The sequence below is a fragment of the Leucoraja erinacea genome, chromosome 9 (genome assembly GCF_028641065.1).
Source record: "Leucoraja erinacea ecotype New England chromosome 9, Leri_hhj_1, whole genome shotgun sequence".
Lineage (NCBI taxonomy): Eukaryota > Metazoa > Chordata > Chondrichthyes > Rajiformes > Rajidae > Leucoraja > Leucoraja erinaceus.
The window spans coordinates 54,829,540-54,973,718 of NC_073385.1; the positions used below are offsets into that span (position 1 = coordinate 54,829,540).

Consider the following 144,179-nt stretch of genomic DNA (forward strand, 5'->3'; position numbering starts at 1 on the left):
CATAGGGCTGTGGAGGCCTAGTCAGTGGATATTTTTAAGGCAGAGATAGACAAATTCTAGATTAGAACAGGTGTCAAGGGTTATGGGGAGAAAGCAGGAAAATGGGATTTGGAGGCAGAGATCAGCCATGATTGAGTAGACGCGATGGGCCGAATGGCCTAATTTTGCTCCTAGACCTTGTGAACGTGAATTATCCAGTCATCCCTACTTTCACCTTGGAGAAGCATGGTCTCTGTGCACCAGTCTCAAATTCTAGCACTCCATCTGTGACTCGTGAAACTACACTCTCTCAGTTGCTACTGCAGGATCCCAGTTTGCTGGTGGGCACTAAAGAAAATACACAACATCGGCACATCCTGTTTATGTGACGACATTTGAAAAAATCAGATGCATAATAACCCTTGTGATCCGGCAGCTTGAAGAATTGCTCAAGACTATCCAATTGAAGTGTGAGTCATTTGTATCCTTTGGAATCAGAATCAGGTCTTAACAGGTTCTCAGTAACATAAATATCATCGCCTAGTTGCCAGCCAAAGTCACCTGGCTGATGGCTTGTCACTGCCATTGATGCCTATGAATAAGATGCCTGAAGTCGCCCAGGTTGGTTTGGAAAAGCACACAGTGAATGGGATTCATAATCCCACTTGTTCTCTATACGTTCAAACAAAACCTCTTCACTATCCCTCCTTATATTTATATACTTTTATTTACTGAAATTTAGGATGAGGGAAATCTTATGGACACATATACAATTCTTAAGGGATTGGACAGGCTAAATGCAGGAACAATGTTCCCAATGTTAAGGGAGTCCAGAACCAGGGGTCACAGTTTAAGAATAAGGGGTAGGTCATTTAGGACTGAGATGAGGAAAAGCTTTTTCACCCAATTGTGAATCGATGGAATTCTCTGCCACAGGAGGCAGTGAAGGCCAATTCACTGGATGTTTTAAAGAGAAATGACTAATTAAAACACGTGCTATAACTCCAGGTTAAGCGCTCAATTAAGAAAACCAAGCCCAAAACCAAAGTATTATCTAACTAAATACACTACCTTACAATAAATGATTCCATATGCAAAAATAAAAACACAAGACAGCTACCTACATATTAATTAGCTCTGAAACTCAATACTGGCATCCTGTGGATGCAAGTATATCATTGGGGTTATCGAGTGGGCACCTCCCTTCATTGGTGTTTCATTGAGTTAGGCCCATGACACCTCAGTTGGTTCTGGCGACCTAGAACAATATCTCCCTTGCATAAGACCAGGATACAATTGCCAGTCTCCATGGTATTGAATTTCATGAATGATGATATAATGACCGTCAGTTCAGGCAATTGGAGTTGCTTTGTGAAGCCAGGATATCCAGTCTACGACTTGTTTTTGCGGTTGTCAGGTTTACATAGCTACTCCAGTTAAGCTGAGTTAATGGTGAGGGAACTCAGGAGTAGTAATGCCATTGAATGTTAAAGATGAGTAGGTCATCAGGCTTTTGCTGATGATGGTCATTGCTTGGTCTTGGTTGTTTGGTCTTGCCATATGCATAAACAGATTGTTCTGCTGCCTGAGGAATCGACCCAAAACATCACCTATTTCTTCTCTCCAGAGATGCTGCCTGTCCCACTGAGTTACTCCAGCATTTTGTGTAAACCTTTGATTTAAAGCAGCATCTGCAGTTCTTTCCTACATGACTTGTACTCTATCTCTCCTAAGGGTGGTATATCTGGAGGGAACCCCATTCCCCTTTTCTTTTCGGGATCCGAGTATGTCCTTTTAAATATTCCTCTAACTCTTCCTTTGAAGGTTTGAGCTTTCCACTTTTTCTGACTAAACATTCTTTTAACAAATTTAAATGGATCCCGATAAAATGCTGATCTGATTCGCTCCATCTACTTTCTCTTCCTCCTAAGGGAATAGGCTGGGTGCAGGGGATGATGTCCTGTGGCTGTGTGTTTGAGTATTGGGTTAGGGCTAGTGATGGGTACTGGGGAGTGGGCTGGAGTTGGGATTGGGCTGGTGTTGGGTGCGGAAGATGGACTGGGGACTGGGACTGGGGACGGGACTGGGGACTGGGACTGGGGACTGGGGACTGGGGACTGGGACTGGGGACTGGGGACTGGGGACTGGGGACTGGGGACTGGGGACTGGGGACTGGGGACTGGGGGGACTGGGAGCTGGGACTGGGAGGGAGACTGGGGACTGGGGGACTGGGGACTGGGACTGAGGACTGGGGACTGGGGACTGGGGACTGGGGACTGGGGACTGGGGACTGGGGACTGGGGACTGGGGACTGGGGACTGGGGACTGGGGACTGGGGACTGGGGAGGGGACTGGGGACTGGGGACTGGGACTGGGGACTGGGGACTGGGACTGGGGACTGGGACTGAGGACTGGGACTGGGGACTGGGGACTGGGATGGGGGACTGGGGATGGGGACTGGGGACGGGGACTGGGACTGGGACTGGGACTGGGACTGGGACTGGGGACTGGGGACTGGGGGACTGGGGACTGGGACTGGGGGACTGGGGACTGGGGACTGGGGACTGGGGACTGGGGACTGGGGACTGGGGACTGGGGGACTGGGGACTGGGGACTGGGGACTGGGGGGGACTGGGGGACTGGGGATGGGGACTGGGGGACTGGGGGACTGGGGACTGGGACTGGGGACGGGGACTGGGGACGGGGGGACTGGGGACTGGGGACTGGGGACTGGGGACTGGGGACTGGGGACTGGGGACTGGGGGGACTGGGGACTGGGACTGGGGACTGGGGACTGGGGACTGGGGACTGGGGACTGGGACTGGGGACTGGGGACTGGGGACTGGGGACTGGGGACTGGGGACTGGGGGACTGGGGACGGGGACTGGGGACTGGGGACTGGGGACTGGGGGGACTGGGGACGGGGACTGGGGACTGGGGACTGGGGACTGGGGACGGGGACTGGGGACTGGGGATGGGGGGGGGGGGACTGGGGACGGGACTGGGGACTGGGGACTGGGGACTGGGGACTGGGGACTGGGGACTGGGACTGGGGACTGGGGACGGGGGACTGGGGACTGGGGACTGGGACTGGGGACTGGGGACTGGGGACTGGGGACTGGGGACTGGGGACTGGGGACTGGGGACTGGGGACTGGGGACTGGGGACTGGGGACGGGGGGGGGGACGGGGACTGGGGACTGGGGACTGGGGACGGGGACTGGGGACTGGGGACTGGGACTGGGGACTGGGGACTGGGGACTGGGGACTGGGGACTGGGGACTGGGGACTGATGGGGACTGGGGGACTGGGGACTGGGGACTGGGGACTGGGGACTGGGGACTGGGGACTGGGGATGGGGACTGGGGACTGGGGACTGGGGACTGGGGACTGGGGAGGGGGGACTGGGGACTGGGGGACTGGGGACTGGGGACTGGGGGGACGGGGACTGGGGGACTGGGGGGACGGGGGGGACTGGGGACTGGGGGACTGGGACTGGGGACTGGGGACTGGGGACTGGGGACGGGGAGTGGGGACTGGGGACTGGGGACTGGGGACTGGGGACTGGGGACTGGGGGACGGGGACTGGGGACTGGGGGGACTGGGGACTGGGGACTGGGGACTGGGGACTGGGGATGGGGGGGGGGACTGGGGACTGGGGACTGGGGACTGGGGACTGGGGGGACTGGGGACTGGGGACTGGGGACTGGGGACTGGGGACTGGGGACGGGGGGGACTGGGGACTGGGACTGGGGACTGGGGACTGGGGACTGGGGACTGGGGACTGGGGATTGGGGACTGGGGGGGGACTGGGACTGGGGATGGGGATTGGGGATTGGGGACTGGGGACTGGGGGGACTGGGGACGGGGACTGGGACTGGGGACTGGGGGATTGGGGATTGGGGATTGGGGACTGGGGACTGGGGACTGGGGACTGGGGATTGGGGACTGGGGACTGGGACTGGGGATGGGGATGGGGATGGGGACTGGGGACTGGCGACTGGGGGGATTGGGAGAGGGACTGGGAGGGGACTGGAGGGACTGGGGACGACTGGGGACTGGGGAGGGAGACTGGGGACTGGGGACTGGGGACTGGGGACTGGGACTGGGGACTGGGGACTGGGGACTGGGACTGGGGACTGAGGACTGGGACTGGGGACTGGGGACTGGGAACTGGGGAGTGGGGATGGGGACTGAGGACTGGGACTGGGGACTGGGGAGGGGGGAGTGGGAGTGGGAATGGGAGTGGGAGTGGGGGTGGGGGCGGGGAACTGGGGACTGGGGAGGGGGACGGGGGACTGGGACTGAGGACTGGGACTGGGGACTGGGGACTGGGGACTGGGGACTGGGGAGTGGGGACTGGGGACTGGGGACTGGGGACTGGGGGACTGGGACTGGGGACTGGGACTGGGGACTGGGACTGGGGGGAGACTGGGGACTGAGGACTGGGGACTGGGACTGAGGACTGGGACTGGGGACGGGGACTGGGACTGGGGACTGGGGATGGGGGACTGGGGACGGGGACTGGGACTGGGACTGGGGACTGGGGATGGGGACTGGGGACTGGGGACTGGGGACTGGGGACTGGGGACTGGGGACTGGGGGACTGGGGACTGGGGACTGGGGACTGGGGACTGGGGACTGGGGACTGGGGACGGGGACTGGGGACGGGGACTGGGGGACTGGGGACTGGGGACTGGGGACTGGGGACTGGGGACTGGGGACTGGGGACTGGGGACTGGGGACTGGGGACTGGGACTGGGGACTGGGGACTGGGACTGGGGGACTGGGACTGGGGACTGGGGACTGGGGGACTGGGGACTGGGGGGACTGGGGACTGGGGGGACTGGGGACTGGGGACTGGGGACTGGGGACTGGGGGACTGGGGACGGGGACGGGGACTGGGGACTGGGGACTGGGGACGGGGGACGGGGACTGGGGACTGGGGACTGGGGGACGGGGACTGGGGACTGGGGACTGGGGACTGGGGACTGGGGACTGGGGACTGGGGGACTGGGGACTGGGGACGGGGACTGGGGACTGGGGGGGACGGGGACGGGGGACTGGGGACGGGGGACTGGGGACTGGGGACTGGGGACTGGGGACTGGGGACTGGGGACTGGGGACTGGGGACTGGGGACTGGGGACTGGGGACGGGGACTGGGGGGACTGGGGACGGGGGGGACTGGGGACTGGGGACTGGGGACGGGGACTGGGGACTGGGGACTGGGGGACTGGGGACTGGGGACTGGGGACTGGGGACTGGGGACTGGGGACTGGGACTGGGGACTGGGGACTGGGGACTGGGGACTGGGGACTGGGGACTGGGGACTGGGGACTGGGGACTGGGGACTGGGGACTGGGGACTGGGGACTGGGGACTGGGGACTGGGGGGGACTGGGGACTGGGGACTGGGGACGGGGACGGGGACTGGGGACTGGGACTGGGGACTGGGACTGGGGACTGGGGACTGGGGACGGGGACTGGGGACTGGGGACTGGGGACGGGGACGGGGACTGGGGACGGGGACGGGGACTGGGGACGGGGACTGGGGACTGGGGACTGGGGACTGGGGACTGGGGGACTGGGGACTGGGGACGGGGACTGGGGACTGGGGACGGGGGACTGGGGACTGGGGACTGGGGACTGGGGACGGGGGACGGGGACTGGGGACTGGGGACTGGGGACTGGGGACTGGGGACTGGGGACTGGGGACTGGGGACTGGGATTGGGGACTGGGGGGGACTGGGACTGGGGACTTGGGGATTGGGGATTGGGGACTGGGGACTGGGGACTGGGGACGGGGGACTGGGGACTGGGGACTGGGGATTGGGGATTGGGGATTGGGGGACTGGGGGACTGGGGACTGGGGACTGGGGATTGGGGATTGGGGACTGGGACTGGGGATGGGGATGGGGATGGGGATGGGGACTGGCGACTGGCGACTGGGGGGATTGGGAGAGGGACTGGGAGGGGGACTGGGGGGACTGGGGACTGGGGACTGGGAGGGGGACTGGGGACTGGGGACTGGGGACTGGGAGGGGACTGGGAGGGAGACTGGGGACTGGGGACTGAGGACTGGGACTGGGACTGGGGACTGGGACTGGGGACTGGGGACTGGACTGGAGTGGGGACTGGGAGTGGGACTGAGGACAGAGACTGGGGACTGGGGACAGGGACTGGGAGCTGGGACTGGGAGGGGGACTGGGGACTGGGACTGGGACTGGGACTGGGGACTGGGGACTGGGACTGGGGACTGGGGACTGGGGGACTGGGGACTGGGGACTGGCACTGTGGGAGTGGGGACTGGGAGTGGGACTGGGAGTGGGACTGGGGACTGGGGACTGGGGACTGGGGACTGGGACTGGGACTGGGGAGGGGGACTGGGGACTGGGGACTGGGGACTGGGGATGGGGATGGGGGATGGGGACTGGGGGACTGGGGGAGTGGGGACTGGGGAGTGGGACTGGGGACTGGGGACTGGGGACTGGGGACTGGGGAGTGGGGACTGGGGAGTGGGGAGTGGGGAGTGGGGAGTGGGGAGTGGGGACTGGGGAGTGGGGACTGGGAGTGGGGACTGAGGAGTGGGAGTGGGACTGGGGAGTGGGGAGTGGGGACTGGGACTGGGGAACTGGGGAGTGGGGAGTGGGGAGTGGGGAGTGGGAGTGGGAATGGGGACTGGGACTGGGAGTGGGACTGGGACTGGGAGTGGGAATGGGGAGTGGGAGTGGGAGTGGGAGTGGGAATGGGAATGGGAATGGGGACTGGGACTGACGCCGGGTGCAGGGGATGTCCTGCTTTGGGATGAGCCGGGCTGGGCTGGGCTGGGTGTTGTGTTACACTTCCTGTCGAGTGTGCAAGCCGCTGTATTTCCGCATTCACCTGTGGCTCCGGGCAGCGAGCGCCTCACACCTCAGCCAACTCCGCCCGGGACATGGAGCTCCCTCGCCCGCCGCCCCTCGCCCTGCTGCTGTTCCCGCTGCTGCTGCTGCTGGTCCCCGGCTGCCGGCCCCTCGCCTCCAACCCCCAACAGTGCCTGGCCAAGTACGAGCTGGGCCGGGGGGACTTCGTGCTGGACACGGACGACTCGGTGGCGGCAGGGGCGTCTTTCCTCAGCTCCCCCAACGTGAGCCGCGCCCGGGACTGTGTGCTGATGTGTTGCCGCAGCCACGGCTGCAATGTGGTTCTGCTGGAGGATGTGAGCGGGCCACCCCGGGCAGACCCCACACTCCGGCACATCAAGGGCTGCTTCCTCTTCAACTGCCTCTACAACCAGGAGTATGTCTGCAGGTTCTTCAGGAGAGTGGGCTTCAGCAACTTCATCCTCAAGGAGGTCTACAAGGAGTACCTCAGGCCCAGGTCACCTGGCGCAGGTAACACAACCGCAGGCACCCACCCCTCTGCCCTGCCTCCCTCCCTCCCTCAAACCACTTCACCCCCTGCCTTGACCCCATGCTCTGCTGCCCACCTGCCCTCCCCCTTTTCACCCCCTCCCCCCTTCACCCCCTCCCCTGTTCCATCCTGCCTTGTCTCCCCCCCTCCTTCACCCACTGCCTTCATCCACTGTTCTGCCCTATTCCAGACCACCCCCTCTCTGCCCCCTGCCCTGCCACTCCCTCGACTTCACCCCTTGCCCAGATTTGCCAGATCTCACCCCCTGTCCCCCTGACTTTATCCCCTGTCTTGCTCCCCACACTCTGCCCCCCCCCCCCACCAGTCAATCCAGTGCTTTTGTTGTGTGATCTTAGTTGTTGGACTGGAAATGTGGAAACAAATTTGCATGCAGGAAGGGTTCCATATGTGGCATTGGGTGTTGATCTGATGTTGGATTTTAATGTTATCTGAGGGGTAGAATGCAGATATAAGAAATTGTAGATGTTGTAATCTGGAACAAAAGAGTAACTGTTCTGATATGGGTTCTGCACACAAAACATGGGCTGTAGTTCTACCTCCACAGATGAACTACTGAGTTTGTCCAGCTCTTTTACCCTTTGAAATAATGCCCTTGCATTTTACAAATGAAAATTTCAGGTGGCTGGAAATCTGAAATAAAATAGTAAGATTAAACGAGAACTTACCAGTTTGAAGTTGGATCTGTATTTTATGAGGAATTACGATGAGGGATTACGTGAAGAACCCGCTGAGTGCGCATGCGCGGCATACTTCCAAGCAGCGGTGTGGAATCACAGATAGACACAGTTATTTGAAGTAAACATAGTAAAGAAAAGGAGATCAGTTATTAATTTGATCCATACAATGAGGGCGGGAGCGGAGGGCACGTAATCCCTCATCGTAACTCCTCATAAAATACAGATCAAACTTCAAACTGGTAAGTTCTCGTTTAATCTTACAATTTTACTTCGGAGTCACGTGAGTGACTAGGTGAAGACTTCAAAGCTCGTTGATTTCAAACCGTGTAACTGTTTTATTTCACTCACTGCCGAAGTTCTTGAGGGAGGAAGTGTTATCGTAATCAACCAATGAATCTGTTTTTCGAGAAACAAAAAAGGTATTTATTAACAATAACAAAATAAATTGCTCCCCCGGGCTTGAATCAAATATTTGCAGCTTGTAATATTTTCTCTGCAAATAAATCAGGTTTCGTCAACGGCTTGTTATACAAAATTCTGAATGTGGATTCCCTCGACCATTCTGCTGTATTGAGAATATGGTCAACCGGTACGTCCATTCTCTCGGCCGTTGATGTAGATGCTGCCCTAGTGGAATGAGATTTAAATGTATTAGTATCTATTCCGGCAACCTTCAGTACCTGTTTGAGCCATCTTGAAATGGTTTGGCTCGATACCCGGCCATGAGGTTTCTTATGGCTGACCCATAAGGCTTTTTCACTCCCTCTGATATTGTGGGGTGTGTCTATGTAATGTTGTAGATGGGTCACGACACACAACCGTGGCTCTGGTGGGTAGGCCCGGAATACCACTACTGAATTAGCTGTTCCTGGCCTGCTTTGTTTCACCAGACACTGTATGATGAATGTGATCTGATCTGGGGTGGTCACCATGTTGTCCAGCCTCAACTTGTGTAGTGACTGGACCCTCTGAGGGAATACAAGTGCCATCAGCATGAGCGTCTTTAGTGTAGCTTGCTCGAGGCCGAGGGATCTGGCTGGTGGCCATTCCCTGAGGTATGTCAGGACCACACTGATATCCCAAATATGGGTATACCTGGGCTTAGGGGGCTTGATATTGTAAATGCCCTTCATCAGTTTTAACACCAGTGGATGGGATCCCATCGCCTGTTGTCCTGGTGCTGGTTTGAGATAAGCAGACAGAGCACTCCGCGCTGTGTTGATGGCACTGTAGCTGATCCCTTCATTGTGGTGTAGATAGGCCAGGAACTCCAGTACATTGGTGGCTGTGGCTGTTTCGTACGTTGTCCCTGTTTCCTGGCAGTACTTCTCCCATTTTTTGATGCTGGTTAAGTACTGCCTCTTGGTGGATGTTCGAAGGGATGCCGACATGGTGGTGATGGTTTGTTCGGACAATCCCAGTTCCAGGTAAGGTCTGTTCAAAACCTGCAACCCAGGAGTTTAATTTTCTCATGGCATGGGTGGCTTATGCCTGATACTGGGTGAGTTAATAATCCTGGATCACTGGGAAAAACCATTGGTGATTCAACCACCATGTCATGCAGAACTGGGAACCATGGCTGTGTAGGCCAGTCGGGCACCATCAAAATACCAGAAGCAGAGTCCATCTGTATTTTGCGAAGTACCCGACTGATGAGGCAGAAGGGAGGGAAAGCATAGAAGAAGAAATTTCCCCAATCCAGCGTGAAGGCATCTACCGCTGCTGCCTCTGGGTCTGGTTCCCAAGCGACATACATAGGTACCTGGTGATTTAGCCTTGATGCAAATAAATCGATATCTGGCGTTCCATATTGCTTAATAACTTTAGCAAATACTTTAGGGTTCAACATCCATTCGATGTTGTCATTGAATTTGCGTGACCTGGTGTCTGCCACTTTGTTTAGCTTACCTGGTAGGTAAGTAGCTGATAGCCAAATATGTCTTTCGACACACCATTGCCAAATCATGTTGACTAATTTGTCGCATGATAATGATTTTATGCCGCCCATATGGTTAATATAAGCCACCACCGTAGTATTATCAATTTATAACCGAACATGCAAGTGCTGCATATTAGATACATATGCTTTTAAACCATAAAAGGCGCCCACCATCTCTAGATAGTTAATGCCCAGTGTAAGTAGTAATGATGACTCTAGGTTAGTCCATCTACCACCTGTGCTGGATATGGAGTTAGTCGCTCCCCAGCCTTGAGCACTGGCATCTGTTTGGATAACTAACGTAGGGTTAGTGATGATGATAGGGCTGAAACGATGCCAAACGTTTTCTGCTCACCACTGTAGCTCTGATATTGCTTCAGTAGGTAATTTCATGACACGATCATAGTGACCTGTGTGTCGTTTTAGTGCCTGTACCTTTGCTCTTTGTAAATTTTGATAGTGCAAAGGTCCGAATTGTGTAGCCGGAAATGCTGCTACCATTTTCCCTATTACTCTTGCTACTTGTCGAATAGTTGGCCGCTCATTGACCATTAAATTGTTGCATGATTGTGTCAATTCAACCATTTTTGCCTTTGGCAAGGTAACAGTCATATGGACTGAGTTAATTGTAAAGCCCAGGTAGTCCATGATAGTGGATGGCTTCAACTTAGATTTATCTGGATGTAGGACGAACCCCAGAGTTTCAAGGAGCTGTTTTGTAGCTGATTCTGCTGCCACAGCCAATTTCATCGTTTTTCCTACTATCAGAATATCATCCAGATATGCCATGACAATATGTCTTTGTTTTCTTAGTATTGCCATGGCTGGTTTCAATATTTTGGTGAATAATCTTGGGGCTGAAGTTAGCCCATTGGGCAATGCTTTGTACTGCCATTACTGCCCCATCCAGATAACATTTAGGTATCTGCGATGATCCTTGTGTATGGGTACTAGACAGTAAGCATTTTTAAGATCAATGCTTGCCATGAATTATCATTTGGAAATCAGTTGTTTGGCAGTAACAAATGTCTCCATTTTGAAATATATATACTTAACAAACTTATTTAGTGATGTTAAGTCAATGATGATGCGACATCCACCATCTTTTTTGGTTTTAGTGAATATATTCGATACAAATTCCAAAGGTTCATGTTTGGTCTTTTCGATGACCCCCTTTGTGATAAGTCTCACCAGTTCAGCTTGTCCCTCACGTTTCTCTTTGACGGAGGGAGAAAATACCCTTTGGGACCAATGTTGAACTAGCGGCGATTTTTCTGACATGAACTGTATTTTATATCCACTAATGTTGTTGAGTATATACTTGTCACTCGTGACAGTATCCCATGCTTCTTTAAACAAGTGTAATCTCCCCCCTGTTAGTAAAGAACCCTTATTCTGTATATGCTGGCAGGAACCAGACCCACCTACCTCCATGGTTATTGGCGTTTCTTCTGTTTTCTCATGTTCTTGAAGGATTTGCTTGTCTGACGTGCTGGCGATGTTGGGGGGTGGCGCATTTTCCATGGGGTCCGCTCTGGGCCCTGATCTAAAAAAGATCTTTGGGGATAAAATGCGGTCCCCGAGCTTTCACCAGTCCCATATTGAGGACGTCGACTGGTGGATGCCGTGGGGTGCTGCCGCTTGGGTATTGTAGGTCTTGGTTTGCTCGTCCCGGGGCCTGCCCTCATGAGGCCGAAAGTTTTCGATGCTTCCTCCATGTCCCTCAGTTTCTTGGTGAGGTCCTTCCCAAATAACAGAGCGTCCGTCTCTGCAGCTGGGGCTCTGCACAACCCAGCAAATTTGGGATTGAGGGCAGGTCTTATGATTTCCCGCCGGAGGTTATTGATTTCAAACTGAGTGTTGCACATCAATGCCAGTACATCCTGCTGGCAGGTATCCATCTCCGTGCTTTCCACAGAACGAGCAAAGGCTGTGATGGCCGACGTCAGGAGCCTTAGGATCCGCTGTAGCTTGAGTTCATGGTTACGAATGTGTGACCCCACGTGCCCCCAGATTTGGCTGTTCACAGTCAGCACTCTGAGGGCCTCACAGTTCTCTGGTGTTGTGTAAAGATCTAGCGTCTCAGAAAGCACCTTCTCCTGCAAGGGCTTATTCGAAAGTTGATTTATGCTGGCCGCCATTTTCGGTTCCAGCGGTCTTCCAGCACGTGGGGTTGCTACATAGCTCCACCACACCCAGCAGCTCTTCCTGCTCCTGCACCCCTTGCATACTCCCGATCTCGTCCGCCAGCCCCTGTTCCAGCCCAGCCCTGGTCACCAATGCTAGCCTCCAGTGATGAGGGAGCAGAGGGCAGTGCACAAGACACTGTGGAGGAGGTGCCTGACCTTCCTCTGCGAGAACGCTCTTTCTGCGTATCCCGCTGGAGCATCTGCTCCAAGAGCTGTTGCATGCAGCTCAGGCGGCTGTCTCTTCTCCGTTTAGGTGGAGACATGTCCCCGTCCGACGAATCGGAAATCACCGGCCGGTATTTTTTCCCCGTCCGCTGTTCAGGCATTAGCGGGACTGGGCTTGGTTCGGTGTCGGGGATGGCAGAGCGCTCTATGAGCGGTCCTGCCGCCTGTTACTGCCCCCCTGAGATTGAACGCTCCTCTGGTGGAGTTCAGCGGGGGGCAGTTCTCTTCGAGAGCTTTTTCTTGAGTGCACTCATTTCTGTAAGCAGAAAACACACACACAACTCTCCTTCTCCGTTAGACTCCTTTCCACACCTCAGTGTACTTACCTAACGGTCCGTTTTTTAAACTGCAGCGGGAGAGCCTAACTCCAGCTGCCGCCGCTGTTGCACTGCTGGCGTAATGCCGCGCATGCGCACTCAGAGGGTTCTTCACGTAGTCACTCACGTGACCCCGAAGTAAAATCAAATAATGCTGGAAACACTCAGCGAGTTAAGAGAAACAATTGATGTTTGTAGTCTGAAACCCTTCATCAGAACTCGGTTATCTGAGTTAGAGGAGATGGTGGTAGGAACAAAGGGAAATGTCTCTGAAACAATGAATGTGGGAGAGTCTTCTAAGACTCGAGGTCATAGCCTTAGAATTAAAGGACATTCTTTTAGGAAGGAGATGAGGAGAAATTGTTTGTCAGAGGGTGGTGAATCTGTGGAATTCTTTGCCACAGAAGGCTGTAAGAGGCCGTCAGTGGATATTTTTTAAGGCAGAGATAGATAGATTCTTGATTAGTACGGGTGTCAGAGGTTATGGGGAGAAGGTGGGAGAATGGGGTTTGGAGGGTGAGATAGATTAGGCATGATTGAATGGTGGAGTAGACATGATGGGCCGAATGGCCTAATTCTACTCCTAACACTTATGACTTACAACATGGGATGGGTAAAACTATTTGTCTTTTATTGGGATTTTCTAGTTCACTAGAGGGGGCATTTGCACCCATGTTGACTTGAGGTACCACATCTGACAGTGCAGACTGGCAGCACTACACTGAAACCTCGACTATGTGTTGTGGCAGGGATATGAGCCTGAGACTATCTTCTCCGGGTCCCTGCCACTCAGCCAAGGTGCTACTTCTTTTGTGGACATGTTGATGAGGGATGGGTATTAACCTAAATGGTGGCTGACAGTTTAGTTTAGGGAGACAGCACGAAAACAGGCCCTTCGGCCCACCAAGTCCGCGCTGACCGGTGATCGCCCCGTACATTAGCACCATCCTACACAATAAGGACAATTTGCAATCATACCCAAAGCCAATTAACCTACAAACCTGTACGTCTTTGGAATGTGGGGGGGGGGGGGGGGAACTGGGGCATCCGGGGAAAACCCATGCGGTCACAGAGAGAACGTACAAACTCTGTACCAACAGCACCCATAATCAGGGTTGAACCTGGATCTGTGGCGCTGTAAGGCAGCAACTCTACCGCCACGCCCCTGTGCCGCCCCTCAGTTCAGTTCAGATCAGTTTAGTTCATGATTGTCACGTATACCGAGGTACAGTGGAAAGCTCTGTTGACAGTGTGGAACTCTGCATGTCAAAGAAAATAAACTGCAATAAATGTTTGGAGAGGGGGCTGTTCTGCTGGAAACCAGCCAAGACTTTGTGACTGAATAGCCTCCAAGGTCTTTATCAGAGGCCTTGACCATCAAGACCAGGTTTATTATTTAAAGAAGTAAATTTAAAGAATGAAGGAAAAACATGGAAAATGTTGGAACTACTCAATAACTTGTCAAAGATTATCTGTGTAAAGAGAAATAGTTAACAAATCAGGTTTTACTTATCCATCAGTTGTGGTTGATTTTGATTTGAATCTGTAATTTCAGTTTTTTGGTTAATTCTTAACTCCCTTCTCTGCATTTTGATGAAAGGTTTGCAAGAAAGAACATTTATGAATAACATATTTTGAATTATGCATTTCACTTGCATTACTAATTGAAGTTAACCTTGTGTGGACGGACACACAAGAAACTCCAGTTGCTGGAATCTTGAGCAGAACACAACCTGTTGGAGGAACACAGTGTGTCTGGCACCATTTGTGGAGGAGATGGACAAAAGACAATTTAGGTTGGGACACTTCAGTCTGAAGAAGATCCTGCCTGACCTGCTGGGTTTATTTACACCTCTTGTATGTTTGGTTCACAGTTTCTGTCAGCGGAGCACTGGGGTGACAATAAACGCAGCTGAGGAGGGTGATTATTAATGTACAAGGGCACATGATTAATGTAGCACCACTACATTTCTTTCTGGTGTGAAACCATAATAATAATAATAATAAATGTTATTTATGGGCGCCTTTCAAGAGTCTCAAGGACACCTTACAAAAATTTAGCAGGTAGAGGAGAAACATGTAAGGGGGATGAAATAAATAGTAGAGACATGACTAGTACACAAAGTAAATACAGAATTCAATACAAAACACAGTATGAGGCAATTAATGCACAGATGAAAAGGGACGGCACGTGGGGCTAAGGATAGGCAGAGGTGAAGAGATGGGTCTTGAGGCGGGACAGGAAGATGGTGAGGGGCACGGAATTGCGGATCAGTTGGGGGAGGGAGTTCCAGAGCCTGGGAGCTGCCCTGGAGAAGGCTCTGTCCCCAAAACTGCGGAGGTTGGACTTGTGGATGGAGAGGAGACCAGCTGATGCGGATCTGAGGGACCGTGATGGTTGGTAGGGGGAGAGGAGGTCAGTGAGATATGGGGGGGCCAGATGGTGGAGGGCTCTGTAGGTGAGGATCAGGATTTTGTAGGTGATCCGGTGGGAGATGGGAAGCCAGTGAAGTTGTTTGAGGACTGGAGTGATGTGATGCCAGGATTTGGTGTGGGTGATGAGTCGGGCGGCTGCGTTCTGGACCAGTTGGAGTCGGTTGATGTAGGTGGAGCTGATGCCAAGGAGAAGTTGCAATAGTCCAGTCGGGAGGAGATGAAGGTATGGGTAAGTCTTTCAGCAGCGGGCGGTGTGAGAGAGGGTCTGAGTTTGGCGATGTTGCTGAGATGAAAGAAGGAGGTTTTAATGACATGGCGGATGTGAGGCTCAAGGGAGAGGGTGGAATCAAAGATCACGCCAAGGTTGCGGGCCTGGGGAGATGGGGAGACAGTGGTGCCGTCGATGGTGAGAGTGGGGTTATTGATTTTGCTGAGTGTGGCTTTGGAGCCTATGAGGAGGAATTCTGTCTTATCGCTGTTGAGTTTGAGGAAATTCTGTTGCATACAAACCATGACTGTACCATCTCAATGCCTTGCACAAGATGTGTGAGTGGATTGTCCTTGGGCAATGAAGTTTCAAATTGCTAAAGAACACAGCATGTTGAACGGGTAGCAAGTTCTGTCGCTCAGTGTAATGTGAAAAGCTTAAAGGACAAACCAAGTGGTGGTTCAATATTGATAATACTTCCAGTTTTTTAATTGGATAATCAGCGAATGTTACTTAAATGGTGTCAGTGTAGTCTATGAAATATCTTTCAATGTGTCAAAAGAGCTGTCAGTCTCCTAGAAGGACCCAGCAAATCTTCAGAGCCATTGAATAAACTTCATTGAATATGGCAGCCAATTTGGACATTGCGATATCTTAAACACAGAAACAAGTTAATTATCCAAGTCTCTTTTTTGTGAGATACTGTGTTGTGGGGAAGCTAGAGTGTTAGTATAGATTAAATAATCTGTTCAATGAACAGAGGCTATCTTCTCAGTGTAGGAGGGAACTGCTATTTACACCAAAGATAGACACAAAATGCTGGGGTAACTCAGCAGTTCAGGCAGCATCTTTGGAGAAAAGGAATAGGTAATGTTTTGGGTCGAGACCCTTCCTCTCCACTAATAGTCAGGGGAGAGGGAAACTAGAGGTATGGAAAGGTACAGAACTTTGTAGGTGAGGAAACATGTATCGAATGTGTAGATACACCTGTTGGTGATAGGAGAATCAGAATTGCGTTAATGGGCACATAAGAGAAAATAGATTCTGAGGCAGGTTGAGTTGGGCAAGGGGATTGCTCTGAGACACTAGGATAGACTCAATAGGCTGAATGGGCTTCTGCCATGTTGCAAAAAGATATGAGAATACATAAGAAAAATGTAGGAAGACTGAAGTCTTTTTTTTTTCAGCAAAGAATTGGTTTAATATGGAACTTCAAAATTGTGAATGGGTTTGTTCAGAAGACTGCAAACAAATGCTCAACTTGTAGCAAACTCAAAATTAGAGGTTATTAATTAAAGGATCCAAAATTAGAGGTTATAGATTAAAATCGAAGAGGGAACTCAGAAGAAACCCTGTGATGAGAGTGAAACCTGCTGTCACAGTTGAAGTGAGTATCGTGGAATCACTTAAGGGGGAAGTTATATTGGTTTACGAAGCAGAAATGAATGAAAATATTTTCATTTTCATGATCCTCTTTTGTGACTTATTTTAGAACATTTTAAACCAAAGGATGTGCTTTTGAAATGCAGACACGAGAATCAGCAAATGCTGGAATGTTGGGCACAGCACAAAATGCTGGAGAAACTCAGTGGCCAGGCAGCATCTGTGGAGGGAATGGACCGACAATGTTGTAGGTCGGAACCTTTTTCAGGCTCGAGAGATCGGAGAACCTCTGGGTTTCTTCTTTGATTTATTAATTACTTCCTTATATTTATATTTATGGCCTCTTTAAAAAAAAAAAAAAGTGGGCATACTTTGAAGAGATTTTGCAGTGGAGCTGTAAAATGGAGACACATGAAACTCGGATGCTGGAATCTTGAGCAAAAAACTCAGCAGGTCAGACGGCATCTGTGGAGGAAATAGATAGATGACGTTTCGGGTCAGGACCCTTCTTCAGACTTTGAAATGTAGTCAGTGAAGGGAATGGCAGGCTGATTTTGGTAAGCATGCTCACATAAAGAGTGATGAAATCATTGAACAGATGTAGTGAGCTTGGTTGTGTGGTGTATATTGGTCAGCTTGGCTGACTGATTCCCTGCTTTTGTTCCACATAGCTTGGTGGGGCCCAGTATGACCACCAGTGGGATGAATGGTGCTTTGGCCTTAATCATCCGATCTAAGAATGCTATTGAGCTCCTTCAATATTTCAATGGGCACGAGCCTGGATTAGGTGCCCAAGTCTTTGGAGTGTTGGCACTGTGGAACAAGTCACTAAAAGTCACTAATGCAGCACTTAGTCTGTGGAACAGCATCCCCCTTCTCATCAGAACTGCCCCCTTCATCGACTCCTCTAAGTCTAGACTTAAAACCTATTTCTACTCACAAGCGTTTCTTGAGGTCCTCTGAGGGAGCGCTGTAAACAGTTTATGTATGTATTGTTAGATCTGTGTACCATTGTATGTAGCATGTTAGTACCTGCACTGATGTAAAGCACTTTGGTCAACGAGAGTTGTTTTTAAATGTGCTATAGAAATAAAATTGACTTGACTTGACTTGAATCCTGTATTCAGATTCAAGATTCAGATTCAATTTGAAAGAAGCTGTTCCTCAACCTGCTGGTTCGGCAACGGAGAGACCTGTAGCGCCTCCCGGATGGTAGGAGGGTAAACAGTCCATGGTTGGGGTGAGAGCAGTCCTTGGCGATGCTGAGCGCCCTCCGCAGACAGCGCTTGCTTTGGACAGACTCAATGGAGGGGAGCGAGGAACCGGTGATGCATTGGGCAATTTTCACCACCCTCTGCAATGCCTTCCGGTCGGAGACAGAGTATTATATTTAGGTTCCACAACTGCATGTGAATTAAGAGATTTTGAGTTTGATATGATGGTTTCTCTCTGACTGGAATCATTTAGTTGTTTCCTACCGATTTGTGTCCAGCTTCCTTCCATTCTCCCCGATATTCCTTTGTCCCATAGATTGTTGGCAGTCGTGCAGCTTTGATTATTGGTAATGCATTAAGACCACAAGTCTTTTGACTACAGCCTTGCATTTCTGCTCCCACTGGGTTAACAAGGGAAAAGATTTGTTTCCTCTGGCAAGATCCAGCTGAGGGAAGTTGGTGCGCTGGGTAAGAATTTAATTGTCTTTTGAGTTATATTGCTTGGGTTAAAAAGATAGCCAATGAATCCATGTTGCCATCTTTATATTTTGAATTTCCTAATGGCGTAGAAGGAGTCTATTCAGCCCATCGAGAGGATGGAGAGAATGAGGAAATGAGGACAAAGATGATTGAGCTATAGAAATCGTACAAGGATGTAAAGGCACATATATATCCATGCAATCACACTTTTACCTGGCTACAAGCCACTGCTGGATCTGCCTGAACTAATTGGTGTAATAGTTATTCCTTCATGTGCTGTGAGTTTGTAGTTGGCTCCTGTATAGCATCAAATGGTTGATGTCATTTGTCTCTGTAATCGATGGCTGTTTGGGAATGGGAAAAATAATATAAATCGTGAAAACCATGCAGCCTTTTCCCATACTCAGTGTAAACTTCAGAAAAGATTATCTTTTGTTTGTTTGGAGATCAAAATGTTTTACCTGACTACCCGGATTTTGGAAGTGGACCTTGTGTGTCTCCTCTCAACAAGGCTTAATTACTTTATTTTGTCTTCGAGCCCAGACCTAGGCTCAGTACCTGGTGGCTTAACATGTCTAGAGCACTGGACTCTCAGATTTCCATGCACCCATGCATCATACAAGAATGATCCCAGGAATGAGTAGGTTAACCTATGATGAGCGTTTGTCGGCACTATGCCTGTACTCGCTGGAGTTTAGAAGAATGTGGGGGGACCTCATTGAAACATACAGAGTAGTGAAAAGCTTGGATAGAGTGGATGTGGAGAGGATGTTTCCACCCATGGGAGAGTAGGTCATAGCCTCAGAATTAAAGGACGTTCTTGTAGGAAGGAGATGAGGTGACATTTATTTACAGAGGGAGGCGAATCTGTGGAATTCTTTGCCACAGAAGGCTGTGGTGGCCAAGTCAGTGGATATTTTTAAAATAGAGATAGATAAATTATTGATTAGTACAGGTGCCAGAGGTTATGGGGAGAAGGCAGGAGAATGGGGTTAGGAGGGAGTGGTAGATCAGCTATGATTGAATGGCAGAGTAGATTTGATGCAGCGAATGTCATAATAGTGCTCCTATCACTTATGACCTTGTGACCCTAACATTCTGTATTAAGCTCAGCCTTAGATTTGGAATGATAATTGATCTTGCATATCACGTGAACATTGGACATTTGTGTTTAGTTTATATTTACATATACCGAGGTGCAGTGATAAGCCTTTGTTGCATGCTAACCAGTCAGCGGAATGTCTACATGATAACGATCGAGCCATCCACAGATACATGATAAAATGAATAACGAATGGCTTTAGTGCAAGATAAAACCAGTTAGGTCCAACCAAAGATAGCCCAAAGGTCTCCAATGAGGTGGATAGTAGTACAGCACTGCTCTGCAGTTGTGGTGGGATGGTTCCGTTGCCTGATAACAGCTGGGAAGAAATTCTCCCTGAAGCATTTTGATTCAACAGGTCCAGAACAAGGGGCAACAGTTTAAGAATAAGGGGGAAATCTTTTAAGACCAAGATGAGAAAAACATTTTTCACACAAGTGAACATTTATTGTGAGGATTTGACCTGTTCCCTCGGAAAGGGACAGTTGGTTGTGGTGCTGCAGTTGGATTATGTGAATATCCCTGTAGTTATTGCCCTTTGCAGAAGCCTCCTCACCCAAGACTTTGAAAGCAGTTGCACTTCTCTCAAAATGTAAATAGAACATAAAACATTGCAGCACAGCATTGCATGTGCTAATGAACATACCCGAATGTCTGAATGTCTGAAGAAGGGTCTCGACCCAAAACGTCACCCATTCCTTCTCTCCAGACATGTTGTATGTTGCTCTGACTTACTCAGCATTTTGTGTCTATCTGCAGCACAGAAACAGTCCCTTCAGACCACAATATCTGTGCCGAACATGATGCAAGGTTAAACTAATGTCCCCTGCCTGCATGTGATATACCCCTGCATTCCCTGCATATTTGTGAGCCTATCCAAAAGCCTTTTAAATGCCACTATTGTATCTGCCTCCACCACCATCCTTGGCAGCACATTCCAGACACCCACCAGTCCCTGTGTAAAAACGAAACTTGCCCCACACATCTGCTTCGAACTGAGCCCCTCCAATAAAGCTATGCTCTCTATGACATTTGCACCCTGGAATAAATATTCCTTCTGGTCACCTTATTTATGCTAGGGTCAGCCTTCTTTGGAGTTTGACCAGATGATCAAAAAGGAAAAGTGATTGATTTCCAAGTCAGGATAAATTTGAAGAGGAATTGCCATGTGCTAATGAATCATGTTCCCTTCAAATATTGCGGGGTGGTAGAGGATGCAGATTTAGAGTTATAGCGTCAGACAGCATGAAAACAGGCCCTTCGGCCTAAATTGTCTACAACGAGCAACATGCCCATCTGCACTAGTCCAACGTGCCTGCGTTTGATCCATATCCCTCTAAATCTATCGTATTCCTGTACCTGTCCATATGTCTTTCAAACGTTGTGATAGTACCTGCCTCAATGACCTCCTCAGGCAGCTCGTTTTATATACTTACCACCCTTAGTGCAAAAAAAAAAAAAGCTCCTCGGGTTCCTGGCAACATCCTCGTAAATCTTTCCTTCACCCTTTCCAGCTTAACAACATCTTTCCTATAACAAGGCGACCGAAACTGAACACAATACTCCAAATGTGGCCTCACCAATGTCATGTACAACTGTAATATGACCACCTAAATACTATAATATTTTGACAGAAGCAGGCCAATGTGTCTAAAGCCTTCTTGAACACCCTATCTACCTATTATGCCACTTTCCAGAAACTATGTGCCTGCCATTCCTGTGTAGGTCCTGCCCTGGTTAGATTTCCCAAAATACTACTCCTCACACTTCTCTGTAGTAAAATCCATCAACATTTCCTCACCCACCTGCCCAACCGATCACGATCCTGCTGCAAATTTTGACAACCATTTTCACTATCTACAATACCACCCACTTTAGTTACATCGGTAAACTTGCTTATCATACATGAAACGTTCTCATTCCAAATCATTGATATAGATGACAAATAGCAATGGGTCCAGCTCGGAACCCTGACGCACGCCACTAGTTGCAGGCCTCCAGTCCGAAATGCGCCCTTCCACCATCACACTCTACTTTTTTCCATGAAGCCAGTTTTCTATCCAGTCGGCTAGCTGTCCTTGGATCCCATGCGATCTAGCCTTCCAAAGTAGCCTACCATGTGGAACCTTGTCAAATGCCTGGCTGAAATACAACAGGATATGGCAGATGCTGTTAAAGAAATCTTGGCAAGCTATGGAGCACTCCTTGGTGGTGATGCTGGGCAATAGTGTGTGTGAGTAGTGGCGGGAGCTGACATGTCAAGTGGAGATAGGTTGACAGTCTACATGGTATTGAGTTTCATGAATGATGATATGTATACATGTATAGTGACAATAAATGGCATATCATCATATCATATATATCATATAATGGCCGCCAGTTCAGGCAATTGGAGTTGCTTTGTGAAGCCAGGATATCCAGTCTACGACTTGCTCTTGAGGTTGTTGGGTTTACATGGCTACTCAAGATAAGCTTACGGTTAATGGTGAAGGAACTAAGGAGTAGTAATGCCATTGAATGTTAAAGATGAGTAGGTCATCAGACTTTTGCTGATGATGGTCATTGCTTGGTCTTTGTTGTTTGGTCTTGCCGTCTGCATAAACAGATTGTTCTGCTGCCTGAGGAATCAGTCTGAAGAAGGGTCTTGACCCAAAACGTCACAATTTCTGCTCTCCATAGACACTGCCTGTTCTGCTGAGTCGCTTCAGTTTTTGGTGTCTATCTTGAGGGATTATAATGTTGTCCTGAGGCAGAAATGATCGACAGCCATTAAGCACACACTTCACAGGTTCGTGCACTACGCTTTAGGAGCAACATTAGGCCACTTGGCCTATTAAATCAATGACGCCATTCAATCATAGTTGATCTATCCCAACCCCATTCTCCCTGCCTTCGCCCCATAACCCCTGACCCCCGTACTAATCAAGAATCTGTCTATCTCTGCCTTAAAAATATCCATTGACGGCCTCCACAGTCATCAGTGGCAATAAATTCCACAGATTCGCCACCCTCTGACTAAAGATGTCCTCTTTTTCAAGGAATGCCACAGGCAGCAGAGTGCATTTTACACTTATTTACCATTAAATGGTTAGCCAAGGTTCGTTTAGTTTAGGGAAACAGGCCCTTCGGGCCAGCGGGTCCGTGCTGACCAGTGATCCTCGCACATTAACACTATTCTACATCCACTAGGGACAATTGTGACAGTTACCTAACCAATTAACCTACAAACCTGTACATCTTTGGAATGTGGAAGGAAACCGAAGATCTAGGAGTAAAAACCCACACAGGTCACGGGCAGAACGTACAAACTCCGTACAGAGAGCACCCGTAGTCAGGATCAAACCCGGGTCTCCAACGCATGTTCGCTGTAAGACAGCAACTCTACCGCTGCACCACCGTGACTGTGGCAACCGATGCCACATTTGATCAAACGCGACCTTGGTGTCAAGGGCAGGTTCTCCCATCGCATCTTTAGGGTTCACCTCTTTGGCCTACAATTAGATAAACACAGTGGTGAATTCTTGCAAACTCAAACTGTACATTGGTGATCAGTTTCTTGGTGTAGGCACTGTTTGATGGCACTGCAAGCCATAGACTGGATATTTTGGCTGTCCAAAGCCACTCCTGTTGCCTGAACTGACAGCAGATTCATCACTGTGTCTACCATTATATGTTGGGGCGTCTTGGGCCTGACTAGATTTAACCAGCTTTTTATGGACACAACTTATTGGGATAATTTTCCACATTGCCACGTAAACGACAATTGTGCAGCTGCATTGGACTTTCATGACGAGTCTAGACTAGTTCTGCAACACAAGTATTGAATACTCAACCTAGATTCTGCCTGGTCCCTTTGCCTGCAGTGTATCCATAGCTATTTCTTGGTAATATGTAGTGAATTGAATGGACTGAAGTGCAAATGTGATGGTTGGGATATCATGGGGATAGACTGATATGCGTTTCTTCCAAGTAGAAACATAGAAACATAGAAATTAGGTGCAGGAGTAAGCCATTCGGCCCTTCGAGCCTGCACCGCCATTCAATATGCTCATGGCTGATCATCCAACTCAGTATCCCGTACCTGCCTTCTCTCCATACCCCCTGATCCCCTTAGCCACAAGGGCCACATCTAACTCCCTCTTAAATATAGCCAATGAACTGGCCTCAACTACCCTCTGTGGCAGAGAGTTCCAGAGATTCACCACTCTCTGCGTGAAAAAAGTTCTTCTCATCTCGGTTTTCAAGGATTTCTCCTTTATCCTTAAGCTGTGACCCCTTGTCCTGGACTTCCCCAACATCGGGAACAATCTTCCTGCATCTAGCCTGTCCAACCCCTTAAGAATTTTGTAAGTTTCTATAAGACCCCCCCTCAATCTTCTAAATTCTAGAGAATTTATTCCAGAGAAGTATTGTTCCATATGAGTGGAGCTACTGCCCCATAGCTCCAACGGCCTGGGATTGAACCTGACCGCTGGTGCAAAGTTTGTGGAGTTTGCAAGTTCTCCCTGAAAATGTGTAGCGTCCTTCTGTCCCAAAGACGGGGAGACCAGTCGGTTAATTGGCCACTAAAAGATCCCATGAGTCGGTACGCGAGTGGAAGAGGGATTTGTGGGTGAGTTGGGGGAATGCAGAGAGAATGATGTGGGTTTAGTGTAGAATTAATGTAAATGGGTGCTTGATGGTTTGTGCGGTCAATGAGCATAAGACTTGTTTCCATGCACTTATGATTTATGAAGCGGCACAGATTTCTCATCTGAGAGAGTGCGGGGGGGGGGGGGGGGGGGGGGGTGTATTGGTGGTAAGATTCTTTGCCCGTGATTGATTTCCTAAGATTATAGTGTTTGTTGGGGACACTGCTTCAGACAGTGCTTCTCCTTCCTGAGTACACTGTTGAGCGACCATTTACACTGGGATAGTCCCGTTGATGGAACATAGAAACATAGAAAATAGGTGCAGGAGTAGGCCATTCGGCCCTTCGAGCTTGCACTGCCATTCAATATGATCATGGCTGATCATCCAACTCAGTATCCCATACCTGCCTTCTCTCCATACCCCCTGATCCCTTTAGCCACAAGGGCCACATCTAACTCCCTCTTAAATATATCCAATGAACTGGCCTCAACTACCTTCTGTGGCAGAGAATTCCACAGATTCACCACTCTCTGTGTAAAAAATGATTTTCCCATCTCGGTCCTAAAAGACTTCCCTCTTATTCTTAAACTGTGACCCCTTGTTCTGGACTTCCCCAACATCGGGAATAATCTTCCTGCATCTAGCCTGTCCAACCCCTCAAGAATTTTGTAAGTTTCTATAAGATCCCCCCTCAATCTTCTAAATTCTAGCGAGTACAAGCCGAGTCTATCCAGTCTTTCTTCATATTAAAGTCCTTGCCATCCCAGGAATCAGTCTGGTGAACCTTCTCTGTACTCCCTCTATGGCTTTCCTCAGATTAGGGGACCAAAACTGTACGCAATATTCCAGGTGTGGTCTCACAAAGACCCTGTACAACTGCAGTAGAACCTCCCTGCTCTTATACTCAAATCCTTTTGCTATGAATGCTAACATACCATTCGCTTTCTACACTGCCTGCTGCACCTGGAACATGGAACATGGCGTACCCAGGGATCGTTTAGTTTTTTTAGTTTAGAGATACAGTGTGTAGCAATGTTACAAAATTCTGAGATTTTAGAAAATCAATTAGCAATTTATCCCATCAGATAAAGCATAAAAAGAAGTTTAATTTGACACCTAATTCACTTTCAAATCTTCAGTATTAAAAATTTTATGGCCATTTTCATACTCATAATTTAGCATCTTGTTCCCTATTGCTTTTCCATTGACCTAACACAAAAGCTGTGATCAAGGACAGTCAAAAGCCCATAACTTAAAAAAAAATTAAGAGAACTGAAAGAAAATTTCAGTAATTATAGATTGAAGCATTCTGAAACAAATATGAAACAACCTTACTTGGATGACCTGAATTTAAAGCATATAATTAGTTAGTTACCCAATTGTAGCTAATTACAAAATTCAATTACTAGATCTAAACATCTATCCATTTCTTAAGATAAGATTTACATTTTAATATAGCCTGTGTCCAAATAACATTCACACAAGAATTCACAATATAACATGATTTTTAAATCTCATTGTCATGGATTTATAGGCCAAATGGAAGGAATTTAGTGTTTAATTCCTGTAAATTAATGGCCATTTTAATTACCTTGCAAGTGGGTTTTTGAGGAACGCGATCATTTGGAACGTTGCAGTTGCGGTGAATTTAAACCCCTTATCGGCAGGAAAAATGCTGCCGGTTCGTATGGGTCCTAAATCACCGTTTCGCCACGTAAAATCTGGATTAAAGGCATCCAAAGAAGCAAGTTTATACATAAAATAAACGGCTTTCCTTTACCTGTCCCGTACGTGAAATCCGCACCCGTTGTCGGCGTTGACGGCTTTAGAAACTGATTTTTAAATTACTCCAGTGATGAAATTGTCGGGCAATTTAAAAAAAAAAAATTCACAGAACGGCCGTCGAACAATTCTTCAGCAAAAGCTTACACTCCGAGAAAATATATCCAGGACAGGTAGGAGAAAAAACGCATTTTAACCCCGCCCCCCCCGCCCCTCAAAGGCGCCAATGTCGTGCACACGGCTAGTGGCAGAACTGCAGCGCCGCTGAAGGTAAGTTTTGTAACATACCTACAGTGTGGAAACAGGCCCGACACACTGAGTCCGTGCCAACCAGCGACCCTCGCACACAAACACTATCCGAGGGACAATTTACACTTACACCAAGCCAATTAGTCTACAAACCTGTACGTCTTTGGATTGTGGGAGGAAACCGGAGCTCCCAGAGGAAACCCACGCGGGTCACGGGGAGAGCGTTCAAGCTCCATACAGACAGCACCTTTAGTCAGGATCGAGGGCCGGGTCTCTGGCGCCGTAAGGCAGCAACTCTGTGCGACCATGCAAGATAGGACATTAGTCAGAGATAAATAAACTGTTTGTGAAACGCTTTTCCCAATTTATGCCCTCGTCCTCGAGGCTCCAATGAAACTTTTCTTGACATGTTCAAGTCCACTGATTGGGTTCTCATTGTGACTTTGATGGATTTGAGTCATAATATCATACAGAATGGTGAATGGACCCTTCAAACCAACTTGTGGATGCAACCAAGATGCTCCATCTGAGCTAGTCACATTTACATGTGTTTGGTCCATATCCCTCTCATTCTTTCCTCTCCACATATCTGTTAAAACATCTTTTAAATGTTGTTACTGTACTTGTCTCAACGACTTCCTCAGGCAGCTTGGTCCACACACCCTCTGTGTGGAAAAGTTGCCCCTCAGATTCCTCCTAAACCTTTCCCCTCCAGTTTAAACCTGTAACCAATTTGATTTAATCTCTGGATTATGTTATTGCTAGTCTATTTTAATGTAACCATGGCACGGCGAGTAGAGCCACTTCCTCGCAACGTTGGAGACCAGGTTCAATCCAGATCACAGTTCCTGTCTGTGTGTAGTTTGTATGTTCTCTCTGTGACCGAATAGGTTTCCTCTGAGTCCTTCACTTTCCTTCAACATCACTGAGATGTGTGGTTGGTGGGTTAATTTGAGATGTAATTTGCATCAAGGACAGTGATAGAATCTTGAGAAAGATGATAGAATGGATAATGAATGAGATTAGTGCAAAGATGTCACGAAACAAGATAGATAGATAGATAGATAGATAGATAGATAGATAGATAGATAGATAGATAGATAGATAAATACTTTATTAATCCCCTTTTCAGGGAAATTCAGATGTCCTTGCAGCACACTAATAAAAATACAATGTAACATTAAAGAAGAAATTTAACATTAAAACATAACAAACATCCCCCCACAATGGCACAAAGTCCAGTCAACGTCCCCTGTCCACCCATGGTCGGGCCTATTGAGGCCTCCGCAGTTGCCGCTACGGCGGACCGATGTTTCAGGCCCTCTCCCGGGTGATAGTGCTCTGGCGTCGGGAGAATCCTCTCAGCGGCTTGGGATACCTGGAACAGCCGCTTCCTTACTGGAGACCACGGCTTCCAAAGCCAACAGGCCGCGCTGGACGGAGCTCCAACACTGGCGATCTCGGCAAGAGATCCCAGGCTCCGCGATGGCAAAGTCAGCGCCGCTGGCCGCTCCACAGACCCGCAGCTCCGCGATGTTCCAATTGGCGGACCCAGACACCGGAGCTACAGCGCCGCGACCCCGGCAAGGCATCGCCCGCTCCATGATAGCGCCCCAACGCTGTGCCGCCACCGAAGCCGTGGTTCTGGCCGCTCCCCTCAGGAAAAGCCGCTCCAGACCCGATGGTTGGCCACGAGAACGGATCGAAGATGCTGCTCAGAGGAAATCTGCCTCTCCGACCAGGTAGGGACTAAGAAAAGCAGTTTCCCCCTTTACCCCCCCCCCCCCACACACATAAAAAGACTAGACCCCCAGCAACATACTAAAATTTTTTGAAAAGAAGTGGAAAAAAATGGACAGCTGCAGGACAGGCAGCCATACAGGACAGCGCCCCCTAGGTTGTCATATGTCCTGAAACGGAACAATGAAATTCTCACTTGCAGCAGCATAAACACTCTTTAAACACAATAATGAACGGAAAAACGTGTGTGTGTCTGTGTCTCAAACAATAATAGTGCCCTCAATTCTATGTGGTTATTATTTGGAGGTTGTCGTGTTTAATAGCCTGATGGTTGTAGGGAAGAAGCTGCTCCTGAACTTTGTTTCCGGCTCCTATACTTTCTTCCCGATGGCAACAGTGGATGAGAGTGTGGTCAGAGTGGTTGGCACAGACTGAGTGGGCTGAAGGGCCTGTTTACCATCCCTCAATTACTCTAACTTTGTGACACTACGACCCCACCCTGCGTCTGATCTCGCCACTTTTTAAGAGTTTCGTTTATTGCTGCAATGTGAACATAGGTAGACAAACAGGCGATTGGAGGTGTGGAAATCCTAGCAATATATGTCCTCCACAAACAGGTTACAGCATGGGAGAGCAATAGATTTCCAAACAGTGTGGGGTTTGGGATTATTTTTGGCACCATTCCTGCTTATTCCCCATGTAGTCTGGCTCAGAGAACACTGACAGAGAAGGTTCACCAGACTGATTCCTGGGATGTCAGGACTTTCATATGAAGAAAGACTGGATAGACTCGGCTTGTACACGCTAGAATTTAGAAGATTGAGGGGGGATCTTATAGAAACTTACAAAATTCTTAAGGGGTTGGACAGGAAGATTATTCCCGATGTTGGGAAGTCCAGACAAGGGGTCACAGTTTAAGGATAAGAGGGAAGTCTTTTAGGACCGAGATGAGAAAATCATTTTTTACACAGAGAGTGGTGAATCTGTGGAATTCTCTGCCACCGAAGGTAGTTGAGGCCAGTTCATTGGCTATATTTAAGAGGGAGTTAGATGTGGCCCTTGTGGCTAAAGGGATCAGGGGGTATGGAGAGAAGGCAGGTATGGAATATTGATTTGGATGATCTGCCATGATCATATTGAATGGCGGTGCAGGCTCGAAGGGCTGAATGGCCTACTCCTGCACCTATTTTCTATGTTTCTATGTTTGAGGCTTCATGGAGGTCTCATTCACAGCCTTTGTGTCTCCTGTATCTTCTCGTCTTCTCCTGCATCAAACTCTCTGCTCGTCGTTCCCATGCTTCTGACTTTAAATCCCCAAATAGAACAGGCTGCCTTTTCCTTTGGAAATATGCGGTATTTTAGCATTAGCTGTTTTCAAATCCCCCACCTCGGGAATCTCCACCCTTGCCAATCCTAGATGCAGGAAAAATGTTTCCCATGTTGGGGGAGGCCAGAACCAGGGGTCACAGTTTAAGAATAAGGGGTAGGCCATGTAGGACTGAGATGAGGACAAACATTTTCACCCAGCAAGTCAAGTCAAGAGAGTTTATTGTCATGTGTCCCAGATAGGACAATGAAATTCTTGGTTTGCTTCAGCACAACAGAATATAGTAGGCATGAATACAGAACATATCAGTGAGTCCATATACCATTATATAAATATATACACACATCAATAAATAGACAGATAATGGTCTATTAATGTTCAGAGATTTGTTTCAGATGAATTTAATAGCCTGATGGCTGTGGGGAAGAAGCTGTTTCTGAACCTGGATGTTGTAGTCTTCAGGCTCCTGTGCCTTCTACCTGAAGGTAGCAGGGAGATGAGTGTGTGGCCAGGATGGTGTGGGTCCTTGATGATGCTGCCAGCCTTTTTGAGGCACCGACTGTGATAGATCCCCTTGATGGTAGGGAGGTCAGAGCCGATGATGGACTGGGCAGGGTTTATTACTTTTTATAGTCTTTTCAGAGAGTTGTGAATCTGTGGAATTTGCTGCCACAGAAGGCAGTGGAGGCCAATTCACTGGATGTATTCAAGAAAGTTAGATTTAGCTTTTAGGACGAATGGAATCAAGGGATGTGGGGGTAAAGCAGGAACGGGGTGCAGATCTTGGATGATCAGTCACGATCATATTGAATGGTGGTGATGGCTCAAACGGCCGAATGGCCTACTCCTGCACCTATTTTCTATGTTTCTCTGTTCTTACAGCTTTAGGATACAGAATGGGCATGCCTGATTTTAATCCCAGCAACATTGTTGGCAATGCTTTTAATTGCCAAAACCCTTGACACTGAGATCCCCTCCTTAATCCAATGCTCCACTATTTTTCCCTTCGAATGTGCTGCTGGCATTTTGCTGGATACTGCTCCAGAAAGCCCCGTGCTCGATTGATCATTTTTACCAGCGTATTTCCGGTGCAATAGGACACTGGGTCCTGAAGTGACCCATGTGTAGTTTGGATGAGATGCCACAATATGACTTGGAATAGGTGATAACCATGTGGTGGTGTAATGCCCCTGTCCCGCTTAGGAAACCTGAACGGAAACCTCTGGAGACTTTGTGCCCCACCCAAGGTTTCCGTGCGGTTCCCGGAGCTTTTTGTCAGTCTCCCTACCTGCTTCCACTATCTGCAACCTCCGGCAACCACCTAAAACCTCCGGGAACCGCACGGAAACCTTGGGTGGGGCGCAAAGTCTACAGAGGTTTCCTAAGTGGGACAGGGCCATTAGTCTTGCTTCCGATGCAGGGGCATGGATGGATGATTGGGTAGGTTGACATTGAACGGAGTTGAGGACAGCCCTTAAAGCTCCCCATGAGTATTTGTGCACTCTAAATATTTCCTCAAACGTTCTTAATAATATAGGAATCTCTTGGGGAGTTCCCCGGGCTGTTATTAAACCCCAGATAAAAATTGTCCATTACTGATAACAATACTATTTCTGGGGTCCTGCTCTGCATAAATTGGCTGCAGGTTTCCTGTGCAGGAAGTCCCCAAGTTATGACAGGGGTTCCCTTTCCTGAGATGGACACAAAATGCTGGAGTAACTCAGCGGGACAGGCAGCATCTCTGGAGAGAAGGAATGGGTGATGTTTCGAGTCGAGACCCTTCATGAGACGTGTTTGTAATCCCAACCCTTTCTGAAGTTGGTATTGAACAAAAGCAGTGCGTGTCAGAGGACGGCAGAAACGCCTGTAAATGTGGTGAGGAAGTGAGTGGGGAGAGCAGCAGCCAGCCGGCCGACTGACTCAGGGAGTGAGATCTGCTCAGCACTCCCAGCTCTGCTTGGCTCTACCCAGCCTGGCACATGGGGGCTGTGGGGAGAGAAGGCACATGCAAATGCCCAGTTCTCACCCAGCAGAAGATGCCTGCAGCTCCACAGCAACCAGTAAATCTTACTACAACAGCACCTTGCCTTCGGGACGGCTGCTACAGAGAGGATACGGGTGCCCACCTCTTCGTAGAGTGTGGATTTGAAAGAGAGCCTGTTGAAGGATGCAAGGATCCTTGTCACAGTTTATCCCAAACAGCACAACAGAGGACTCTCTGATTTGAAAACTTCCCAGGGACACATTCAGAGACGTACGTCAAGTGCTGCTGGATGGTCACCAACTCGGTGAAAGACACTCTTTGATATGCTTGAAACTTGTTGATCTCCCAGCAAAGCAAGATGTCTGTCGGGGAATATTGCCGACTGACCCGCTCCAGACTGCAGGATTACATGCTGAAGGATGCACTGAAGCTCGGTGCAGCCAATGTCAAGTCTGTGGAAGCAGAATTAGGCCATTCAGCCCATCGAGTCTGCTCTGCCAGTCGATTATGGCTGATCTATATTTCCCGCTCAACACCGTTTTCCAGCATCTCCCCGTAAACTTTGACTCCCTTGCTGATCAAGAACCTCAGAATAAAAGGCGGTTCCTATAGGAAGGAGATGTAGGGATTTCTTTAGTCAGAGGGTAGTGAATTTGTGGAATTCATTGCCACAGAAGGCTGTGGAAGGTAAATCATTGGATATTTTTATGGCAGAGATAGATAGATTCTTGATTAGTATTGGTGACTGGTGTTATGGGGAGAAGGTAGGAGAATGGGGTTACGAGGGGAAGATAAATCAGCCATGACTGAATGGCGGAGTAGACTTGATGGGTCGAATACTGCTCTTAGAAAATGAGCCTATTGCTCTCAGCTTTAAAAATACCAATTGACTTGTCCTTCACCACAGTATGTGGTAATGGAATCCAACGATTCATCACCCTCTAGCTAAAGACATTCCTTCTTATCTCCACTTTAATCCTTGACTAGCCCTTGGCTAAAGTGGTCCTTTGCCTTACCGATGCTTCGGATGTTAAATCATCCATAAATTGGTCTGAAGAAGGGTTTCGGCCCGAAACGTCACCTATTTCCTTTGCTCCATAGATGCTGCTGCACCCGCTGAGTTTCTCCAGCATTTTTGTGTACCTTAAATCATCCTCGTTGGCTTTACCCTCTACTGTCTCTGTAGTCTGCTGCTGTCTAAAAATCCCCCGAGAACATGATCTTCTTCCATTCTGCCCATCTAGCATTCTCCCAATGACCTATTCTCCATTTTGACAATCATACATTTGTCTTAGCACAGGAGCATATTCAGCCAATCATTTGTGGAAACCTTCATCCATCCTAAATCATCATCATCATCCTTTATTGTCATCTTGCAAAGCAACAGTTGTACAGTGCAAAATGAGAAGACGTTTCCCAGGGAATAGCGGAGCATCGCACGTAAAAATTGAACATTTCACGCATAAAATAAAAACAATAAAAAAACAATCCAGTTCCTGATAAAACAGTACGAATAGTTTTTTAAAAAGTGCAGGTAAAAACAGCAACATTAAAATCCATTAAATTTATAAAATACATTAAAACATTAAAATAAATGTTGCCACCTCAGCCTCTGTGCCCTTCTCTATTCCAATAAGATGTTGCTTAAAATACAATCTTGTTGGTCTTAATATTTAAGAGCATGCTTTGCTGCCATTATGGTTGATCATGACCCTATATAGCACTTGTTACATTGCATGTGCTAAAAATATATATAATTATATTTCCAGTGGAATAGTACACCAGATCTTGTCAATGCACAAATATAGTTCTTGGGTGTGTTATATAGCGAGGGTTAGGAAATGTTGGTGAAGATTTGTAGAGGTGCACTTGCCTCTAATGTGGGGGGATAGTATGGCATAGATGGGTGGGGTAGTCGGGGGTAGTGGGCTGCATTAAAATGTAGCCCATGTTAGATCTAGTGAGTCGTGTGCCTTCCAAATAGTGTTTTCTTTCCACAAAGTTATTTTGGACTCCGAAATACCCGTGGCAAATTCTCAAAAGTTATCCTATGTCCTGGTAATTCGACCAAGATTGCCTAATCCTTATCTCATCGCCCTTTGTCAGCTCTTTGTTTGTGCAAGTTGTGCACTGGAGTCCTAAAGTACCTCATATTTGTTTGTAAAGCTAAAACAACATACAGTAAAGAAAAGACAAGATGTTCTCTCAACAAAGATGGACACAAAATGCTGGAGTAACTCAGCGGGACAGGCAGTATCTCTGGATAGAAGGAATGGGTGACGTTTCGCGTCGAGACCCTTCTCCACACCCTTGTGCTCTCAAGACCATCATGCCTAGTCATTGCCTATCTGCAAAATATGACAGCAGATTTGCAAAGTGGTTCACGTTGCCTTGGAAATATAGTTTTTCATGTTGGTAATTTTTCTTGCAGGGAACAAATATCTAGTGAAAATGTTTCAATTTTCACTATCTATAAACATGCTTCTTGCAGTGTTTGAAATCGGGTTTGTGTTACGATGTAAGAAATGTGTCTACCGATTTTGCAAAACAAGTTCCGCTAACGGCAAGATGTCAATGCACAGAATCTGTATCTATGATGCAGATGGCGATGTCACAGACAGGACCCAAGTAAATCTCCAGGCTGTCCCTTTGTGTATTGCAAGTGCCTTGGTCTAAGGGTCCCTGCCTTACTGGAGCCTCAAATATAAAAACATCCTTCTTTCCAGATTAGTCAATGGCTTCTCCCTCTCACATTGCTGTGGCTCTCTGCAGCCCCAGAACTTGGATTTTACTTCAATTCTGGATTCTTACACATTCCCATTCCCAATTATCTCCATCACCCGTGGCCATGTTATGTGGAATTATAGCTATGTGATGGCCAGAGAGGTCATATGGCCAATCGGGTCTTTGGAGACTTTTATCTGCCACGTCTGAGCTTGGCTTTTCAAATCTCACTGCAATTCTTCATAATGCTCCGTAAAGGCTTAGTTCTTTGCCTAAGCATTTGGTGCCCTGCCTATTATCAGCTCACTTTAAGATTATGTCCATTGTTCCAGTGGTGCCCTGGGAAAGAAAATAATTTCTATGAATCAGTTTAAATTAAATCACTTCTTAAAGTTAAATACTTAAGAGATAACAAGCAGTTTAACCTATGGGTGCACAAAGCCCAGGTATCATTTATGATAAACCTCCATTGTAAGTTTTCTGAAAGAGAAAAACTACTCACATTCCTATCAAGGGATGGGGCAGCCAAGGAGACCCACTCTCCTATTTTATCTAATTGCATAATGGAGAATGTACTTCAGTGAAGAAAGAGAGCAGTTATGATTATAGCATCTCATGCTCCTCCAACTCCACAATACATCGTCGGTTGGTGGGACCAGGAACCCGCCCAAAGGGTCATCGGTTGGTGCAACTGGGAGGGAACAGGAGATGTTGAACGTGAGAGACAAGGGCTGATAGGAGGGTCAACCCAGAGTAATGCCTCCAGCGTCTTCAGGTCAGCTGCAGGAGGCGCCCCAGGGACACAAAGATGGCTGAACGAGGAGAGGCGAGGGACGTTGGTTCATGGGAACTGCTCCAGTACATCGAGTGCGCGGGCCCGACCGAACTTTGGACTTTGAATAATGGCGGCACCGACAAGTGTAATATCTGCAAAAATAATTTCACTGTGCAGTTGCATATGTGACAAATAACGCACCATTGAACCATACAAATGGAAGATACAGATTTGTTTGTGCATTTACATTTGAATGTTGCATGTTCCCTTGACTGACCTCCATTTGGAATGGCAGTACTTATTCTGGTTTGGGTATTTGCATTAACCAAGTGTTGTGACCTCCACTTGGACCTTTTCCATTGGCCCATTGTTGACCAAATAAACACAGCCTTGAGGTTATACCTTTTAAAGAGAAAACTGGATAGTGCATGAGAAAAGGATCTGTTAGTCATCCTCTATGGTACACTTTCATGGTAGATACAGTAGTCATACAGCGTGGAAACAGACCTTTTCAGCCCAACTTGCCCACACCGACCACCATGTCCCATCTACACAACTAATATTCCTCAAAACCCATCCTATCCATGTACCTGTCCAAATGTGTCTTAAACGACGCGATTGTCCCTGCCTCAACTACTTCCTCCGGCAGCTCGTTCCATACACCCACCACCCTTAGTGTGAAAATATTACCCCTCAGGTTCCTATTAAATGTCCCCCCCCCTCACATTAAACCTAATGTGTGGTTTACAATTCCCAGGCCAGGGTCTCTGTGCTATTCCTTCACGATTTTGTACATCTTATGATTCACATGTATTTTTGAATATAAGGAGATGCTGTATTTTTGCTGAATGTCTCTTTTCTTAGTCAGGGGCAAGTCATGTATTCCTAGGCTACTGTACGATAGAGAGCGGTGGGATTTCTCTCCAGTATCCTGATGTTTGTTATCAAACACTGCTGAAACCGCAGCAACGGCCATTTGCCCTGTCACCTGCTAGTGTGGATTAACGTGGCACAAAATAACCGATTACACCGACTGGTGACAATGCTGTAACTCACTAAGTCCCATCCGCCCACTGCCCTGTGCTCACCTAGTGAGTGCAACGAATTATGGTCCAGTGGTACATTAATCTTTAAATTCTGACCAAAACACTTTGTAGCTACGCCCCTCTCTGTCGAGTTCTTCTACACACACCACTCTCTAGGAGTTTGCTTTCCTCCACTCCTGGCCACATTCATCTTCATATTTAATTGATGCTCAATTAGCAGTTACACGATAGCCACTGGAGTTCTCTCCCAAAGTCTTGCCACATCACCTTCTCCCTTTGGTTAAGGGATCAGTCCCTTAACCCTCCCATTATGTCCTTGCATTCGACTCTCGAGAAACAGTGTGGAAACAGGCCCTTCGGCCCACCGAGTCCACGCCAACCAGCGATCACTCCATGCACTGGCACTATCCTACACACTAGGGACAATTTACAATTTAAAGAAGCCGATTAATCTACAAACCTGTACATGTTGGGAGTGTGGGGGTTAAAAACGGAGCACCACACGGTCACAGGGAGAACGCACAAACTCCGTACATAGAGCACCCATGGTCAGGATCGAACCCGGGTCACTGGTGCTGTAAGGTGGCAAATCTACTGCTCTGCCATTGTGCCACCCTTTTAGATTTTAGGTAAGCACAGTTGTGAAGTGCCTTGGGATTTTTCACAATTTGGAAGGCACTGTAAAATATTTTGTCCTGAGTATTTTCTTTATCACAATTCAATGGAAGTACATTGTTATTGTATCACCTCAAGGGTGTGGCAGGAAGTGAACAGTTGTTACTCAGAACCTGTTCTGCTGACGTCAGGCTGTGTTAAAGTGAGGTGTATAGCGTGTCATGTGAATCACCTGGAAAGCATTAGTTTCCGATGAAGCTGAGTGATGTGGGTCGTGGGAAGCTGAGTGATGTGGCCAAATAGAATTTAGTGTTCGTTTTGCATGAGATTCCTTCTCATGATAAATGTAATGGCTGCATCTCTGTGGACTGGGGCAGTTTTGTTTGGGCAGACTGAGAAATGAGCCGTATTTTGTCTCAGTCACAAAAACTCCTTTCTGCTATGTAATTACAGAGTGGAGTCCGATTCCACCCTTTGTCACTATTACATTTAAACCCGAGAATGGTAAGGTCCAAAGCATATAATTAGTAAGTGGCAGGCAGGAAGTAACTAAATGGCAAACATAATTTTGTACATATGCTTGGATTGGGAAGGTTTAGAGGGATATGGGCCAAACATGGGCAAGTGAGGCTATTGGAGATGGGCCAACTTGGTCGGCATAAGCAAGTTGGGTTAAAGGGCCCGTTTCAGTGCTGTATGACTAAGTGTATCACTGTGCTGTGAGGCAGCGATGCCAACTGTGTGTTATCAGGCAACTGAACCATCCTACTAACGACGAGAGAGCAGCCCTGAGCTACTATCTACCTCATTGGAGACCCTTGGACTATCCTTGCACACTGTGGACAGCCTGACTATAATTATGGATAGCCTTTCCGCTGACTGGTTAGCATGCACAAATGAGCTTTTCACTGTACCTCAGTACACGTGACAATGCACTAAACTAAACTAAGTCATAGTTCTTCATCTACACTTCGTAGATGTTCCAGCCCTCCAAGGACAGACGGCAAGGTTTAGTCTCATGTTGATCCACCTCTTCCTATAGTATTATTTACAATGTCACAATGGGCATTTACAGCCACTAAAGTACTTTCCTAAGTAGTCCTTGTTTTTCATGACAAGTGGGTCAACTCATTTCCTCTTTTCAACCATGATATTCAGCTAAACACAAAGTGGTGGTGAAACTCAGCAAGTCAGGCAGCATTTGTGGTGGAAATGGAAGGATAACGTTTAGGTTTGTGACTTTTCTTCAGCCTGTCGTTTCAAACAAACTTGTTTTGTCTATTCCCTCCACAGATGCTGCCTGACCTGCTGAGTTCCTTCAGCACTGAGTTTTTCCTCAAGATTCTAGCATTTGCAGTTTCTGGCATCTCCATGCTATTGAGCCACTTTAAAAAAAATCAACAATAGGATCTGTTTTTGGTGATATGACAATGTTCATCTCTTTTTAGATAGTGGTTGGAGGATAATTAGCTGGGACCCAACATTAACAACTATTCCATTGCTTTGAAATTGGACAATGTGCTCTATATCCACATGTGAGAGAGGTAGGGCATTGATTTAACATCACATCTGAGCAATCAAGAAAGAAAGTCCATTGTTATAACTCTTTAGAGCCCCTTGTTGAAGCACGCCGTGGTGGCACAGGGGTAGAGTTGCTGCCTTACAGCATCAGAGACCCAGGTTCGATCCTGACCATGGGTGCTGTCTGTTCGAATCCCTGAAATTCATGAATATGTACAGCGCACCCTTCTGTAAGCAAAAGCAAGATGATAAATTGCCATATTCCTCAAGTCAGTTATCACCAAAGTGCTGTACAATTGCACGAGGGTTTTGCACTTTTAAATGCAACATCTTTCAACAAAGACCAATGGACGTTTTGCCTTCCTAGTATTTCCTGTAACTTGTTTGTATTCTGCATCTAATGAATAATGAAATTTGAAGCTTCTAATGAAATTTGCCTGTTTGTGAACTGTTACTAGTTTCTCAATGTTGAATTTGTGCTTCTATTCATCCAAAGTGCTGTAATGCTATTACACTTATAATCTCTCATTCACCAGCTTGTCCACTTAACCTGTCCATATTCCTTTGCATCCTCCTCTCAGTTTAATTTGTTTCATTTTATTGATAAACTGATTTATTACTTAAAAATATGTTGTTGAATTAGTTTAATGTGGGCAAATGAGATTAGATGGCCAACAAAAAGTCAGGATGGATGTGTTGGACTGTGAGGCCCATTTCTGTGCTCTTTCTCTCTGATATACATTTCAACTGCTGTGCACTGGTTGTGAAGGAAATTAATGCTTCAGATTTCGACTTTCGACTTTTGAGATACAACGTGGAAACAGGTCCTTCAACCCACCAAGTCCATGCTGACTGGCGATCACCCCATACACTAGCACTATTCAACACACTGAGGACAATACACAATTTTTACCGAGGCCAATTAACCTACAAACCTGCACATTAAGGGCCTGTCCCACTTGGGCGTCATTTGCGCATCACGCAGGTGGCGAGCGAGGATTTTGAGAATCCCAAAATCCTGGGACGCTGTGCGGCACTGCCCATGTCGTGTAAATGACGCACAAATAACGCCCGTGGGACAGGCCCTTAATAGAGTGTGGGAGAAATGTGGAGCACCCGGAGAAAACACACGCAGGTCACGGGGAGAATGTACAAACTCCGGACAAACAACGGAATGGTGTACTATATATATTCACGAGATGAACTTTGGGGATTCGTGCAGACAGCACCTGTAGTCAGGATTGAACCCAGGTCTCTGGCGCTGTAAGGCAGCAACTCTACCGCTGCGCCACCCATGCCACACAATTGTTCTTGATACCATGTGGACTGAATCAAACTAGTTGAAGACGGGTTTCTATGATGCTGACTCCTTTCTTTTTCTCAAGGGCAATTGTCCTGTTCTTCTCCATCTTTGCTACATTTTTACAATCTTCTACAGTAAAGAAGCATACAAAATATATTGAATGTCCTTTCCATCTCTCTGATCTCCTGTCGTTACCTCTGCATCTTGCATGTTTAATTTTGCATAGTTGCAGAAGTTGCACCTGTTGTATTGCTACTGATGCTACTCAGCATTATTAGTATTCTGGTTAAGTGTTGTAGAGCTGCAAGATCTCTGAATTCCCAGGCTTCAGGAATGTATTTATGTACATCAACACAAGTTGCTGTTTATTTACAAGCCAAATATTTAATCTATATAAATTTGCATTCTTTATGTTCCCAACATGGGTGGAGTTCCAGCCAATGTCATCCTGACACGGAAGGTCACCACAATTCTCTCAGATCTTGGGGCATTCACGTCATGGACACAGACAATATGCCTATGCATGTTGAATCGCTGTACAACTTCTTTTATCAAAGAAAATTATTTGTATTAACACACTTTCACTTTCAACATTTAGACACCAGTATTAAATCAGGACCGAATATAGACAGAAAATGCTGGAGTAACTCAGCAGGACAGGCAGCATTTCTGGGGAGAAGGAATAGGTGATGTTTTGGGTTGAAACCTTTCCTCAGACTGAGAGTCAGGAGAGAGGGATACTTGAGGTACGAAAGGGTTCAGAACAAATTGGAGCCGGTACCGACGACCAAGGAAAGATGGAGCCCGCAATGGTCCATTGTTGGCTGTGGAAGAGGTGATAGCGATGGGATATATGGATGCAAACAGTGGAACTGGCAGGACCATCAGGGTGGAGGAGGGGTGGAGAAAGAGGGAATGCAAGGGTTACTTGAAATTCGAGGAATCAATATGCATACCGCCGGATTGTAAGGTGCCCAAGCAAAATATGAGGTGCTGTTCCTGCAATTTGCATATGGCCTCACAGACAGTGGAGGAGGCCCAGGACAGACAGGTCAGTGTGGGAATGGTCAGGGGACACACATTTCACAGGATGATAATTAACTTTTTCAGTTAATTGGAATCTGGTCGAGTGACTAATTTTCAAAGACTTTTTGAACTCACAGAGACATAAAAAGATAAAGTATGGGAAAAGGCCCTTCCGTCCAAGGACTCTGTCCTAAACATTTACATGCACTAATACCACGTTAATTCGCACCACATTCCCCTCAACTCCCCCCAGTTTCTACCACTGCTCATGCAGTTGCAGTAATTGACAGTGGCCAATTAATCTAACAATCTACACATGTGAGGAAACTGTAAAAGCTGGAGGATGCACACCACCATGGGTAGAACATGCAAACTCCACACAGACACACAGATTAAAACCCTGTCATTGGTGCTGTGAGGCAGCAGCTTTACTGTTATCTCCGATATCAGCGATTTCCTCCCACGCTCCAAAGACGTGTAGGTTAATTGTCTTGGTATAAATGTAAAATTGTCCCTAGTGTGTGTAGGATAGAGTTAATGTGCGGGGATCGTGGTCGGTGCGGATTCGATGAGCCGAAGGGCCTGTCTCTGCGCTGTATCTCTAAACTATCTTCACCTTTTCAACTCAACTGCATCTATTCGTTATTAGAAGGCAATTTAGTTGAATAAAACTTTAGTATGTTATTAATCTTGGATGGCGTACAGACTTGTTTAAAATGGCTAATTTTGCTGAGTTTTGAACACCCCTCAACTTATATTTCTTGAGAGCTTCCTTAACTATTTTGACTGTTGTTTTGGTTGTTCCAGTTGAAGCCTCATTATATGATTGAAGGGTTCCCTCCATTTTGTAACATTTGGGAACAGTGGACGGAAAGTGCTCGCTATTGCGGGAAATATGCTCTTCGTGTAAACCAAGATGTGGAGACTCAGTGCATTCAGTTTCATTTCAATCTATTTTGCGTGACTCGTGATCAGTATGAAGCAATTATCATTCAATTTTCAAAACACTCTGAAAAGATGCATTAAGCCACGTTGTTAATGTCGACATAAACATTGTGGGCCGAAGGGCACGTTCCTGTACTGTACTGTGTTATTTTATGTTTTATGTTCTAACATGTTAAACTGATCAAGATAAACTGATCTCATCTACATGATCCATATCCCCTCTATTTCTTGCACTTCCATGTGCCTATCTAAAAACATCTTAAACACCCCTACTCCAAATGCGGCCTAACCAAAGTCTTATCGAGATGGAAATGTTATTTGGACATTTTTAGCCAATCCTATATTTACGCTAATGAATTGAGATCTTTGTCAGTAAGCAAAGCTTCTTGCTATTGCTTTACGTGCTATTTTAATTCTCTGAATGTAGTATGATGAATAGTATAAACACCAAGACTCATCAAAACCTGTAAAGAAAATGTAAGACTCTATTCAAACTAAAAACACTCTTCAGAAACAAAAGATTGAATGGTTATGAGTTTTATTTTCTTTTTTTATTGCTTACAAGTTTATTTGTGTTTGTATTTTTTAACATGGTCAATAAATTAATAAAGTAAGTAAAGTAAGTAAAACCATTATGGGCCTGTCCCACTTGGCGATTGTTTTAGGCAACTGCCGGCGACTGTCATAGTCGGAGCAGATCATCGAAAAACTGGCGACAAACTACGTCAGCACCTACGTCAGGAGAAGTCAAGCTACGCTCATTGGCGTCAAACCCACTGTCGCTGAAAAATTTTCAACATGTTGAAAATTTAGCGGTGACCAGAAAGAAACCACACGACTGAGGAGACTACTCCCGGCGAACATGTGGCGACAAACTAGTCGCCTGTAGTTGCCTACAAAAATCGCCTAAGTGGGACAGACCCATTACCCTTTTCCCCATAGATGGAATAATAGTATAATATACATTTCCAAATTTACAAGTTCGGACACACCACAGATATGGGCGTTTGTTGACTGATATCTTCAATGTTGATAGTATGGAAAATATTTCTCCCCACCTCCAAATATGCACTCAGCATTTCCTGGGTCTTGTCATAACAAGCTATTTTTCCAGTGAATCTGGTTTTGTCTCATTAAATTTCCTACTTGTTTATACTGAGATCGGCACCATGAACTTGGTGTACTTTAGTCGTAAAGTTTCAAATCTCATGTTAGTCTCAGCCTTTACTTCTTTGTTGCCCATGTATTATTCTGTTTGACTACAACGCAAAGTGTGGTACAAAATCAAACAAGTAATGCAATAGGGGCAAGGTTTAAAGGACTCGTGCAGGGCAAGGGTTTTTACACAAAGAGTGGTGGGTGCCCAGAAAATGCTACCAGGGGTGGTGGAAGAGGCAGATACGAAAATGGACTCAGGAGACTTCTGCATAGGCACATGGATATGGAGGGATATGGAGGGACATGGATCATGTGCAGGCTAAGGAGAGATTAGTTTAATTGGCATTATGTTTGGCACGACCACTGGAATGAAGGGCCTGTTCGTGTGCTGCACTGTGCTATGCTTGTTCTATGATCCAGGTCAACAAAAATAATAAGTTTATTAATTATGATTTATCATCAGTTTGAAGAAGGGTCTTCAAACAATCAGTTTTAAGGATAAGGGGAAGTCTTTTAGGACCGAGATGAGAAAAACTTTTTTCACACAGAGAGTGGTGAATCTGTGGAATTCTCTGCCACAGAAGGTAGTTGAGGCCAGTTCATTGGCTATATGTAAGAGGGAGTTAGATGTGGCCCTTGTGGCTGAGGGTGTGGAGAGAAGGCAGGTACAGGACACTGAGTTGGATGATCAGCCATGATCATATTGAATGGCGGTGCAGGCTCGAAGGGCTGAATGGCCTACTCCTGCACTTATTTTCTATGTTTCTATGGGTCCCAACGCGATACGTCACCCATTCCTTCTCTCCAGAGACGCTGCCTGTTACTCCAGCATTTTGTGTCTGTTGACAATTTATTCTGGTGGCTTCACCAAACTGAAAGTCTGGAAGCTTCGGTGAGTGAGGGTGGCAACAGAAGTCCATAAAAAACACAGGCTTAAAGCAACACAACCATAGCCGCAGAGATTGCATGTTCAGATAGACTTCCTGTAGATTCCGCATGTAGGCGACACAAGAGACAGCAGATGCAGGAATCTGGATGAAAGAAAAAGCTTCTTGAAGATCTCAGCGAGTCGAGTGCATCAGTGGAGACGAAGGAAACACGAGGACCTGCAGATGCTGGAATGTTGAGCAGAACACAAAGTGCTGGAGGGACCTGGCAAGTGAGGCAGCATCTGTGGAGGAAGAGTCAGCTGACATTTCTGGTCGGGACCCTACTTCAGACTCGGTGGAGTCAAAAGGGTGGTCAATGTTTCTATATGAAGTTTGGCTGCTGATCTTTCTCTCGAAGTAGTAGGTCCACCACTGTAATCCACACATTGCAACCCTGCTAACATTGTGACCAGTGTGCTAGAGTTTCAATTCTGCCTCTGTGCTCTGGTCAAATTCTGTCTTTACCCTTTCGATGTTAATTCATTGATCCTCTTCAACGCTTAACCTTGCTGGGTCTCATCTGCCATTTCAGACCCGGTCGGTGACTAGAAAATGCACACGGAATGCATGGATCATATATTTTTGCTTTCAATATCAGCGCATGCGGTGTCGGCTTAAGAGCATTTGTGGTGGTGTTCAACGTGGAACTCCTGTAGTCAATTGTTAGCTTCTACTGTGAGGAATGGTTTCCCACATTTCCCACATATCTGAGATACCACTGTAGCAGGCAGTGCTATGGGATCTCTCGTAAAGAATCTGCATGGTAAAAAGTGGTGGGCTTTCTTGGTTTCAAGTGCTTCTTCACAATTTGTACGTAATTCAATACTGATCTCAAGCCTGAAATGTTTACTGTTAACAAAATGTTAACAAAAAAAAGTTGTGTGTGTGTGTGTGTGTATGTGTGTGTGTGTTTATACGCGCGTGTGTGTGTGTGTGTATATATGTGTGTTTATATATGTATATATATGTATGTGTGTGTATATATATGTGTGTGTGTGTGTGTATATGTGTGTATGTGTGTGTGTGTGTGTGTGTGTGTGTGTGTGTGTATATATGTGTGTTTATATATATGCGTGTGTGTGTGTATATACGTGTGTGTGTGTGTGTATATACACATACACACATATACACACACACACACACACACACACACACACACACACACACACACACACACACACACACACACACACACACACACACACACACACACACACACACACACACACACACACACACACACACACACACACACACACACACACACATATCTTGGATGATGGGGAGGTCAGTACCTGTGATGGACTGGGCAGTGTCCACAACTTTTTGCAGTCTTCTTCGCTCCTGAGCATTCAAGTTGCCGAACCAGTGGTGCAACCAGTCAATATTGTCTCCACTGTACACCTCCAGACATTCAAGAGAATCCTCTCTGACATAACGACTCTCAGCAATCTTCTCAGGAAGTAGAGGACCTGGACCTACTAAAATTTGCCTCCCATCACAACAGATCTTGCTGGCTCTCCACTCTGCACTGGAGCACTTGGGCAATAAGAATATGTCCTCTGCTGAACACCAACCACAGCTCTTCCAAGCTTATCTTCAAACACAGAGAACAGGTTCTCTGCTCATCCCTGTGTAATTGGATTCTCGGCTTCATCACCAGCAGAACTTGATCAGTAGGAATTGCAAGGAGGCTTCCTCCTGACTAACCATCAACACAAGAACACCTCAGGGCAGTATGCTCAGTCCCCATGCTCTCCTCTCGATATTCACAACCTTGTAATCAGACACTGCTCCAGTGGCATCTTTAAATTTGTCGACGATACCATCATCGTTGGATGAATAATGAGTAATGATGAGTCAGAGTATAGGAAAGAGAATGAAAATTTGATTGAATGGTACCAGAATAATAATCTTGCTCTCAGCGTTAGTAAGAACAAGGAGCTGACTTTTGGACAGGAAAGCTGAGGATTCACAAACCTGTTTTCATCAAAGGGGCGGGGGTTAACAGCAACAAGTTAGCTGTTCGCTGTTGGTTCAGCACGTCTGTGCAGCGTTAGAGTTGCTACCTTACAGTGCCAGAGATCCGTGTTCGATCTTGACTATGGGTGCTGTATCCAGAGAGTTTGGATGTTCTCCCTGTGCCCGCGTGGGTTTTCTCCGGGTGCTCCGGTTTCCTCTTGCATTCAAAGGACGTGCAGGTTTGTAGATTAAATGGCTTCCGTAAAAAAAGTAGTTCCTAGTCTGTAGGATGGTGCTAGTGTGCAGGTGATCGCTGGTCGGCGCGGACTCATTGGGCCGAAGGGCCAGTTTCCACACTGTATATCGAAACTAAACTAAAGTTCCTGGGCGTGTATATCTTTGAAAAACTGTACAGGGCAGTGTGCATATAGGTGTGCGGTGGATAGTATACTGACTGTTTCCGCAACTCGAATGTCCAGGAACATGGAAAATTCCAGAGGTTGGTGGACATTGCCTGGTTAATGTGATGTATTGACCTCCCCACCATCGAGGGGATCTACTGGAGGCAGAGCCATTATAAAGGCCATTCAGGAAACGCATCACCTCCCACGCTCCCATCTTGCTGCTACCATCGGGGAGAAAATACAGGAGGCTGAAAAAAACGAGGTATCACGTTCAAGAACAGGTTCTACCTAGCAACCTTCAAACTCTAGACCACTGCACATTAACCTTAACAACTATGATCTTCGAAGGACTTACCTTATTTGTACTATTACGGTTACATAATATTGCAGTTATTAATTTATTATATTTTGATTATTATATATTATCTCTATGTTATTGCAAGTACTGGCCTGCTAAGTTGCAACAGGCAGGAATTTCATGGTTCTGCAGTCAGTACATATGACAATAAAACACTCTTGACTCTTATGGGTGCACGGTGGCGCAGCGGTAGAGTTGCTGCCTTACAGCGCTTTCAGCGCCAGAGGCGCGGGTTTGATCCAAACTACAGGTGCTGTCTGTACGGAGTTTGTACATGACCGTGGGTTTTCTCCAAGATCTTTGGTTTCCTTCTCGCACTCCAAAGACGTACAGGTTTGTAGGTTAATCGGCTTGGTATAAATGTAAATTGTCCCTAGTGTGTGTAGGGTAGTGTTAGTGCGGGGTTTGCAGGCTCGGGGGGCTGAAGGGCCTGTTTCCACGCTGTATCTCTAAACTAAACTAAACTAAAGTTGATGCATCAAGAAGTGGCTTTGTAACATCAGTGCTGAAATCATTCTTCCAGACTAACTTCAGTTCTCTTGCCAACTCTTTCCAATTAAATTAGTCCTGCTTTTATAATTTGTTGCCATGATGCATGGCAGATTTTACTGTCTGTTGTGTTGGACTATGCAGTCCACGTGCTAATATCTATAAGACCTAACCAGAGTAGTTTTTCAGTGTGACAGTGCTTTTCATCAACAGTATCTGGCTAAAGCTTTTGAGGAAAGTGTTGATTAACAATCATCAAATTGAAATATAAAAAATGTATATCATTGCAAACTGTTAGATGACAAGTCAAGATGCTTCGAGTAAGAGGGCGGCATGGTGGCGCAGTGCTAGAGTTGCTGCCCTACAGCGCCAGAGACCCAGGTTTGATCTTAACTACGGGTGCTGTCTGTAGTTTGTACGTTGTCCCTGTGACCGCATGTGTTTTCCCCGGGTGCTATAGTTTCATCCCACACTCCAAAGACGTACAGGTTTGTAGGTGAATGGCTTTGTAAATTGTCCCTAGTGTGTGTAGGATGTGAAAGTGGGAGAGCATAGAACTAGGGTACAGGTGATGGATGGTCAGTGTAGACTCAGTGGGCCTGTTTCCACCCAGTAGCCTCAAAACTAAAAAAACAAAATTGCCCTTGCAGTTCAGTATCGTTTATTGTCACGTGTACCGAAGTACCGAATATTTCATGCCATAGAAACACTACAAATTCTCTTTTATAGTTTTGAATTGCAAATTGATATTGTTTTTGCCAGCTTGCCTACCCTTCGCCTTGCATGCTGCAGACCTTCCTTTAGGCAATGAAGCTCTTGGCTCAACTAAGCCGTGAGGGATATGTGGGCCATTGCAACAATGTTAAGGCCACCGTTGCATGATGTGCCTTTGTCAAAACATGCAGAGATTACAGTCGATAAAAATTCCATGAGTGATCGCAAGAAAGCTCTGTGGTAAAATCAGTTTTGGCGCTTCAGCAGAGTCAATGCACTTAATTCCAATGAAAAAAAAATGGAGAATATCTCATCATCACTTTGTAATGTCTTCATAAATACATTGAGACCCAGTGTACATACAGTGAAAGCTAAATAATTCAACCACTCCTCCAAACTATGTTCCAGTAAGTGTTGATGTTTCACTATTACCAAATTGGCACTCCACATGAATCTCCTGCCCAACAAGTTCACAACATGATCACAAAGATAGATATACAGATGCAAAGATAAAGATGCAAGGGACTGCAGATGAGGAAATCTGGAGCAGGAAGAACTCAGTGGGTCATGTCGCAACTGTGGAGGGAAATGGGTAGTCGGTGATCGAGGCTGCAACAGGATTAGTGCAGGGTCACAACCCAAAGTGTCACAACCCAAAACGGGTGAAATGGCCTCCACAAATGCTGCTGGAGCCATTGGGTCCCGTCAACAGTTTTTTTATTTTGTTGTGCATAGATATACTTCAGCAATGGTATAAACCTATTGATTTAAACACTATCTTTAATCACCTGAGATGTCCTCAGGTTCATCACTTCGCTTGTGAAGTTTGTATTTCTGAAAAAAATGTCTATTTGTTGAGCAGCTTGGAATATCACTTTACAAACGGTTGTCATTTTCACCACAAAGATAGACAAAAAATGCTGGAGTAATTCAGCGGGACAGGCAGCATCTCTGGATAGAAGGAAAGGGTGACTTTTCAGGTCGAGACCCTTCTCCAGTGAGAGTCAGGGGACAGGGAGACACAGAGATAAGGAAGTGTGAGGTGTTAAAATGAGACATCAAAGGGGGTCCCCTTTGATTCAAGGAAATTTCAAGAAATATGGAGAATAGATCATTGTTAGCTAGGAGAAGGTGACAAGGAAGCATACAGGGATGAAATTTAGTCAGCGGGACAGTCAAACTGGCTGGAGAACTAGGAAGGGAGGGGGGGGTGGAGAGAAGGAAAAGCAAGGGTTACTTGCAGTTGGAGAAGTCAATATTCATACCGCTGGGGTGTGAGTTCCTTAGCAAAATATGAGGTGCTGTTTTTGCGCTGAGACTCACTCTGACAGTGGAGGAGACCCAGACAAGCTCAAGGATTGTGTCCCTGGTTGATTACCTTGTGTCTCCAAAAATTGAAGGTGGAGTTTTATCAGGTTGATCTCTCTCTTCGGAGGATCTTTTACAATGCAATTACTCATCAACTATTTACATTATCACTACATAAGTATTCTTAGCCTGCACCCTAGTTGTTCATGTAAGTCATCCCCAAAATATTTTCCACGAATTTGATTTTTGAAAGATCAAGGATCCCATGATTACCGAAATGACTTTGCGACAGTCTATACACAATTTGCTGCACACAAGATTCCAGCATCTGTAGTTCTTTGTGTCTTAATTTTATAGCTACAGGCTTTTCTCTTTATTTCCCCAGTCATTCTCTTTTCTATTGTACGGTTGCTTTTGGAGGCCTTAATTTCGGCACTCTTGTTGTAAACTCTACAATTGATGAGGATGTAGCTGAGCCGTATTCCTGCTTTTGGCTGATTAATGCATTACCAGATAAGCTGTTTAACAATTTTGGCTGAAGGATGAACATTTGTAAGGTTGCTGGTCAACTCTAGTTGCTTTTCGAATTTTGCCATGAATTCTATAACCTGAATCTGGTAGGAAAGTTACAGCCTTGGTTCAATGCCCTATATAAAGATTCATGTGGATGTTGCCAGGACTCGAGCACCTGGGGTATAGGGAGAGGTTAAGCAGTCTAGGGCTTTATCCCTGGAGCGCATGAGGATGAGGGGTGATCTTATGGAGCTGTATAAGATCATGAGAGGAATAGATCGGATGAATACACACAGCCTTTTACCCAGAGTAGGGGAATTGAGAACCAGAGGACATGGGTTTGTGGGTGGGAGGAAAGAATGACTAGAAATCTGAGGGCAGCCTTTTCACACAGATTTTGTGGATTTATGGAACGAGCTGCCGGAGGTAGTTGAGGCAGGTACTATTGCAATGTTTAAGAAACATTTAGACGGGTACATGGATAGGATAGGTTTGGAGGTATATGGACCAAACGCAAGCAGGTTAGACTAGTGTAGGTGGTCAGCATGGGTAAATTGGCCAAAGGGCCTGTTTCCACGCTGTATGACTCTATAGGCCAAAGATGATCACCTCATGTCTGAAGAAGGGTCTCGACCTGAAACATCGCCTATTCCTTCTCCATAGATGCTGCCTCACCCGCTCAGTTTCTCCAGCAATTTTGTCCACCTCATGTTGGCATCTGGTGTTAAATGAAGATGACCAAGACCCATGCAAACTCCACGTCCTTTCAGAAATTGTTTATTAACATTCTATTTTTTAATCTCCTCTGTAGCTTCGCCCTCAGCTACCTCTAGGTATACAACCATCTGAAATTTCTGTCCACCTCTAGCTCCAGTCACTAGTGCATCCTCAGTTTCCAATGCTTTACAATTTGAAACCATGCCTTCAACTACTTTCACCCTAAGTTCTGGAATTCTCTTCCTTTGTCTTGCCTTTCTCCTCCCACATCATCATCCCCAACTTCTTCTAATCTTTCTCATCCGACATATCTTTCTGTTGGCGATTAGTGTCAAAATGTAGCTGATGAAGCTTCTTTGAACAAACTTGGGATGTTGTACCCTGTTAAGTATGCTACCTTAATAAAGTTGATTAGATGGAAGCTAATAGTCATTGTATTTTTCCTACCATTGTTAATAACACCTCAGAGAGATGTGCATGTAATGAGTCATTGAGTCATGCAGTGTGGAAACAGGCCCTTCAGCCCAACATGCTTATTCTGACCAACATGCCCAATCCTCACTAGTCCCAACAGCCTGCGTTTGGCCCATATCCTTCTAAAAACTATCCTATTCATGTACCTGTCCAAATGTCTTAAATGGAGTGATAGTACCTGTCTCAACTACCTCCTCTGGCGGTACATCCCATACACCCACCTCTCTTTGTGTAAAAAAAAGGTACTCTTCATGTCCTTATTAAATCTTAATAAGGACATGCCTCTCACCTTAAACCTATTTCCTCGGGTTCTTTATTCCCCATCTCTGGGTAAAGGCTCTGTGGATTTATCCTATCTAATCCCCTTGTAGGATCTACTGAATCCCACGACAGAAATCAAAGAATAAACAACACTTAGCTGAGCCAGACACTTTGTGTGACGTTTATTACAGAAGCCCCTTTTACCTTCATTCTCACCGATCATAACCCGTGTGCAAATAAGCCCAATTAGTGCGTCTAACCTTGGAGTTGTTATTCAGCTCTTATGGCTGGACCTTCTCGTGAGGCTGCTGGCGAGTCGCCAGCGGTGACGGGCTGTATGAAAAACCAACGAGGGCGTGAAGGTGCCACACCCTCATGGTCTTGCATACTCTCTATAAGGGTCACCCCTTCGGCATTCCAAAGACTAAAGTCATAGCCTGTTCAATCTTTCCCTATCGCTCAGGCTTTGGAGACCTGGCAACATACTTGTAAATCTTCCCTGGACTTGCTGCAGCTTACATTATCTATCCCATAACAGCATGACCAAAACTGAACATTACTCTAAATGTAGCCTCAGCAATGTATTGTAGTAGTGTAATGCCCCTGTCCCACTTAGGAAACCTGAAGGGAAACTCAGTGGGTTTTCCCCAGATACTCTCGTGACATAAAGGTTAGTAAGTTAATAGGCTTCGGTGAAGATTGTAAATTGGCCCTAATGTAAGATAGTGCTAGCGTACAGGGTTTGCTGTTCAGCGTGGACTTGGTGGGCTGAAGGGCCTGTTTCTGCGCTGCATCTCTAAACTAAACTAAAATCAACCATTGCTGGGTTAAGATACTCCACTCCAAAGATTCAGTATGGTAATCAAAATGCAGATTGTGAGACATCTTGGTTTGTTTTTAAAAATGGCCTTTGATTTCTGATAATCCAACATGCCAATGCTGCTAACTGCTAATGCTGATAAATAAGATAACCATTAAAGTGGTAGACCTCTGTTCCAATTAGTCACAGTCATTGACCCAGTCTTGCAAACACCGCTGTTCCAAACACTTTTGCGCTCCTCTTCGAAGGTGTGTGATCCTGATGCAGTAAGGCTTTATAGGTGAATCTGTTGCTGGTCGTGCTGCTGCCTCACAGCGCCAGCGACAAGGGTTCGATCCTGTCCCCGGATGTGTGGAGTTTGATTGTTCTCTCTATGACCATGTGGATTTCCTCCAGGTGCTCTGGTTTCCTCACACTTACTAAATACGTGTGGGTTTGTCAGTTAATTAGCTTCTGTATCTCGCTCCTAGTGATAACGTAGAACTTGTGCGAAAGTGGGATAACATAGAACGTGTGAACAGGTGAATAGTGTGATGGCCGATTCAATTCAGTTCATTCACCTCTTGAACACAAGACCTAGGATTTGAATATGAGGATGTGAATTTTAATGCAGGAGCTGCTTTATAGATGGGGAGCCACTGCAAGCATTGGGTGAATGGGATGCTTGTTGGCGTCATTAGAGGTTAACCGACTTTTGCCGTCATTAGAGGGTAAATGTAGGGAGATCAGCCATGAGAGTCTTGAATGAACAAGATGTAACAATAGCCAGGGTCATTTTTGACCAGGCTACTGGAAGATAATTGCCTCAATCATTAAATAGTGCAGTAGGATCATTTGTGTCTACCTGAGCATGTAGACGGCATGGTTAAACCTCTCATCCAAAAGACGATCGATCCCAGAACCTCTGCAACTCCCTCAGCAGTGTCAATTTAGGTTATGTGCTCATGTCACAATTAAGGAATGAACTTGAGATCTTCTGACTCAAGAGGTGAGAGTTCTATCAACTGGGTCCAGGCAACCACCGTCTGGCCCTTCAAACCCAACTACTATAAAACTTACAAATGTTTCCAGCAAAGTGAACAATGAACATCCCATCAGAGTGTTTTGTGACAATAGATGAGGTGATGGATAATGTCCAATATTTGGGGATTTCCAAAATTCCACTGTGCTCCCACGCTCTCTGCATGTCTGTCAATGCTGGCCACTGTGAGTTGACTGAGAGTGAGGGGCTCAGCCTTGGATGTTGTTGATTCTGGTGGAAGGAGTACTTGTTTGATCGAAACTCAATCTGCAGGAGGAACTCAATGGGTCAAGCAACATCTGTGGAGGAAATGGACAGGTGCTGTTTGATGTTATTTATGTGGTTGTTATCCCAATGCCAACTGCTTTGAGAATACACACGTTTAGGATGCCAGACCTCAAACTGCCAGCTTTCAGTTCTGGAAGGTTTGTTACCCATCCTTGTAGGTGATTACCATTGAAGCTTTTGAGTGAAGGTTAATGGGACTGCGCTACCAGGTCGAAACACTAGCAAAGAATAATTTGGCAAAAATCAAATTTGACAAAAAATTAACAATCAAGCTGCAGCAAGATCAATTTGTAAGTCATGGGGTGAAATACAGGCTGAGAGTATGCAAAACTATGAAGACCCAAAAAATAATAATTTTCTAAAGAAGACCAAGTGAGGATCAATAATAATTTTCCAAAGAAGACCAAGTTATCTTGGTATTGTCCGGTTAGAGATGTTGAGCCAAATGAGAGGCAAGTTTGTAGGAGTGCACATCCCAGTAATAGACAATAAACCGAGTCCAGAAAAATTGAAGACCAGTAGTGTTGAAGAGTCATTTACTGGGCAACAAGCTAATTGAAGAAGAAAACCGAATTTAGCCAAAAGACCAAAGAGCTGTGAGTTTGAGTAGTTTATTGTCACCTGTATCAAGATATAATGAACAGCATTTGTCGCGTGCTAACCAGTTAATAGAATGACAATTCACAGTGTATGATAAAGGGCATAACGTTTAAAGCCAGTAAAGTCCGATCAAAGATAGTCTGAGGGTCTCTAATCAGGTAGATGGTGGTTCAGGACTGCTCTCTAGTTGTGATAGGATAATTAAATTGCTTGATAACAGCTGGGAAAAAACTGTCCCTGAATCTGGAACAAATTCCCTATTCAATAGTGAACGTTGTCCCAGGGGCTGAACCAATTCCCTGACAAAAAGTAGAAATGATCAAGCATCACCATATCATTGTTGTCTAATATTGTGTGCGTGTATGAATTGTCTTAACATTAGCAAAATATGGTCGAATGTGTCTATTTTACCAGGTTCTACTTGTCCTAATGTCGTTCATCTTTCTCTTCAAGGTGACAAACTGCCCATTGCAAAAGCAGGAGGGGACAGAATCGTCCAGCCAAATGAGGAAGTAACTCTAAGTGGGTTGGAGAGCAGAGACGACTTTAATATCGTCAAGTTTGACTGGGCTCTTCTCAAGGATGACCCTTCAGTGAAAATAACAGTAAGTGCCCACCAAGTCCCCACAATGAATGCGGCAAACCACACAATGTTGATGTTTTTTCAATCACAAGCTTGGAGCTTGGACCCTCCTTCAGACTGATTGTAGTAGGGTGGGACAATGCCTGGTGGAAAGAGAGAGGTGGGCTGGGACAGCGCCAGGAAAATCCATGGGTCGATACAGGTGAGGGGAGAATGAGGGGAGCTTGTCAGATGGGTGGACACTGACCAGGGATGGGAACAAGACAAAAAAAAACTGAAGAAGTAGAAACAAAAATCTACAATGCTGGTTAATACACAAAAAGACACAAACGCTGGAGCAACTCAGCAGGTCAGGCAGCATCTCTGGAGAATATGGATGGATCGAGACCCTTCTTCAGACTTTTAAGATCTTTTCAGATGTAAACTAAGAGATATGGATAGAAGGGATGAGTAAAGAAATTGTACAAGGCATTGGTGAGACCAAATCTGGAGTATGGTGTACAATTTTGGTCGCCCAATTATAGGAAGGATGTCAACAAAATAGAGAGAGTACAGAGGAGATTTACTAGAATGTTGCCTGGGTTTCAACAACTAAGTTACAGAGAAAGGTTGAATAAGTTAGGTCTTTATTCTCTGGAGCGCAGAAGGTTAAGGGGGGACTTGATAGAGGTCTTTAAAATGATGAGAGGGATAGACGGAGTTGATGTGGACAAGCTTTTCCCTTTGAGAATAGGGAAGATTCAAACAAGAGGACATGACTTCAGAATGAAGGGACAGAAGTTTAGGGGTAATATGAGGGGGAACTTCTTTACTCAGAGAGTGGTAGCGGTGTGGAATGAGCTTCCAGTGGAAGTGGTGGAGGCAGGTTCATTGGTATAATTTAAAAATAAATTGGATAGGCATATGGATGAGAAGGGAATGGAGGGTTATGGTATGAGTGCAGGCAGGTGGGACTAAGGGGAAAAAAAAGTTGTTCGGCACGGACTTGTAGGGCCGAGATGGCCTGTTTCCGTGCTGTAATTGTTATATGGTTATTGTGAGGCCAGAGGAAGGGACATAGGTGGAGGATATGGGGAAAGTGGAGCGAAATATTGGGAGAAAAGGATGCACATGCAAGTGGGGCATAGAGAAGAGAGGGGGGGGAAAGGGAGTGGTAGTGTTGGTTGGACACTTCAATGTGTATACCATTGGATTATCAGCTTCCCAAGCGGAAAATAAGATGTGGTTCCACCAGTTTGCACGTGGCAATGAAGGAGGCAGGACAGAAAGGTCAGTTTGGGAATGGGAAGGAGAGTTAAAATGGTTAGCAACCGGGAGATCCCGCAGGCCTCAGCAGACCAGGTGCAAATGTTCAGCAAAACTATTGTCGAGTCTTGGTCTTGCCGATATAAAGGCATCTAAATTGGGTGCAACAAATGCAGTGGATGACGTTAGAGGAGGTGCATGTGATCATAAGTGATAGGAGCAGAATTAGGCCATTCGGCCCATCAAGTCTACTCCGCCATTCAATCATGGCTGATCTATCTCTCCCTCCTAACCCCATTCTCCTGCCTTCTCCCAATAACCCCTGACATCGGTACTAATCAAGAATTTATCTATCTCTGCCTTAAAAATATCCATTGACTTGGCCTCCACAGCCTTCAGTGGCAAATAATTCCACAGATTCATCACCCTCTGACTAAATAAAATTCTCCTCATCTCCTTCCTAAAAGAACGTCCTTTAATTCTGAGGCTATGGCCTCTGGTCTTAGACTCTTCCACGAATGGAAACATCCTCTCCACATCCACTCTATCCAAGCCTTTCACTATTCGGTATGTTTCAATGAAGTTCCCCCTCATTATTCTAAGCTCCAGCGAGTACAGGCCCTGTGCTGTCAAATGCTCATCATATGTTAACGCACTGTACCCATTCCTGGGATCATTCTTGTAAACCTCCTCTGGACACCCTCCAGGGCCAGCACATCCTTCCTCAGGTATGGTGCCCACAATTGCTCACATTACTCCAAATGCGGCCTAACCAGCGTTTTATAGAGCCTGAGCATTACATCCCTGTTTTTGTATTCAAGGTCCCTCAAAATGAATGTTAGCATTGCATTTGTCTTCCTTACTACCAATTTGACTTGCAAATTAACTTTATGGGAACTAGCACTCCCAAGTCTCGTTGCATCTCAGATTTCTTGATTCTCTCCCCATTTTGACAAGCATGGACAAGATTGAACACATGGGATGTTTTCATGCTGTATGACAATGATGTAATTAAAAAAATATGTGTTGTTTTAAAATTCTTAATAAGATTGGCTATGCTGTCACCTTGATGGCAACATAACTGTTGAGCACCAGAGATTCCTCTCTGTTATGCTGAACGGAAGTCTTCATGCATGGCCAAGCTTTGGCCACAACTCACTAGATCCCTGTTAGAGGCTTTCTCAAGATCAGTGGGAGCTTTCATTGCTCTGCTGCTGATTACAAACGTGAGGCCAAATCTGGAGTTGAGAAATGATTGGAGGATATATATTTGTCAGGATACCAGGTATAAGATGTCTATTCATCGATTTCAGTGGCACAGATCCGTTACATTTGGGACTTGAACATAAAAGCTTCTGACCCAAATTGCTATGTGCTGAGCAAGGACTATCATGATAAATCCCTTCTTCAAATTTCTGAGTCATCAGCCACAAAGATAAAGTTGAGTTTTCATAATTGTCAATGTAACATGTGGCTGATGTGAAAACAGGAAGTGTGTACAAATTGCTGTGTTAAATGCAAGTAAAATAACTGAGTGCAGTCCATTATTGTGCATTTTCAGTCATCCAGATTAAGATTAACAACCAGTAAAATGGTTGCCTTCATCAGCCTGGGACAACGGGCAGAGATAAAATATGTGCAGGAAGGAACTGCAGATGCTGGTTTAAACCAAAGATAGCCACAAAATGCTGGAGTAACTCAGCGGGGACGGCAGCATCTCTGCAGAGAAGGAATGGGTGGCGTTTTGTGTCAAGGCCCTTCTTCAGACTGAAAGTCAGGGGTTAAGGGAAACGAGAGATATAGACAAAGATGTAGAGAGATTTAGAACAATGATTGAAAGAAATGCAAAAAAGTATTGATGAAAAAGGAAACAGGTCATTGTTAGCCGTTTGTTGTGTGAAAACGAGAAGCTGGTGCGACTTGGGTGGGGGTAGAATGGAGAAAGAGGGAATGCCAGGGTTACTGGAAGTCAGAGAAATCAATAACATACCACTGGGGTGTAAGCTGCCAAAGCAAAATATGAGATGCTGTTCCTCCAATTTGCGTTTAGCCTCACTCTGACAATGGAGGAGACCTAGGATGGAAAGGAGAATTAAAGTGTTTAGCAACCGGGGGATCAGGTGGGTCCAGGCGGAGTTAATAGTTTGGATAGATCCTTCATTTTCCAACGTTGCATATTTTCAGATGCTCTATATCGTTCTTTTTTAATTGTTTTGACGGACTCAATTGTCCTGGATGGGGCAGAGGTGAATCAAACAGTATCCTAGCTATGGAAGGACCATTTAGAAGCCTGATAACGGAGGGGAAGAAACTGTTCACAGGTCTGGCGGCATGCGTTTTACTGCTGCTTCAATTATACAAAAAATTATGAAAGCAACGTACACATTATTATCCACATTGTTACTTATTTAGAATGGATATTTAGAAGTATCTGGATGGAATCCAAATAAGGGACCTTATTTTATGGTGGTGCAGTTGTAGGGGGGCAGAGGAACAATTCCAGGGCTGCTTGGAAATGTGTGGAGGACTGCATCCCAACAAAAACCTTCCGACTGTTTCCGAACCGGAAGCCTTGGATGAGCCATGAGATCCGCATTCTTCTGAAGACCAGATCCCAGGCATTCAGGTCTGGAGATATAGAGGTCTACAAGAAATCCAGATACGACCTAGGTAAGGCCATCAAAAAGGCCAAGAGGGACTTCTGCTCCAAGCTGGAGGATGAGACGGATGTTCGGCAACTGTGGCGGGGCTTGAATGCCATCGCCTCCTACAAGGCGAAACCAGGAGGCAGCTCGAATGTCGGCGAAACATCATTCCCTGACGAGCTCAATGCGTTTTACGCACGCTTTGATAGGGAGAAAACTGATGTGCCTTCCCGAGAACCCATTCGCTGTTGATGGCATTTCAGTCAGTCACAGAGGCTGACGTCAGAAGATCCTTCAGAGGGGTGAACCCTCGGAAAGCGCCTGGACCTGATGGCATACCCGGTCGTGTTCTAAAAACCTGTGCGGCCCAACTGGCTGGAGTTTTTACGGACATTTTCAACCTCTCACTTCTGAGGTCTGAGGTTCCCGCCTACTTTAAAAGGGCATCAATAATACCGATGCCCAAGAAGAGCAAGGTGACGTGCCTCAACGACTATCGACCAATGGCACTAACGTCTGTGGTGATGAAGTGCTTTGAGAGGTTGATTATGGTGCATATCAACTCCTACCTCGACAAGAACCTGGAACCACTGCAGTTCGCTTACAGCCACAACAGATCAACGGTGGATGCGATCTCACTGGCTCTCCACTCCGCTCTGGACCACTTGGACAACAAAAAACTCATATTTCAGGCTGTTATTCATAGACTACAGCTTGGCGTTTAATACCATTATCCCCTCCAAGTTGGTTACCAAGCTCTCGGATCTGGGTCCCTCTGCAATTGGATCGACTTCCTCATCCACAGACCACATTCTGTCTGTATTGGTGGAAATGTGTTATCCTCGATAACAATCAGCATGGGAGCACCTCAAGGCTGCATGCTCACCCCCCTGCTGTACTCACTCTATACCCATGACTGCGTAGCCGGACATAGTGCGAACTCCAACATCAAGTTCGCCGACAACGCCACTGTTGTGGGACGTATTACTGATGGTGATGAGTCAGTATAGAAGTGAGATCGACCGATTGACCAAATGGTGCCAGCACAATAACCTGGCTCTCAACACCAGCAAAACCAAGGAACTGTTTGTGGACTTTGGAAGGGGTAGGATAGGGACCCACAATCCCGTTTATATCAATGGGACGATGGTGGAAAGGGTCAAGAACTTCAAATTCCTGCGCTTGCATATATCCAAAAATCTTTCCTGGTCCCAGCACACTGATGCAATTATAAAGAAAGCACATCAGCGCCTCTACTTCCTGAGAAGATTACGGAGAGTCTGTATGTCAAGGAGGACTCTCTCGAACTTCTACAGGTGCACAGTAGAGAGCATGCTGACTGGTTGCATCATGGCTTGGTTCGGTAACTTGAGCGTCCAGCAACAGAAAAGAATGCAGAAAGTTGTGACCACTGCCCTGTCCATCATCGGCTCAGACCTCCCCACCATCGAAGGGATCTATCGCAGTCGCTGCCTCAAAAAGGCTGCCAACATCATCTAAGATCCACACCATCCTGGCCACACACTCATCTCTCCGTTTCCATCGGGAAGAAGGTGCAGGAGCTTGAAATCTGGAACATCTAGGTTCAGGAAAAGCTGCTTTCCCCACAGTCGTCATGCTATTAAACTCGCCATCAAACAAACTCTGAACTGTAACAGCCTATTGCACTTTATCTGTTTATTTATTGTGTATATATATGGTCTATGGTGTATAGACACTGAACTTTCATCTCCTGTTCTGTATTTATGTTTACATATTGTGTTGTGCTGCAGCAAGCAAGAATTTCATTGTCCTATCTGGGACACATGACAATAAAACTCTCTGGTGGTGAGAGCGGTCGGTCGGGTCGGGTCGGGCCGGGCCTCCAGTGGGTGGTGAGAGCGGTCGTCCGGGTCGGGCCTCCAGCGGGTGGTGAGCGTTGGGCTGGGCCTCCGGTGGTGGTGCGAGTGGTCGGTTGGGCTGTCGGCAGGCTGATGTTGCAGAAAGCATGCGGGCGGTATGACGGAGCTGGCGCTATAGTGGTGCTAAAGGCGGCCCAGGCGGCGTGCAGGGGGCAGTGCTGCTCCATCATCACCACCAGAAGGGCATGCTCGCAGAGGTGGATGCGCTGTGGGGCCACATGTACGGAGCCCGCAGCCGGTCCCAAAGCGACTCCAGCCGTGGGCAGCTCTGGAAGGGGCGTGGGTTAGGGTTAGGGTTAGGCATTTTCCTCTCTTGACTCTTGTAAAGTTGCTGCCTCACGGCGCCAGAGACCCAGGTTTGATCCTCACTATGAGTGCTGTCTGTACGGAGTTTGTACCTTCTCCCTGTAACCACGTTGATTTTTCCTGGGTGCACCGGTTTCCACTCATGTTCCATACACCCGCAGGTTTGTAGCTTAATTGGCTGCAGTAAATTGTCCCTAGTGTACAGGATAGAACGAATGTGAGTGGGTGAATGTTGATCGGCATGGATTTGGTGGGTCAAAGGGGCTGTTTCCACACAGTATCTCTAAAGTAAGCTAAGCGAATCCAAATAATGGGACCTTATCTTAATTAAAAATGAAATCAATCTGGTAATTCTCAAGAGGTTGAATTTAGGAAATTAAATGTTAATGTCAGGTTGTGAGGAAGTTGGCAGAGCAGTTGTTTTCAGTGAGAACGGCAAGAGTGGCCTAGTAATCAAAATGGAGATGGACACAAAATGCTGGAGTAACTCAGCGGACAGGCAGCATCTCAGGATAGAAAGAATAATGGCTTCTCAAACTTTAAATGACCCTTGCCTTCCATCTCTCTCCATCCCTCCCCCCTTCCCAGTAACTGCGACTAGTCTGACTGTCCGCCCTTACATTTTATCTGTTTGCTTTGTTGTTACCTTCTCCTAGCTAACAATGATCTATTCTACATTTTCCTTAATCACCCCCTCCCCCCTTGTCTCGTTTTCACACCTTACACTTCCTTATCTCTGTATCACCCACTCCCCTGGCCCAGTCTGAAGAAGGGTCTTGACCCGAAACGTCACCGATTCCTTCTATCCAGAGATCTGCGTCCCGCTGAGTTACTCCAGCATTTTGTGTCTATCTTCATTTTAAACCAGCATCTGCAGTTCCTACACTTAGAAATATTGTGAACGGGTGATGGACGGCTGGTGTGGACTCATTGGACCAAAGGGCCTGTTACTATGCTGTATCTCTAAACTAAACTATAAACTAATAGAAAGAATGGGTGACGTTTGGAGGGTGAATAAGTGGAGGATAGTTTATTATCTCTGCTCTTTGATCAGCTTGTTCACTTTTGTTGTTAGCCCTGCTTTGGTTACGCTAGCAACATTATTTAGGTGCTTTGCATACCTGCTGCAGAAGCTTGTCACACTCCCCCCCAACACACACTCTTCCTCTCCAAGACCGCCTACAGAGTGAACACATATAAAAGGAAACGGGAGTTTTCAGTTCTGGAGAAGGATGAGTCATTGGGCTCCCGTGAAAGTGGGAGAGGGGGATGAGTGTACTGACTATGATTGGTGCAAGAAAAACTAACCCGTCCAGTCCAACCTGCACGGGAGGAGATGGTTTACAACAAAGATCTTTGGTTTGTAACCTGCTGCAACTTGAGCCAGACTCTGCCTGCTCATGCAGTGTCGGGCAATGGGCTGTGCTTGTCGTTTTTTTATCAGGTGGCTTGTTTGTTTCCTCAGACAGGAGAGGCTCCGGGAAGTTAATGGGGAGGTGAGTCAGGGAGAGAGCAGAGTGAGGTTAAAAAAAAAAAACTTTTGTACAAAGAAGTATTGGTAACACACTGAATAAGTGCCTGCTGCCATTTTATGACAAAATGTGTCAAAGGAACTGCAGATGCTGGTGTATACTGAAGAAAGACACAAAATGCTGGAGTAACTCAGCGGGTCAGGCAGCTGAGTTAGTCTAGCACTTCTTGCCTATCTGGCATTGCAGTTCATTACTACACATTTTGTCTGCAAAATCTGCTTTTTAGTTTAGAGATGCAGTGTGGAAACAGGTCTTCGTCCACCAAGTCCGTGCCGACTAGTGATCCCCGTACACTAGCGCTTTCCTACACACTAGACAATTTACTTTTTTTACCGAAGCCATTTAACCTGCACACCTGCACCCGGAGAAAAGCCACTCGGTCACAGGGAGAACATACAAACTTCATGCAGACAGCACCCGAGGTCAGGATTAAACCCGGGTCTCTGGTGTTATAAGGCAGCAACTCTGCCGCTGCGCCACTGTGCCACCTCAAGCTATGCCTCTGCTCTTTTCCGACCTCCCCGCCATCTACTTTCAGTCTGAAGAAGGGTTCCGACCTGAAACGTCGCTCATTCTCCAGAGATGATGCCTGACCTGCTGAGTTACTCCAGCACTTTGTGGCCACTTTATGAGGGCACGTTAAGACTGTAACCTGGAGGGACGTGACCTGGTGCCTGATTTGAATTTAGCTGCAGCCCCAGAGTTTGCTCATGAAACCTGGCAGTCCACATGAAATGGGAGAAGGTGCGTTCAGACGATTTAGCATCTAAAATGGAAATGATGGGCCAAATGGTCTTTTCCGTGAACGGCCTTGACCAGAAGAGTAGTAGTCCTTCCACACTCGAGGAGAATATCGGCCACTTTTCTGTCGCATTTTGTTTCTTGCTCGCTTCAAAGTGCTGGAGTAACTCGGGGTAAGGCAGCATCTCTGGAGGGAATGGATAGGTGATGTTCCGGGCTGGGACCCTTTAGACTGATTGTATGAGGGAGTGGAGTAAGCTGGGGAAGAGGGGTTTGGGGCAGGGACTCACCTCTGATCAACGCTTCCTCACTCTCCTAACCACCAAGGACCGCAAGCTTGACCATCTCCAGACCGCTCTCCTCCCCACCAACTCTCCTCGACTCAGCGGCGCTCCCGGATGTCCGCAGGCCTGAGGGTCCGTCCCCAGATCATGCCGCCCGCCCGACAGCCACAGGGCTGAGACCAGCAACGCCTTTCCTGCCGGAAGATACAACGCCAAAGCTTACCACTGCCAGCGCCCATCGCCAGCCCCACTAACTTCAGCCTTCACAGCCCCCCCCACCCCGGCCGTTCACAAGCTGTGTCCATCGATGCCACTTCCGACCTGTACCTGCAGTCAAGTCTGGTGGGCTGCACTCCATCATGCTGAGGCCAGGCCCCTTGCTCTTTGACACCTCATACCTACCTGTTGACTATATCCCCACAGATGAACGCCAGGCCATCATCACTCAGTCTGTTACCAATCTCATCACCAGGGAGATCCCCAGAGCCTCCACAGCCTGCAACCTTATCATTCCCCTGTCCTGCACTGCCCACTTTGATGTCCTTCTCAGTCCACAGACAGCACTACCCATGGTAAGGGTCAAATGCCTGCTTGTGCCCCACAGAACTTATCTCCAAAAAAACAGCATTCCCTACTATCCTCCCTTGCCCAGTCCTTTCTAATCTACATCTGAAACACCTCACATACTCATGGCAGCATTCAAGGGGAGAGAAACCTTTCAGCTCCATTTCTTTTTATCTGGTGATACTGATGAAAGGTTCTCTCTCTCTCTAGTTTAGTTCTAGTTTAGTTTATGGCCACATGTACCGAGGTCGTCTACTTGTGGGTCTGCAGGTGTCTGTAGAGGCTGATCTGCGCTCCACACACCTTGGTGCAACGTGGGTAGTGGAGACTGACTGGCGGTGGTTGGTCGTCGTTGAGCCCCCTTCTCTCTCTCCTTACGGTGCTGTCGCTTTGCCTCTGTGACACGACATAGCTCCATTTCATAACGTGCAGCTCCTTCCTGCACGTATTTCCTCCAGGAACGCCTGTTCAGTGCAACGTGCTCCCATTTGCTCAATGTGGTGGAATTTCTTCAGACTGTTCTTGATGTTGTCTTTAAAGCGTTTCTTTGGCCCTCCGGGGGCTCGCCGACCTTCCTTCAGTTGAGAGTACAGGATTTGTTTAGGGAGACGTGTGTTGGAAATGCAGATGACATGGCCAGTCCATCGAAGTTGGTGCTGCGTTATTGTGGTGATGCTGGTCATATTTGCTTCCTCCAAAACGCTGACGTTGGTGCGTTTGTCCTCCCAGCTGATCCTCAGAATCTTTCGTAAAAATCTTTGACGGTTGTGTTCCAGGGCTCAGGTGCCTGCTGTAGGTCCATGACTAGGCTCCATACAACAGGGTGGGGAGGATGATGGCTCTGCAGACCAGTAGTTTTGTTTGAGCCTTTAGGTCTCGGTCTTCAAAGACTCTTTTCCTGAGCCTGGCGTAGGCTCCACTGGCACAACTCAGTTGATGGTTGACTTCAGAGTCGGTCAGCTTTTGAGGAAAGAATGCTGCCAAGGAAGTAGTCAACATTTGCAAGAGTGGTGTCGTCCACTTTTATAGTGGGCTGGGTAGACGGCTGGTTGGGTGGAGGACCTGGGTCTTCTTGATGTTTAAGGCTAGGCCCATGGCTCTATATGCCTTGGCAAAGGCATTCAAGATGCCCTGGTCTTCTGCAGAGTGCTGCAATGGCGCACTTGTCCGCGTACTGAAGCTCCATGATGGCGGTGTTACTGACTTTGCTCTTGGCCTTCAACCTATTAAGGTTGAAGAGCCCACCGTCAGTTCTGTAGACGATTGGGATCCCGTGTGGCAGCTCTTCACCAATGAGATGAAGTATGGCAGCAGTGAAGACGACAAACAGGATGGGTGCGGTGATACATCCCTGTTTGACCCCCATTTCCACAGTGAAGGGCTCGGACTCAGAGCCACAATTGCTAGACACTGTGACCGACATGCCATCATGTGGAAGCCTCAATATTTTGATGTACTTGAAATGACAACCGTACCTTGATAGTATGCTCCAAAGAATCTGGCAGTCTACCGTCAAAAGTCTCTGTCAGGTCTTTGAAGGCCATGTACAAAGGCTGCCTTTGTTCACTGCATTTTCCCAGCAGTTGGCGTGCTGTGAATATCATGTCTGCTGTACCTCTGGATGGGCGGAAGCCACACTCTGATTCTGGGAGTACCTCCGCAGACTGTGGTAGAGGTCAGTTTGTGAGGACACGAGCAAGGACTTTGCCTGTTGTTGACAGGAGCGAGATGCCCCTGTAGTTTCCATATTCAGCCTTGTCCCCCTTCTTCAAAATGCACTATTAGAGCTTCCCTGAGTTCTGAGGGAAGTTCTTCGTTTTCCCAGACCTTGAGGAGTACGACGTGGATGTTGTACAGGAGCTCCAGTCCACCTTCCTTTAAGATCTCAACTGGGATCCCATCTGGGCCGGTGGCCTTGTTGTTATTAAGGCTCTTGATGGCATCTTGAACCTCTGTCATAGTGGGAGGTTTTTCCATTACTTCTCTGATGGGACTCTGGGGGATGCGGTGGGTAATGTTTGGTTCAGTTGTGCTGTCACGGTTGTGGAGTTCTTGGAAGTGCTCTTTCCATCAGTTCTTGCCCGTCCGTTGAAGCTGTCCACAGTGTACAGATACAGGATAAAGGGAATACCGTTTAGTGCAAGATAGAGTCCAGTAAAATTCGATTAAAGGTAATTCGAGGTAATCTAATGCGGTAGATGGTAGGTCAGGGCCGTGCTCTTGTTGGTGATGGGATGGCTCAGTTGCCTGATAACAGCTGGGTTCATGCCTGATCATTTCTATTTTAACATTCAATTTTCAGCATCTGCAGGTTATTGCATTTAAATTGCAGGTAATATTTGCTTGGTCGTGCACTTGGAATGGAACTTTTCCAATGGACATACCTCAATGCTTTTTGATACATTCACTGCAGGTTTATTCTCCCACCTCAGTACTCATGGAGTGTTGTTCTGTTGGATGACCTGTCTTTCTGTTTAACTGCTCCCTCTGGTGGCCATGAGTAAACTGGAAGCACAAGAGATTGCAGGTGCTGGGAACTTGAGCAAAATACAAAGTACTGGGTGAACCGAGTGGGTGAAGCAGCATCTCTGGAGGGAATGGACAGACGATGTATCTGGTCATCACCCTCCTCAGGCTTACCAGTCTGAAGAAAGATCCTAACCCAAAACATTGTGTCCATTTCCCTCGAGAAATGCGGCGGATTTCCTCCACTTTTTGGCGTAAAGTAAGCTGTTTGACATATTCCACAGAAACGCAACATATTGGCATACGTCGAGTATTGTTTCCATTGTTCAGGCCAAGATCTAACTCTCACCCACATGTGGTCATTATCACAGCTCTGCCTCTGGAGCCTTAAAGCCCTGTCCCACGGTACGAGTTAATTCCAAGAGTTCTCCTGCGTTTGCCCTGATTCAAACTCGGAGATTTACGGTAATGGCCACTCGTCGGTACTCGGGGCTCTTGTGGACATTTTTCAACATGTTGAAAAATCTTCACGAGTCTTCCCGTGCTTACCTGCCATTAGCGAGTCTCCCCGAGTACCTGCCGTTAGCACTAAGAGACGTCCCCAAGCTCCGACGTACCCGCTACGTTCATTCTCTGTGCTTACCACGAGTTTGATTTCTTTTAATCTCGGGAGAGCTCTTGGAATGAACTCGCACCGTGGGACAGGGCTATTACTGTGTTCAAGTAGGTAGATCCTTTCCCACAGTAGAACACTTCAGTGCAATGCTGCCTGTGAAGTTTAGTTTAGTTTAGAGATACAGCGCGGAAACAGGCCTTTCAGCCCACCGAGTCTGCACCAACCTACGATCCCCGTACACTAGCACCATCCAACACACAAGGGACAATGTACACACTATTCCAAAGCCAATTAACCTACAAACCTGTATGTCTTTGGAGTGGGGCGGAAACCGGAGCACTGGAGGAAAACCCATGTGGTCAGAAGAAGAATGTACAAACTCCATGCAGACAGCACCCGTGGTCAGGATCAAACCCAGGTCTCTGGCGCTGTAAGGCAGCAGCACCACCGCCCCGTCCTATTTGGTATAACCTGAGCCGATGAATTATGCTATTTAATTATGACTGGACATGATTTTGGAAGGCACACACCTGGCTATATAAGATCCCACAGTTAACAGTGCATGTCAGAGCAAAAACCAAACCATGAAGACGAAGGAATTTTTGTAGACCTCCAAGACAGGATTGTGTCGTGACACAGATCTGCTGACGGGTATAAAACAATTTCTGCAGCATTGCAGGTCCTGAAGAGCACAGTGGCCTCCGTCATTCTTAAATGGAACAACTTTGGAACCACCAGGACTCTTCATAGAGCTGGCCGCCCGGCCAACTGAACAATCGCGGGAGAAGGGCCTTGGTCAGGGATCAAGAACCCGATGGTCACTCTGACAGAGCTCCAGAGTTCCTCTGTGGAGATGGAAGAACCTTCCCGAAGGACAACTATATCTGCAGCACTCCACCAATCAGGCCTTTATGGTAGAATGGCCAGAGAGAAGCCACTCAGTAAACGGCACATGACAGCCCACTTGGAGTTTGCCAAAAGGCACCTAAACAAGATTCTCTGGTCTGATGAAACCAAGATCGAACTCTTTGGCCTGAATGCCAAGTGTCACGTCTGGAGGAAACCAGGCACCGCTCATCACCTGGCAAATACCAAACCTACGATGAAGCATGGTGGTGGCAGCATCATGTTGTGGGGATGTTTTTCAGTGGCAGGAATTGGGTGACTAGCCAGGATCGAGGGAAAGATAAATGGAGAAAAGTACAGAGAGATCTTTGATGAAAACCTACTCCAGAGCGTTCTGGACCTCAGACTGGGGCGGAGGTTCAACTTCCAACAGGACAATGACCCTAAGCACATAGCCAAGACAATGCAGGAGTGGCTTCGTGACAAGTCTATGAATGTCCTAGAGTGGCCTGGCCAGAGCACGGACTTGAACCCAATCGAATATCTCTGGAGGGACCTGAAAATAGCTGTGCATCGACGCCCCCCATACAACCTGACAGAGCTTGAGAGGGTACACAAAAATGCTGGAGAAACTCAGCGGGTGCAGCAGCATCTATGGAGTGAAGGAAATAGACGACGTTTCGGGCCGAAACCCTTCTTCAGCTTGAGAGGATCTGCAGAGCCAAATGGGAGAAATTACCCAAATACAGGTGTGCCAAGCTTGTAGCGTCATACCCAAGAAGACTTGAAGCTGTAATCGCTGCCAAAGATGCCTCAACAAAGTATTGAGTAAAGGGTCTGAATACTAATGTAAATGTGATATTTCAGTTATTTCTTTTTAATTATTTTGCAAAAATTTCTAAACACCTGTTTTCGCTTTTTTATTATGGGGTATTGCCTGTATGATGATTTAAAAAAAAAGAATTGAATCCATGTTAGAATAAGGCTGTAACGTAACAAAATGTGGAAAACGTGAAGGGGTCTGAATACTTTCTGAATGCACTGGACCTCTCTCCATCCACCTACATTTCTTCCTCTGGCTTTGCAACTCACAGCGCTTCAATCCTCTTGTCTCACAACTTCCGTGTTTGTCATCTTTGGCCTTTGTCCAACCATCTGCCAGTTTAAAAACCCCTTCGCCTATATTCACGCATTATCTCTCATGCTTTGTCCTGCCCCTCCACTCTCCCAGCTTCCTTTCCCCACTCCCGTACAATCAGCCTGTAGCAAAGATCTTTGGTCTGTAGAGGGGTCTCAACCCAAAACGTCGAAGGGTTTCGGCCCGAAACGTTGCCTATGTCCTACGCTCCATAGATGCTGCTGTACCCGCTGAGTTTCTCCAGCATTTTTGTGTACGTCCCTATCCATGTTCTCCAGGAACGCTGCCTGAACCGCTTAGTTACCCCATCACTTTGTATCTTCTTTTTTGTGTGTAAAACTGCATCTGCATTTCTACACTTGATTCTACATTTGATTTGCGATCACAGGGGAGAGGCAAACTCTTCTTAAGGCTCAACTTTGTAAATAGAATAAAGCCCGTTTAACACCTGTGTGTGCGGAGGAAACAATCCAACAGCTGCCCAAACATTTGCTCTCGTGTTTTCAACAGGATGATGAATATTTTCATCGTAAGGTTGCTTCACAAAGTGAACGTGTATCGTCCCCACCCAAAGACAATAAACCCAGCTGACACAGAGTGTGCTGATGCGCAACAGATTTCCACTCTCCTGGCCTGACAATTACTTCCAACGCTTCCTGTCTTTCCGATTCAGATTCAGATTCAGATTCAATTTTAATTGTCATTGTCAGTGTACAGTACAGAGACAACGAAATGCATTTAGCATCTCCCTGGAAGAGCGACATAGCAAACGATTTGAATAAATAATAGAATAAATAATTCCTTACCCATGTGTAGAGTGCAGCAACAGGTCCTTCGGCCCACAATATCTATGCTAAACATGTTGCCAAATTGATCTAATCTCCCATGTCTATATGTGATCCATTTCCCTCCATTCCCTGCATTCCCTGGGCCAATCTAAAAGATGTCACTATATCATAACTTCCTCCACCACCACCCCTGGCAGTGTGTTCCAGCAAACCTATCGCTCTCTGTGTAAAAGAAAAACTTACCCTGCACATTATTTTTAAACTTTGCCCCTCTCACTATAAAATAGCACGTTGTTGTTGCCGCCTTACAGCGCCAGTGGCCCGGGTTCGATCCTGACCAGGGGCGCTGTCTGCTGGGAGTTTGTACGTTCTCCCCGTGATCTGCATGGGTTTTCTCTGGGATCTCTGGTTTCCCCCCACACTCCAAAGACGTACAGGCTTGTAGGATAATTGGCTTGGTTTAATTGTAAATTGTCCCGATTGTGTGTAGGATAGTGTTCGTGTGCGGGAATCACTGGTCGGCACAGACTCGGTGGGCCGAAGGGCCTGTTTCCACTCTGTACCTTTGTACTAAAACCAAAAAAAAGAAAACTAAACTATGCCCTCTGGTCTTTGACATTTCCACCCTGGGGAAAAGGTTCTGACAGTCTGCTTTATCCATGCTCCTTATAATTTTCCATCAAGTCTCGCCCTCAGTCTCTGACGTTCCAGAGAAAACAGTTCAAGTTTGTACAAAGGCTTCATATCTTTGTTTTCTCCACAGAAGACTAAAAATCGGGATGAGGTGGTGGTTTCCAACCTGAAGGTGGGGGTTTACACCTTACAGCTGACGGTCACAGACACAGCCAGGCAGATGACGAATGACGATGTAACCATAACCGTCCTCTCGCCAGAGCAGTCAGAGGGTAAGCATGCTCTCCCAAACCCAACGAGCAGTTAACATGTCATAAGGCCAAAGTATTCCACAGATTCACCACCCTCTGACGAAAGAAATTCCTCCTCGTCTCTTTTCTAAAAGAACATCCTTTAATTCTGAGGCTATGACCTCTAGTCCTATTCTATCACATTAGTGGAAACATCCTCTCCACATCCACTCTACCCAAGCCTTTCACTACTCTGTATGTTTCAATGAGGTGCCCCCTCATTCTTCTAAACTCCAGGGAGTACAGGCCCAGTGCTGGCAAATGCTCATCATATGTTAACCTACTCATTCCTGGGATCATTCTTGATAACGTCCTCTGGACCCTCTCCAGGGCCAGCACATCCTTCCTTAGATATGGTGCCCAAGATTGCTCACAATATTGGCATCATCATTTACATAACTTCTAACTGTTTCCCGCCCTGTCCCACCCCTTCTCCCCTCCTACCCCTGTGCCCCATTTGGACTCTTGTCTATTTCTACCCTCCAGCCTCCACCCCCTCCTGTTACTTTCCTCTCTCTTTGCAAGTCTTCAAACCAGTCTCATTCCTTGTGCTCTTATCTCTGGCCTTTATTCCCACTATCAGCCTATCAACCGCCCGGGCCAGTGTCCACCTGCAATGCCATGCTTTGTCCTCCCTCTCCCCTTTTCACGCTGTCTTCTCCCTCCCTACATTCAGTCAGAAGAAGGGTCCTGACCCAAAACCTATCCATGTTGTCTACACAAGCTGCCTGACCTGCTGAGTTACTCCAGCACTATGTGTCCTACAAGCAGTTAGTTTGAAGCCTTCATTGTAGAAGGTTGGAAAGCAGAGAATGTGTTAAACTTGCATGTGGCCTTGGTGACATTCTGTTTGTGGGGGCAGGGTGGGGGGGAGAAGGGTGGTCACGGATGGAATTTATTCAATTCCGGGTCAAGTGGAAAAGGGGCTCCAGGGCATGAGGGCAAATGCACAAAATATGGATGGTGAATTGTTGCTTCCTTTTAAAAATGGATGAGCTATTTTCACTATGTAGTGGAAGATCAGAGTACATGAGTCGGCAAAGCCTTTAAAGTTCTCCAGATTGAGATGATGGATAATGGATGGGAAATGGACAATGGGGCTTGGGCACTTGTGGAAGCAGCCACTGGACAGAGGCATGAGGGGGACCGGTCAAGGAGTGGGGCTGAGGATTAGAGGGGGAAGCAATCGGGAGGGACCAGACAGGGCCAAGATTGCGGAAGAGTTCACGCCATGACTGGGACCACGGGAAGGTCTGGGAGAAGGGGAGAGAGCTGTGGAGTGGCTTAGTAGGGTGGGCGGTGGGGAGAGAGGCAGGGTTGTAGGAAGGGCTGGGCTGGCGTGGGGCTGCAGGAGGGGGCAGGTAGCACAGCGAGGCTGTAGAATTGTAAGTATACAGGAGCTGGTCGGTGGATGTGTGGCTTTGTACAGCTCAGTGGGGCACTGGGCAGTGACAGACCAAGAAAGTACTGAACGGGGAGAGTGTAACAAATTATACCGTAACAAATGCAATTCAGGAGAATCTGTAGAAAGGGAGATAGGAATTGATTGAAGTGCACATCATTGCAGCTTTTCATGGAAGATTGGATTAGCACAGGGGTTTAAAATGTAGGAAGTTACTTGGAAGGCTTTACATGAATTAAAGAGTCTTGATGGACATTGTTATCCAGCCTCGGTTCCTGGGCAACGAGGTATACTTCATCACAGATTGTTCAACGAAACTGTGGGTGGCACGGCGGTAGAGTTGCTGCCTCGTACCGCCAGAGGCCAGGGTTCGATCCTGACTACGGGTGATGTCTGTACGGAGTTTGTACGTTCTCTCCTGTGATCACGTGGGTTTTCTCTGGCATCTCCAGTTTCCTCCCACACTCCAAATACGTTCAGGTTTGAAGGTTAATTGTCCCTAGTGTGTAGGATAGTGCTAGTGTATGGGGATCGCTGGTCGGCTCGAGCCTGTTTCAACTCTGTCTCTCTAACCTATACCAAACTAAACGTCTCACCGTTATCTCACGGTGACTTTTAACCTGTGTCTCCACCCACTCCAGAATACTGCATTGCCAGTCGTAAAGTAGGGCCTTGCCGCGGTTCCTTCCCACGCTGGTATTACGATGCCGAGGAAATGAAGTGCAAGGACTTCATCTACGGTGGCTGCAAGGGCAACAAAAACAACTATGTGGACCAGAAGGAGTGTCAACAGGCCTGTGTTGGGGTCAAAGGTCAGTGGTTTATTGTGAGGGCACGTGGCTTGTGTTTCATCTTTGCTGTTTTTCCCAGGATGTTGAATGCGTGCCAAGGGTCCATTTCCAAGGAATGCCGTTCCCTTGCTCACAATCTGGGCGGCACAATGGCGCAGCGGTACTGCTGCTGCCTTCCACCTCCAGAGACCAGGGTTCAAGCCTGACTACAGGTGCTGACGGTACATTCTCCCTGTGACCGTGTAGGTTTTCTCCAACATTCTAAAGATGTGCAGATTTGTAGGTTAATTGTCTTCTGTAAATTGCCCCTGGTGTGCAGGATAGAACTTGTATATGGTCATTGATGGTCGTCCTGGACTTGGTGGGCCGAAGGGCCCATCTCTACATCTACTGTATCACTAAACTAACCTCCTCCCCGCACCGTACTTGAGCTGGAGGACCACATGGAATGTGCACAGATACGTATACTTGGAGAAGGAGAGCCTTCATGTACGGTCCATGCTGGATGACTAGCCAGCCTCCTGCTATCAGCCTGGGAATTTGGGGAAATCAACCAAGGTTGGATGCTCCATCCCTCTCTGGAAAGACTTGTTTTGTGGTGCTTCAGATGAGGAAGGGTTCAGGCCCACCCCATGAAGGATTAGCCATCTCACAATTAGTGTCCCTTTCTTTCTTCCCAGAGGCAATTCGGACTGTAAACGCCTATGTCACCAGGGACTAACTCTACAGAACGTTTTTCCTTCCATTATTTATTGTGTAAAAGAATATGTGTGTTATGATTGTGTTTATAATTTGTTTGGTTGTTTTGTTGTTTGTCTTTTTGCACAAAGGTCCGCGAGCATTGCCACTTTCATTTCACTGCACATCTCGGATGTGTATGTGACAAATAACTTGACTTGACTTGACTTGACTTGTGGGACAAGTGGTCACTGTGTGTGCATGCATGCATTCGTGCGTGTGTAATACTACCCCCTACCAATGAATGACAAAAAAATGACAAAGGAATGGGAGGACTAAATAAATGGATAATAGCAGGATCCCATAACTAAACTGCAATTTTCTTTCAGTCACTTAAAATGCTCACGACAGACGAATATTTTTTTTCATAAGGCCAGGAGAATGCCATTTGTATTGCACTTAGTTCATTTTAGGTGTTGGATACCTCAGATCAATATCTAAGTACCTGTCCAAATGTCTTTTACTCCTCTGGCAGCTCGTTCCATGTACCCACTACTGTCTGTGTGGAAAAAGTTGCCTCTCAGATTCAGATTAAAGCTTTCACCTCTCACTGTAAACCTATGCCCTCTGGTTCTTGATTCCCCATCTCTACGTAAAATACCCTACATCCATTCTATCTATTCCGCATCTACCTTATCCATTCCACATAGTCATACAGTGTGGAAATCAAGCCCTTCGGCCCAACTTGCCAACACCGACCAATGTCCCATCTCCACTAGTCCCACCTGCCTGCGTTTGGTCTATATCCCTCTAAACCTGTCCTCTCCATGTACTTGCCTAAATGTTTCTTAAACATTGTGATAGTTAGTACCTGCCTCATCCACCTCGTCCGGCAGATCATTCCATAAACCCACCACCCTTTGTGCAAAGAAAATCCCTCGAGTTCCTATTAAATATTTCTCCCCTCACCTTAAACTTATGTCCTCTGGTTCTTCATTCCCCTATTCTGGGCAAAAGACTTTGCGTTTACCCAATATACCCTCTCATGATTTTTTACACATCTACCCTCTCCATTCCAAGTCAGGAGCGCTTCTGGTCCCAGTTACTCTTGAGAATGCGGCAGGGATTCCAGTGAGTAATGGAGGAGGCTGCAACTCTTTGGATGCTCTTCCCAAAATGGATGCAGGAGAACTAAAGAAGGAATTACGGTGGTGCAGTTGTTAGAGCTGCTGCTTTACAGTTCCTGTGACCCAAGTTCAATCCTGACATTCAGCGCTGTCTGTATGGACTTTGTGCGTTCTTCCCATGACCCCGTGAGTTTCCCCTGGGTAATTCAGTGTCCTCCCTCAACCCAAATACATGCAGGTTGGGTTGGTTAACTGGTGAGGGGGTGGTGGGAAATGGAGTTGTTCTGAGAGCTGGCAAAGACCTATTAGACCGAATGGTTTCCTATGTCATAAGGAAATGTGGAATTAATCTTCTTTCTCTCTCTTTCAGTTGGAACCACGCCTTCAGGCCGATCCGGTTTGCCACGTGAGTAAAACTGCTTAGTGTGAATCTTCACAAGTTCTTCAGACTAATGAGAACTTGCTTGTATATACACATCTTAGAAAATAGAAAATAGGTGCAGGAGTAGGTCATTCGGCCCTTCGAGCCTGATCTTAAGGCGTACTTTGGAGAAAAGTACTTTAAAATATATTCATTCTTCGTAATGTGCGAATCTTGCAATAAGTAAATTCCCACAAATGAACCAAGACAAATACTGTTGCAGTCTATCTTAGATGTAGAAACAAGGAAGTGCAGATGCTGGTTAATACATAAAAGGACACACAGTGCTGGGATAACTCGGCAGGTCAGGCAGCATATGCTGGGAACATGAATAGGTGACGTTTCAGGTCGAGATTCTTCTTCAGACTGATTGTAGGTGGAGGGGGAAAGCTGGAAGAGGAGAGGGGAGGAAGGACAAAGCGAGGCAGGTAATAGGTGGTCACAGGCAAGGCAATTGTTCATGTTAGGCAAATGGTTGGAACAAAGACCAGTGATAAGAGCAGAAGGTGTGAGACAGGATTGAAGAGTTGCGATTGTGAAGCCAGAGGGAGGAAAGTAGCGGTGGCAGGCGCCAGGTAGAAGGTAAGGTGGGATGGAGGGATGTGGGGAGAAGGGGAGTGGGTGTGGGGGGGCAGTTAGATTTCCATCAGTATGGGAATGGGAAGTGGAGTTAAATTGGTTAGCAACCGGGAGATCCAGTTCGCTGAACCCAATGCTGGGACTGACAAGGCCTTTTTGATCTCCCAGTTGCAAGGGGGATTGATACCTGCTCTGCTCCAAAAGCGTAGCTACCAAAGGGGGATGACATTGAGATCAAATTGTACACGGTATAAGGACAGAGAATGGGCTTGTGGGCTTTGAGTCTAAGGTGCCTTGGAAGGGTTGGCGGGTCAGTGACAGGGTGGGGACTGTAAACATAGAAACATAGAAACATAGAAAGTAGGTGCGAGAGCAGACCACCAGGTCCATCGAGCCCGCACCGCCATTCGCTCATGGCTGAACACTAAACAGACACACTTACCCACAAACAGTAGACACAAGACACAGAACACAAGACACTACCCTCCCCTTTATACCGCTATCACCCCTCTCCACCCCAAGAACCTCGTGATCTCCTGGGGGAGGCAAAAAACCGGATAAAAACCCAGGTCCAATTCGGGAAAAAAATCCGGGAAATTCCTCTCCGACCCCAATCTAGGCGATCGACACTTGTCCAGGAGATCACTCAGGTCTTACTATACTAACCATACCTAGGTCCATATCCCTGCCCTCTCCCCGTAGCCCCTTATCCCCTTGGCAGCTAAAAAACCATCTATTTTAGTCTTAAATATATTTAAAGTTTCTGCTTCCACTGCTCCCTGGGGCAGTGAATTCCATAAATTAACCACCCTCTGGGTGAAGAAGTTCTTCCTCATCTCAGTTTTAAAAGAGCCCCCCCTTATTCTGCAACTATGTCCCCTAGTTCTAGTTTCCCCGATCATTGGGAACATCCTCGGTGCATCCACCCGATCAAGGCCCCTCACGATCTTATATGTTTCAATGAGATCGCCTCTCATTCTTCTAAACTCCAAAGAGTAGAGTTCCAGCCTACTTAACCTTTCCTCATATGTCAATCCCCTCATTGCAGGAATTAATCTTGTAAACCTTCGCTGCACTGCCTCCAGGGCTAGTACATCCTTTCTTAAGTATGGACCCCAGAACTGTACACAGTATTCCAAATGTGGTCTCACTAATACTGTGTACAGCTGCAGCAAGACCTCCGTGTTTTTATACTCAATCCCCCTAGCAATAAAGGCCAAAACTCCATTGGCCTTCCTGATTGCTTGCTGCACCTGCATACTAACTTTCAGTGATTCATGTACTAATACCCCTAGATCCCTTTGCGTTGCATTACAACGCAGCTCCTCCTCATTTAGAAAATAACTTGCCCTATCATTTTATTTTCCCCAAAGTGAATGACTTCACATTTATTGGTATTAAATTTCATCTGCCAAGTTGTTGCCCACTCACCTAGCTTATCTATATCCTTTTGCAGACTCTTCCTATCCTCCTCATCCCCTACTTTTCCTCCCATTTTTGTATCGTCCGCAAATTTTGATATATTACACTTGGTTCCCTCCTCCAAATCATTTATATAAATTGTGAACAACTGGGGTCCCAGCACCGACCCTTGCGGAACCCCGCTAGTTACCGGTTGCCATCCCGAGTATGAACCATTTATCCCCACTCTCTGCTTCCTATTTGTTAGCCAATCCTCTACCCATGCTAATATATTACCCCCAATCCCATAATTTTTTATTTTTAGCAATAGTCTCTTATGTGGCACCTTGTCAAAAGCCTTTTGGAAGTCCAAGTATACCACATCCACCGGTTCCCCTTTATCCACCCGGGTTGTTACTTCCTCAAAGAATTCGAGCAGATTCGTTAAACAGGACTTCCCCTTCACAAAACCATGTTGGTTCTGTCCGATGAAGTCATGTTTATCCAAGTGCCCCGTTAGTGTTTCTTTAATAATTGTCTCTAACATTTTACCCACCACCGATGTTAGACTAACCGGTCTATAGTTACCCGCCTTCTGTTTACTTCCTTTTTTTAAATATAGGTGTTACATTGGCCATTTTCCAATCCACTGGGACCGTTCCTGCCTCCAGGGAGTTTTGGAAAATTATCACCAATGCATCCACAATCCCCACCGCTATCTCCCTCAAGACCCTTGGATGTAATCCATCAGGCCCAGGGGATTTATCCTCCTTCAGTCTCATTAATTTCCCTAATACCACCTCCTTGGTGATCTTAATAGTATTTAGCTCCTCCATTCCTACCGCCCCCTGTTTATCCAGCGTTGGAATATTTTTTGTGTCTTCTATGGTGAAGACTGATACAAAATACTCGTTTAATGCCTTTGCCATTTCCATGTTCCCCACCAACAACTCTCCAGTCTCACCCTCCAATGGACCAACGTTCACCTTAGCCACCCTTTTTCTTTTTATATAGCTATAAAAACTCTTACTATTAGTTTTTATGTTGTTCGCTAAATTCCTTTCATAGTCTATTTTCCCCGTCTTAATTAATCTCTTAGTTATTTTTTGCTGACCTTTAAATGCTTCCCAACCCTCTACCCTCCCACTATCTCTGGCTACCTTATATGCCCTTGCCTTCAGCCGAATACTATCCTTTATAGTTTTACTGAGCCATGGCTGACTGTTCTTACCCTTACCCCTTTTTTTCTTCATAGGAATAAATTTTTCTTGAAGGTTATACAGTATACCCTTAAACGTACACCACTGCTCATGTACCGTCTTATTCTTGAGTCTGCTATCCCAGTCAACTTTGATCAGCTCAGTCCTCATACCTTCATAATCCCCCTTATTTAGACTAAGCACCCTAGCCTGAGTTTCAACCTGCTCCCCTTCTATTTGAATATGGAATTCGACCATATTGTGGTCACTTGTTCCCAACGAGTCCCTAACTATGACATTTTTAATTAATCCTGCTTCATTACACAGGACCAGATCCAAGATTGCCTCCCCCCTTGTCGGTTCTGTGACATACTGTTCTAGGAACCCGTCTCTAATACTTTCTATAAACTCTTCCTCTAATCTACCCTGCCCAGTTTGGTTTGCCCAATTAATATGAAAATTGAAGTCCCCCATGTAGGGTGTGTCAGGCGGAGGTCACGGGGTGTGGAGTCGGTAGAAGGTCGCAGGTTGGGGAGTCAGTTGCAGCTACAATTGGCAGTATGGAGTCAGGGGGCGCATGGTAGGCAGATTGTAGCACTGACATTGAGACCTTATTGCTGGCATCAGGATGCTTTAGGCCCTGAACAACTGGATGGGGGTAAACACAGGCATGAGGTGACTGGGATGGACATGGTTTGCCAGCAAGATCTAGTGGAACAGGTTCGATATGTTTGGTGGTCTGCGGTGACGTTATGCTGGGATTCCTCGTCACTCATGCCATTTCTGTCCGCCCGTCTCACCCTCATGTTCCTTTTGTTCATTCCCTCCGCTTCAGAGTGCCAGGGGGAATGCACTGAACAGCAGTTCAAGTGCGCAGACAACTGTTGCATTGATGACAGCCTGGAGTGCGATGGAACTCAACATTGCGGTGATAACTCAGATGAGTCTGCTTGTGGACATCGTGAGTACAGCTTACTACCGACCCTTGCACAAGTAGCCACGGGTGTGAAGCCTTCTTCGGCCTTTTATATCTTTATTTGCATGCTCTGCTCTTTCCAACTCATAAAATGTTCACTGCACAGAAGGGGGGTCACACAATTCATCATGGAAGTCCTTTCTACTTGCTTATTTTGGCAACAATTTTCCACCATCTCTTTTAACCCGGACAAAATTGCGGGAGCGTCCTTGAGATCCTGCCCCCCCCCCCCCCCCCCCCGGAAATGTGGCGCCTGGGCCAGATAGGGTGGCCGATCTCGACCTCACCGGGACTTCTGCGTTGATCAGCGGGTCGATTTGCTAATGTGTTCTGGAACACTGGCCTGGCAGATCCGTTCCCATAGCCGACTGCCGAGGCTGATTTTGTGGGCCGATATCTCGGTCCCTCGGTGGCCTAGGCAAACCATTCCAGTGCCATTGGAATCCTCGCAGAAGCCGTGACCTATGTTGGTCTGGCCAAACGGATAATCCAGAATGATGCTGGAACTAAGGGTGCTGGAAAATCGGAGATGGACCTGTACTGGGGGGAGAAGCACAGCAGAAAAGGTGAAGAATTGTAGACCAACAAAACGTTACCGTCACAGAGGGTGGGATTGAACATCAGTGAAATGCAGAGGAGCGATAATTAGGTTAGAAGCTAAAGATCAGCACAATAATTGCTCTGATTGAATATTCCCATCGGTATTCACAAGGGAGCAAATTGGGACTTTATGAATAATTAGATGGGTTAAATGTGTTTAGAATCCCTGGAAATTGCTCTGAGATACCGAATGAGACTAAGAAGGGTTTTAGACCATTGATGACTATATTGACATCTTATGCACGGGGTGAAGGTCCAGTAGTCGGGGATTGTTCTAATGGTCCTTATCAAACGAGGCCCATTACAGGTATTGGAAATGTCCAATTCATTAAACTGGATTCAGCTCTATTGGGAAATTGTCAAAATCAGACATTGGTGACCAGGAAAAAACATGAGTAATAATTTCTGTAACTACCTGGGTAATGACTAAATCATCAGTTCCGATGGAGAAGGTGCTGTCTATTCAATCTTGCTGTTGGCAAACAGCAAACCCCCCCATTTCATAGTGCATTATTGTAAAGTTCTCAACAATGTCTTTCTACTTCAATTCAAGTCGGACAATGGACAGGAAACAAAAAAGCACTTGTTCAAGGAGTCAGGACAACACAGGAGAAGCAAGTTCTAAGATGTCCTAAACCACCGCCACCCACCTTGTAGTTCTTGGGAGTAGACTATAATTTTCCTCTTAATCAAGTATGATTTGCATGTGGAAACTCAATGCAAAAAAAGTGGCGGGATTCACAAGTGATTCACATTAGACTCTATACTAGATTTCTATATTAGAAATTATACAGTGAGTCTGATAATCTACAAGTTGGGAAACAAGAAACATTGACCTGCATTTATGTGCACATTTCTTGGTCATAAGATCTCTAAAACAATTCTACAACTCATAAAATACTTTAGATTTGCTTAGCTACATGTTGGCAAGACACATCAGTCCAAATAATCTGTTCCTGTGATTGCAGGTCAAAGGATAAATGTTGGCCAAGATACCAAAATAACTTTTGTGCTCTTTCTTGAAATAATTTTGTGGCATTTTCTATGTCTCCATGAGCAGGCAAATGTGAATTCAGTTTAACGTCTCACCTGAAAGCCACATGTCCAAAAATGTTGCATTTCTCCAGGGCTACACTGGGAGACCCACTTCTGATTTAATGGTCCTGATTACACTTGAACTTGTGAGCAATTAATTTAAATGCTCCTCTGAATAGGGCCTAATAATGGCAGCTGAAATTCAATGCTGGCCAATGTATTAATTACAAGCAACGAGAAGGGAAAGCTGGGGCAGTGTAGGATTCTGTTGTGTCAAAATAGTGAACAATGGTACTAAAATAAGGAGATGCAAATGTGAAGGACCTCTAAATATATCGATCAATGAAGCAGATGTGATTTTGCAGAATGGCTGATGCAACGAAACATAAATTGGAAGCAGTAATGGCACAGAGACCTCTGGGTGACAAGAGCAGGAAAACGAGAAGCATTTGTACCTTGTATGCCTTTGTTTAATTGAGTTTAGAGATACAGCACAGAAACAAACCCTTCGGACCACCGATTCTGCGCCGACCAGCGATCCCTACACACTACCACCGTTCTACACACACTAAGGACAATTTGCAATTGTACCAAGCCAATTAACCTAGAAACCTGTACGTCTTTGGAGTGTGTGAGAAAACCAGGGAAACCCCACACAGGTCACGGGGAGAATGTACAAACTCCGTGCAGGCAGCACCCATAGTCAGGATCGAACCCGGGTCTCTGGCGCTGTAAGGCAGTAACTCTACAACTGTGCCTCACATCTTTGTTGTATGAGGACTAGGGAGGATCCTGGCTGCAATGGAAGATTGCTGCTCTTTCAGGACCGTCAAATGTAGCACGTGGGGTTTGTGTCAAATGCTGCTTGTTACTTCACCACGTAAAGCTAGACTTCACCTTGGACCCTGGCAGAGTAGGTCTCAAACTCAGTCCCAAAGTGATCAATCGACCTGGTCACCACAACATTGCAATTATTTGACTGTCTGCCTCAGTTAATTTGATGCAACCCAAATCGTTGCTGGTCTTTACTGGAGTCCTTTGACATTTTCCTTTTAGTGTATATTTGTGGTTTCTCATGGGGCGGGGCTTAATGGAGTTTATTGTAACCAGCTTTACTTTGCACTGTGTTTTCCAGTGAGTGACCGATTCAACAGGCTCTTGGACATAAACATCCCCAAGGAGAAAGGTAAACTTTTCATGAACCAAAGTGAAACTGCATGCTGCACTATCGGACAGCCACATCCACCGAAACTACGTGAACTGTTACTGACTGTACTTCCATGTCCTCATAAGGTCATAAGAAATATGGGTAGAATTAGGCCATTCGGCACATCAAGTCTACTCCGCCATTCAATCATGGCTGATCTGGCCTCCCTATGCTGGCTCCCGGTGCACTTTCGAGTTCATTTTAAGATACTGTTATTTGTTTTTAAATCTCTGAATGGGCTCGCCCCGCCTTACCTCTCTGAGCTGCTCCACCCATACGCTCCTGCCCGGTCCCTCAGGTCAGCTGGTCAGCTGCTCCTGGAGGTACCGAGGTCTAGTCGGAGGCTCAGAGGGGATAGAGCCTTCTCTGTTGCTGCTCCGGCACTCTGGAACACCCTGCCGTTGCACATCAGACAGGCCCCCTCACTGCCCATCTTCAAATCCAGTGTTAAAACACATTTCTACTCCCTGGCTTTTGACCATGCCTGAGGCTTTGCTTCTGTTTGTGGTGTTTTTGATGTTTCTTTATTTTACATGTCTTTTCCTACTATTTCTTTTGATTGTTATTTTTGGTGTGTATTAACTTTTTTGTCAATGATTAGTGATGTACAGCACTTTGTTGCAGCTATGTTTGTTTTTAAAGTGCTCTATAAATAAAATTATTATTATTATTATTTATTAACTATATATCCTTCCTAACCCCATTCTCCTGCCTTCTACCTCATAACCTCTGACATCTGTACTAATCAAGAATTTATCTATCTCTGCCTTAAAAATATCCACTGACTTGGCCTCCACAGCCCTGTGGCAAAGAATTCACCACCCTCCGACTAAAGAAATTTCTCCTCATCTCTTTCCTAAAAGAACGAACTCTAGCATGATTATGATTTCAGTGAAGTGTAAAAGGAGGCCCGAGCCGCATCATCTTCGATTCAATTCTGAACACACTGCTACAGTTTTATAGTTTGAGCTTAGTGTATTGTCACATGCACCGAGGTACAGTGAAACGCTTTTGTTGCGTGCTAACCAGTCTGCGGAATGACAATACGTGATTACAATGGAGCTATCTGCAGAGTACAGATATATGATAAAGGGAATAATGTGAAGAACGTTTAGTGCAAGGTAAAGCCAGTAAAGTCCAATCAAAGATAGTCCGAGTGTCTCCAATGATGTAGATAGTAATTCACTGTTACTGCTCTTTAGTTGTTGGTAGGATGGTTCAGTTGCCTGATAACAGCTGGGAAGAATCTGAAGGTGTACATTTTCACACATTTATATCTTTTGCCTGATGGGAGAGGGGAGAAGAGGGTGCGACTGGTCCTTGAGAGGAGTTTGGTTGTGGCGTGAGAGAAGTTATGGCAGAATAGAACAATGTAATATTGTTGTCTGCTGATCTGGGCTTCAGATCAGTCTCAGTTTTGTTGTTCGTTGTGCCACCGCTTCTTGGAGTTGCAATCTTTGGCTTCACAAACAGGCACATACAGTCTAGGAGCAAGAACCTTTGTAGTATTACGGATGTTTTCTGCATTCTGGATGTCACAATTTAGAAAGGGTGTTTAGTTCTTGTAAATGCTACCTAGAAGATTGTGAATGTGTTGGTTTTCCCCAGGATGCCCCAGTTTCCCCCCTTACTCCAAAGACGTGCAGGTTTGTAGATTAATTGGCCTCGGTAAAAAAAATGTCAATTGTCCCTATTGAGTAGTATAGTGCTAATGTAATGCTGATAGTAATGTTCGGCACAAGCTCAGTGGGCTGAAGGGCCTGTTACCGCGCTGTATCTCTAAAGTATTAAGGCGTGGCCCAGAGCCACATGTTTAAGTGCTGAGAGACCACATTACTCACAGCAGTCTGTTCTCAGGCTGCTGTCTCAGTGGTTGACTCCACACAGAGCCTAAAGGTGATGACATCACCGTTTCATTCCTGTAGAGTTTCAGCATAATCGGAGCCTTTGTTTTAAATTGATGATGGTGCACAGCCGTGAGTTCAGACTCCATGCCCAGGGCTGCTGTCATGAGTTGGTATTATGAGGCAGGGTACCGGCATGTATTTTAGCATTGGATGGGCAGATACAAGGTGGAGTTGGTCATTGCTGATGCGGCAGAAGCTGTTGGTTCTGGCAATTGAGACAGCAGGAGGTTTAAAAGCTCGATCTGGGGCTGGGCTTTGTATAGAACAGGATGCCATGCTTGCAAAATGTTTGATTCTGCCTCAGCCCAGAGAAAAGGGAAGATGGAGAGGGAAAGGGATATGTACTGAGAGCCAAATCCATTGATCTTCCCAATGACTAATCTTCTCTAACATCGTTTCCAAGATTGAATCTGAGTAAAGCAAAGTGCATTCATTCAGGGGTAAATGTCAGGCAGGCTGACATGAACAGAGGCATTTGAGGCATGGAGAGGAGGTACTGGGAACCCACGTTTAATCCGTGTGGTGGATGACGTTTCTAATTAGCAACATACTGTTGGAGAACAACTTAAGTTATTCCTGACTGATGTGTAATCTTACACTTCCTTGCATTCTTCCTTTCATTCATTTCTTTCAATATTACTCCATTTTCTTTTTATTTTTCATAAGTTCACAGGAACTGAACGATCTAGGCAAGGCCAATATTTATTGCCCATCCCTAATCCCCCTCAATTGGCAATAACCTAATCTGTAATCCGTCTAGCTGTGAGTAGGTACAGGTTGCTTTGTTACCTGAAGAACTGCCAATAGAACAAAGCACACTGAAGCCTCCATCTCTCTCTGTCCATCCTTTTCTATCGCTGCTAGACTCTCTTTCACTGAAGAACATGATTTGTCTGATAAGGTAGACACAAAATGCTGGAGTAACTCAGCAGGACAGGCGGTATCTGTGGAGAGAAGGAATGGGTGACGTTTCGGGTCGAAACCCTTCTTCAGACTGCACGATAAGGATTGTCTGATGAGGATAAGGTTGTGGGAGCTACACTTAGCATCTTGGAGAATTAATCCCCTCCCGTTGATGTCTCGCCTCTCCAGCTCGCTGTACCTACCCTCCGATGACTGGCCCCTGCCGCGCAGACTTCAGCCGCTTCTACTACAACCCCCTCAGCAAGTCGTGCGAGCGCTTCACCTTTGGAGGCTGCGATGGCAATGAGAACCGTTTCATGGAGGAAAGCAAATGCATGGCCGCCTGCCGCGGAGTGACAGGTAGGGCTCCTTCCATTCACTCCCATTGGGTATCGATCCAATAGACTTAACCTACCCATTGAATAGCATCCCCAGGGAACCAACCTCCTTCCCATTCATTCATATTGTGTAGAATCTCATTACAACTCCTCCCCCTTATGTTGTGGGGCAGATCAACCCCCCCTCCCCAATCTTTGCACATCCCAAATCCTGGACTTTCCGCTCGGCACTTTAATTTCATGTATCTTGTTGTGTTTTATGACTGTTGGCAGACCAATTTCCCTCCTGGGATAAGTAAAGTTGTATCGTATTGTATTCGACCCAGTCACTTTACTCTTTCACTTCTATCGCATAAAACCAACAATTTGTATAGAAGTAGCATGACATCCCAACTCATGAACTCAATGCCCTACCAGAGGAAGGCAAGCATGCCAGATGGCTTCTTCACCACTTTGTCTACATTTGCCACCACCACAAGGAACTGGGCATTTGTACCCCTTGGTCGCTCTGTTCTACAACACTCCCCAGGGTCCTATCATTCACTGTGCAAGTCCTGCCCTGGTTTTACTTTCACCGATATTTCAATGTGGTGCTGAGTGATTGCTGCGAAACAGTAGGTTCCATCTTCAAATGATTTTGGAGCTCCCAGTATAGATCGCTCGATGCAGCTCAAGAAAGAGGAGTGCAGTCGCATTGGTGCCGTGGATATTTTGTACACTCAACCTACATCACCAGAAATGATGTAGGAAGGAACTACAGATGCTGGTTTATACCAAAGATAGACCCAAAATGCTGGAGTAACTCAGCAGGTCAGAAACCATCTCTGGAGAAAAGGAACAGATGACGTTTCGGGTTGGAACCCTTCTTCAGACCAGATCACCAGGAATGATTATTTAATTGCTAGTGTATTGTTTTGAGAGCTTGCTAGTCACAAGTTAGTTGCACCATTTCTGACGTTACATCATAAAAGTATCACATGGACTGTCACTTACTTTGGGACCTCCTCCCTGAGAGTAGCAATGTTACAACATTTTGAGATTTAAAAAATCAAGTCTGCAATTTATCCCACCAGATAAAGCATAAAAAGAAGTTTAATTTGACACCTAATTCACTTTCATATCTTCAGTATTAAAAATAGTTTTGGCCATTTTCATACTCGGAAATTAGCATCTTGTTCCCTATTGATTTTCCATTGACTTAACACAAAAGCTGTGAACATGGCTTTATTAAAAATTAAGAGAACTGAAAGAAATTTTCAGTTATTATAGATTGAAGCATTCTGAAACAAATATTAAACAATCTTACTTGGATGACCTGAAATTAAAGCATATAATTAGTTAGTCACCCAATTGTAGCTAATTCCAAAATTCAATTACTAGATCTAAACATCTATCCATTTCGTAAGGAAAGATTAACATTTTTAAATAGCCTAAGTGTCCAAAGAACATTCACACAAGAATTCACAATAAAACATGATTTTTAAATCTCATTGACATTAATTTATAGGCCAAATGGAAGGGATTTAGTGTTCAATTCCTGTAAATTAATGGCCAATTAAACAGCTTGTCAGTGGGATTCTGTGGAACGCGCTGGTTTAGAACGCTGCCATTGCGGTGAATTTGTACCCCATGTCGGCATGAAAGATACTGCGGGATTGAATGGGCCCCCAAGTCAGCTACTCGCAACATAAAATTTTGTATAAAGGGATCTTAAGAAGCCCTTTTTAATGTAAAAATAAACAACCTACCTTGCCTTGTCCCCGACATGAGATCCATCCCGTTGTCGGGGTTCGCGGCTTTAGAGGATGATTTTTAATTTACTATAACAATTAAATAACCCAATTTAGTTTAAAAATACCTGCAGCGAACGAATTTCGCAGCGATTTTTCGTCAGCAACTAAGTAGGCTGAACAACATCGATTTCAACAGCCTAGAGAAAATCGCGTTTTAAACCCGCCCCCCTCTCAAAGGCGCCAAAGTCGCGCACACGGGCAGCGGCAGAACTGCAGCGCCCCTGAAGGTAAGTTTTGCAACATACTTACTGAGAGAGATGTCAAAAATGATGCCTGCCTTTAAAATCGACATGAAAACCAGGAGAGAAGGTTATTACAGCACTGGGCACCAGTTCTGCATTCTGTGAATGGCCAAGCACGTACCCTGGCTCCATAAATCAGTCTGTTTCTCACTCCTTCTGGCCTGTTCACTGATGGCCAAAAGAATAGTGTCAAGATAAGTCAAAATGGAGCAAGCTAAATGGCCTGCTCTCAAAGCACAGAATATGAACCAGTGGTTTAGTTGAGTTTAGCTTATTGTTATATGCACCGAGATACAATGAACAGCTTTTGTTGCGTGCTATCCAGTCAGCGGAATGACAATGCATGATTACAATCGAGGCATCCTCAGTGTACAGATACATGATAAAGGAAATAACGTGAATAATATTTAGTGCAAGGTAAAGTCCAATCCAAGATAGTCTGAGAGTCTCCAATGAGATAGACAGTAGCTCAGGACTGCTCACTAGTTGTTAGGGTGGTTTAGTTGCCTGACAACAGCTGGTGTTTGCTTACCTGTTGGTTGAACTGCAAGAGTAATATTTCTGAATTTTCTATCAATTACTGCCCTGAAATAATAATCTGGTGACTGAGAATTGACCTGGCCGGTGGCTCGGAGCCGTGACGGGAGCGGATGCGGATGACAGCCGACGAGAGTTAGCGCGAGCCCGGTGACCAAAGTGACCCGCCGTGAACAATGACCACTGAGGACGAGGAACTTGAACAAGGGGGAAGAAGACCCGTCAGCCACTGAGACACGAAGATACAACAGCCAGACGCAGCAGAAGCTTGGAAGCCCCAAAGGCTGGAGAGTTGAGGAGGGAGTCGCTGGCGGCAATGGATGGGAGGAGTGGGCCGGGAGGAGAGGGGCCAGAGTATTACCCCCTGCACCATCAAGGTCGGCTGCAGGAGGCAGCCCCCGGGACACAGAGGAGAGGGACATCGGGTCACGGGGCTTCAGGCTTCCCGGATCGGGGGCGCTCCAGGACTTTCAACATGTGGACTGGACATTGGAACTATTTGTGTTTTCTGTTTATTTTATTATAATGGCACCAAAACTGTGGCGATTGATTTGTGGCTGTGCATAAGAATGTCACTGTGCTGTGCATAAATGACAATAAAGAACAATTGGTTCACCTGATATGTTATGGGCCTGTCCCATTGTACGAGGCAATTCACGAGTTCTCCCGAGTTTCCCCTGATTCGAACTCGGAGGATTACGGTAATAGCCGCTCGTAGGTACTCAGGGCTCTCGTGGACATTTTTCACAGTGCTGAAAAAACTTCACCAGTTACCGCTTTTCCCGAGTACCTGCCATTAACATTACGAGCCGCTAAGGGACATCCACGAGCTCCGTCGTAGCCGCTACATACATTCTACGTACTTACCACAAATGCTGTTTTTATCTTTTTAGAGAAGGACGTATTTTCCCGAGGGGCCTTTGAGAGACAAGCGCAAGAAAGCTCTTCAAACGGTCAGTATTCTATGGCAAAGAGGAATGCAGTGAAAGATGGTGGGGGGTTGGGGCTGAGGGCAGAAGTATGGGTGACTTGGGGAATGATGCGAAGAATGGTCGGAGGGTGGTCCGGTGCAGTTGTGGAAAAGAGGGATTATGGGTGTGAGGATGGAAGAATGTATGTGTGGAAGCTACAGAGGAAGGCGTAGTGGAGAGTGACCCATGGATTCCTTTTTGCTCTCCCTCTCCCTCTCCCTCTCCCTCTCCCTCTCCCTCTCCCTCTCCCTCTCCCTCTCCCTCTCCCTCTCCCTCTCTCTCTCCCTCTCCCTCTCCCTCTCCCCTCTCTCCTCTCCCCCCCCCCCCCCCCCCCCCTTCGGCCCAATTAGCATTTAAGGAGAAACTGACAATAGACAATAGGTGCAGGAGTAGGCCATTCGGTCCTTCGAGCCAGCACCGCCATTCAATGTGTTAATTGGCTGATCATCCCCAATCAGTACCCCGTTCCTGCCTTCTCCCCATATCCCCTGACTCCACTATCTTTAAGAGCCCTATCTAGCTCTCTCTTGAAAGTATCCAGAGAACCGGTCAGAAAATTCCACAGACTCACAACTCTCTGTGAGAAAAAATGTTTCTTCGTCTCCATTCAAAATGGCTTGCTCCTTATTCTTAAACTGTGGCCCCTGGTTCTGGACTCCCCCAACATCGGAAACATGTTTCCTGCCTCTAGTGTGTCCAAACCCTTAACAATCTTATATGTTTCAATAAGATATCCTTTCATCCTTCTAAACTCCAGAGTGTACAAGCCCAGCCGCTCCATTCTCTCAGCATATGCCGTCCCGCCATCCCGGGAATTAACCTTGTTAACCTACGCTGCACTCCCTCAATAGCAAGAATGTCCTTCCTCAAATTAGGGGACCAAAACTGCACACAATACTCCAGGTGTGGTCTCACTAACAATACTCCAGGTGTGGTCTCACTAGGGCCCTATACAACTGCAGAAGGACCTCTTTGCTCCTATACTCGACGACTCTTGTTATAAAGGCCAACATGCCATTCGCTTTCTTCACTGCCTGCTGTACCTGCATGCTTACTTTCATAGACTGATGAACAAGGACCCCCAGATCCCGCTGTACTTCCCCTTTTCCCAACTGGATAGTACATGAGAGAAGAATCTGTTAGTTATCCTAAATGTTACACATTCACCTCAGACACAGGAGCTATAGAGTCATACAGTGTGGAAACAGGCTCTTCGGCCCAACTTGTCCACACTGATCAACATGTCCCATCTACACTGGTCCCACCTGCCTGTGTTTGGCCCTATATCCCTCTAAACCTGTCCTATCCATGTACCTGTTTAAACTTTCTTGAACATTACGATAGTATCGGCCTCAACTACCTCCTCTGACAGCTCGTTCCATACACCCACCACTCTGGGTGTATGGAATTACCTCGAGTTTCTATTAAATCTTTCATCCCCCCCCTCACCTTAAACCTATGTCCTCTAGTTCTTGATTCCTCAACTCTGGGCAAGAGACTCTCTCCGTCTACCCGATCGATTCCTCTTAAGATTTTGTACACCTCAATAAGATTACCCCTCATCGTCCTGCGCTCCAAGGAATAAGCTCCCTGCCTGCTCAACCACTCCCTGTAACTCGGGCCCTCGAGTCCTGGCAACATCCTCGTAAATCTTCTCAACACCCTTTCTAGCTTGACAACATCTTTCCTATAACACAGTGCCCGTGCAACACAGCCTTAGAAATTAAACGTTTCAGAACCGGGTGAAGGGTGGATAAAGATATTAAATAGGTATATCTCTCTCAATCTCTTTATTTTGATTTCCTTTCTGTCTCTATGTCTTTTTTCTCTACTCTATCTCCTTCTACCTTTTCTTTGGGTTTTCTTTACTATCTCACGAACCACCACTACGGCTTAGGATGTTCTTTTCTCCTCTATCGTGACTACTCTCAATTTCTGTTCTATTCTGCTAAATTTGAAAAAAGAAGTTGTAAATGAACTATTATCTCTTTATGTATTAGATACTTATGTACTACATTATTGTACTTCTAATTTTAAAAAAATTATAAAAAATAACACAGTGCCCAGAACTGACCAGTCTTGTACAGCTGCAACGTGACCTCCCAGCTTCTGTACTCAATACACTTGATTGATGAAGGCCTCTATCTCCCCCCCCCTCTCTCCAGCTGGCATTGCCATAGCTGTGGTTCTGGTCATCTGCATTGCCGTGGTGCTTGCCGTCCTGATCTTCTACCTGCTGAAGATGAAGCGGAACCGGCAGCAGGCGAGCCCGATCAGTTCCAACGGTTCCACCACGGAAGAGGTGAAGAAGCTGATGCACCTGGACTCGAAGCCCGTCTGACCCGTGAGCTGCCCATGCGTCCGGTGTCCTTTGAAAGGCTTTGGGCTGGGGGAGGGAGCAGGTGGGTGGGACGGGTCTGATTTGAAGATTGGCTTCCTGTTTGTAGATTATCAAGTAACGTTGTTTTCTCAAGTGCCTGGATTTTATGCGAAAATGTCCTGCCAGCGTGCTCCAGTTTTGTAAGTCACCCGGTGACAATACATTCATCCAGTTGCCACGGATACTTGCAGGCAACTTGAAGATGATGACTAGTTTCTATCCAGCGCTGGCTTAGTGCCTTCCACATTCCACCACCTTACATGACCACACACTCGTGTTAAACTCTGAAAACCCACAGAACTGCCCCACACTGAACCCGCGGACTCTTCTTGCATTTTCTGCTGACCATTTGTGCACATATAGAGTGTCACCTTTCGGACAGTTATGCCCCTGTCCCACTTAGGAAACCTGAACGGAAACCTCTGGGGATTTTGCGCCCCACACACGGTTTCCATGCGGTTACCGGAGGTTGCAGGTGGTTGCCGGAGCAGGTGGTTGCGGAGGTAGGTGGTTGCCGGAGGTTGCAGGTAGTAGAAGCAGATAGGGAGACGGACAAAAACCTCTGGGAACCGCACAGAAACCTTGGGTGAGGCGCAAAGTCTCCAGAGGTTTCCGTTCAGGTTTCCTAAGTGAGACAGGGGCATAAGGCACTGTTTCTGGGGCGCAGGGTAGGAAATGTTGAAAAATTAGGATTTTGAGGTGGTTGGGACCTGGCTGTGATTTTTGCCCCAGAACTGTGCATTGCTGCTGATGGTGCTGACGTCTCACTTTCACACTAAATACGGTCACACGCCTACACTGTAACCTCGCACGGAATAAAAATTGTTTCCCACGGTGAACCCTTCCTAATCCCCTGTCTGCTGACTCGCCCTAATACCCCTCCAGATGGCCGTCCATAACCTCCCACCCTCCGACATTCCTCACACCCCCTTCCTTTGACCCTCCCCACTCCCCAGTTCATCTGACGTTGCCCACTACCCAGTTCCATTGACACTCTTTGTTCCCCCGACCTTTCCTACTGCCCATTCCTCTGACCATCCTCATTCCTCTGCTCCTCCCTGTTCCTCTGGAGTGTCTTTACTCCCTGGTTCCTCTGACCCTCCCCCATTCCTCCGACCCTGCCCACTCCTCCGACCTCTCTCCTCCCCGCTCCTGCCCACTCCTCCGACCTCCCTCCTCCCCGCTCCTCCGACCCAACCCACTCCCCCCTTCCTCCAACCCTCCCCACTCCTCTGATGTTCCACATTCTTCTGTTCCTCTGACTCCCCACATTCCTATTCATCCGCTTCTCCCCGTTCCCCAGACCCTCCCCATTCCCAGTTCTTCTGCCGCTCCATTCCTTGCTTCCATGCTGCCCTATCCTCCTCGTTGGCCTCTCACTTTACCCGTCCCTCCCCCTCAGTCCCTTCCCTACCCCTCACTGACTCTGCTCCCGCCCCAGCCGTATTCCATGACGTGTGAGCAGCTTGTGAATCTTTGCTCCTGAGGTATTGCCGCTGAGCCCAGTCCACAGAGAGCCCTGAGGGGAGCTGGCATGTGGCCACTTTTACTGGAGGTTACCTGCAGCAATCTGGAGAAATCCCAAACATTTGACCACACAGAAAGAATTGGAAAGTGGAACCACAGCTCAGATGATCATTACCTAAAAAATGTACATTCACTTTTCACTTTTTAAAACTAGAAGGGAGGGTGGGGCTGGAATTTCAAAATCCATTTGTGGGCTTCCTCTAAGAGAAAATTGTGGTAAAAAAAAACCCGTTTACTCTTCAAACACAGAATACCATATTGGTCAAAGGGCAAATGATTAGTTCCTATCTACAACTCTGGTTGGCCCTGTGTGTTGTTTATCATTGTCTTCTAGTTTAGGGGGTGGCACTTAACAGAGAGCTGGCTTTTATATTCTTGTCTTTTTCAGAAATCCAGCTGCCCTAATAAATTCAACTATTCTAGCAATCAACTGCTCACACCTATATCTTAGTTATTGGAGATCCTTTTAATCCTCTTGGTGTTATATTTGACCCATCGAGCCCCAGGGATAGTTGGCAGGGTGAAAATAGACCACCCCACCCTGATCAAGCAATGCAGGGGACTCTTGGTGTCTAACAGCTAAATGCGTGTGGATAATGGCTACAGGTTAAGGGTAAGCCTCTTTGCTCACTTTATCTAGTACTGACTGGCAGCCTCACTCTCCCTCTCTCTCCTGCATTGCCACAGTCACAGTCTGAAATTATTTCACTGAGCCCCACGATTGTGCAAATCAAACGCTGCTCAGTATCTGTGAGATTAGTATCTGGCCTTTTGCAATTTGAACTCCTGTGAATTGGAAGAATTATCAAGAGGTATTGGGAGAAGATGTCAATGGGCTTTATTTTGGTGAGAGGCTGCAGTGAAGCTGTCAGGCTGACTACACCTGGTAATGTGAAGAGTGAACTGTCGAGAGCATGGTGGCACAATAGCAAGTGCGTGCACACTGAGGTTCTGTCACAATGTCCTGTGACGTTATGAATTCTCTGTATAGAATCTAGTCAACATGAATGGGATGCAGGGCTGGACTCTCAGTGAATGGTGCATTTTGAAACAGTGCATTTGCTCTTCCGTTGGGTTTAAATAGTGCATTAGAGCAAACAGTCTAACAGTTTGACCAAACAATCCACACTTTAACCAGTTACGGCTGTTTGACCATTTAAATACCAGAACTCAAGCAGCCGCAGTTGCTTAACTGTGGGATAAGCTCTTCAGCAAGGGCAAGGAGTGGAGGCACGTTACATGATACCAATAATAGATTCAAGAACAAGCCTAGCCACTTAATAGATGACATTGTGTGTAAGAGGAACTGCAGATACTGGTTTAAACCAAAGATAGACGCAAAAAGCTGGAGTAACTCAGCGGGACAGGCAGCATCTCTGGAGAGAAGGAATGGGTGACGTTTCGGGTCGATACCCTTCTTCAGTTGAAACGTCAACCATTCCTTCTCTCCAGAGATGCAGCCTGTCCTGCTGAGTTACAACAGCTTGTTGTGTCTATAAAAGATGGATGACATTAATGGATACAGGAATCGCTAAATAATTTTCCCTTTGACAAGGACTAATGGTATCACTATCTGTCATGCAGTAATATGTGCCAGAGTTTTCATTTAACAAAGAAAATATTGAATTGTCCCCTCAGTGTTTTGGTTTTGGTAACATCAGCAAACACAAGGCCTTTTGTTGTATGTATTTTTTCTGAAAGTCATAATTTGTTTTCTTTTGTAAAGATTATTATTCAGTATCATTTCTGATTTCATACGCCAAGTATTTGGATTGTCTTTTTTTAAGATTAAACTTTCTAGTTGTGAATTTTTTGTTTTAATTTTTGCTTCCCAACTTTAATGTTTTTATTTAATAAATGGATATTTCTACCTTTGGAATCTGCGTGCAGTTTGTGTCTTCTGTGCAAGCTTTTGATAGCCTGTGGAGGTTCTGGTTGAGCTAATGTAACCCCACTTTTTAAGAAAGGAGAGAAAACGGGAAATTGTAGACCAGTTAGCCTTACATCGGTAGTGAGGTGCTTGTAGATTATTAAAGATGTAATAGCAGCGCATTTGGAAAGCAGTGACAGGATTGGTCAAAGTCAGCATGGGTTTATGAAGGGGTTCATGCTTTACTAATCTTCTCGAATTTTTTGAGTATGTAACAAATGTGTCCCGTCCCCCCCCCTCCCCCTCCCATTAGTAGGTAGCTTTTGCATTTTTCAGCGTGAAATTGTGCAATCTGGTGCATACTGTAGCTAGTCTTTTAACTTACTCTTCAGCGCAATATTTATACTTTAAATTGGATTAGCTATGAATAAGGTTAGGCTAAATTACATTCCTAATTACATTCCACAGGTGATCAACAGGTGCAGCGCATGAATGATCTTTGTGTATTCATGTATGGAAATTATTCATTATAATCAAACACTTGGCCCATGTTGACCAACCTGGGTCTCACTGCACACCTGGTACTACTCCTGACCCTGACTACAGTTGCACACCTTCTCTCGTTCCTGACCCCGAGTCCAGCCTTACACCTGGCCCCCTATTCTACCCTGATCGTTGCTGCTTACCTGCTTAGGTTCCCAGTGCTGAACACTCCCATTGTCCCAGCTTTGACTGCACACTTAGTACTATTCCAGACTTTGACTCTGGATGCACACTTGGCCTTGCTCCTAGCCCTTCTGTACTGACTATATATCTGGCCAACACATAAAGCCCCACATCTGACCCCCTGGACTTAAACTTTAACGTTCAAGTCCACAGTTGCTTATCTAATGCGGTAATCTTTTATGGGGCACTTCACAAACCAAATGTTGTATAACAACATTTGTTACATCTACTGGCTTCCTTGTTATCTAACATGCTTGTCAAAGAAGTAATCAAGTCAAGTCAAGTCAAGTTTTATTTGTCACATACACATACGAGATGTGCAGTGAAATGAAAGTGGCAATGCTCGCGGACTTTTGTGCAAAAGACAAACAACAAAACAACCAAACAAATTATAAACACAATCATAACACACATATTCTTTTACATAATAAATAATGGAAGGAAAAACGTTCTGTAGAGTTAGTCCCTGGTGAGATAGGCGTTTACAGTCCAAATTGCCTCTGGGAAGAAACTCCTTCTCAACCTCTCTGTTCTCACTGCATGGCAATGGAGGCGTTTGCCTGACCGTAGCAGCTGGAACAGTCCGTTGCAGGGGTGGGAAGTTCCCATAGTGCGTTCGGCCGAACGCACTACTCTCTGCAGAGCCTTCTTGTCCTTGGCAGAGCAATTCCCAAACCAGATGGTAATGTTCCCGGACAAGATGCTTTCCACCGCCGCTGCGTAGAAGCACTGGTCAATTGGTTTAACACAATTTCTCATCCATAAAATTATACTCACTCAGTTATATGTATTTTGTTACCATTTCCTTCATTTTCTTAACAAACTGTCTTGAAGTCATTTCACCCCCAATAATTTCAGTATTTTGCTGTCTTCCTCTCAGCTGGGACTTTTCCGAAATGCAAAGTCCAATAACAATATATATTTAAGCAATAATATTCTATTTAATGTGATCTTGAGGGCACATCATATTTTCTGTGATATTCATAACACAACAATGATAAAAAGATCTTTGTTTTGATTGCACCTACCAACATGCATACATTCTTATATTACAGTTAATATGTACCGAGGGCAAATTTTTGTTCCAATGCTCCCCATTCCCAATTACTTTTACATTGAAGTGTTTGAAACCCAAGTGAAGTTTAAATGGCATCAGAAAAATATAACCTCCAGAATGGATGATATTCATTATGTGGTTGGTTGGAATCAGCGTCAGCACAATTACTATATTAAACTTTGAATCTTCAGATGTCCTGGTTCAAGCTAAAACTAAAGACAAATAAAAACCTCTTCACACATTCCCCTGCAAGTATCTCTGTCACTCCTTTAAAATATGCCCCTTCTTTGAACAAGCTCTTAAGCATCGCATCTGAATCAGTTCCCATCTGATTAAACTCTTTGAGGATGTTCATCTACGTGTTCAATTTGGGGGGGTTTAGAATTTATTTAATTATTTAAATTTAATTTCTATATCAGCAGATAGCACAAAACTTGGAAATATGGTTCTAAACTACTTCAAAACCTGCTAAAGAAAAGAAATAAACTTGAATTTGAATGTATGAAATGTTACACTTTGGCAGGATGAGTGAAGAGGGGCAGTAAGAACAACATTTTAAACTGTGAGAGTGATATGACAGGTGAGTGACTTTAATTGTATAGTAAAGTTGGTGTTCTTCTTAAGATTGTGAGTCTTTTTGAAGGAGTAAATGGGGAGAAACATTTATTGCACCAGAAGAGTCAATAATCATGCTTCACAGATTTTGGGGAATTGCCAAAAGAATCAGAGGCAACATGTGGAAAAATAATTACACAGAGCGTTATGTGATTTGGAAACCACTGCCCAAAGGGTAATGGAAATAGATTTTTTTTTTCAACTTTAATAAAGGGATTGGATAAATATTTGAAAAGCTCACTTTTAGTCCTTTTGGGAAATGGGTGGGAAACTAATTGCATAGCACTTACATAGCCACAACATACTGAATGGTTCTCTCTTATGCTGTGTCCTTTTCTAATTCTGTGGTAGACTGTTCAACATTGGATGGCTGTAGTTGAGAGGCTCAGTGTGTGTGCGCATAAGTATGTCAGGAAACTCTTAGCAACAACCACTTGTCGCTCATTCATACCTCAAGGCAGAAAAGCAAGGCTTCGGACTATTATTGCAGCAATAGTGAGAGGAAAAGCATGAAACTGTAATCCTTGCATTCCCCATCTCACTCCATCCCTCTAGGGGTCGAAATTGAGGGGGGGACAGGGGGGACGTGCCCCTCTGTTTTGAGAAGAGGGGGACGATTTCCCCCCCCCCCCCATTTTTTGTAATCCGGATTTTAAAACCCAGTGAAATCTCCACTTTCCGCGAGACAGTGGGGATGGGACTGATGATTGGACGAGAAAGACATCGGTCAGCAGGCAATGGGGGCGGAACATGATGATTCAGCGCGATCATTGGAGGAGGGAGGTGTCAGTCAGAGGCGGAAGTAGGGGGTGGGACTGAGGATAGAGTGCGGTGATTGGAGGAGGGAGACGTGCCAAAACACTCTCGGCACAGACCTGCGCCTCATCAGCAGCCAGGATCGATCCCGGCTCTCCGGCGCTGTCCCATATTCCTTTTCTCCAGACATGCTGTCAGACCCGCTGAGTTAAACTGGGTATCTTCATTGCCACATAAATCTAATTTGAATGTCTGGTAATGTGGCGTCTTGACACCTTTAAATATATTACCAAACATTTGCTGCATTTATGTCCTTTGGCCATCTCTTGTTAGTTAGTGTAATGTTTAACCTGTCAGATGGGTCTATGGTCAGTTTTGTCAGCTATTATCATAAAATGCCTTTAGAAAATTCCTTGCAACCTGTATATTTTGTTGTGGATAAATTATGTGGGAAGCGAGAGTGTTTATGTACCAATAGCAATAACGACCCATGCTATGGCCATGATAATTTTCGGTCCTTCACAGAAAACATGCTTGCATCAATCTGTAGTGTGAATGGTTAAGCATATATATTACCATGGTCTAGGATTTATTGACACAGGTTGATCATACGCTGAATAATCCAACCACATTTTTGTTTGGAAGTGGAAAGAAATAATAAAAATTGCATTAATTGCAATGTATAAAAAGAGTTGAGATACCGTATTATAATTTTGCTGCATGTCATTGTGGTACATATCATGTCTTGATTGGTGAATGTGTTAGTTTGTGACTTTATTTGAAGCAGAAATAATATGTGAATGCTTCATTGAGCATAATTCCGACTGGTAACTACGCACTTCGTCCGTGCACATTATCACACGCGTCATGCAAGCCGTCTTAAATGACCACCTAAACTGTCATTTGGCAACCTAAAAAGCTGCCACGGTTGCCCGGCTGGCAACAGGGAAAAAAAGTTAAGCGAGAGCCCTGATAAGGGCCATTTGCAAGCAAGTGGGATTCAATTGATTAGACAACTTGTTCGACATAGAAGAATTGGGCTGATGACCCTGTTTTCATGCAGTGAACCAAAGCCAGAATTTCCCAGATCGCAAAGAGGTGGAAAAATTGAAGAAGGAGTGAAGATCTTCTAGTCGAGTCCACACACAAGATTAGAAGTTGTTCAGCCAGAGTAGAACACACTTCTCGGCATCTGCACACAATGGTGTCTGTCTTGTCGCTTCTTGTGCGAGGTGGTGGAAACAGGGCCGCGACGTGAACGCTCTTTCCTTGACCCCGGAGTGAAGGTGAATGATGCATGTTGAAAGAATAATTCCAGGGAGAACCAAACTAATTATAGTCAACTGGTCAAACGAGAAAGGAAAACAACGAGTAGAGATAATGGGAAAAGAATGGCAAATGGAAACCACAAGTCTTGCATGGGCATGTCATTTAATAAGAGGACAGTAATTAGAAGATGGGGCTAGCTAATGAGATTGAAGTTGAATATTGGTTCAATATTCAGGCAATTGAGGCAAAATGCACAGTTGGAATACTAAATTATTATTTTATGTTTTTTTTAAACCAATGATGAGGATGCTACAAAAAATGTCAGTAGCTTTTAATTGCAGTTTATGCCTATCAGCTAATATGGAATCCGTAACCTTGAAGCTTGCAACTACCTTGAAGCTGTGTCACATGGTTATTCATTGCAACATTGCACAGTTACAGTAAACATCAGACTTGACACAAGGGCAGCACAGTGGTGCAGCTGGTAAAGCTGCTGCCTCACAGCATTCGATCCTGATCTCATGATGCTGCCTGTGTGGAGTTTGCACGTTCTCTCTGTGATCGTGTGGGTTTCCTCACTGTGACTTAGATAAGGATGTGCAGGTTTACATGGAAAGAACCAGGATATAGGAATATTCGAGTTGCTCTAGTGGGGACTGATATATACTGGACGAGTTGAATAGCCTCGGTCTGTGTTGGTACAATTCTATGATTCTATGAGAATAACGATACGAACATAAATATTTATAACAATACATACACTGCAGAAAATAATAAAAAAGGTAATAGGACTTTCACCTTTATATCTGATCTCTAGAATACAATGGATTAAAGGTTAGACTACATCCTTTAATGAATACACTGGGCATAAATAAATATGGTACAGATGTACAAGCGTATTATCTGGATTGGCCAACAATTAATCAACGTGCAGAAATTACAGTCCACCACCGATTTTCCAGCAACTGGTGGTCCAGCACTTCCTTTAATCCGGCCAAAATTACAGGAGCGCACTTGGAAACCACCACCCCCCCGGACATCCCCGCACCAAGGCCAGGTGGGGCGGCCGATATCGACCTTATCCGGATATCCGCGCCAATCTGCGGGTCGAAAGTGCCCCTTGCGCCCTGGGCTCTGGAACTCCGACCCGACTGCAGCCGGCAGATCCATTCACGCAGCCGACTTCCGAGGCTGACTTTGCGAGACGGTTTCTCGTCCCCCACAAGGCTGTGTCCTCTGTTGATCTGGACAGCAAAACAAATAATACAGCACGGCTCTGGAACCAAGGGCGCCGTAAAATCGGTGGTGGACCTGTATAAAAGTGCGGTTAGCTTGCTCAGAAATTAGATGGCCAACAGGTGAAAGGCCTTGGGTTTCAGGTTACCTAGGGACCCAGCATCTTGTATTTCGCTTGGGCAGCTTACATGCCAGCGGTATGAATATTGACTTCACTAACTTCAATTAGCCCTTGCTTTCCCTCTTTCTCCATCTCTCCCCCTTCCCAGTTCTCTGGCCAGTCTAACTGGCACTGATTATTAGCTTATCTCTGTTTGCTTTGTTGTTACCGTCTCCCAGCTAACAATAATCTATTCTACATTGTTCCTTGATCTCCACTCCTTTTGATGTCTCGTTCTCACACCTTACACTCTCTTACCTCTGTATCCCCCTCCCCTGAGTCTGAAGAAGGGTCTGGACCTGAAACATTACCCATTCCTTCTCTCCAGAGATGCTGAATTGCTCCAGCATTTTGTGTCTATAATAAAAGAACCAAACTTCAGGAGCCTAGAAGCGTAACATTATAAATTAGAAGTCCAGTGAAGCTTGGAATAATAATGTTTACAAAGAATGCAGTCGGCAATAATTGCTAGAACAGTTGTTAAGTATAAATCAGAATGTTAATATGATTATTAACCAGTTATATCACAGGATTTGGTCCAAAGATGGCTACTTGGAGTTTCGTCATGAATTAGGCCTGATTTACTTCCATTCAAAACTTTGGTCTCCTTATTAATGGAAATATTATGTTACCATTGGGAGCATTTAGAGAGGATTGCCTGCAACAATCTTGGATTGTCCTGTGAAGTAAAGTAGAATTGGTCGTGCCTGTATATCTAGAAGTTACAATGCAGCACAGGAATAGGCCCCTCAGCCAATAATATATGTGTCGAACATGATGCCAAGCTAAACTAATCGCACCTGCCTGCACAATACTCCTATCCCTCCATATCCATATGCCTATCTGAAAGTCTGTTTTAAAATCCCACTATCGTACCTGCGACCACCACCATCCCTGGCAGCGTGCTCCAGGCACCCATCACTCTATGTAAAAAAAAAAAAACTTGTCCCACACAACTCCTTTAAACGTTGTCCCTCTCACCTTAAAGCTATGTCCTCTAGTCTTTGACATTTCACTCTGGGAGAAAGGTTCCGACTGTCTACCTTATCCATGTCTCTTATAATTTATATCCTTTTATCAGGTCTCCACTCGATGTCCGATGTTCTGGGAAAACAATCCAAGTGTGTCTAAACTATACTATCTAGTCCAATACTAATCCAGACAGCATTCTGGTCGCACTCCAAATCCTCCACATGCTTCCTGTAATGGGGCGGGCAGAACTGTACGCAATACTCCAAGTGCGGTCTAACCAAAGTACTATAAAGTTACATAAGGACTACTTGACTTTTAAACTCGATGCTCTGACCGATGCTCTGACTCTATAAATAAAATTGTTATTATTATTATTAAGACAAGCTTACCACACACCTTCTTTCCCACTCTATCTACTTGCATTGCCACTTTCACACAGAGCTCTAGATTTGAACCTCATGTTCACTCTGTACCTTAATGTTGTTAAAGGTCTTGCATTAATTAACTGTAAACTATCCCCTTATGCTCAACCTCCCAAAGTGCAATACCTCTCCCAAGCTTGGATTAAACTCCATCTGCTATTTCTCTATCAATTTCTGTAGATGATCTATATCTCACTGTAAACTTTGGCAGCCTTCCTCACTGTTGGCAGCTCCAGCGATCTTATTGTCAGAGAGCATTGCTGAACTACGACCTACAGTACCTCTTTGGTGACCCTCGGACTATCCTTGATCGGACTTTGCTGGCTTTACCTTGCATTTAACGTTATTCCTTTATCATGTATCTACACACTGTAAATGGATCGATTGTAATCATGTATTGGCTTTCTGCTGACTGGTTAGCATGCAACAAAAGCTTTTCACTGTACCTTAGTACACGGGAAAATAAACTATAAAGTTTAAATTTTAACTCATCTGCAAAATTACTAACCAACCCTTGTACATTTACTTCCAAGTCATTTATATATATGACAAACAACAGAGGTCCATGCATAGATCTCTGGACCTCCACTGGATAACGCCCTACCACCTCATGCACCACCATGGACATGTTTTCTGAATGTGTTTCCTTGCACTAAAGTCTTGCTTTTTTCCGTGTATTTTTCTGTTCACTCTCTTGTCGAATTAAAGTATTAATTTAGTTATTACTAGACTAAGTGGCACCCGTTGGGTCCCATTCACACGGGAGTCCTGGACCCCCCCCCCAATGCAACCCATTCCCCCAATGCAATATTCCACCACTCGGGGGAGGGTGTGTGGGGGAGGGGGGTGTGTGGGTGAGGGGGGTGTGCGGGGGGGGGGGGTGTGTGGGGTGAGGGGGGTGTGGGGGGAGGGGGTGTTGTGGGGGAGGGGGTGTTGTGGGGGAGGGGGCTTGTGGGGGGGGGGCTTGTGTGGGAAGGGGGTGTGGGGAGGGGGGGGGTGGTCGCAGCAGACGCAGCTCGCACTGTGCTCACCCCACACCTTCAGCTTTCGGCCTCACGCAGCAGATCTCGGTCCCGCTCCAGCTTCACTCAGAGGCTTCCGGTTCTACTCAGCAGCTTCCGGCTGGTCGCCGCAAAAGCAGTCCGCAGGCTGCACACTCTGCGCGGGGCTACTCAACACACTCCAACCCTTCAACTTTTTATTCTTCTCGCCGCGTTATTGACAGCAGGTTCCGGAAGGGGCGTTATTTTTACTTATTTGACTTGCAGCAGAGGAGGATGGTGAGTAAGGTGGTGAAAAATTGTAGCGCTATGGGGGATCATTTTTGGGCAAATTTAATTACAACGCAAACAAGTGGTCAAGATGTGAGATTTAGGAATAATAGATAGATAGATAGATAGATAGATAGATAGATAGATAGATGGATTATTATTTTAGGCATAATTCTTAGGTGTTTTCCATGTGTCCGTGATGATGCTGGCGAGCAAGATTTTAGTTGTACCTGCACCTCACTGTTGCTGTGCATATAAAAAATAAACTGGAATAAAGGTTTTGGTCCTGATATCTAAATGGAGAGTTTGGTGCTTTCCCCACTGCTGTCACTAGATGGGGCTGCCAGAAAGCGACCTCTTCACAAAATCGATGGGGTTTTGACAGCAAGTTATAATTTCCTCTGCCTCAAGGATGAGAAGTGTTAACATTGCCGCTCATAACGAATGTGTGACCCCAACCCTCTTTAAATGTAATTACTTATCTATTTCCGGAAGATAAACTGTTGGTTTGCAGCTGATTCAATAGCTTGTGGTTACATGCTGATAAAGAAGACTACTTGGGCTTGTGTTTAATTTTAGTTAACTTTTTTCACGACTATGCACCATGCAAGTTAATGCAAAACAAAACAGACATCTGCTGTAAAACAGGCCAACAGCACCATTAATGGATGGGAGGCTACCCATACTCCTTAGCGTCTGTGAAACCACTCTATCTCAGTGGGGTCACAGGGAACTGCAGGTGCTGGTTTATAAAATTAAAAAAGACCCAAAGTGCTGGAGTAATTCAGAGTCAGGCAGCATCCCTGGAGAAAAAGAACAGCCGACGTTCCAGGTCAGGACCCTTCTTCAGACTGACTGTAGGAGGAGAAAGCTAGAAAAGAGGTGGGAGCGGGACAAAGCCTGGCAAGGGATAGGTGGATGGACACCCTGACACATTTCCCTTTCCCCTGACTGGTCTGAAGAAGGGTCTCGACCCGAAACGTCACCCATTCCTTCTCTCCAGATGCTGCCTGTCCTGCTGAGTTAAACATGTTATATCTATCTTCGGTTTAAACCAGCATCCGCAGTTCCTTCCTACATGAGTTGCAGAGAGCACTACTTTTAACTCTCCACCCTTCTGCTGGACTCCAGGAGGAAGATCGTTTTGCTAGGATTCCCCAACTTAAAGCTGGGAAATTGCTTTTTTCAATGTGCCAAGTTTATTTATTGAGGTACAGTGAAAAGTTTTTGTTGCGTGCTAACCAGCCAGTGGAAAGACAATACATGATTATAATTGAGCCATGTACAGTCTATAGATATATGGTAAGGGAATTACATTTAGTGCAAGGTAAAGCCAGTGAAGTCTGATCAAAGATAACCCGAAGGTAGAGGAGTTTATCATAGTTAAAGTAGGAAATGTTGCTGTAGGAGTAGAGATTTTAGAACGTGGAACATTTGTAATATGTGATTGTAATTTTGCTTCTTTGGCTAACACACAAATAGTTGCCTGGGTTGGGAACCATCTTAAAGCAAAAGCAACATTTTAATGATGAATTGGAAGACAAAGGTTTATTATGTTATTTTAATTTTGATTAACGTCTTTAATTATTTGAGATTTAATGGGATTTTCATGTTCTCATCATTCTTAATAGTTTTTTTAAAATCTCTGAATGTTAGGTGGGGCGTCTGTGCTGTGCTGTTTGTGGTGGGTGTAATTCAAAATGACTTAATTGGCTGTAAAGTAGATTGGGCCAGCATAGGTTTGTTAACGGAATTAAATAAACCCAATGTTCTTTCAACTGCACCAGCCTTGCCAACGGTGATTGAGTGCTCTGTGCTAGAGCACTTTATCTCCCATCACATCACTATGTCTGGGGTGCCTGGGACATACTCAGACTGCTGTGGTGGTAGCAATCAGTAAGATGTCTGACAACACTGAGAACAGACCAGCTTGTGTGATCAGTGAACCCTCCCCTGACCACATCCACTCCCGTCATTATCAAAGGGACTGGTAGCAAAAAGGAACTGCAGGTGCTGGTTTACAAAAAAAAAGACACAACGTGCTCTGGAGTAATGTTCTCCAGAAATAAACACAATGTGCTGGAGTAACTCAACATCTCCGGAGAACATGGATTGGTGGCGTTTCGGCTCAGGACCCTTCTTTAGACTGATTGTAGGGCGGGAGGGGCGGGGGGAGGGGGAAGCTGTAACAGGAGGGGCAGGCCAAAGCCTGGCAGGTAATAAATTGACGATAGACACAAAATTCTGGAGTAACTCAGCGCGACAGGCAGCATCTCTGGGGAGCAGGAACGGGTGGCGTTTTCAGTTCTGAAGAAGGATCTCGACCTGAAACGTCACCCATTCCTTCTCCCCAGAGATGCTGCCTGTCGAGCTGAGTTACTCCAGCATTTTGTGTCTAACTTCAGAATAAAAGGAAGTACCTTTAGAATGGAGATGAGGAACATTTCTTTAGTATGAGGGTGGGGAATCTGTGGAACTCATTGCCACCGACGGCTGCAAAGGCCAAGTCATCAGGTACTTTTCTAGAGGAGTCTGATAAGTTCTTGATTAGTAAAGACATCTTAGGTTATGAGGGGAAGGCAGATGAAAGGGGGGTGAGAGGGAAAAATAGATCAGCCATGATTGAATGATAGAGTCAACTCGATGGGCCGAATGGCCTAATGCTGTTGGTATGTCTTATGATCTATGCCACCAAGCCTGGTGAGTTTCTCCAACAATTTCTATATTTTTTAATATCATTACTCTTTTTCGGGCACTGAAGCTCCCATCCTAAATGCAGAATGTCAAGCCAAGTCAAGTCAAGAGAGTTTATTGTCATGTGTCCCAGATAGGACAATTAAATTCTTGCTTGCTGCAGCACAACACAATATTTTCGGCATAAATACAGATCTGATCAGTGTGTCCATATACCATAGAATATATATATATATACACACATAAATAAACCAATAAAGTGCAATAGGCTGTTATAGTTCAGAGTTTGTTTGAAGTTGTGTGAAATAGTCTGATGGCTGTGGGGAAGAAGCTGTCCCTGAACCTAGATGTTGCAGATTTCAGGCTCCTGTGCCTTCTACCTGATGGCAGCAGTGAGATGAGTGTGTGGCCAGGATGGTGTGGGTCCTTGATGATGCTGGCAGCCTTTTTGTGGCAGCGACTGCGATAGATCTCCTTGATGATAGGGAGGTCAGAGCCAGTGATGGACCGGGCAGTGCTTACAACTTTTTGAAGCCTTTTCCGCTCCTGAGCGCTCAGGTTGCCGAACCAAGCCACGATGCAACCGGTCAGCATGCTCTCTACTGTGCACCTGTAGAAGTTCGAGAGAGTCCTCCTTGACAAACCGACTCTCCGTAATCTTCTCAGGAAGTAGAGGCGCTGATGATGTGCTTTCTTTATGATTGCATCAGTGTGCTGGGACCAGGAGAGATCTTCGGAAATAGGAAATAGGATCTGGAATTTTTTGAGGATGTAACTTGGAAAATGGACATGGGAGAGCCAGTAGATGATGTGTACCTGGACTTTCAGAAAGCATTAGTTCAGCGCTGACCACCAATGTGGGCAGATGTGTCTGAAAAACCTGTATGCTGGATATTGAACTTTCGAATAAAGATCTGTTGAAAACTCCAGTAGTCGTTTCTCAGACCACTAAAATATTGCCTTTGTTATGAATGTACAGTAGTCACACATAACGCCCAGCGCGTTGTTGCGGCTTTATTTCACACAACACTTATTATTGTGCAAAAATTATATTGTTTATTATTTATAAATGAGCGAATTATTACAATTCATGACACAAAATGCTTGAGTAACGCAGCGGGCCAGGCAGCATCACTGATCTTGGTTCCATTCGGGTCTGAAGATGGGTGTCGACCCGAAATGTCACCAATTCCTTTTCTCCAGGGATGCTGTCTGTTCCGCTGAGTTACTCCAGCATTTTGCGTCTATCTTCGGTGTAAACCAAGTCAAGTCAAGTCGCATTTATTCATTTAGCACATTTAAAAAGCAACTCTCGTTGGCCAAAGTGCTTTACATATGTTATAAGAATAGTATAAACAGACAAACTACATACATATGTACATACAACATCTGGAGTTCTTTCCTACACAAATTATTTCCCTACAAGTTTTATTTAAACGGCAATTTACTCTTAGGCATTTGAATAAATACAGTCTTTTGCAAACGGCCGTGGCCATTCCAGCTACACCGTATTTCGCGATTTCGAGTGAATCTGTGCAGTTATTTCACGCGAATGCAGCCGTAGGCAAAGATCCTAGAGGTGCTTCAAGTCTTCAAGGCTCCTCTATAATCTTTGGCCGTAGGGGCAGTGTCCTGTGGCCCGGGACACAACAGGGCGGGGACGAGAGGAGAGAAAAGTTTTTTTTGAAAGTTTTGGCGCATGCTTAGTGAATGTGACAAGCGGAGCTGGACTGCGGCGAGGAGCTGGGAGTTTGACAGCGGTGGCAGAGGGGACCGGCTGGGCGCTGAGAGGGAAGGGGATTGCAGATCTATCTCCTGTCCTGGCTGGAGTCGCTACCTGCGGACTGACTGAGCGGCCAGGGGGGCCACATTCCCGGTAAGGTGCAGCTCCTGCCGCCGTCCCACCGCCCGTAGTAATAATACAGGGTGCACACTGGAAATCTGGTGCTGACGTGTTGGGAGTTTAGTCACGGCAGGAAAGCTCCGGGCGCTGTGCATTTTTGTTTGGTTTCTGGCGCTGGAGGTGAGACGGAACCTGGTGCAGACACAAAGTGTGCTGGAGTAAACTCTGCGGGTCGGGCAACATCCACAGAGGGCTATGTGAGCTCTACAAAACTACCCCCCTCGCCTGCTTCCCCACCTATTACCTGTCATGGTTTGTCCTGCCTCTCTCCTCCACTAGTTGTCTTCTCCCCCGCCCTGGCTGTCAGTCTGAAGAAGGGTTTCCACCAGGAACGTCACCTTCTATGTTCCTCCAGAGATGCTCTCTATGCTGCCCGACCTGTTGAGTTACTCAAGCACTTTGTGTCCCTCTATGGAGAACTAAACTAAACATGTCCTACCTGAAACATCACCTACCATGTTCTCCAGAGATGCTGCCTGACCTGCTGTGTTACTCCGGTACTTTGTGTCCTTTTATGTAAACCAGCATCTGCAGTTCCGTGTTTCTACATGGGGCAGACACAGTTGGAGGGAAGGTTCAATCTGAAAGAGATTCACCATGATAACTCCAGGGATGACTGTCCTACGAAGAGAGGCTGGACAGGATGTCTCTGCATTTGTTGAAGTTTACAATAACGAGGAGTGCCCTTGTCATACACATAATATCTAAAGGGGGTTTGACTTACGCAGTAAATGGCAAGGCTCTGGAGAATGTTGTAGAGGAGAGAGAGTTAGGGGGTACAAATGTCTGAAACATAGAAACATAGAAAATAGGTGCAGCAGTAGGCCATTCGGCCCTTCGAGCCTGCACCGCCATTCAATATGATCAAGGCTGATCATCCAACTCGGTATCCTGTACCTGCCTTCTCTCCATACCTCCTGATCCCTTTAGCCACAAGGGTCACATCTAACTCCCTCTTAAATATAGCCAATGAACTGGCCTCAACTACATTATGTGGCAGAGAATTCCAGAGATTCACCACTCTCTGTGTGAAATTTTTTTTTCTCATCTCGGTCCTAAAAGATTTACCCTTTATCCATAAACTGTGACCCCTTGTTCTGGACTTCCCCAACATCGGGAACAATCTTCCTGCATCTAGCCTGTCTATCCCCTTAAGAATTTTGTAAGTTTCTATAAGATCCCCCCTCAATCTTCTAAATTCTAGCGCGTACAAGCCGAGTCTATCCAGTCTTCCTTCATATGAAAGTCCTGACATCCCAGGAATCAGTCTGGTGAACCTTCTCTGTACTCCCTCTATGGCAAGAATGTCCTTCCTCAGATTAGGAGACCAAAAACTGTACGCAATACTCCAGGTGTGGTCTCACCAAAAGAAGGGTCTCGACCCGAAACGTCACCCATTCCTTCTCTCCAGAGATGCTGCCTGCCCCGGTGAGTTACTCCAGCTTATTGTGTCTTTCTTCAATACAAATACATAGGTCCCTAAAAGTGGTGACACAGGTAGACAGGGTGATTTGATATACTTGCCTTCATCAGTCAGGGAACTGAATACAAGAGTTGAGATGTCATGTTACAACGGTACAAGACAATGACGAGACTACACTTGATATACACTTGTATACATTTTATTTCTAGAGTCTGATGAATCTCGGGAATTGTCTAGAGGATTGCGAAGACCAGATCATCAGGAGTATTGTAAGAGGAGATGGATATCTTTTTAGAAAATCAGGGATTGATAGTGAGGGAGAATTGGCACAGAAGAGGAGATGAGGCCTGGGCAAACGGGGTGAGCTCAGATGGGTAGAACAGCCTTGTTCACACTGGAATACAGGATATGCACGAGGGGCCGAGTGGCCTGCTCCTGCTCCTACTATTTTGTGTTCCTGTAGACAGGAAACACTGGCTGAGGAAGAAGTGTACAGGCTGCAGGAGGAGGTGCAGGGAGAAAGAGAGAGAAGAGGAAATGATGTGGAGAGAGACAGAAAGGGGGAGAGAGAGAGGAGTGGGTGAGTGAGTTAGTTAGTTAGTTGGTTGTTGGATGGGTTATACAGTGAGGTTGGAGAGGTGAAGGGGATTTACCTGGACTTCGTCTGAAGAAGGGTCTCGACCCAAAACGTCACCCATTCCTTCTCTCCAGAGATGCTGCCTGTCCCGCAGAGTTACTCCAGCTTTTTGTGTATACCTTCAATCTCAACCAGCATCTGCAGTTCCTTCCTACACACTTTGCTAAGTGCTGCAGCAACAGCAAGTCAGGCAGCGTCTGTGCAGAAAAGAGATGGGTGATGTTTCGGGTTGGGACCTTTCTTCAGACTGAGCTGGGGAATGGGGCAAAGAACGGAGGAAAGGATGACAGTGTGTATTGAGGGGACTTTTTGGGAGCAGGCCTTACAGCTAATGCTCTGTGGGCACGAGGGATGGCAGTGCTGGTTGGCAGTGAGCACCCCCGTCTTGCTTCAGAGCCCTACGTTAAAGAACGCAATGTTCTGACCTTTGGTCAACATGACAACAATATCGTAAAAATTCAAAGATACATAGACACAAAATGCTGGAGTAACTCAGTGGGACAGGCAGCATCTCGTAAACATTCGAGCTGCACTGGTTAAAAGGGATAGTTGGGATGAACAGCTAAGCACTGCCAAAGTCATACAAGGCCCAGTGGTGTTGACCAGACCGGTGAACGTGTCCTTCTCGCCTTCACTGCAATTGTTATGCTGCAAACCCATAATCAATTACACAGTGAATAGCAAAAGTGATCTCACGGCTGCCTTTAACATCGTTGAGAGATTTGCTGTGCAGAGAGGAGACATTTTCTCGTGGTGTGAATCCAACATTAAGGGCAATGATATCTATATATAACTAAAAGTCTCATCTTGTATGTATATATGTATGTATATAGCGCCGCAGAATTGTGCACCTATCCCCCCCCCCCCCCCCCCTCCATTTTGTTTTTGTTTTCTGTTTCTTGTTTTTTGTACTAAATTATATGTATGCACTGAGTACGAGCAGCTTTTAATCTCATTGTACATGTATAGTGACAATAAATGGCATATCTATCTATATGTATGTATGTATGTTCCCGAAATACAGCCAAAACAGTACACGATAGCGCAACAATTTTAAGGGTGCCTTACTCACCATTGGCCTGCGGTGTGCAGTAGCAAGTTTCATTCGATTGTACAAAGTAATTCCCTTTATAAACTTTGATTTACTTTATACCGAGAACGGCACTGCACTCCCACTTGCTGGGCCCCCGTCAGTTGGGGAGGGTTGTCGGGCCCGCTATCTGTGTGTGCGCAGTTTGGGGAGGGTTGCCCGTATTCGCATGTGCACAGTGTGTACTTGACAGGCATCACAACGGGCACCAAACGGGTCCACGGGCCATCTAGTAACCAATATATCCAGCTGGCAATTGAGGAAAGGTCTTTCCTCGGTTGAAGTGAAACTCACGGCTACAGAGAGTGATTGAGGTGAATAGCATGGATGTACTTAATAGGAAGCTGAGTACGGGATAGGGCAATGCTTCTTTAAGGCACCTTGAAACATGATTCTGTCTAACTATCATAAATTCAAGTTATTGATGGGAATTGAGGATGATAACATGGAACCTGAACTGTGAGAATGGTCTTTTGAGCCTGGTATTCTATTTCTTGAGCAAAGCAAAGAGTGTTGGGGTAACCCAGCGGGTCAGGCAGCAACTGTGAAGGAAATGGACAGGCGACGTTTCGGGTTGCGACCCTTCTTCTGACTGACTGTGGTATGGGGGAGAAAGCTGCAAAAGAGGCGGGGGTTGTGAGTGCCTGGAACGTGCTGCTGGGGGTGGTGGGTGAAGCAGATAGATTAGTAGCATTTAAAAGACTTTTCAGATAAGTGAAGGTTTGCATCGTGTTTGGCACAGATATTGTGGGCCAAAGGGCCTGTTTGTGTGCAGTACTCATTTATGTTCAATGTACTATGTGATAGATAGGGGGGGGGGGGGGGGGGGGGGGGGGGGGGGGGGGGGGGCGCAGACAGGTGGACAAAAGCTAGAGATGAAAAGGAAACTAAAGGGTGGCAGGTAAAGAGAGGAAAGGAGGGAAATGAAAAGCCAGAAGGAAAAAACAATTGTTCTATACATCCTGTGTAAGTGAGAGTTAAACTCTGCAAGTCAGGCTAGCATGCTCTCTATTCTGTAGGAAGGGACTGCCGATGCTGACTTATTCTGCAGATAGAAACAAAATGCTGGATTAACTCAGTGGTACAGGCAGCATCTCTGGAGAGAAGGAATGGGTGACATTTCCGGGTCGAGATTCTTCTTCAGTCTCGACCCAAAACGTCACCCATTCCTTCTCTCCAGAGATGCTGCCTGTCCCGCTGAGTTACTCCAGCTTTTTGTGTCTATGCTCTATATTGTGTTCCACTTGTCCAACAAGGCTGGTTAAAGTGTATAAGGTCATGACGGCTTCAGATGGAAGGATCAACGACCAGAGGCCACAGATATGAAGTTTTGGGGAAAAGAAACATGGGATTGTGAAAGAAAGATTTTGGATACGAGTGTAGAAAGAATTGGAATTTGGTGTTTGCAGATCAGATTTCCAAAGAGGAATTTAAGAGGCACTTGAGGGGGAGTAATATACTGGGCTTTACATAGAGACATAGAAAATAGGTGCGGCAGTAGGCAGTAGTCGAGCCAGCACCGCCATTCAATATGATCATGGCTGATCATCCAAAATCAGTACCCCATTCCTGCTTTTCCCCCATGTCCCTTGATTCCTTTAGCCCAAAGAGCCAAATCTAACTCTTTGGGGGATGAATGGAGGAATGGGAGAGGTGGGATAGCATAGAGCCAATGGACCAAGCTGCTTCTGAATTTGCAATTGCTAATAATCCCGCTAGACTGGCTGAACTTGTTCACCATTCACACAGATGCAGAGGAATTCGAACACAAGCTGAAATCCAAGACAAATGGGTGTGTGTGTATATGTTAAGAAATGTTCGTGTTTTTGGGGTGACGAATTGAAAACATTCAGCAGATTTTGACCTTCTGACTTGTACCATGTCAGGGGGGAGCATTTTTGACTTTGAGCTGAAATACTGACAGATTTACACCCCGTGTATATCGCGGACCCGGCTCCAGTGAAATTGAGCTGTGTCACTCGGTGCCCTTAATATCACAGGATGAAAAGATAAAGAGTTTACATTACTGCAGTGGTGTGCATGACCTCAGGATGTCTCGAATGCTTTACAGCCAATTAAACACTTTTGAAGCGCAGTTGCAGGATTTCTTTAGCAAGCAAGGCGACGAGTTTGTGCAAATGCAGGGAGAGATATCAGTGGTTCAATGGTGCTTTTATTGACATGTGTGAAGTGCAAACACACAGTGAAAATCTTTCTTGCAATCAGAAATCCACCATACTCCAGCACATCCCCAAATAGCAAATGAGGCAGAAATAGCAACTGAACCCGCATGCAACGGGCGCCATGTTTTGGTGCCATTTTCAAAGTCCAGTCTACGCTCTAGTTATTATGAGCAGCGCCTGTTCCAGGCAAGCCCCAGGCTGCAGCGGGCCTCCAGCCATCGCCTTCTTTGGGCATGTGGATTGTCCAGTGAACCGATGTCCCTCTCCTCACCCGTCCACCTTTGTTCCCTGGGGGTGCCTCGATACCCGACCTTGAGGCCACAGTAGGCCAGACGTCTCCTCTACCATCTTCCCGGTCTCTGGTCTCTGGGAGATGAGCAGGGATCGGTTCGGTGGGCTCCCCCTACAGCCCACGGTCCACTGGGTCCTTCGAGTAGGGGCTGTCTCGGCCGCTGCCCTCTGCAGGCCGCGTTCCACCGAGGCTTGCGTTCTTCTCGGCGGCTTCCCCCTGTAGGCCCCGGCCCTCTTGAAGCTTCAACCGCGCGCTGGACTCAGAGGCAAAAGCCCTGATCTTTTTAACATAAAACCGGGGATCTTTGACATCCACCACTTAGAGCTTGGTTGGACATCGATTCCACAAAAAGCTGACGGCTGTGATAATACTGTGCTGGGAACATCAGCCTGGATGTTGTCCCCGTAGTCTGTAGTGCTGGCCAAGCTGGCCATCCGCGAGTCACGGCGCCAGGCAGAAGGGGGCCCAGCCTGAGACGGCAGTCTGCCCCTTCTCAGGCGTTAGGTCCGCGCATGGGTGGTATTAAAGAGGGACAATGCGCTGTCTATGGGCACCTTGTGGGACCGCTGGGCACCGCGGCGGGTGGAATACATCCTTGGCAAGATTGTAATATAGTTATTTAAGAGTGTAAAATTTAGGGATTTTTTTTAGATAATTGGGTGATTTTGTATTATGGTGGTGGGTGTGTTGGTATTGCTTTGTATTGTATAAATTATTGCAATCATTGATTAAAATTGTTTTTGGGTAATAAAGAGTTTGTAGTGCAAGGCCTGGGCTCAGAGGTGCGATTGAAGTGGAACAACGATCAGCATCAGGGAGGCCTTGTAATCTGAACCCTCCTTGAGAGGCAGGGTGTAAACACAAACCTTCCCGGGCTGGGAGAAGGGAAAGGCACAATACATCAATCAGGGTGGCTGATGCTCTGCTCTGCATTGCAAAGCCCACTGCAAAGCTGGTATTTGTGCTGTATCTGGGAGGAAGATTGAATCTCTTCCACTCACCGCCTCAGCTTTCCCTACACTGATGCTGGATCTCCAGATCCATCTTCTTATGGAGATCTTCTTTCTTATCTTCTTGGATGTGGAGAGGATGTTTCCACCAGTGGGAGAGTCTAGGTCTTGTCATAGTCTCAGAATTAAAGGACATTCTTTTAGGAAGGAGATGAGGAGAAATTTATTTAGTGAGAGGGTGGTGAATTTGTGGAATTCCTTGAGGCCGTCAGTGGATGTTTTTAAGGCAGAGATAGATATATTATTGATTAGTGTGGGTGTTAGAGGTTATGGGAAGAAGGCAGGAAAATGGGGTTAGAGAGAGAGATAGTTCAGCCACGATTGAATGGCGGAGTAGACTTGATGGGCCAAATGGCCTAATTCCTATCCTATCATGTATAAGTTTATGTTCATGTCATAGGAGCAGAATGGGGCCATTCAGCCCATCGAGTCTACTCTGCCATTCAATCGTATCTATTTCCCCCTCTTAACCTCATTCTCCTGCTTTCTCCCCACAAACTTTGACACTCTTACCAATCAAGAACCTGTCAATCTTTGCTTTAAAAATACCCAATGACTTGACCTCCACCGCTGTCTGAGGCAATTAATTCCACAGATTCACCACCTTCTGGCTAAAGAAATTCCTCCTCATCTCCATTGTGAAGGTGCGTCCTTGCACTCTGAAGCTGTGCCCTCTGGTCCTAGACTCTCCCATTGCTGGACCCACATCTTCCCCACATCCATCAGATGGACCAAGTGCTGGTAAATGGGGATAGTATAGACTGTAATTGACTGCTGGCATGGACCTTTTGGGCTGAATGGCCTGTTTCTGTGCCTTATGTCTTTGCTGACATCCCTAAAGCTCATTCTCCACTCTGAGCAGTCGTGAGGTGGAGATTCCCACTGGCGATATTGCATTTCTTCAAGGATGCTTTGAATAGTTTGTTGCATCTTTTCCTCTGTGGAGTTTGGAAGAGAGTTTGTGTTGTGCGAGTGAGTCTGTGACTGTGCAGGCGAACAGCATGGCTGTCTGATGGAGCAGATTGGGTGCGCTCCTGTGAAGCATGTTCGAATCCCACTCTGCAGCTTTGAACTACATTCGTTTGACAACTGCTCTGCCCAAGACTGCAAGAAATAATAAATGCAAATGCTATTCCTCCTGCTCTTAATTCTAGGAGGCTCCAGCTCTAAACCAACATAGTTGTCACTTAACTGTTCATCAGTGATAGGAGAAGAATTAGGCCATTCGGCCCATCAAGTCTACTCCGCCATTCAATCATGGCCGACCTGTCTTTCCCTCTTAACCCCATTCTCCTGCCTTCTCCCCATAACTCCTGACATAATATCGAAGACTTATGGATCCGGCCTAGTACCTTGCGCAGACGAACTTTCTCTGCCCCCTCCCCCTTCCATTGTGTCTATCTGCAATTCACGCTGCTTCAGGAAAGCAGCCAACATAATCAATGACCTCCCAACCAGGTCATTCCCTTTTCTCCCGCATGTACCACATGATCAAAGACAAATTCTTCCCCACTGTTATCAGACACTTGAATGGACCTCTTACTGTATGGAATCATACAGCAAGGAAACAGGCCCTTCGGCCCGACGTGTCCACGCCGACCAACATGCCCCATCGACACTAGTCCCACCTGCCTGTATTTGGCCCATATCCATCTAAACCTATCCTCTCCATGTACCTGTCTAAATGTTTCTTAATTAAAAGTTGCAATAATACCTGCCTCAGCTACCCCTCAGGTTCCCATTACATCCTTCACTCCTCACCTTAAACGTTCTCGATTCCCCAACTCTGGGCAAAAGACACTGTGCGTTTACCCTATCTATTCCTCTCGTGAATCTGTACACATACATTAATTCCCGATTCCCTCCCCCCCTCCCCCCCCCCCCCTCCACCCCAATCTACCTCATTGCAGACCTCACATTCTTTCTTTTATCTGCTCTTTCTCCGTGGCGGTAACAATATATTCCGCATGGTTTGATTGTACTCATGTATGGATGATTTATATGGATAGCATGTAAAGCAAAAAATTATTCACTGTATCTCTGCACACTGGCACTAACATACCAATACCGATACTGTGCTTGTATTAGGACTGGGAGAGGGACCTTGCAGGGGGGAAGAAACAAATGTAACACCATAACATTACATTCCAAAGCACGACACATTTAGCCCATGGTGTGTGAAGTTTGTCCACTGTTGGTTCAATGAACACAACAAATAAACACAGCAAAGTGAGGGGTAATTCTGCTTTGGTGATAAAGCTGTGTAGAAAGGAACTGCAAATGCCAGTTTAAACCAAAGATAGACACAAAATGCTGGAGTAACTCAACAGGACAGGCAGCATCTCTGGAGAAGAAGGGTCTCGACCTGAAACGTTACCCATTCCATCTCTCCAGAGATGCTGCCTGTCTCGCCGAGTTACTCCAGCATTTTGTGTCTATCTTTGGCGTAAATCAGCATCTGCAGTTCCTTCCAACACAAACCAATATTAATACTGTGCTTATATTAGGACTGGAGAGGAACTTGACAAGAGGAGAGAAGGAATGGGTGACGTTTCAGGTCGAGACCCTTCTTCAGACCTCTCCACAGATGCTGCCTGTCCCGCTGAGTTACTCCAGCATTTTGTGTCTATCTTCGGTTTAAACCAGCATCTGCAGTTCCTTCCTACCAATATAGGTAATTGGTTGTCACTTCCTGAGCACTGCACCACTGATTGCAATGTCCTCCAGCCCTCTACCCCCCTTCCCCATCCCCCACCCTTTCCCCTCCCCTCCCCCGCCCTCAATCTGTACAGCCAAAGTGTGGGCAACTCCTGGGGTGAAAGGTTTGCTTGCTTGCTCAGCAACTGCGAGTGCCTCTTAACAATCTAGTCACTGGTGGGAAATGGCTCCTGTCTGTTGCTGCCCATCTCAATCTCCTTTTAAATGGAAAAAGTGCTTCCTGCTGCAAATGGGCTGCCTTCAAGGTAAGCCAACAACTGCCATGGTATAAACCAGCCTTAACATACGGTGGGAAGGCAAAAAATAAATCCAGGAGGTGCAACATAATCTAGCAGATATGAGAGAGAGCGAGAGAGTGTGTGAGAGGGAGAGAGTGAGGAGAGAGAGAGAGGGAGGGAGAGAGAGGGAGGGGGAGAGAGGGGAAGAGAGAGAGAGAGCGAGTATATGTGTGTGTGAGAGAGAGAGAGAGAATGAGTATGTGTGTGTGTGAGAGAGAGAGAGAGAGAGAGAGAGAGAGAGAGAGAACCGGGTCATGTAGCCCAGCAGATCCACACTTTGCTCCATCTTGCCCATTGAACATGATCCAACATTCAAGGATGTGCTACTACTAATGATGTGAGAGCCAAATGTAGCCTTTTGCAGCTCTTCGCATCCCCCTTAAGCACAGGCCCTGACGTGGCACTGTGTACAAGATTCTGTGCCCTGAGTAGACCCAATCTCTGCTACCTCGTGCCATTGCAGAGCCATACTGGAAATGTGTTGGGGAGGGAGCCAGGCTTTTGGAGTGGGGGAAACTGTGAGCTGAAGAGTGGATTGTTTGGTTACGGTGGGGAGAGAGGAGGTGGTAGTAGTGGGAATTGGAGCAGGTTTTCAGAGGGAGAGCTGTGTGGGAGGGGGTGGGTAATGAGGAGGGTCTCAGGCATTATAGTCAGGCAACAGGTTGTCAACAGTGAGTAGGGGTGGGCAGGGTGATTTTGAGATTTAGTTCAGAGATACAGCGTGGAAACAGGCCCTTCGGCCCACCAAGTCTACACAGACCATCCATCACCCGTACACTAGTTCTATCCCACACATTAGGGACAAGTTACAGAAGCCAATTAACCTACAAATCTTCACATCTTTGGAGTGTGGGAGGAAACAGGATCTCCAGGAGAAAACCCACATGGTCACAGGCAGAACGTACAAACTCCGTACAGACAGCACCTGTAGTCACGATCGAACCCGGGTCTCTGGCACTGTGAGGCAGTAACTCTGGCACTGTGAGGCAGTAACACTGGCACTGTGAGGCAGTAACACTGGCACTGTGTGGCAGTAACACTGGCACTGTGAGGCAGCAACACTGGCACTGTGAGTAACACTGGCACTGTAACACTGGCACTGTGAGGCAGTAACACTGGCACTGTGAGGCAGCAACACTGGCACTGTGAGGCAGTAACACTGGCACTGTGAGGCAGCAACACTGGCACTGTGAGGCAGCAACTCTGGCACTGTGTGGCAGTAACACTGGCACTGTGTGGCAGTAACACTGGCACTGTGTGGCAGTAACACTGGCACTGCGAGGCAGCAACACTGGCACTGAGTGGCAGTAACACTGGCACTGTGTGGCAGTAACACTGGCACTGTGTGGCAGTAACACTGGCACTGAGTGGCAGTAACACTGGCACTGTGTGGCAGTAACACTGGCACTGTGAGGCAGTAACACTGGCACTGTGAGGCAGCATCTCTGCTGGTGCTCCACTGTGCCGTCTGATCAGCAGCGATGGAGAGCTGAAGATAGACACAAAATGCTGGAGTAACTCAGGCAGCATCTCTGGAAGGAAGGAATGGGTGATGTTTCGGGGTCAGGACCCTTCTTCAGACTGAGAAGGATCTCCAGCAACAGTCCAGGTGGGACCCAGGTGTTGCCAAAGCAGCCTTCGTCCTGCAGTTTAAATCCATTCTCCCAGGCCTCCTGTCTGCAGTGGAATTTTCCACCGGTGACTTCTGCATGCATTCCAGACACTTGACATCACCAGGCCTGCCCTGCAGTCTCCACACCAGTACATCAGGGGACCTGGCAGCCATTTCATCACACAGTCTTCACCTGCAAGGCAAGGAAGCTTGTCCCACCCAGATGCCCTGGAGCCCTTTCCCTGTCACCTCCTGCTTCATTTGTTTGTCCAGCTTCCATTTAAATGCATCTGCGCCAGTTACCTCAACCACTTCCTGAGGAAGAAGCTTTGCATTCTAGCCACTCTCAAAGTAAGCAAATTTTTCCTGAGTGTACGACGAAAAGAACCTTGTTTGTACAAGTAGAATACTATGTAAAGATAGAGCACGGAAACAGGCCCTTTGGCCCACTGAATCCAAGCCAACCCGTTCACACAGCATGGCATAGTGGCACAGCAATAGAGCTGCTGCCTTACAGCTCCAGAGACCCGGGTTCGATCCTGACCACGAGTGCTGTCTGTATGGAGTATGCACGTTCTCCCTGCGACTGCGTGGGCATAATTCCAGGTGTTCTGGTTTCCTCCCACAGCCCAAAGACTTGCAGGTTTGTAGGTTCATTGGCTTTGGTAAAAATTGTAAATTTTCCCTAGTGTGCAGGATTGTGCTAGTGTACGGGGTGATTGCTGGTCAGTGTGAATTCAGTGGGCAGAAGGGCCTGTTTCCGCGATGCATATCTAAACTAAACAAAACTAGTTTTATTTTGTCTGCCTCGCATCCATTTCCTACATACTAGTGCCAATAAGTGAGTTCGGTATCCTGTAAACCGCAAGGAATCATGGGATTTGTCAAAGGTCATTCACTAAAAAAAAAGCGAGTGGGGGTGCCAGCGGGAGAGAGGGGTGTAACAGTGAGAGAGAGGGGGCGGATGCGAGTGGGAGACAAGGGGAGAGGCTGGACCAGAGGGGAGAAGGTGAGAGGTGGGGGACAGAGAAAGGGGGATTTATTTTTATGGTCATAGATGTGTTTAGTTTAACATTACGCGGGGGAGTGGGGGAGTTGCCGAGGCGGGCAATGTTCCCCAGTCCCTCCCTCCAGTCGGGGTGGGGGGATGGGGTGGAAGGATTGTCCTAGCGCTGGGGAGTTCTTGCGGAGATAGGGTGTCCAGGACCTACAGTTATGCCACGACAGCAAGTTCCTCGCTCCCCATCCCTCCCCATCACTCCCCATCCCTCTCCCCATCCCGCTCCCCATCCCTCTCCCCATCCCATCCCTCTCCCCCCATCCCTCTCCCATCTCTCTCCCCATCCCTCTGTCCCCTCCCGCTCGCCCTTCCCATCCCTCTTCCCATCCCTCCTCCCCATCCCTCTCCCCCATCCCTCTCCATCCCTCTCCCCATCCCTCTCCCCATCATTCTTCCCATCCTCTCCCCCCATCCCTCTCCCCTCCCTCTCCCATCCCCTCCCCCCATCCCTCCTCCCTCTCCCCATCCTCTCCCCCATCCCTCTCCCCCTCCCTCTCCCCATCTCTCCCCCTCCCTCTCCCCATCTCTTCCCATCTCCCATCCCTCTCCCATCCCTCTCCCCATCCCCCTCTCCCCATCCCCTCTCCCCATCCCCTCCCCATCCCATCCCCATCCCCTCATCCCTTCCCATCCCTCTCCCCTCTCCCTCTCCTCCCCATCCCTCCCCATCCCTCTCTCCCCATCCCCTCCCCATCTCTCTCCCATCCCTCTCCCCATCCCTCCTCCCCCCATCCATCCCTCTCCCATCCCGCTCTTCCCATCCTCTCCCCTCTCCATCCCTCTCCCCTCTCTCTCCCCCTCCCCATCCCTCTCCCCCTCCCCTCTCCCTCCCTCTCCCATCCCTCTCCCTCTCCCTCCCTCTCCCCATCCCCTCTCCCCTCTCCCATCCCCTCTCCCCATCCCTCTCCCCATCTCTTCCCATCCCTCCCCATCCCTCTCCCCATCTCTCTCCCCATCCCTCTCCCTCCCTCTCCCCCTCATCCCTCTCCCCCATCTCCCCCCCCCATCCTCCCCTCCCCATCCCCTCCCCTCCCTCTTCCCATCCCCCCCCTCTCCCCCCTCCCCATCCCTCTCCCCATCCCTCTCCCATCCCCTCTCCCCATCCATCTCCTCCATCTCCTCTCCCCTCCCTCTCCCCATCTCCCCATCCCTCTCCCCTCCCTCTCCCCATCCCTCTCCCCCCCTCCTCCTCCCCCCATCCCCTCCCCATCCCCCCTCCCCCTCTCCCCATCCCCCTCTCCCCATCCCTCATCCTCCCCATCCCCTCCCCTCCCTCCCCATCCCCCCTCCTCCCTCCCCATCTCCCCATCCTCCCCTCCCCTCCCCATCCCCCCCTCCCCTCCCTCCCCTCCCTCCCTCTCCCCTCCCTCCCCTCCCCCCCTCCCTCCTCCTCTCCTCCCTCTCCCCCCATCCCTCTCCATGTCCCTCCCCATCCCTCTCCCACTCCCCATCCCTCTCTCCCATCCCTCTCCCCATCCCTCTCCCCTCCCTCTCCCCATCATCTCTCTCCCCTCCCTCCCCATCCTCTCCCCCTCCTCTCCCCCTCCCTCTCTCGGCCCATCCCTCTCCCCCCTCTCTCTCCCTGCCGCCTTTCCCCCCTCCTCTCCCTCTATCCCACCCTCCCTCCTCACCTCCCCAGGATCTCGATGTAAACCACTGCTGGCCCTGTTTCCTCCTCCAAGTTAGCGATGAAGTTGTACTTGAGGCGGGGGCTGTCGGGGGGGACGGGCGGCCAGGGAGTTGAGAGGCCGAGGCTGCGACCTAGTCCTTGCCCCGGGTCCCACACCTCTCGCACAACACGGGCCCGGAGCAGCAGCGCCGCCGCCCCCAGACCCAGCCTCGCCTTTACCCGCGGACATGCGTCGCTCTGTAGGAAGGAACTGCAGATGCTGGTTTACACCGAAGGTAGACACAACGTGCTGGAGTAACTCAGCGGGACAGCAGCATCTTTGGCGAAAAGGAATAGGTGACGTTTCGGGTCGAGATCCTTCTCCAGAGATGCTGCCTGTCCCGCTGAGTTACTCCAGCATTTTGAGTGTATCCCCGTTGATGACTGGTGCTCTGGGGCCGTCACTGCTCCGGGCTGGTGTCCTGTCAACTTGGACATCTCCAGCCACCCCCGGACAGGGATGGGACACTCGGGAGGGGACGCGGACGGTAGTGAGATCACCTGTTCGCACTTGTTCTACATTATCTAACTCCAGTAGCAATTCAACAGCGCTTGCAGCTCCGGAGACCTGGGTTTGATCCTGACTACGGATGAAACGCAGGTCTGTACATACGCAGCAGCTCAGCTGTTTATCGCGAATGACATATGACATCCTGGGCATGCGCAGTCGGAATACCGAACTCGCTTATTTACAGAGACCAATCAACCTGTAGACCCTCTCGTCTTTGGGATGTGGGAGGAAACCTGAGCACCCAGAGGTAACCCACGCGGTCACAGGGAGAATGTGAAAACTCCGTACAAACACCCAAAGTCAGGATAACTCAGCGGGTCAGACAGCGTATCTGGAGAAAAGGAATAGGTGACGTTTTGGGTCAAGATCCTTCTCGACCCGAAATGTCACCTATTCCTTATCTCCAGAGACGTTGAGTTACTGACCGGTTGAGTTACTACAGAATTTTGAGTATCTTCGGTTTAAACCAGCATCTGCAGCTCCTCCCTACAGCTTTTCCTCATCATCCTTTCTGCAAACATTTTAATTCCACTGTATCCAGCTGCTCCATGTCAACACCAGCCATAACCTGTATTTACAAAGTATTTATAGCATTTTTATGTTAACACTGGCCATATCCTTTTCATTAGGAATGGACAATGCTATTCAATAACTCAAGGATGCTTTCTTGTCACATGTACCTAGGTACAGTGACATTCTTTGTTTTTTCATATAATACGCAAAGTTCACAAAGAGTTGCCACGTAACTGGTGCCGACAAAGTTGCAAAAATACTTATTAGAGTCCCAAATAGTTAGTTCTCGGCTCTTTGTTCTCGGCGACCCCCCCCCCCCCCACCCCACCCCCCCCCCCCCCCCCCCCCTCCCACCCCCCACCCACCCCCCCACCCCCACCCCCCCCCCCCCCCCCCACCCCACCCCCCCCCACCCCCCCCCCCCCCCCACCCCACCCCACCCCACCCCTCCCCCCCCCCACCCCACCCCTCCCCCACCCCACCCCTCCCCCACCTGGCCCCCCCCTTGTTCTCGGCGTCCAAGTCCCTCATGTTATGTTTGCAGTGGGTGAGCATGCCTGAGCACAGCAGGGGTGCGCCTGCAGAATTTCAGTGAACTGTGGCTTGTAGTACATTGGGTTCTTTCTGGGCCGTTAAATGAACGCACACAAACCGCAGAGCATGTTTGTCAAGCCCATCGAGGGTGCAGCTCCTCCCCGTCATCGGAAAAAAAACCTGCAAGAGGTGCTGCCTCAAGATGGCAGCATCTATCATCAAGGATGACGGCTCCATCCTGGAAGCGGAGTTCGATTCATTCTCACCCATTCCTTCTCTCCAGAGATGCTGAGTTACTCCAACTTTTTGTGTCTACCTTTGGATTCATTGGAGCTGGTCTTGAATGTGGGGGAAGCTCCTCAAACTGCGGAGCATCCTGGACAATACAGCTCACCCCCTCCATGACACACTGGTCAACCTGAGGAGCACTTTCATTAACAGACGGGTTCCACCAAGATGCAGCACAGAACGCTACAGGAGATCCTTTTTGTCTGTGGCTATCAAACTGTACAACTCCTCTCCCTTCTGTCGTGGGGTAGACTGACCCCCCCCCAACCTTTGCACATCCCCAATCATGGACTTTCAACATCACTTTAATTTCATGTTTCATGTACCTTGTTGTGTTTTATGACTATTGGCAGACCAATTTCCCTCCTGGTATAAGTGAAGTTCTATCGTATTGCATCGGAACACCACCATCTGGCCCCTGCTTGCAACTATCAGGCAGCACGCTCAGATGCCTGAAATTCCACACCACCAGGTTCGGGAACAGCTACTTTCCTGCAACCTTCACATTCTTGAACCAACTCACATAACCCTCCTCTCGCTGGGAGTTATGCAACACCCTTTGTCGATGTTGATTTGTCCCTTTTCATACCTTTCATTCATTTGTTCTTTATAGCTTTTCATATCTCGAGTTTCCCTCTCCCTTGACTCACTGTCTGAAGAAAGGTCTCGACCCGAAACGTCACCTATTCCTTTTCTCCAGAGATGTTGCCTTTTTTCTAGAGGCTCGCTGAGTTACTCCAGTATTTTGTGTCTGTCTTCAGTGTAAACCAGCATCTGCAGTTCCTTCCTCCACATAACCTTAATCCTACCTCAACAATGGAACATTCTTCTTGCACTACCATGGATTTGTTATCCAATTGTGTTTTTGCACTCATGTCGTAGTTAGCTTTGTTTATTGCCACGTGTGCCGAGGTACAGTGAAAGCTTTTGTTGAATGCTAACCAGCCAGTGATGCTCCTGCAAGCGAGCTTTTTTGTCGCAGTCACAGTCTTACTGTGTGGCAACAGGTCCTTGTGCCCAACTTGCCCACATGTCCCATCTGCACTAGTCCCACTTGCCTGCATTTGGCCCAAATCCCTCTAAAGCTGTCCCAATCCATGTACCTGTGTAAATGTTTCTTAAGCGTTGCGATAATTACTGCCTCAACTATCTCCTCTGGCAGCTCGTTCCATACACTCACCACCCTTTGTGTGATAAAGATACCCCTCAGGTTCTTATTAAATCTTTCCCCTCTCACCTTAAACCTATGTCTTCTGATTCTCGATTCATCTACTCTGAGCAAGAGACTGGGTGTCTACCCGATCTATTCCTCTCATGATTTTGTACCTCTATAAGATTACCCCTCATCATCGTATGCTACAAGGAATAGATTCCTAGCCTGCTCAACCTCTCCCTATAGTTCAAGTCCTGGCAATATCCTTGTAAATCGTCTCTGCACCCTTTCCAGTTTGACAGCATCTTTCCTATAACATGGTGCACAGAATGCAACACAATTCTCTAAATGTGACCTCATATAACTGTAACATGATCTCTCAACTTCTATTTACCTAGACTTTACTGTACATGTGCATTTGACAATAGACTAGACTTGCTAGCTTCAAGACAAGTCTGCTTATTGCTTTGTAACTTGCATGTTACATTTGCCCACTGCAACTTTGCAACAGATAACCATGTGATGCTGTTTCCCCAAATAATGTAATTGGACCAAACTTAAAGCATAGCTACTAGATGTGATACGTCATCAATATGATGAACATCATTAACCTGAAACATTAACGTGGTTTCTCTCTCTGCAGATGCAGCTTGACCTGCAGAGCATATCCAACATTTCTGGTTTTATTGCAGACACTGTGGAGCAACGGTAGAGCTATTGCCTCACAGCGTCAGGGACCCGGGTTCGATTCTGACTTCGGGTGCTGTCTGTGCGGAGGTTGCACGTCCTCCCTGTGACCACCTGGGTTTTCTCCGGGTGCCCCGGTTTCCTCCCACACTCCAAAGACGAGCGGGTTTGTTGTTGAATTGGCTTCTGTAAATTGTCTCTAGAGTAAAGGATAGAACTAGTTTACGGGGTGATTGATGGTCAGCGGGAAGTCGGTGGACCACGCTTGATCTCTAAACTAAACTAAACTAAACTAAACTAATGTTTCCAGCATTTCAATGTTATTTTGCTCTTTGAAATGCCACATGTGTCTTGCCAATCTTTCCCAGAGTGATTGATAGATCATCTGGTAAGATGCTACCTATGGCTCAGTGGATGCATTCTTGCCACTGAGGTGCAATGTTTTAGCTTTGAATTTCATTGCAAGACTCGAGCTTGTATTCCAGATGACAATCTGTGGTCATGTTTGGAATTGTACACTATCGGGTGATCTGCCTTGGGATCAGAGGCCTTGACACCCCATTCAAATATATATATATTTTTAAATTCCATTCTTGAGGAGATCAGGGGAATTCCGCCTGTGTCCTCGATAATATAAATATGTCTTTAGACTTTAGGGGTACAGCGCAGAAACAGTTTCATCCCACCGAAACCGCGCCGACCAGTGATCCCCGTACACTAGCAATACCCTACAAACTAGGGACCATTTGAAAATTTTCCGAAGCCAATTAACCTACAAACCTGTACGTCTTTGGAGTGTGGGAGGAAACCAGAGCACCCAGAGAAAACCCACACGGTCACAGGGAGAACAAACTCCATACAGGTTTCTAGCGCTGTAAGGCAGCAACTCTACCGCTGCGCCATTGTGCCACCCTCAATATACTAAAACCAATATCTGAAAAGAGATGATCTGGTTCTAATTTTACTGCTGTTTTGACGATCTTAATTGTTTCATTTGAGGATAAAAACGCATTATTGGCTGAAAAGCACTGGGGGATATCCTGGGGTTGTAAAAGGTGTTTTGTAAATGTTGCTTTTCGTTCTTCTTCTCTCCATGCACTGCAGAGGCTGCAGAGCAGAATGGTGCTGCTTGGTGCTGCCAACCATTGCTGCATTTGTATTGACACTGGGCTACAAGGAGAGCATTGTTTGGGAGGGAAGCTGCTCGTACACACAAAGCTGGTGCTGTTGGAATCAATGGGAGCTGTGTTGGCGAGGGTTTGGCTGCCTCAACGGCAACATTTGAGAGTGGGCAGAGTTTGCAAGCGCCGGAGATGTTTGTTTTGCAAAGGACGTAGCACTGGGAGGAAGCAAAATGATATTGGCACAAGAAGCCGGTATCATGGCAGTGTGCCCTAGTTAGTGGAAGGACTGGATCTGGTAACTCTTCCCTGTGAAGCTGTCGTGTGACATTCCTGAGTACATCAGGGGTGGCCAGGAACATCCTTATGTAGGGAGTGAAGAGAAATTCGTGGCACAGCCTTTCCCAACCCTCCTTCCAATTCAAGAAGGAATTGGTCTGATGCCCCCTTGGGTGTAGTCCATCATTCAAGGCAAATGAGGCTGTTTTGGGATCATGGCCCCTGCTCCACTTTCTTGCCAATTCTCCATAACACACGAGTCCCAAGTACTTTAAAAATATTTTGATCTTGTCAGTGAATATATTCAATAATTTCACCTCCAAGGGTAAAAAGTCCCAGAAATTCATGACCTTCCAAGAGAACAAATGTCTCATCGCCTCCATTATAAACGGATGTCCCCTTATTATGAAACTGTCTTCACGTATTCCATTTCCCCCATGGCGGTGAGTAAGAAAGGTCTGAAGAAGGGTTCCGACCCAAAACGTCACCCGTCCTTTTTCTTCAGAGATGCTGCCTGACTCGCTGAGTTACACCAGCACTTTGTGTCTATCTTCAACGAAGACTATGGAAGCGCCTTCTTTTATTGGGTCCAAACTTGGAGCAACTGGGGAGAGAAAAGAGAATTCATGTTTTGGATCGATGCCCTCTCTTTTTTATAGTTGAAGTCATAAGTATGTGATCCAGTGTATTTCTGAATATGTAGTTTCTTATATTTATACACAAGATAAATACAAATACAAAAATAGAGTGTATATTTCTACAAGATAAATGGTCTACACTATGAGCATTTGAGGACATAGAATGCCACCATTAGGCGAGGTCGTGCTGCATAGCAGAGAGGTTAGAGAATATAAAGATGCACTATTGGTGTCAGATGAAGTTAGATAGTTTAGTTTAGTTAAGCTTACTGTCACATTTACCGAGGTTCAGGGAAAAGCTTTTGTTACGTGCTAACCAGTCAGGGGAAAGACAATGCATGATTACAATCGAGCCATGCACAGTGTACAGATACTTGATAAGGGAATAACGTTTAGCATAAGATAAAGCCAGTAATATCTGATCGAAGATAGTCCGGGGGTCTCCAATGAAGTAGATAGTAGCTCAGGACATCTCTCTAGTTGTTGGTAGAATGATTCATTCGGCTGATAACAGCAGGGTAGAAACTGTCCATGAATGTGGTGCTAATATTTGTCCTTGGCCACAGTCCCTTGGAACAATAAATTATCCTCCAGTAATGGGCGGCACAGTGGCGCAGCGGCAGAGTTACAACGCCCGAGACACAGGTTCAATCGTGACTACGGGTGCTGCCTCCTCATGACCTGTGTGGGTTTTCTCCGAGATCTTCTGTTTCCTCCCACACTACAAAGACGCACTGGTTTGTAGGGTAATTGGCTTGGTAAATCTAAAATAATCCCTCGTGTGTGTAGAGTAGTGTGACTGTGCAGTGATCACTGGTCGGTGCGGACTTGACGGGCCGAAGGGCCTGTTTCCGTGCAGTATCTCTGAACTAAACTAAACTAAACTAATGCTGAATTTATGGTTTGTTCATTGCTATGGGAGCAGAATCAATAGTTTGTGTCTTCCCCAGATGCACTTCATGCAGTCCACTACGCCACTAGATTTGTTTATGTGTTGGTCCTAGAGTATCAAACCGGCCCAGCCAATGCATCATCCATCCACCCCCTAGAGCTGGAGCCGATGCCTCAAACCTTGGCACGTTGATGATGTTTCCAGAGCAAACACTAGTAAATTGTAGAGCTCAACCCCCTCCATTACATGGAGCCTTCCTCTGCTTCCATCTGTATTCTTTTCAAGGGAGATCATAAAACTTACATAGAATTGAATGAAGTTTAGAGGAAATGATCGAGCCATTCTGCCCAGCACCCCAATCGTGGTGCTTGCGTGCAACAAAAGCTTTTCATTGTATCTCAGTATACTAGAGGTATGAAAAGGTGGCACCGATGATCAAAGAGCTCACAAAGGGCTGGCAGCCAACAATACACCATTGTGGGCTCTTTGGTCATCAGTGCCGGCTCTGATCTGTTCTGTACTTTTTCATACCTTTAGTTTCCCTCTCCCATGTCTGAAGAAGGGTCTCAACCCGAGACATCACCTATTCCTTTTCTCCTGAGATGCTGCCTGACCCGCTGAGTTACTCCAGCACTTTGTGTTTAATTACAAAAAACTTCTCTGATAGTGGTCCTGTTGATGTTAATCCAGCATTCGAGCTCAACTCTCTTGAGTGGGATGTGAACCATTGTTATTCTGATTCAGAGTACTGTCCATTCAGCCAACTGACATAAAACAATAATACGTGCAGAAACAGCTGGCTGGGCAATGTTAAAGCAACAAGAATATAGCGTTTTTAATTTGCGAACATCCTTGCAGATGTTCCTCCCCAGTCATCCGAGGCCTTCATTAAGAGTTGCACTGCACCTCTGAAACTTGCCTTCTGCACGTCTGTATAACCAGATGTTACTTGGCTTGTCTTAGCATGACACAATTGCCAAATGTTTCTGCGCTCTGTGCGTCAATTATTTGGCGTGCAAACTTTTACTACTTTTGTTTCTCATCAAGTTCCATTGAACTGCTCCAGCGTCTGCCCCTTCCTCCCTTAATCAGCATCTGAACTCTACCCCATTCCTTTGTTGCCTCAAAGCTATTCCAATGTTCTCCTGGCCAGCCCTCCACCTTGCACCTTGGTAAGCTGCTCATTCACAACTGCTGCCTTGGTCCACTTCAAGTTGAATGAACTCTCTTGTAATGCCTGTGTCCAATGGCCTTTCTGACTGATGCTCATAAGGTCATAAGTGATAGGAGCACAATTAGGCCATTCGGCCCATCAAATCTACTCTGCCATGGCTAATCTATCTCCCCCTTCTAACCCCATTCCCCTGCCTGCCCCTCCCCATAGCCCGTACCAATCAAGAATCTCTCTATCTCTGCATTTAAAATATCAATTGACTTGCCTGCACAGCCTTCTGTGGCAAATAATTCCACAGATTCACCACCCTCTGACTAAAGAAATTCTTCCTCATCTCCTTCCTTCCTAAAGGATTGTCCTTTAATTTCAAGACTATGACGTCTAGTCCGAGACTCTCCCACTAGAGGATGCATCTTCTCCACACCCACTCTATTCAGACCTTTCACTATTCGGGGTATTGTTGCGGAGACCAAAATATAATCCCCATGGTAAGGGAAGGAATTTTAAAGCAAACATGATCAAAGCAAAACACAAGGTTACTGGAGTAACAAAAGCATCTGTGGAGGGAATGGATAGACCATAAGACATAGGAGCAGAATTAGGCCATTTGGCCTATGGCTGATCCATCTTTCCCTCTCAACTCCATTCTCCTGCCTTCTCCCCGTCAATCTTTGACACACTTACTAATCAAGAGCCTATCAATACTCACTTTAAAAATACCCCAAATACCTGGCCACCACCACTGTCTGTGGCAATAGATTCCACAGATTCTCTACTCTCCGGCTAAATAAATTCCTTCTCAGGTGGCATTTTGGGTTGGGATCCTTCTTTAGACCCTCCACAGATGCTGCCTGACCTGCTGAGTTACTCGAGCATTTTGTGCTTTGCTCAAGGTTCCAGCATCTGCAGTTTCTTGTCACTCCATGATCAAAGAAACAGCATAAATGTTTCTGCTCCCTCATGTTGCCTCATTTGTGTTACCTTTTGTCTGTTTCACAAGTGCATAAGTTCTAGGCACAGAATTAGGCCATTCGGCCCATCAAGTCTGCTCTGCCATTCAATCATGGCTGATCTATCTCTCCCTCTCAACTCCATTCTCCTGCTTTCTCCCCATAACCTTTGACACCCTCACTATTTAAGAGTCTTTGGTTTAATAATAAATAAAGACTTGGCCTCCACACCCATCTGTTTATTAATGTGATTTCCTCCCTGCTTCATAGCTACCGGGAGAATGCAGAATGGGGTTGAGAGGGAAAAATAGATCAGCCCTGATTGAATGGTGAAGTTGACACGATGGGCCGAATGGCCTAATTCCTCCTCAATGTTCCACTTCCACTTTCTGTCCATTACCTTCTGTCGCCTGTGCTCTCTCTCATTGTGTCTCCCATCATCACGCTCTCTGACACAACCCTACCTTCAAGGATTCACAATGCTTTCCCTCCTCCTCATTGGCGCTCTTCCTCTCTTGCGGAGGAATAGGAGATGCTGGAAACACTCAGCAGCGTCTGTGGACGGAGAAACAGAGTTAATGTCTTGGTTCTCATGAAAGGTCCAAATCTCCTAAATATTCCCAGCCTTTTTTATGTATATTTTCGATTTCCAGCAACTACCGTTTTTATTTCCCCCATGATTTTTCTCCCTTTCGTTCTTTTGATTTATTGCTCTTTCTTTCCCACGTTTGGACGTTGCATCTTTCCTCCTGCGGGTGTGTCTCATGCACTTTCTCTCTCTTTCTCTTCTGGCCCTGCATGATGGGCCCCATCTGCCTCTCCGTACATGCCCAGCTGAGCTGGAAATGTCCCAGTGTTGGCAGTCGATGTGAACTTTCATCCACGTTCCTTCACAGAAGGAAGGAGACTGGAGCTGCCATCGCTCCTGCCCTCCACTGCATTACCAAAGAGGATTTGTTCCGCAGGAAATAGTTTTCATTTTTACTGCCCTCATTCAGTGTATTGGTGCAGAATGGGATCGGGGGTGTGGTGAGATACTCTGCATAGTTTTACCTTTTTTAGCTACTAAAATCACTTCTGATCAGTCTGGTGCATTCCATTCTCTGGGGAAAGGCATGCTTGAGGCTTGCTTCAGATTCCACAAAGGAAAATAAACAACTTACAGCATCTTTTGGGGCATTGCACAGCTCTTTAAAGCCAATACAGTTTGGTTTTGAATACAATAGCTGATGTAATGCAACTACTGTGTTAACATGTACACACCGGTTTCCTCACACAGCCCAATACGTGCCGGTTTGTAGGTTAATTGGCCACGGTAAATTGCCCCAAGTGTACAGGGAGTGAGTTATCATAGAAGTAGTGTGAACAGGTGATCGATGGCTGGCAAGGACTGAGTGGGTCGAAGGGCCTGTTTCCACACGGTACCTATAATCATTATCATACACCACAAACAATGTAATGACTAGATAACTGGTTTTGGTGATGTTGTTGATGGATTAAATGTTGACCAGGACACCAGAGAACTCCCCAACTCCTACGATAGAGCCACGTGCTTATTTTTTAATACTAATCTACTGCCTCAGTTGAAAAACATCATCTCCCAACTACATACATCCCAACAGCACCGCGGATACAAAAGACATAAGGTCATAAGTTATGAGATAGGAGTAGAATTAGGCCATTCGGCCCATCGTCTACTCCACCATTCAATCATGGCTGATCTATCTCTACCTCCTAACCCCATTCTCCTGCCTTCTCTCCATAACCTCTGACACCTGTACTTATCAAGAATCTATCTATCTCTGCCGTAAAAATATCTTATCCTCCACATCCTTCTGTGGCAAAGAATTCCACAGATTCCACACATTCACCACCCTCTGACTAGAGACATTTCTCCACATCTCCTTCCTAAAGGAACGTCCTTTAATTCTGAGGCCATGACCTATAGTCCTAGACTCTCCCACTAGTGGAAACATCCTCTCCACATCCACCCTATCCAAGCCTTTCACTATTCTATGTGATACATCCCCAAGTCTCTGTTGTGAAGCTTCAAACTTGGAACATCCTTAGTTTAGTTTTGTTTGGTTTAGAGATACAGCGTGGAAACAGGCCCTTTGACCCACCGAGTCCGCACCGATCAGCGATCCCCGCACACTAGCACTATCCTACACACATTAGGGACAATTTACAATTTTACCAAATCCAATGAACCTACAAACCTGCACATCTCTGGAGTGTGGGAGGAAACCGCAGCATCTGGAGAAAACCCACGCAGGCATAGAAACATAGAAAATAGGTGCAGGAGGAGGCCATTCGGCCCTTTGAGCCAGCACCGCTTGATGATCTCATGGGTGATCATCCACAATCAGTACCCCGTTCCTGCCTTCTCCCCATTTCCCCCCGACTCTGTCATTGGCTTCTGGTTAACGAATGCTCCAGCTTTTTAAAAAAATCCCATTCCCCCTTTCCCGTCATTCCATGCCATCACTTCTTTCTGTCTCTGTGCCCCCCACCGGTCTAAAGTCTCAATGTAATCGTGCTGTTGTCATCCTGGTCTCCTGAGCGTTGCCAGATTGTAAATCTTCTCCTTTGGCCATTTGTTGGTAGTAAGACCAATTTAATTTCCCCTGGGTCTTTGTGGGTGGGCGATGAGGCCAATGTGGGAGACACAGACCTGCTCCACAGATGGAGCAGTGCGTGGCTGATGAAATGGGCGGGTAGGCTGCGAGAAGGGGATTACCAGGTGGACAAGAGAAAGGGATTCCTCATTTTTAAGCACCGCGCCATGACTGAGTGGAATATCCTTGATTTAAACACTTTGCTCTTCTCTCCCTTTCAGTCATCTTCACCATGCAAACTCCACACAGATAGCACTGGAGGCCAGGATCAAACCTGGGCCGCTGGAGTTGTGAGCCAGCATCTCCACAAGTTGTGCATCCGTGCCATTCAAAAATAGTTGTTAAATCTCATCTATTCGATGAATCTGACCATTCCCAGCCTTGTCCCACGCAAACCCATTCCCTGAGCATACTTTACTGTTTTAAAATCATTTCTAAATGAGTGTACTTGTGTGCACACAAATGTCCTCACACCACTCACGTCTGTTACATGAACTTTTCTGTTACCTGGTGACCACTATAAGATTTTATTGAAGGTAGACACAGAGTGCTGGAGTAACTCAGAGGGTCAGGCAGCATCTTTAGACATAGGGAAAGGTGACGATTCGGGCCAGGACTCTTGTTAAGTCGACCAGCACGTCGCTTTTTAAAAACATCAGGGAATGGACTGTTCTTAGCAACTGGTGTTTGAAGCCTCTTGTGTGTATCTGTGCTGTGTTTGTTATCCTGCAGCATGTGTATATTGTGTATCTCAGTGCCTCAAGCCAGTGTAGATTCAGCTCAATGTATAGTCAAGTCGTTAAGTTTATTCGTCACATACACATACGAGATGTGCAGTGAAATGAAAAGTGGCAATGCTCACGGACTTTATGCAAAAAGGCAAACAAACAAACAACCAAACTAACTCAGAGAGAGTACAGAGGAGATTTACTAGAATGTTGCCTGGGTTTCAACAACTAAGTTACAGAGATAGGTTGAATAAGTTAGGTCTTTATTCTCTGGAGCGCAGAAGGTTAAGGGGGGACTTGATAGAGGTCTTTAAAATGATGAGAGTGATAGACAGAGTTGATGTGGACAAGCTTTTCCCTTTGAGAATAGGGAAGATTCAAACAAGAGGACATGACTTGAGAATTAAGGGACAGAAGTTTAGGGGTAACATGAGGGGGAACTTCTTTACTCAGAGAGTGGTAGCGGTGTGGAATGAGCTTCCAGTGGAAGTGGTGTCGGCAGGTTGATTGGTATCATTTAAAAATAAATTGGATAGGCATATGGATGAGAAGGGAATGGAGGGTTATGGTATGAGTGCAGGCAGGTGGGACTAAGGGAAAAAAGTTGTTCGGCACGGACTTGTAGGGCCGAGATGGCCTGTTTCCGTGCTGTAATTGTTATATGGTTATATGGTTAACTACAAACAGAATCACATATTCTTTTACATATTAAATATTGTGGGCGGAAGGAAAAAACGTTCAGTAAAGTTAGTCCCTGGTGAGATAGGAATTTACAATCCGAATGGCCTCAGGGAAGAAACTCCTTCTCAACCTCTCCGTTCTCACAGCATGGCAACGGAGGCGTTTGACTGACCGTAGCAACTGGAACAGTCCGTTGCAGGGGTGGAAGGGGTCTCCCATGATTTTATTGGCTCTAGAGTTGCACCTCCTGATGTATAGTTGCAGGATGCAGGGGGGGGCGAGTGAAGTTCCCATAGTGCATTCGGCCGAACGCACTACTCTCTGCAGAGCCTTCTTGTCCTGGGCAGAGCAATTCCCAAACCAGATGGTAATATTTCCAGACAAGATGCTTTCCACAGCCGCTGCGTAGAAGCACTGGAGGATCCTCGGAGACACTCTGAATTTCCTCAATTGCCTGAGGTGGTAAAGGCGCTGCCTTGCCTTACTCACGAGTGCTGCAGCGTGTGATGTCCATGTCATATCCTCAGAGATGTGAACTCCCAGATATTTAAAACAGCTCACCCTATCCACAGTATCCCCATTTATCCTCAATGGTGATTACGTCCTCGGATGATGTGCCCTCCTAAAGTCCATGATCAGCTCCTTCGTTTTTTTGATGTTCAAGAGGAAGGAACTGTAGATGCTGGTTTACACTGAAGATAGGCACAAAATGCTGGAGTAACTCAGTGGGACAGGCAGCATCTCTGGATAAAAGGAACGGGTGACGTTTTGGGCTGAAACCCTTCTTCAGACTGAGAATCAGCGGAGAGGGAGACACAGAGATATGGAAGGTTAAGTGTATGCTGTTCCTCCAATTTGCGTTGGGCTTTACTCTGACAGTGGAGGAGGCCCAGGACAGAAAGATCAGTGTGGGAATGGGAGGGGGAGTTAAAGTGTTCAGCAACCTAATAGAACTCAACATGTTGTACTTGCTACCTACTCGTCAGAAGCTTCCAACAAGGGTTGCTGAGAACAGTCCATTCTATGATGTTTTTAAAAAGCTGTGTGCTGGTTGGATAGGGATCTCGTGGCAATCAATTCCCAGAACTTTGTAAATAGCAGATCAGAGGGAAAATTGTATTTTGAACCTTCCCAGATGTTTAGGGGAAAGCTGAAGGCGGTTGCCATGGTAATGTTTCAAAGTACAAGGCTGCTTTTCTTGGCCTGCCTCCCTCCTGCTCGTTTCCTGTTAAATGTCGATTGCCGACCATTTAAATGTTTCCGCAGGAGTGAGGGAGCAATAGTGTGGGAATAGCTAGGAGATGGATTGGGATAGAGAAGGCAGGTGTGGAAAGGCTGAGCATTCCACATGTTTTCCAATGCAAGAGAGGCTTGGGTCTTTCAGCATGCCGAGTTTTTAGATTCTGTATCTAAAGGCAAGTTCCAATTTAAGGGGCAGCAAAGAGGCTCAGCTGGTGGAGCCACTGCCTGGCGAATCCGCTGGCCCAGGTTTAATCTCTACCTCACATCCTGTCTGTGTGGAGTTTGCACGTTCATTCTGTGACCACATGGGTTCCGTCCAGGTGCCCCAGTTTCCTCCCACGTCCCAAACATGTTGGGGTTGGTGGGTTAATTAGAAACTTCCCTCTTCTCCCCTCTCCCATCAGGCAAGAGGTACAGAAGTGTGAAAACACATCCCTTCAGATTCAGGGACATTTTCTTCACAGCTGTTATCAGGCAACTGAACCATCCCATCACCAACTAGAGAGCGGTCCAGAGCCACCATCTACCTCATTGGAGACCCTCGGGCTATCTTTAATTAGACTGTACTGGACTTTGCCTTGCACTAAACTTTATTCCCCTTATCCTATATCTGTACACTGTGTATGGCTCAATTGTAATCATGTAGTCTTTCCACTAACTGGTTAACATCCAACAGAAACTGTTCTCTGTATCTCGGTGCAATTGGCAATAAACTAAACTAAACAGCATCTTCTGTGCATTTGTCAAAGAGCGTGAGTTGAAAAAAATAAATGTTGTTTATCCATTCAAATAAATATAGAGAATTGTGAATCCTTCAAGGGCAGCTTTGCGTTACTCGAAGAGCCATATTGAGTGGGTGGTTTGTATCGGATTCTCCAGTTGGTTTCAGCACTTGCTGCTTCTGATGCCAACAGGTCGATATTGCAGAAGCCCCTCCCTCCACCCCACAAGGTGGTCTTTTTCCTGAATTGGTCTCGACCCTTTGATGTGTGTTTCTTTTTAAACACGCCGTCTAAAGTGGCGGTCCCTGTGCTCACACATTCCCGGTGCCCCGCGTTCCCTTCCTTCCTTCCTCTGCAGGTCTCTGCTCCCACCCACAGAGCGAGCGAGACCTGAGCCCCTCTGATGTTGTTTGTTCCTGGAGCGGTGCTAATTGCTCAGCTTCGGGCACTGTAAATAGCAACACGATGAAAAGTGATGGTTTCCACTGAAACCAAGCAGTCAAAGTCCACGCCAGCTCGGCTTAGATGAAGCAAGGGAGGACGGAGACCCTTCTGGGTCACAAAATACAGCTTTAAGATACTCGGGTCAAACAGCTCCGTACATTGTGTAGCAAGGAGCTGCAGATGCTGGTTTAAACCGAAGATAAGACACAAAAAGCTGGAGTATCTCAGCAGGTCAGGCAGCGCCTCTGGAGAAAAGGAATAGGTAAATCAGAGAAGAAGGGTCACGACCCGAAACGTCACCATTTCCATTTCTCCAGAGATGCTGTCTGACCTGCTGCGTTACTGCAGCTTTTTGTGTCTTATCTTCTGTACATTGTGTGTCAGCCTGACTTTGTGCCTCTTAGACTGTGGCTGGGGTTCAGTCAGGGGCCCAACGAGTTTCAGAAGAGGAATAGGAAATCACAGGCAGCCAGCTGCGAAGGCTGGTGGTGGGTTATGTCAGAGAAGGCCATCCCTCTGGGAACCACTGTGGGAACCAAGGAGAGCATGGATGCTAAATATAATTGCCTGGAATGAGGACAGCGGAAGCAAGCACAGCCCAAAATCTGGTGGTGGCTTTCATCAGCTAACTGCACTTGGACTGGTTTAAACCGAAGAGAGACGCAAAATGCTGGAGTAACTCAGCGAGACTGGCAGCATCTCTGGAGAGAAGGAATGGGTAATGTTTCGGGTTGATACCCTTCTTCAGACTGAGAGTCAAGGGAGAGGGAGACACGGAGATATGGAAGGGTAAGGTGTGAAAATGAGAAATCCAAAGGGGACAAAGATCAAGGAAAATGTACAATAGATCATTGTTAGCTTGGGGAAGATGGCAATGAAGCATACAAAGGCAGCATCTCAGGAGAGAAGGAATGGGCGATGTTTCAGGTCAAGACCCTGTTTCAAACATATGTCAGGGGAGGGGGCGGGACAAAGATAGAATGTAGGCGGAGACAGTCAGACTGGTGGGAGAACTGGGAAGGGGAAGTATCTCCATCCCCTTCCCCTTCCCAGTTCTCCCATCAGTGTCTCCATCCCTTTCTTCTTCCCAGTTCTCCCACGAGTCTTACTGCCTCCGCTTACATTCTATCTTTGTCCCGCCCTCCCCTGACATCACTCTGACGGAGGGTCTCGACCCGAAACGTCGCCCATTCCTTCTCTCCTGAGATGCTGCCTCACCCGCTGAGTTACTCCAGGATTTTGTGTCTACCTTCGATTTAAACCAGCATCTGCAGTTCTTTCTTACATAGGATGGGGTAGGGATGGAGAGAGAGCAAAAGCAAGGGTCTAGACCAGAAACGTCACCCATTCCTTCTCTCCATAGTAGATCCTTGGACGTCCTTGCACAGACTTCACAGTGAATCTTGCATGCCTTGAGAACAGGTGCTCTCACCACCCACCAGTTGATTGTAACATTCCCTGCCTGATCCAGGTGACTCTAATAGTTCCTCCCAAGTTGCCTGAACACGCACTAATCCCCTTTTTGAATCAGAACCACCCATCTTTTTCTTTGTGTGATCTGAAAAACAGAAGGATTTCCAAGCATTTTTTCCTCCCTCTAGGCATTTTATTCTATGATATGTTTTAATATATATTCATTTAGATAGGATGTGGGTTATTTTAAGTTGCCTTGGGACGGATGTGATGAATTGACTTTCTAGGATTCTAAGACTTTATTTCCGTTTGGGATATTTTACTATGTGAAATGTGCAAGATGTTGTTTGAGTATTTCCTTAAAATCTATTCCTTAGTGCAAGCCCTTAGTTTTTCCATTTTAGCATTAAGTGACTCTGATGGTTTATAAATAGATTTAATGTCATTGACCTGAAACATTAGTTTAGAGTTTAGAGCCACAGCGCAGAAACAGACTTTTCCACCCAGCGAGTCCGTGCCGACCAACGATCCCCATACACTAGCACTGCCCTGCTCACTAGAAACAATTTTTACCAAAGCCAATTAAATTACAAGCCTGTATGTCTTTGGAGTGCAGGAGGAAACCCAAAGGGGTCACAGGCAGAACGTACAAACTCCATACAGACAGCACCCGTAGAGAGGATCGAAAATGGACCTCTAACGCTTTACGGCAGCAATTCTACCATTGCACCACCGTGCCGTCATTTTTTTCTCCACTTATGCTGCCTGACCTGCTGGGTATTTCCAGCCTCAGTTTGGTCGAGGAACATTTTTCAGCATTCTGAAATTTTTTTCGCGAGTCAAAATTGGTCGGCATGGTTTTTTTGAACTCGTAATGCAGTGATAGTGGGGTCGCCATGTTGTTATAGGCAGCCGTAGGCAATCTCCTTTGCTGACCGGGCATTTTAATTGGCTCATTAGAGTTTTCAGAACCAAGGAAAACCGACCGGTAATGTTAAATGCCCGCTAAACTTTATTAAAAGTTGCCTGGCTTCTTAAAAGTGTCTCCACTCCTTCTCCCCCCTTTCTCCCCCTTCTCTCCCCTTCTCTCCCCGCTCTCTACCGTACACTGTGCCAGTCATCTTTTACCTTCCTGTTCATCGCGGGTGTGAATTTCAGACAGCGCTCCCCCGCTTTCCTTGGCCCCCGCCTTTGCGATGTATATGTGTGTGCGCGTGTGTGCTGACGGTCGATCCAACTCGCGGTTTCATCGCTGACGGTCGATCCAGCTCGAGGTTTTTCAGGCGAGTGCCCTCGAGCTTGAAGGTCGAAGACAGTTGCTGAAAAGTCGCGTAAATGGGACAGACCCTTAACTCTATCCTACACATCAATTTACAATATTGCCAAAGCCAACTAACGTATAACAAAACCCACCCGTCCATGGGGGGAAAGTACAAATCCGTACAGACAATGCCCGTAGTCAGGATCGAACCCGGATCTCTGGCACTGCGAGGCAGCAACTCTACCGCTGCGCCACTGTGCTGCCTGCAGATGCTGCTTTTACAAAATATAGACATAAAACCTGGAGTAACTCAGCGGGTCAGGCAACACGCTAAGTTACTCCAATATTTTGTGTCTATCTTTTGTAGGGCAAGCAGTGCCAACATGGATGTTATCTTTCAGATGAGTCAAAAGGGGACTTTTTTACCTTCTAACGTGGATTAATAAATAGAGCTGTAAGGCTATTTAAATTTGGATGGAAAACTGTACGTATTTTACAGCCCATGATTATCTTTATCTCTACGTTATCAAAGTATGCTGGCTTACCCATAGGGCAAAGTGTAACCAGGTCAGCTTTGCAGTACGAAATCTTTGCACTTAGACACAAAATGCTGGAGTAACTCAGCGGGATAGGCAGCATTTATGGAGAGAAGGAATGGGTGACGATTCGGGTCAAGACCCTTCTAACTTTGCACCTGTTTGGTTTGTGTCTTTAGTTTAGTTTAGAGATACAGCGTGGGAACGGGCACATTGGCCCACTGAGTCCAGGCCGACCAACAATCACTAATACACTAGGTTCTATCCTACACACTAGAGACAATTTACAGAATCCAACTAACCCACAAACCTGACGTCTTTGGAATGTGGATGGAAACCGGAGCACCCAGAGAAAACCCACGTGGTCACAGTGAGAAGGTACAAATTCCATACAGACAGCACGCGCAGTCATGACTGAACCCGGTTCTCCGGCGCTGTAAGACAGCAACTCTAGCGCTGTGTCGCTGTGACATCTTTGTCATTCCAGCCTATACTTCCAAGGTTGTCCAATTGCTCAATTTTGCCCAGCTAACCAAGCAAAGTCATCTGTGGCTTAGACGACTGTCAAAAAAATAAGCACTTCCGAATATTTCTGATACTCATTTTCATTTACATAGAATCCCAAACTATTCAAAAACCATTCTAGATATTTAAAATGATGAAAAATTATTTTAAAAAAACATCGAAAACACGGACCCTTTAGCCTACTGCGTCTCTGCCTATCTACATAAATCAAATTTGCCCATTGAGTTATTTAGTTTAGGTTAGTTTATTACTGTCACATGTACAGAGGTACAATGAAAAACATTTAGTTTCCCAGTCAGCGAATCGACTATACATGATTACAATCAAGCCGTCCAGTGTACAGTCTGATGAAGAGTCTCGACCCGAAACGTCACCCATTCCTTTTATCCAGAGATGATGCATGTCCCACTGAGTTACTTCCACATTTTGTGCCTATTCACGGTGTACAGATAAATGGTATCATGTTTAACACAGCGCCGAAACAGGCCCTTCGGCCCAACATGTCCATGCCCACCTAATTACCTGCTTGAGCTGGCCCCATGTGCCTGCATTTGGCCAATATCCCTCAAAATAAAATTGAACCATTGAAGCAAATGTAGATTAACTAAGTCTTACCTTTATTCATCACAACTATTCCTTTCCATTACAATCACAAGATATACAGCTCCACGTTAGGTTCAGCTCATGTGCACCCACAGCATCAGCATTGAGTGAATGCTGCAACCTGCCGCCATTCTCTGAAAGCTTTGTGCAGGAGATCATCTCCTTGTCCACGCAGTCCTCAGTCAAAGCCTCTGCCAATAACAAAACATTTACTTCATTACTAAACTAAGTGGGACCCATTGGGTCCCAGTCACACGGGAGGCCTGGTCCCCCAACGCAACCCATTCCCCAACACACAGGTATTACTACGCAGGCGCAGCTGACGGGTATGGGAGAGGGGGGTGTGTGGGGGAGGGGGGATGTGTGGGCGGGAAGTGTGTGGGGGCAGGGTGTGTGGGGGGGGCAGGTTGTGTGTGGGGGGGGGGGGGGGGGGGGGGGGGGTGGGGCGGGGGGGAGGAGGGGTGTATGGGCGGGGGGGGTGGTTGTGGGGGTGGGGGGGAGAGAGCTCGGAGAAAATATGGGGGTTGTGGGGGGTATCACGGGAGAGGGGTGCAGGAGCCAGCGCGGGGGACCAGAGGGGAAGGGGCTGGAGCAGACTCACAGTGGACCGCTGGTCGCTGGACTGCTGGTCGCTGGACTGCTGGTCGCTGGTTGTTCTCCTCCACTGAGATCAGCTATCTGTTTCCTCCAGCGCTGTTGTATTCTCCGCTTTCCGTTTGGCGTCATTTCCCGTGCCGGGCTGTTTCCAGTCCCTCCGAAAATTATGTCCGGTTGGAAACCTCCACCGACCATCCAACGCTCCAGTAAAGACACGATGGCGCAGGAAGGGGCGGACCGTCCCGCGGAGTGACAGGGGAAAAGATCAATCCACGCGGCGCAGAACGGCAGGAGAGGAGATCGATCTGCGCACGCTCAGTTTTTAAGATTTTTAAACCTCGCTAAAGTTTACATTGGACCACTGATCGGAACGAAACTTGGTGCAATCGCAGCGCAGGAGAACGGTGAGTAAGCTGGAAAAATCGTAGCGCTATCGCGTAAACTTTTTGTTCTAATAGAATGACCGCACAAACGGAAGATAACAAGATCAGAGTTTTAGTTATGTACAGATTGCCAGAAATAATTATTAGGGTTGCATTGTGGCGCAGCGGTAGAGTTGCTACAGCACCGGAGATCCGGGTATGATCCTGACCTCAGTGCTGTCTTGTACGGAGTTGTATATTCCTCCTGCAGGAGCTCCGGTTTCCTCCCACATTCCTCCCGCTAACGGACTTTGGTCAAATTGTAAATTGTCTCTAGTGTGTTGGATAGTGCTAGTGTTCGGGGTGATCACTGGTCCACGGGAACTCGGTGGGCCGAAGGGTCTGTTTCCTATATCTCTAAAGTATAAAGTTCTGATGATTTTAATCGATTGCAATCCTGACCTACATTTTCAAAACTATTTAATTAACGGTAAAGTCATTGGGACTATGTGAGTCTTTGAAAACCGCTTTGTGTTTTGTTTTGTTTAGCTGAGAGATACAGCGCGGAAACACTAACTACACTACCTCCTACACTAACACTATCCTACACTAACACTAACTACAACCTCCTACACTAACACTATCCTCCACACTAGGGACAATTTACAATTTTTACCGAAGCCAATTAACCTACAAACCTGCACGTCTTTGGAAGCATTCACTTCCTGCAAACGTCAAATGCAAATCCCTGCTCTCTGTCACCTGGTATTTGCTGTTTCTGGGCAGTGTGGTAAATGGAAACGTTGAGTAATGCAACTACTCTGAGTAAATAGAACTAGTGACCCAGGGTCAGTCTCTTCCCACAGGATTCAGCTCTCTGCACCGACCCAAATGCAGATTCTGAGTGCTTGTATCCCAGTCTGGAACAGGACACCGTGTTCTCCATCTGAAAGGGTGGGGGAAGAGGAAGGGTGGAGGGGGGGAGGTGCGGAAACAGTTGATTCTCGTCTGTTATCTCCGCAGCCTCTATGGCCTCAGTCCTGGCTCTTCGTCTCTGTGTTTCCAACAGCCCCATGCCCCTCCAGTGTATCAGCACTCCTATACATCTCGCATTGTTCATCATTCTCCCACCAGCTCTGTGCCTTCAGCTACAAACATCCCCGACTCTGGCATACCTTCCTGAAATGTCTTCACCACTCATAGAGTCATACAGTTATACAGTACAGAAACTGATCCTTCGGCCCACCACATCTATGCCAACCTTTTTGCCTGTCTACACAAATCTAAATTGCCCGCATTACAGTCATAGAGTAAGTAATACAGTGCCGAAACAGGTCTCTCAGCCCAATATGTCAATGTCAACCAGGCTGCTGACCTAACACTGCTCTATATGCCTGCATTTGGTCAATATGCCTCTAAACATTTTCACTCCAAGATACGAGTAATCCTTCATTTTTCTGAGATTTACTGCAGTGAGCCTTAATTATTGACATTACGTCAGTATATCCGGTATATTTTTTCAGACTTCTTGAAACCTACTCCTCAATGAGATTGTGATGTAAAACCAAGGAACTGCAGATGCTGGTTTACAAAGAAAGACACAGAGTGCAGGAGTAGCTCAGCGGGTCAGGCAGCATCTCATGAGAACAGCGATAGGGTCAGGCCCCTTCTTCAGCCATCCTTTCTAACACATTTTATCCAATCCCTTTTCGTTATGCTTGATGCTTATGGGGCTGTCCCACTGTACGAGTTAATTCAAGAGTTCTCCCGAGTTTCCCCTGATTCGAACTCAGAGAATTAAGGTAATAGCCGCTCGTAGGTACTCAGGGCTCTTGTGGACATTTTTCAACGAAAAAACGAGTCTTCCCGAGCTTACCGCGTTTCCCGAGTATCTGCCGTTAGCGTTACGTGCTGCTAAGAGACGTCCGGAGCTCCGATGTACCCGAAACGTACATTCTACGTGCTTACCACGAGTTTGTTTTTAAACTCGGGAGAGCTTTTGAATTAGCTCGTACAGTGGGACAGCCCCAAAACTACCCTTTGAAGCATATTGGGATGAGTACCTTTGATAAAGGTGCTACTAACACCTTACTCTTATTGACAAGGCAAGGCAAAATGTGTCCTCTTCCATTTCCACTTCCAACAATTATTGCAATGAATTATTTGAGTGTCAAAGACCACCATGTTACTTGCTCTGGGCAAGGATCACAGTTGTGCAGAGATCTGTAGAAATTATGGGGATATATGTGTCAAATGTGAATATTTACTCTCTCTGACAATGTTGATATAGACTGGTAAGGATATTAAGGGCTCCAATCGCATGGAATTAAGAGGGGACAGAAGTCTAACAATCAGCCCATGTTCTCCAGGGATGTTGCCTGACCCATTGAGTTACTCCAGCATTTTGTGGCTTTCCTTGGTAACCCAACATCCGGTGTTCCATGTTTCTACATTTTGACTGATCCATTGCAAAATCTTCTCTAGATATGCCCTCCATGAAGAAGGTCTCCTCTCTTTGACGGGAGCTATGTGAGACCCTCACTCACCATTTCCCCAATGTGAATCCTTCAGCCGTGCAGTCAGTGAGAAGGGTACCAACCTGAAAGGTCATCTGTCCACGTTCTCTGGGAATGCTGCCTGACCCCTTGAGTAACGCCAGCATTTTGTGTCTTTCCCAAACGATCACATCAGTTGTTGGGACACAGCCAGCAGAATTTTGGATGAGTTTAAGTTCACAGAGAATGGAAGTAAAAAATAGCAAGTGGGAAGAGCTCTGGAATAGTGCAGAGACAGAAGGTCAGACTGACACAGTCCCATCCAGGAATCGGGCAGTCACGGAGACTTGGGCTGGCACTGTCCCATCCCAGGAATCTACACTGATGTCAATCCAGCTGCCTTGTGCTATTACCCAGATACACCAGCCCAGCAGTCTGCGTCTTAGCTGGT

The 144,179-nt window shown here is 46.6% G+C and overlaps 2 protein-coding genes and 1 long non-coding RNA gene across 3 annotated transcripts in view; all 3 read left to right on the plus strand.

The window, feature by feature from the left end:
* The first annotated feature begins 6,831 nt into the window (after nt 1-6,831).
* Nucleotides 6,832-91,237, plus strand: LOC129700397 (kunitz-type protease inhibitor 1-like). The gene is made up of 11 exons (XM_055640846.1): nt 6,832-7,351; nt 53,700-53,851; nt 69,665-69,806; nt 71,868-72,038; nt 74,193-74,228; nt 78,258-78,383; nt 81,169-81,219; nt 84,240-84,410; nt 87,854-87,913; nt 90,097-90,786; nt 90,819-91,237. Exons 1-10 carry the CDS (start codon nt 6,913-6,915, stop codon nt 90,270-90,272), a joined length of 1,524 nt encoding a protein of 507 aa, XP_055496821.1. The 5' UTR covers nt 6,832-6,912; the 3' UTR covers nt 90,273-90,786; nt 90,819-91,237.
* Nucleotides 91,238-91,463: 226 nt separating this feature from the next.
* LOC129700398 (uncharacterized) lies at nt 91,464-93,708 on the plus strand. Its single transcript, XR_008724057.1, has 2 exons — nt 91,464-93,188; nt 93,313-93,708. It is a non-coding gene; the product is annotated as an uncharacterized LOC129700398 (long non-coding RNA).
* A 12,832-nt stretch (nt 93,709-106,540) lies between these two features.
* The window catches only part of LOC129700399 (pleckstrin homology domain-containing family G member 3), a 182,073-nt gene continuing 144,434 nt past the window's right edge, over nt 106,541-144,179 (plus strand). The window contains exon 1 of the mRNA XM_055640847.1: nt 106,541-106,762. The gene's annotated coding sequence lies outside the window, so the exon portion shown is untranslated. The remainder of the gene's footprint in view (nt 106,763-144,179) is intronic.

Coding starts and splice junctions, on each gene's coding strand:
- LOC129700397 (XM_055640846.1), top strand. CDS start 6,913: ATGGAGCTCCCTCGCCCGCCGCCCCTCGCCCTGCTGCTGTTCCCGCTG. Junction 69,807..71,867: donor CTCGCCAGAGCAGTCAGAGG/GTAAGCATGCTC, acceptor CACCCACTCCAG/AATACTGCATTGCCAGTCGT. Junction 87,914..90,096: donor GCAAGAAAGCTCTTCAAACG/GTCAGTATTCTA, acceptor CCCTCTCTCCAG/CTGGCATTGCCATAGCTGTG.